At 52.0% G+C, this 140,102-nt stretch overlaps 6 protein-coding genes, 1 long non-coding RNA gene and 1 pseudogene across 7 annotated transcripts; 1 reads left to right on the top strand and 7 right to left on the bottom strand.

The window, feature by feature from the left end:
- Positions 1-1,233: 1,233 nt before the first annotated feature.
- TCHH (trichohyalin) lies at positions 1,234-7,562 on the bottom strand. Its single transcript, XM_036235246.1, has 2 exons — positions 7,402-7,562; positions 1,234-6,663 (listed from the first exon to the last, which is right to left on the bottom strand). Exons 1-2 carry the CDS (start codon positions 7,537-7,539, stop codon positions 2,296-2,298), a joined length of 4,506 nt encoding a protein of 1,501 aa, XP_036091139.1. The 5' UTR covers positions 7,540-7,562; the 3' UTR covers positions 1,234-2,295.
- A 13,040-nt stretch (positions 7,563-20,602) lies between these two features.
- Positions 20,603-20,721, bottom strand: LOC118612976 (annotated as a pseudogene).
- A 5,879-nt stretch (positions 20,722-26,600) lies between these two features.
- RPTN (repetin) lies at positions 26,601-30,255 on the bottom strand. Its single transcript, XM_016126042.2, has 2 exons — positions 30,118-30,255; positions 26,601-29,381 (listed from the first exon to the last, which is right to left on the bottom strand). The coding sequence occupies exons 1-2, from the start codon at positions 30,253-30,255 to the stop codon at positions 26,601-26,603; spliced, it is 2,919 nt and encodes a 972-aa protein (XP_015981528.2).
- Positions 30,256-51,559: 21,304 nt separating this feature from the next.
- On the bottom strand, positions 51,560-54,925 carry LOC107500609 (filaggrin-2-like). Its single transcript, XM_016126043.2, has one exon. It carries the CDS (start codon positions 54,923-54,925, stop codon positions 51,560-51,562), a length of 3,366 nt encoding a protein of 1,121 aa, XP_015981529.2.
- Positions 54,926-66,938: 12,013 nt separating this feature from the next.
- On the bottom strand, positions 66,939-73,881 carry FLG (filaggrin). Its single transcript, XM_036235187.1, has 3 exons — positions 73,744-73,881; positions 72,732-73,133; positions 66,939-71,936 (listed from the first exon to the last, which is right to left on the bottom strand). Exons 1-3 carry the CDS (start codon positions 73,879-73,881, stop codon positions 66,939-66,941), a joined length of 5,538 nt encoding a protein of 1,845 aa, XP_036091080.1.
- Positions 73,882-81,056: 7,175 nt separating this feature from the next.
- On the top strand, positions 81,057-92,430 carry LOC118612948. The gene is made up of 3 exons (XR_004955302.1): positions 81,057-81,109; positions 81,398-81,742; positions 89,710-92,430. It is a non-coding gene; the product is annotated as an uncharacterized LOC118612948 (long non-coding RNA).
- An 8,656-nt stretch (positions 92,431-101,086) lies between these two features.
- Positions 101,087-112,569, bottom strand: LOC118612933 (filaggrin-2-like). Its single transcript, XM_036235186.1, has 3 exons — positions 112,432-112,569; positions 107,952-111,637; positions 101,087-101,150 (listed from the first exon to the last, which is right to left on the bottom strand). The coding sequence occupies exons 1-3, from the start codon at positions 112,567-112,569 to the stop codon at positions 101,087-101,089; spliced, it is 3,888 nt and encodes a 1,295-aa protein (XP_036091079.1).
- A 12,744-nt stretch (positions 112,570-125,313) lies between these two features.
- Positions 125,314-130,129, bottom strand: LOC107500615 (cornulin). Its single transcript, XM_036235185.1, has 3 exons — positions 130,042-130,129; positions 128,798-128,951; positions 125,314-127,968 (listed from the first exon to the last, which is right to left on the bottom strand). Exons 2-3 carry the CDS (start codon positions 128,936-128,938, stop codon positions 125,314-125,316), a joined length of 2,796 nt encoding a protein of 931 aa, XP_036091078.1. The 5' UTR covers positions 128,939-128,951; positions 130,042-130,129.
- Between the last annotated feature and the right edge of the window lie 9,973 nt (positions 130,130-140,102).

Raw genomic sequence — 140,102 nt, 5'->3', positions numbered from 1 at the left:
GGCATGGGCTCGCTGACCCCTTTTTTTTTTTTTAAACAAAACAAAACAAAACAAAAACTATATGTTATTATCACTATGATGAAACAATATTTTCTTCTTTGGAAATTGGTTCTTTCCTCATCTTGGAAAGTGCTATGAGCAGTCTGAGGGCTTTGATTGTTTTTACCATAATTATTATGGTTGAACTGTAGTTTTAAATGATGAATGTATATTTCAGGAGTATCCTGGAGTTGACATTTATAAGGAGGCTCTGAAATGCATGCACATTGAGAGGATCCTGAGGAAAGCCCGTGAGGCTTTTCCACTGTTTCTGTGAAAGATCCTTAAGTAAAGAAAAGCATAAACTTGCCTTAGAAGAAAAAAAGTTTTGCTGTTAGAAATCACTTGAAAGAGGTGATGTTCCAAGGTAATGTGAGGGGATTCTTAGGTTCTGTCTAAGAATGTGGGGGGCATCTACTATTTAAGTAAGAGAAGCTGGTGCTCCTTGAAGAAAATGCCATCTTACTCAATCAGAATGTACTCAGGAGTTTAGCTTTCTTGTCTCCACCACTGACCAAAATGCTGAGTGTAACTTAGGACAGCTGCTCATCCATGACTCTCTCTATCAGAAACGATGCTATCCCACTCAAGTCCTTCTTGGGCTTATTTCTAGTACTGAGGTGTGGATACTAAATGATACTAAATAGACTCCAGCAGGTGGCACAGGGGTGTTTGGATTCTTAGGTGATAATTTGACACTGTTGGGATTACTATTAAGCACTTTCTGATTGGGTCACCTTGCCTTAAGATTGTGTTGCTTAAACCAACAGCTTATCCTTAGTTTCTACAGTGTTGAGTTGAACTTCAGGCCATTTTCTACTATTGGCTCATCAGACATCGGAGACAAAGGAGCTCCTCTATTCTTGGAAGGAAGTATCAGTGGACACTGGGAGCACCATTATTTGTCATGATTGCGAGTCACTATAAAAGGAGTACAGAAAGCCGTGGAGTCCAGAATAAAAACACTTGTAAAGAGAATCCTAGCTTAGGGATGGAAATAATACAAGATTTACCCAAACAGGAAAAAATGGTTGGGGAAAACAGAGGCGGTTTTTATTTTTATTTCTTTTTTTTCATATTTAGATGTAGATAATAGTAATCAAATACCTTTAAGTGATTGGAAACTTTGGTCAGTTTCCAGACTATTATATCTTGAATTAAGATGTGATGCATAGTTAAGACAGACAAAAAAAATTGTTTGCCAAACATTTATTAATTTTTTATACAGTCCAATTATTTCAACAAGAATGTCTCCACAGTAGTATCAATAGGCCTCAAAGGATTGTGGGCTGATGGGTCTTATCATGGGCCTGTAGGAACTTGCCCCTCTGTTTACAGATTTTTCCCCTTCCCTCCCCCAAAACGCTCTCTGTGATCTCTTATTGGCCCTAGAGTAAGAGAGATGTTTACAGGATTCTGAGCAGGTTCCCTCTCTGCTAAAATTAACAAAGGTAGTACTATTCTCAAACTCATTAAAGATTGGGGGGAAGAGAACTGAGCACTATAGACTACAGCAGACAGTTTTAAAGTTTGAGCTCTGGAGTTGTTTGAGAAACAGTTTACTTTCGTTTTATGAGATTTTAAGTACTTATGGAGTTAAGTATAAAAAAAAAACTAATTCAAATTCTGAGCCTTCAAGTTAAACCTCATCCTTAACAGATATTTCTCCCAGTTAGGAGCTGATTGCACAGGGAGTTTTTCTGCAGAATCCAGTTCCCTGCAGTATTCAAGGGTTGTAAAAATTTGGTTCCTTGCGGAATCTGTGCTAATTACGCCACGAAAGATGAGAGGCTATTTGGAGGTAAATATTAATGTAATTTAGGCCCAAGAAATATCAACTTGAACATTAAAAATATCTAAACTCTCCACAAGATGGATCAACCATTAAAAAATACACCCAATTCTTTTGAGTCTCACATCACCATGTTATTCTTGTTACTTCTGAAAGCAATAAATTAACGTGTCCGCAAACAAAACTCCTTGAGCAAATTAAATGTTTTTTTGTTTTTTTTTTTTAATGCACACCACGTTTGCACCAAAGAGCAAAGACATCTTGCAGTGAAGAACTACTTGAGGAAGAATAAAAGGCAGAAGTACAAAGTACTTGAAATGATTATAGTTTAAGATTTTGGAAAAAAGACATATTCTAACATCAGAGAGTTTCCCCACAACCAGAAACGTTTGAGTCATTTGGTACCCAGTGTTGGTCGTTCTCCTCTGCGGAAGCTTTGGCAGGTTTCGCGGTGCCGCGGCCTCTCAAGGGCGGTATTGGGATCTCTGCTCCTGGATGTACTCGTAGAGAGGGCTGGAGCGCACCGGGGCGCGCGCGGACTGACGCCTGCCGGGCTCGGGGACCTGATGACCGCCCTTGTCGTTTCCCTCCCAGACGTGGCGGCGCCTCTGCGCCTCCTCCTGCTCTTCTTGTCGCAGGTCCTGTCCCTCAAGGCGCCTCTTCTCCTCGCGCGCAAACTGCTCCTGCGCCGGGTACCGCGGGTCCGGCTGCTGCGCGCGCCTCAGCTCCGCCCGCGGCGCGCGCTGCAGCTGCGCCTCCTCCCGGCGCAGCTGCGCGTCCCGCTCCTGCGGCTCCTCGCGCAACTGTCTGTCGCGCTCCTGGCGACGCAGCTGTTCTTCCCGTTCCTGGGGGAGCTGTTCCTCGTCGCGGAACTTTCTGTCGCGCTCCTGGCGACGCAGCTGTTCTTCCCGTTCCTGGGGGAGCTGTTCCTCGTCGCGGAACTGTCTGTCACGCTCCTGGCGACGCAGCTGTTCTTCCTCGCGGAACTGTCTGTCACGCTCCTGGCGACGCAACTGCTGTTCCTCGTCGCGGAACTTTCTGTCACGCTCCTGGCGACGCAACTGCTGTTCCTCCTCGCGGAACTGTCTGTCGCGCTCCTGGCGACGCAACTGCTGGTCCTCGTCGCGGAACTTTCTGTCACGCTCCTGGCGACGCAACTGCTGTTCCTCCTCGCGGAACTGTCTGTCGCGCTCCTGGCGACGCAACTGCTGTTCCTCGTCGCGGAACTTTCTGTCACGCTCCTGGCGACGCAGCTGTTCTTCCCGTTCCTGGGGGAGCTGTTCCTCGTCGCGGAACTTTCTGTCACGCTCCTGGCGACGCAACTGCTGTTCCTCCTCGTGGAACTGTCTGTCGCGCTCCTGGCGACGCAACTGCTGTTCCTCCTCACGGAATGTTCTGTCACGCTCCTGGCGACGCAGCCGTTCTTCCCGTTCCTGGGGGAGCTGTTCCTCGTCGCGGAACTGTCTGTCACGCTCCTGGCGACGCAGCTGCTGTTCTTCCTCACGGAACTGTCTGTCGCGCTCCTGGCGACGCAGCTGTTCTTCCCGTTCCTGGGGGAGCTGTTCCTCGTCGCGGAACTTTCTGTCACGCTCCTGGCGACGCAGCTGCTGTTCCTCCTCACGGAACTTTCTGTCACGCTCCTGGCGACGCAGCTGTTCTTCCCGTTCCTGGGGGAGCTGTTCCTCGTCGCGGAACTTTCTGTCACGCTCCTGGCGACGCAGCTGCTGTTCCTCCTCACGGAACTTTCTGTCACGCTCCTGGCGACGCAGCTGTTCTTCCCGTTCCTGGGGGAGCTGTTCCTCGTCGCGGAACTTTCTGTCACGCTCCTGGCGACGCAGCTGTTCTTCCCGTTCCTGGGGGAGCTGTTCCTCGTCGCGGAACTGTCTGTCACGCTCCTGGCGACGCAGCTGCTGTTCTTCCTCACGGAACTGTCTGTCACGCTCCTGGCGACGCAACTGCTGTTCCTCCTCGCGGAACTGTCTGTCGCGCTCCTGGCGACGCAACTGCTGTTCTTCCTCACGGAACTTTCTGTCACGCTCCTGGCGACGCAGCTGTTCTTCCCGTTCCTGGGGGAGCTGTTCCTCGTCGCGGAACTTTCTGTCGCGCTCCTGGCGAAGCTGTTGCTCACGCTCCTGGCGACGCAACTGCTGTTCCTCGTCGCGGAACTTTCTGTCACGCTCCTGGCGACGCAGCTGCTGTTCCTCGTCGCGGAACTTGCCGTCTTCTTCCTCGAGGCGTCTTTTCTCTTCTCTTTCCTCCCTCAGCAGCTGCTCTTCCGCTGGAAACTTCCCGTCTCGCCATTCGGCTTCCTCTGGCTCCTCTCGCTCCCGCAGCGCTTGGGCCGGGAATTGCCTGTCGCGCTGCTGCCAGCTCCTCCTGTCCTGTCCCGTCGCTCTCTCCTCCTGCTCGGACCACGGATCCTGCCGGAATCGTCTCTCCCGCACCTGAGAGTCTTCCAGCTGCCGGATCTTTTCTCCGGTCTCCGCGCGTTTGGTGTGAACAATGTAGTTACGACCTTCATTTTCTTTTTCTGGCTGCCACTGCCATTTCAGATCACGGCGCGGATCCTCACCCCCGAACGGCCGCTTCTTCTCCCCGCGCTGCACCTTCTCCTCCTCCAGATACTGCTGCTGCCTCTCCCGCTGCAGCTGCTCCTCCTCCCGCTGCAGCTGCTCCTCCGGATATCGCCTCTCTTGTTCCTGGCGCCTCTTCCTCCGCTGCAGCTGCTCCTCCCGCGGCAGCTGCTCCTCCTCTCGCTGCAGCTGCTCTTCCTCCTGTTGCAGCTGCTCCTCCTCCTCCTCCGGATATCGCCTCTCCTGTTCCTGGCGCCTCTTCTCCCGTCGCAGCTGCTCCTCCCGCTGCAGCTGCTCTTCCTCCTGTTGCAGCTGCTCCTCCTCCTCCTCCCGATATCGCCTCTCCTGTTCCTGGCGTCTCTTCTCCCGTAGCAGCTGCTCCTCCTCCTGCAGCTGCTGCCTCTCCCGCTGCAGCTGCTCCTCCGGATATCGCCTCTCTTGTTCCTGGCGCCTCTTCCTCCGCTGCAGCTGCTCCTCCCGCGGCAGCTGCTCCTCCTCCCGCTGCAGCTGCTCCTCCGGATATCGCCTCTCCTGTTCCTGGCGCCTCTTCTCGCGTCGCAGCTCCTCCTCCTGCTGCAGCTGCTCCTCCTTCCGCTGCAGCTGCTGCTCCTCCTCCTCCCGATATCGCCTCTCCTGTTCCTGGCGCCTCTTCTCGCGTCGCAGCTCCTCCTCCTGCTGCAGCTGCTCCTCCTCCCGCTGGAGCTGCTCCTCCTCCCTCAGCTGCTCGCTTTGAGCCGGCTTGGCGTACAGCACGTGGCGGCGTCTCTGGCTTTCTTCCTCTAGTTGCCACCTCCATTTCTGGTCGCGGCGCAGCTCCTGGCGTCGCTCCCTCTCCCGATCCTCTTGGAGGCGCTCCACCTCCCGGAGCTGCTCCTCCTCCTCCTCGTCCCGGAGCTGTCGTTCCCGCTCCTCGCGCTCCCGGCGGCGCCTCTGCGGGTCCTGCCTGCGGGGCCTCGAGAAGACTTTGCTCTGACGGGCGTCGGCCTCGTCTTCTAGCTGCCGCTGCCACCTGGGGATGCGGCCCTCTTCCTGCTGACCCTCCTCCTCGGCCAACTGCTGCTCGCGCCGCAGCTCCTGCTCCAGGCGCGGCTCCTGCTCGCGCCTCTCCCGCTGCTCGCGCCGCAGCTCCTGCTCCAAGCGCGGCTCCTGCTCGCGCCGCAGCTTCTGTTCCGAGCGCGGTTCCTGCTCACGCCGCAGCTCCTGCTCCAGGCGCGGCTCCTGCTCGCGCCTCTCCCGCTGCTCGCGCCGCAGCTCCTGCTCCAAACGCGGCTCCTGCTCGCGTCTCTCCTGCTCCAAGCGCGGCTCCTGCTCGCGCCGCAGCTCCTGCTCCAGGCGCGGCTCCTGCTCGCGCCTCTCCCGCTGCTCGCGCCGCAGCTCCTGCTCCAAACGCGGCTCCTGCTCGCGTCTCTCCTGCTCCAAGCGCGGCTCCTGCTCGCGCCGCAGCTTCTGTTCCGAGCGCGGCTCCTGCTCACGCCGCAGCTCCTGCTCCAGGCGCGGCTCCTGCTCGCGCCTCTCCCGCTGCTCGCGCCGCAGCTCCTGCTCGCGTCTCTCCTGCTCCAAGCGCGGCTCCTGCTCGCGCCGCAGCTTCTGTTCCGAGCGCGGCTCCTGCTCGCGCCGCAGCTCCTGCTCCAGGCGCGGCTCCTGCTCGCGCCTCTGCTGCTCGCGCCTCTCCTGCTCCAGGCGCGGCTCGCGTCGCCCGCGCCTCTGCAGCTGCTGGTCCTCTCCCAGGCGCTCCCTCTCCAGCTCCTGCCGCTCCCGCTGGGGCAGCTGCTCCTCTTCCTGGCGCCGGCGCTGTGCCTCGTCAAGGCGCTGGAGCTCCCGCAGCTGCCGCTCCTCTCGGCCCCGCTCCTGGTCGGGAACCCGCTCGGGCGCCCGCGCCTGGCGCCCCTGCAGCCGCTCGGCCCGCTCCTCACGGCGCGCTTCCTCCGCTTCTCGCCGCGGCAGCCGCGGCTCGAGCCTCTGCTCCGCCTCGGCGAGCTCCCTCTCCCGCTCCTGCCTCTTCCGCCTGCGTTCTTCTTCCAGCTGTCCGGCCCGGGGCTCGAACCGCCTTTGCTCTTCTTGCCGGCGATCCTGCAACGGGCTGCGCTCGCCTTCACGCCTGGCGCCCTTCTCTGGCCCCGAGGCCTGGGCGAGAGCGTAATAACAAGCTTGAGCCACCTTGAAGATGAACAGCAGGAACTCTTTGAAGTCGACGAACCCGTTACAGTCGCGATCCAGAAGTTCCAGGATCAGGTCCACCGTCTCCGGGTCATGTGGCCTCTGTGAAAAAGGTAAAAAAAAAAAAAAAAAAGTTAAAATGCATCATTTACAGGTAAACGTTCACCCACGATGTATATTATATGATATACTGACACCCGAATGACATTACGAGCAATTAGGCAAAACCTGCGTGTACTGAGGCTTGTCCCCGTGTAAAATGTGAACACCATTTTATAGCTAACATTCGTTGGGGATTTTTGCATCTTGTAATTTAATGCCGATCAAAAGAACACAAGTTCTCTTGAGCTGGGTGGATACCAAAGCACTCATCCTCAAGAGAGAAACAATGGACATTTATGAAGATTTGCAGCAGCCGTTTCTGTCTGAAATAGCCAGTACCCCAGATTTGATTTTTAGCCCTTGTTGGAAAACAGAACACAACACTTATGGTAACCCCCCTTTCCTGGAGAACAGGCTGACTTTAATGATTGAAATTTGGAAGTAAATTTCAGCTCCTTCCAAGCCTAGTTTGATCTGATGTCTTTGGTGATAACTTCCCAAGAGCAGTTCATTCCTATCAATGTTGTCGTCAGGCACGTGACATACTTGCTAGCAACTTCTTTAGGACTCAGATTACGATGTCAATTAAGTACCTTCAAGCTCAGAAGTAAATGTATCATAGAGCTGTCATGGTGTAAATTGAATATAAAAACACCATTCCTTGCTCTGGTTTCTCCTGAGAGGAAATTTCATAACCCTAAATCAATAGAGAGGTTTCCTTTTCTTCTTATTTCTCACCCGAAGGACAGCTCCAAATTCTTGTTCGAGGAGGGTCTTCAGGTCTTTCTTGCACAGCGCTGCCCCGTCACAGTCATGTGAGGCATATTGATTGAAAATTTCAGTGATATCGCAGATGCTTCTTAGAAGTGGCGACATTTTTTTTTCCTTCCTTCAAGTTCAGGTAAACCTGGAACAATAAGATAGGATCCAGAATCGAAACTCTTTCTAGTCTTGGAGAGGCTATGGCCACACTACTGCACGCAGATCCCGAAATGACTGGACTTTACAACAGTAGTTATTTTCAGCCTGGGCTTTCAAAGCACTTTATCTTTGAATATTGTACTTCAAAAAGGGAAGAAAAACCCTGAGCAATTTAAGGCAGGGAATTATCTTCAGACTATGCTGTAGGTAGCTTTTGATCGTTCACCCAGTCTGGATTATCCATATCCTTTTCTTTCCTCTCTTCCTGCTTCCTAGCATATTTCATTTCAGACAGTGAAGAGAAGAATGTATGAATTTAAATTGGATATGTTACTACTCATAGCATCTTCCTCTGAAGTTGAACAATGAGGACAGGTGAAAGCCAACAGGTGAAGGAAGGTCTGAGAGTATCTTAAAGTGAATGGAAGTCACACACACACTTAATTGTGGCAGCAAAACATTTGCTGGTAACTAGAACAATAAAAAAGGAATGTGGATTATTTCCCAACATTATAGTTCATAAAAGATCTGGGAGTATAATTCATAAGTCACCAGTTCTAAGATTAAGTGCTACTTTTTCTTAGTCAAAGGTAGCATTGTACTATTCAGATATACCAGTGCAGAAAACAGTGGGTGTGTTGTCTGCCCTAACCCAGATGTGTTACAGATATTCAGTTATTGAGAGCTTCTGAGAGGTAAAGTTCCTGACTGGCTACCAGAGTCCATGGGTCATACTGAACCTGGAAAACTTTGAATAATATTGGACTTATGGTTAGCTTTTGTCAAACCCACATAAACCATTTGAATCTTGGCCTTATAAAAAACAGGAGTTAGCCAAAAGCAGATCCATGTTAAAAGAATACATGGAAGACCTCACTGGCGGGGTGAGTGTACAAGTTCATCTACCTGGCCTCTTGAATTCTTCTCAACTCCAATACCTCAGGTGGCATAATGCATGAAGGTGGCCCATATTGGTTCTAGGTTTTAGGGAGAGGAACCCCATAGGAGTCACAGGCGACCATGCTCCAACCCCTGACATGCAAATAAACTTGCAGAGTTCAGAGCCTTGGGAGGACAGCCATGTCTCCATCTGAGTGATGACTCCATGGCATTCAGTTAGTGGGGGTTAGACATCTCTATACAGCCTGATGTTTTGTGGCGCATAGACCCTTGTTGCCCTCACTCCTCCAACATCTACAATAGCTGGAAAATAAAGAGTCGCACAGAAGGACACGCTCCCACCGCATGGGACTTACCCACTTCACCAGAGGGAGAGGTCCAGTGCTCGCTGACACCGCTGGCAAGTGTACTGGGCAGCCGGGAGCTGGGCCTTTTATAAGGGTTTTAATTGTGCCCCGAAGACCAACTTGGGAAGGAGACGCCCACTCTGTGGGACGGCCTGATTCATTCCTCACCGAGCCCAGCTCCACCTCTGTCTCCGCAAATGGCTTGTTTATCTCACTATTTGCTCACGTAGGTATTTGGCACCAGGTTCACAGAATTTGCCTCCTGACAGTTAGGGTACTGGCCCCACCTAACATAAAAGGATAGAATATTTGACAGAATCTCTAATTTTCTTTAATTGTTAAAATTAAAAAAAAAAAGAATTAAGATTCAGAATCTCAATTAATTATGTCTTCATTATAAAGTAGTAACCTCTAAGCCATTTACTTTACAAAATATTTTAAGTTTCAGGTTGGGGTTAAACAGAAAATTTGGTATAAACTGATGAGACCCAATTAATTTCTCCCTGGGATACGACAGTTCACGGGGAGCTGCTTTAGCCATGCGTGAGACAATTCTAGGACAATGAGAGGGTATAATAATTGAGTGTAATTTCTTCTCTAAAAAAGCAGGTGGGAAAAATTGCTTTGGTATTCTTGGGTCTTAGGACGATTTTCCTATGGTTTGGGATCACCTCCTTAGTACACAGTTTGGAAGGATGCTTTAAAATATGTTTCGAGTTTACTTATTCCTAAGTGAACTTGAGGTCTGTGGAATTTCATTCTTAGGGCTATTACATCTAAACGAAGTTTGCTCTTTTCTCGTTAGCATGTCGTTGCCCCTGGTGGAGAAGAGCCGGTGTAATATGTTGTAGATACAATCACAAGTTGTTAATGACCATGACACTGAAACACTCGACTCGGCCTCTCCTGGAAGCACATTAATGTCATCGGTCATTCTGGCCCATTATATCTGTCAGGGCTGTCTCAGCCCTGGTGACCATTTGCAAATCTCAGTGCTGTTTTATTGCAAGGAACTGGATTTTATCCCTGGTTGTCAATGACGCCCACCCTTCCGTTTCAGACTGTATGAAACTTTGGTTCACACATGATAGGTTTATGGAGGCTGTTAAACGATTCAGTGGCTTTCAGCATTTCTGTCTCCTCCATTGTCCAACAGAGGCAGGTACTGGTTTTCTGAATTTTGCAGAGACTGTATTGGGTCCTTCAATGGAATGTAATTTGGAACCCAAATCTCGATGGCTATTCCTTTACGTGCAGACTGATCCAAATGGTATAAGAATTAAATTCTATTTGACCCCTCACTGCTGCCCCCCACCCCGAAGTAGGGTGAAGGGAACGTGGAAGCGATAGGTTTTCTTTGAAGGCAGCTGTGGGCTTAGCTCACTTTCGTGTCCTTCAGGATTTCAGCACTGAGGCCTGGGACCTCGGGGTTTTACTGTGGCGGTTTCTTGGGATGAGTTAGCAAACTTGATATAGCAGCTCCTTAGTGAAGAGTGAAGATTTCTCTCTCTTTCCACCCTCCTTCTTTTTAGGGTTTCCTATAAATCTCTTAATCTTTGAATTCTAGAATAGACCCACAGATCACTGTGGAACCTCTATCCTCGCAGAGGATACTAGCCTTTTTTATGAGTGTCCTTCAGGGAAGTCCCTGGACAAGCCCTGCCCTATGTCTGATTCTGTTTTTACCCACCCGTGTATGGCCCAGGCGGTGGGGTGCATTTACGTGATTCCATTACCTTTCTATAGTCAATACACTCAAGGGTACTGGACACTTCTTAGCTTCTATGAGAACAAGGGGAAAATATTAATCATTCTAGAATCATGTTTGAGCAAGCAAAACAAATATAGAGCCAAACCCAAAGGAAAACACTTCTCAACGGCTTTGAGAAAATGGCCGAAATTGCACTCATAGTAACAGAAAAACTCCTTCCTCATGCTCAGTGAAGAGAGGTCTTAGATCCAGTGATGCTTCTCTTACCCACCCTTGTTTAAAGTCATTACGGCGTAAGGGACAATATTTAAAAATGTGGACAAACCTGAGAGAATTAGCCTGTCTCCCTCCCTCTCCTTCCTTCCTTCCTTCCTTCCTTCCTTCCTTCCTTCCTTCCTTCCTTCCTTCCTTCTTTTCTTCCTTCCTGTCTTTCTTGGTCCATCATTAGAAGGATCGTAAGTAGATTCCAATGCTAACTTCTAAAATCAGATTTGATATTCTCCTAATGAAGTGGCCCTTGTTGCTATATGGTGTTCTTTTGTTTAACACTATTGTTATTTAAAAAATATTTTAAAAGGAGCTCCTGACACGATGTTTGGACAGGGAAATAATTTTCATTGCTTTCTGGTTCCTTTAAAGTTTGGTAAATACCAGAGAAGTTAGAAATCATCAGGGCTAACATATTGGCTCAATTTTTTTTTTTTTTTTGGAAGACTGACTGAGAATCCTTGAAATGTGGCAGTATCATTCATCGTGGTTCACCAGAAAAGAATGGTGTTTTTATAATCTGAATATCTCCATATTCTTTGTAGACAAAAAGTCTTGTTATCTTTATTTTATAAGATAAAATAAAGAGATAAATGGAGACGGAGGTGCTGAGTAGTCAGAGAACATTCCTGACTGGCCCAGGAAGAACTCAAGTGCCCCGGCTCCATTCTGCAAGAATGTCCTTCTTTATCAAGGGTTAATGCCAGTGGGTCCAGAGCATAGCTACATTCCTATACTGTTACTTGACTGTGAGACATGAGCTCTTTATTACAGAGGAATCGAAAAAGAGAAAATAAAATTTATATCACCCAGAAGCTTTAATATTATGTCAATCATGAAGCCTCATCCATAATCTTTGGGGGTGGAGCTCTGCTGGGTTACCAAACAGAGAACTAAGGTTTACTGGTCTTAATCACATTCAGAGGCTCCCCCCCACCCCATTTTCTCCTGTCAGAACCTAGAAAAAGTATAATAGATTCGACATTCTGTGGTATTCTGTCAGGACCAAACCTTGCCTTGGCTTTATTGGAAAACCACCAAGGTGAAACTTTAGATAAAGTTGAGAAGGTACCAGTGTCACCTTCAGCCTAATGGGCTTCTCCAGAACCCTATACGAACCATGATGTCAAAATCTGGGGAAATGTTCAAGTTAGATGACTAAGATGGCTTTAAAAAAGTAAGGTTCTTTGATAAGCTCTCTAAACACCTTGGCAATGAAGACTTTTTCTTTAAAATTGTGTGTTAAACCTTTTAAGTTTTTCTGTTGTTTCTTCTTATTCACTGCCCCACCCCCTGGGACCCTACCTCTGCCAGTCCAAAACCTAATATATTTTCTTTGAGGCCCCACACAAATTCCATCGTCTCTCCAGGACCTTCCTTGACCTTTACATATAGTGATCTTCCAATTAAAAAAAAATTTTTCCCGCAGCATGCATAGTCAGCATCACACAACCTTGCACTAGATAATGTATAATTTCCATAGTTTCCTCTCATTTAATGGGTGCTTGTTTTGTCTTCTCAATTAGGTTTTAAGTTCCTCGGAGGCAATGCTGTATCTTTTATTTCTACGAGGTGTTTAGTAAAATCCTCGCTGATGTGATGTGATTTTATTGCACCGTGGCAGTGTAAATGGCCAACAAGTCAGAACGAGATGAGTCGCCTGGTCCGGGATGGAGCTCTCCGGGCTTTGGGTGACGGCCTGGGGATGAGGGCACACGCCGTCATGCGAGTCAGCCTTTCTGGGGCCTCCTCTGGTTTCGCCACTTGCAGGACAGATGACAGAGGAAGCGTTCCTCCACGCCTCTCCGCCTTCCCGTGCCCAGCGCTTCACCCCGCTGTGAAATGAGGAGCTGTGAGATAGGAATCTCTTCCTCCCGGGGGGCTGTGATAATTACAGCTTGTAAAGCATTTTGTGACTCTTAGATATAAAAGGGCTCATTATTGTGGCCATTAATAATTCTTAATTTTTATCTTCTTCAAGGTAAATTATCCTTACTTTAATTATACCCCCACCCTGGCGGTAATTATACCTCTGAGAGTCAGCAGATGCCTTCATCTGACGTCATGCCAGCGGGGTGACTGGGCACGGGTGAGCACGAGAGAGCACTGCCCCCCCCTGCCCACTCCCACTGTCACCAGAGCGGCCGAGGGCTCTTGGCTTTCTTTGTCACTAAACTGGTCACAGGTGTCAAGTGATTTGTCTTCTCTGTCCCCTAACTGTATCTTCGCTGTACCTAACCAGCATTTCCTCAATTTCACAGAGCTTCGGGATCTGTCAAAAGATGCAAAGCATAGGAAAAACGAGTTTAATTTTCGTATTCTGACGAACACTCTGAATGAAGGGGGCAGGGATCTTTGGCTGGGCCGTGGGGACCGTGGTATCCGTTATAAAAAGGTCCCCGGCCGCCACGTACAGGAAGGGCCGTCGCTTCGCGAGGATAGAGGTGCTGCGTGGCGTTTTCTCTTCTTGGATTTAGATCTGGTTCTAGGAGAACGCTGAGTCACTCTTTGGGATGAGGTTAAGGGGATCTGTATCTAAGGAGCCAAAAAGAACTATTTTTTTGAGAGAGGTGCTGCTTCCGAAAATGGGGCATGGCGTGGAGGGGGCGGGAGCTGCGGCTTCACGCGCGGCGGACGCTTCAGGCTGCGGCAGTCAGGGCATGGCCGGCCTCCCAACCGCGGAACCAGCACTCTGAGCGCAGGTGGGCGTGTGGCAGCCGGCTCGGGGGGTTTCCTCCCGGCCCGGACGCCCCCTGTCGCCCGTGTCGTGGTCTAGCGATGAGTCCTAATCTCGGGGTTCAGCTCCCCAAAGCCCACCCTGTGTCTGGAGTACGTGCGGAGGTGGAACAGGTGCGAGGGGTGTGGGCCTGTCGGTGTCCGGTCGCCGGGTTGTCCCGGCCCTTCCCCTCAGGCTCCTCTGGCGTCTGCAGCCCCTCCTCCCGCCCAGCTTCCTTCCTTCCTCCACTTTTTCTTCTCTTCTACTCAAAAAAAAATCTTTTCCCTTCCCCATCCTATCCTCCAAACTGCTGGAAACTCAGGTAGGGAAATAGGACAGGGGCGAAGGGACTTCAGGGCCGGGGGACCAGTCGAAGTCTTCGTCCCTTTGCCTCCGGGGGCACCTGACCGGGTTAATAGCGTTAGTGGAGATGCAGAAGATGGCTGTGCGTGTCTCCGTTCTTCCCATAGGCGTCTCTTTCAGTTCACAAGCGTTTACCAAGCCCCCCTATTCCGCGGCCATCATGGGCAAGGTGCTGGGCCTCTGCCAGAAGGCTCTCCAGCCTTGCCCCCCCCCAAATGATTTGCAATGGGGGATATTGGAATAAGAAAGGCTTAAGTCCAAAAATGAGGCTATATGTTAGTATTGCATGTATGTGCTATGATTTTTTTTCTAACAATACACAAAAAACCGCTAACGGAAATTACCTGTAGGGAGAGGAAAGGGGCAGTACCTTTCTAGCGTATACTTCTTCCACTTTGTGATATTTGAACCATGTGAAAGTGTTATCTATTCAAAAATTAAGTACATTAAATTCAAAAAGTACGAGTTTAATTCTAAGAGAAAAAAGATGAAACAAATAGGAGATAACTATCAGAATATCATCAGGAATTAATACGTTCATTCTAAGATGTGACAAGAGAATCTTTAGGGATTGATGCTTCTAGAAGATGAGATTGCCTTGCACCTGGCAGGGTATTCGGGGATTAATATATTGTTTTTTTTTTTTAAAGCGCGACGAAGCTAAATAGCCCTTAAAACTTCAAAACCTTAAAACTCACAGAAGAGATTGCACTGTAAGCATCTGTCGTAGCCTTTGAGCGATTCTGTCAGAGGCGTACTTGGAACTTTTCAGATATTTGTCTCTGAGGCTTTTCCTTATCTGCGGACAGAGTGCTGTGTTGCAGCTTCTCGGCGGTCGGACCTCGCGCTGGGCTCTCGGCTGGCTGGCTGTCAGCTCTGGGCAGACAATGCACCATGAAAGGCTCACCCAGAACCACATCATTAAAAGCGTTTCCCGAACGGCATGAGTAAGTGCTTTCAGCAGCACCCATCGGGTCTTTGAAGTAAACCACATCTTCCACAGGTGTCACAACAGGGGGGGTGATTACGACATTTCACAGGGCAAAAAGTCAGTGTTTCTGAAATCAGGAAAATCCCTCCTTTCGGGACCAATATATTTCAAAATCAGATTTTGGGGTCCCTTTCGTCATGCTTTTCAAAGTGCAAAGCTATGAAAGTCCGAGAATACAAGCCCTAGCATGACGATTTATATACCCTCACCTGCCCCGTGGACGGCCACGGTGCCTTGCTAACCCAAAACTTCCACTAAAAACCTGCGACATGGAAGGTTCTGTACTAGGAAAAAGGGCCTGCGACATGGGCAAAGACGCCATCTCGGGCATTCGGAGAAGTGGTCTAACTGCGAAGTCCCGTTGCGATTCACCGCGCTCTGCAGGTTGGCGAAGGCAGGCACCGCTGATGGCTTAGTATGCTTGGGAGGGCTTCCTGGAGGAGACGGGCATGTTCTGGGTAGCATGAGCGGATCTCAGGCAGGCCAAGCAGACGAGGGAGGCATGGCAGGCGGTGTGAAGAGAGCTGGGGCTAGGGATGGGCAAAGCGTGTTTTGAGAAAAAAGATAGCTGACCAGTCAGTGTGGTGGAGAGTTGGTTTGTCTTCGATAAAGGGCCGTATCTCCTCACACCTCTCAGCGCTGACCGTATAGAAGAGATGCCGGTTCCAACCGCCGTCCATTCATTTCGGAAGGAATCGAGTTCAGTAAGAGGTAGGCCCCGTATCTGTTTGGTTGGCGGCAGTATCGCCAGTGCCCGTCATAGAGCAGAAACTCAGCAAATACTCGTCGCTCAAAAGGATGAACGAATCGCATTTATGTGCCGTGTGTACAAGACCCTATCTAAGCGCCATGATCAGAAAGGAGCCCTATAAGTGTTCAGAAAAAGAGGTCTTTTTCGCATGGGAGATTGGGAGGACGAGAGGAGAGGGAATAAAAAAGGGACTTGTGAGAGACGTTGCTATGAACCAGAGGATAGGAGAGAGGGTGCAATTTTAGTTTTTTTCGGTCTTACTGGGAGTATGAAATGGGCAGAATGGGCGGCCGGCATGCTGGTTGGGGAGCAAGGGGTGGGAGTGAGGGTGGGAAAGGCAGCAGAAATGACACTAAACCTCATGTCCTGGTTCCCTCTCCACCGGCCTGGTCAGTTCTTTCTTGTGCAGATTAAAAACAAAGGTTGAAGGAAAGCAATTCTTTTCACCGAAAGGCTCAGTTTCATATCTGTATCTTAAAAGCGATTCCGAGAGTATCACCCAAACCAACCTGAGCTTCCTTTGCTGTTATTATTCAGATGAGGACTTGAATAAGCAGAATTTGTCTTGGTGAAGAAACTGCCCGGGGCACTGCCTAGGTGAGGCTAAGTGGACTGGCTCTGCTCATATTTAAACAATGGCTCATGAAGGAGGCTCCATCTTTCTAATCCAAGCATCTGCCACATTTCAGCCTAATCCTGTGTACTCAGCATCGTGTGATCAATTAGGTCTAATGAAACCTGCTGAGCACTGGCCCAGGTACCAAGAAGGCAAAGGTGGAGGAGAGATACCGCTGTCCTACGTCTCCAGTTTAGTGGAGAGAGTGTTGGCCTGTATCACGTGGTGGTGGGGAGTCTGTTTTATGTTTTCGTGGTCATCATCATCACCATCATTGTCATCATCACTGTCATTATCATCATCATCACCATCATCATCATCTCGTTATTCATCCTCATCACCATCATCTTCATCATCACCATTACCACTCTTAGCCGGATGTGCCAGGAACTGTTGTCTCATTTAATTCTTAACCAATTCTGTATAGTAGGCATGATTATTCCCATGTTGTAAGTGGGGAAACTGAGGCTTTGAGGTGTCCAGTGATTCACCTAAGGTCAAAGAAGGTGGCAAGTGGCAGAGCTGGTACTCGAATCCGGATCTGTCCAACTTTAAACTCACATTCCGACCATCACTCAGAACTCCTCCTCTAAGCCTTTGCTGCCTGTGTGGAGGTGACAATGTTTTGATATGGAAAGTACCAATTAAAAGACCCTCCCTTTACCGCCCCCCCTCATAGCCCAGGTAAGGCTTCTGCTGCCTCTGAAGTGGTTAGGACGAACACTCTCCGCAGCAGGTGTTTTGGTTTCCTGAAGGTGGACCCCTCAGCCACAGGTCACGGAAGTCCGTGATCTTCGTTAGAGGCTGGGAGGATCTCGTCTCTTGGGAGACATGGTAATGATTAGACGAAGGGAACCTGACCTCAGCAATTCTTTTCCTCAGATGACGTCGTGTGAAGAAACCAGACCTGGCCAGTTGGTGACCCTTGCTGAGGCGCTTGGGGGCCTAGAGCATCCTGTTATCAGATACCAGCACAGTGACAGCTAAAGGTCATGTGTGGACCTGGTAGACTTCCACCACAGCTTGATTATAGTCATTAAACTTTTATAGGACAATGAATGTATTGCAGAGGATTTTATGACCTTATTTATTAGCTGCTCCTCATCCAGCCTAGCCCGACACAAGGGCTGCTGCCTCTGCTTTCCGGACATAAAGATGGGGCCACTGTGAGGTTAAGTTTCTTGCCAGAGGTCACCCAGCGGCTGAGCTGGGGATCTGACTTGCTGGACTGGCCAGATGTGGTCTTCTCCTTTGGGCCAATCTGTTTATGTGGGAGCCTTGGAAATTTAGAGCTAACGAAATAATACACTGGGGGTCTAGGAGGTAGTAGGACATGTGGTTTGAAATTTGTTTTGTCTTCCTTGGGGGATTCTGTTTTGGGGTCCAGAAAGTGGTGAATCAGAAGTCAAAGAGCTCAGTCTCTCTTGTTCCCCTTTTGGGCTCCTCCCCTTTCTTTTAAATTAACATTTAAAAAAATATTCAAGTATAGTTAATATACAATATTGTATGAGTTTCAGGTCTCCAGCATAGTTCTATATATATTTTGGATATTCACTCCTATGGATATATCCTTTGTGAATATCTTCTCTGCTCAGGCTCAGTGCATTTTCTTTTTTGTTTGGTCGATGGTTTCTTTTGCTGTGCAAAAGCTTTTTAGTTTGACATAGTCCCACTTGTTTATTTTTGCATTTATCGTTCTTGCCTGGGGAGACATCCAGAAAGATATTTCTTAGACCAATGTCAAACAGTTTCCTACCTATGTTTTCTTATAGGAATTTTACGGTCTCTGGTCTTACGTTTAAGTCTTTGATCCATTTCGAGTTTATTTTTGTATGTGGTGTAAGGAAGTGTTTCGGTTTTATTTTATGCATGTGGCCGTCCTGTTTCCCCAGCATCGTTTATTGAAGAGACCGTCTTCTCCCCATTGTATATTCTTGTCTCCTTTGTTAGATTAATTGATTACGTTTTGGTGCCAGTGTCATGCTGTTTTTATTGCTATAGCTTCGGATATAGTTTGAAACCAAGGCGTGCGATACCTCCAACTTCGTTCTCCCTTTTTAATGTACCGTCTTTTCCTCTACTCTCCAGAAGCTGGTCTCGAATGAGTGGTTCCAAGTTGCAGGTATTTGGAGAAGGACCCAGGTAGTGGGTGGTTCCCATCATGCTTTGCAGACCACTCTCTTTTGCTTGGAGATGCCTTTCCGATGTCCTCTTCTTCTCCATGTAGGGTTTCTAGTTAAACCACGAGTCTCACGGGATCTTCCTAGGTATTCAGGTACTTTAGGCTCTAACATTAACTAAATTTGGGAACTCGGGGTTAAGCAAATTGAAATATTTATTTTTTATTATTCTCACACGGCGGGATTCCTCAAAGTGTCACATGCGTCGTGAGTTTCCAAAGGGGACCCTAGTGTAAACCGTGTCTGAAGCTCGCAGGCCACCGACACCATTTCCCCTGTGTGCTGTCTTCTGACAGTGACAGCCCACGGGTACCCCTCAGGAAGTTTGAGCTGAGGGACAGACAGCACACAGTCCCCTCCCATGGGGCTTCATTCGCCCTGTGGCGTCATGGGGAGAAAGGAAATGCTCCCTCAAAATGCTCTTGGACAGCAAATTTGGGGTGAAATGTCTTCCCTGCTGGGCATGAGCTTGTACCCAAGGCCAAGAAATGAAGCAGATATCTCTTGAACCAAACTTTTCTTTTTGCCCTGTCTCATTATGTCAACTGTAATATAATAAGCGAGTTTTGATTATAGGACATATGTTGGGACATAAGTTACTATATCGGTCTTAGAAGTATAGATCCAGCAGGTTATGTTATGAACAACATCTTGAGATCCTATGTCCCAATAATTTTCAACATAATAAAAGTTTCTCAACTACATAGGAAATTTCTCCCAGAAATTTCATAGTGGTGTCCGGGGGTGGGAATGTGTCTTCTTTAGGAACTGTTAATTTTGAAGTAGGTTCTGGTGCCCCTGCGGCGGGCCCAGCTCAGACTGGTGTTCCCGTGACCTTAGTGAGTCACTGGCACTCTCTGGGCCCAATCTCTATCTATGAAATTAGGATAATGACTCCTGCTTCCTCCCTTCCTCCTGGGGGCAGGGGTGGGGTGGGGGGCACATGAGATCATAAGTTGTAAAGGGCTTTGAGCTTATAGGGAACAAAGAGGGAAGAGCGTTTTTAAGGTTCTCCATGTTCTTTTCCTTCCCTTGGCATCTGATTGCAAACTCCTGGGGACAGACCCAGGAAGAGAGAAGCGAGCGAGGTCAGGGAGTGACTCCTGTGTGCAGAACTGCCCAGGGCCCTTGGCGAGGCTCCGGCTTTCACCGAGTATGGGACGTTTCCCCTTGAACGCACTGTGAATGTCGGAAGATTTACACCCTCTGTCCTTTATCTACCTATCAATTGATAATCGGCTTCTGTTCCTGTGGGGTGTTTAGTCTGATTATTTTGTATTTTGCAGGAAATCTTTTTCCTGCTCCATGTCAGGATCCAGGCAAAGTCTCTTTAGCAAACCTTGCCGAACGCCCACTTCCTAGAATTCAGACGCGTTCACTGGATGTTTGTCCTTCCATCGGCCCTCCCTCGCCACGTGCCCCCGAAAGCCGGGACAGGTGGCGTAGCCAGTCAGTCTCAGATCAGTGGGGTCTGGCCTCGCAGTGGCTTTTTGCTGTCAGGAGCCCAGGCCCTTTCGGTTTTTCTGCTGTGCCTTTATCACCACGTTGCTGAGGCCGAGATGGGGGCAGAGGTTAGAAAGACTTGCCTGAGGCCACGGGGTGACTCATGAGCACAAGGGAGAGGGATGTGAGCGGGATTCTTCTCCCCTGACCTCACTCTCAGACCCTAGCGTCTAGCCCATCCCCTCCCATGTCCTTGCCTGCTTAGAAATCAGGTTCCAGAGCTATTTCGTTGCCTCCTCCCACCATTGTTAATCTTTGACGCAATTCATTTATCTAAGGCATCCTTTGGCCCATTAGCCTCGTGGTTCTCACTGGGTTGCAAAGTTTCCCGCCCCTCATTCTACTTAAGTACCAGTTCAAGTCTCATTAAGAGCCCTCCTTTACTCGCCTCCTTTGCGATGGGCCGAGTCCTTGTCCCTTGTCCGAGGCCTTGGGTAATATCTCATGGGTGAGTGCTGTGTGGTTGCTCGGGAGGCGAGGCAAACTCGAATTTGTCGAATGCCTTCCATTTGTCATGCTCTACACTAGATACAAAAAGGATGCAATAACCAACGAGTGTGGTATTCATATATATATATATATAGTATTTATTTTTTATATTTTAGGCAAGGCAACCCTTGGTAGACCTCACAGATTGCAAGGACCTTGTCAGTTTACGAAATCTTCTTTTTCAGGCCTACAGCACCTGGTCTTTCGAGGTGGTCTTCCATCCAAGTACTAACCAGGCCTGACCCTGCTTTGCTTCCGAGATCTGATGGGATCAGGCATGTTCAGGGTGGCATGGCCATAGATGGTATTCACATTTTAGAAGTGAGGAAAGGGAGGCCCAGAGAGGCCATGTGACCTGCCCAAGTCCCATGGCAGCGAAGGGGAGAAGCCCATGCTCTTTCCCACCATGCTTTGCTGCTTTGGGGTTTCCCAGATGCTGGTGGCCACGTTTCTTGTTATTTACATAACTGTAATTTCTTACATTCATAGAGTGATTTACGGCTTCAGAAAGTTTCCACGAATTTGATTTCATTTTATGTTTGCAATAGCCTTATGAAGTAGACACCATGGGTAACAATAATTCCAATTTTTTCCTGATGAAGAAGCTGATACTTCTGAGGTTTAGTGATTTGACCAGTGCCTCACTATCTGGTGGGTGACCAATCTATACCGTATTATCTATTATCGCAGTATTCTTCCTTCAGTATATTTTCATTATGTCACTCTTCTGATTAAGAACCTTACAGTGACAACCTGTTCCTAAACATACAATGATCAGTCAGTCTTTCTATCCTTGTTGCCTGCTGACCTTCCCTATCCATCGTTTATTCATTTGACAACCTTAATTAAACACTCGCTATGTGTGAAGAACCGGGGATACAACGAGGAATGAGAGCTGGGCCCAGCCCTTGAGGAGATTACAGTGTGGTCAGGGAACACGCGGGTCAGCCCATTATTCTAATCCGGGGTAATAAAGGAGAGGGTGTCACGGGAGCACATGGAAAGGGCACCTCGCCCAGACAGTGGGCTCACGGAGGGCAGCTTAGGGAAGGTGGCGCTTGTGCCGAATCCTGTGGGACGAGTTGGGTTTAGGGTGTGAGATTGGGAGGGATGGGGTGAGGTTGGGAAAGCTAAGCAGGGGAGATCATGGAGGACTTTGTGGGCAAAAGTGAGGAATTTGGACTTTATCCTGTCGAGTCCGGAGGGTCATTATAGGATTTTAGGCAGGAGGTGACATAATCAGATTTGTATTTTCGAGACGTTGCTATGGCAGAAGCACTGAGAATGGGTCGGGGGAGGGCCAGCTTGGGGACAGGGAAGTCACTTAGGTGTTCATCACAGGAAAACAGGTGAGAAATGGAGGCCGGAACTAAAGTGTCTGTAGTTGGACTCAGAGGGCTTTAAGCGGAAGTCTGTGCGTTTGCTGACGTATTGCGTATTGCGCGTAGGCGGTGAGGAAGGGGAAGGAATCTGGTGGCTGCCTGGGTTCTTGGCCTGGGCAGCTGGACAGACAGCGGACCTGTTTACCTAGAGAGGGATGCGAGGGGAGGGGTTCCGCTCCGGGCACGTTCAGTGTGAGGTGCCTGGGAGACACTGGAGGCAGTGGGGGACGCGGGGGTTGGGGGGAGCCCTGGCCTGGACACAGAGACGTGGAAGCCATGGGCAGGAAGGCAGTGGCTGTGACCTCGGGAGATGAGACTGACCAGGGGCCGGGCGTAGTGCGGGGTGCTCCCCTCGGCTGCGGACGAGAACCCCTGTGAGGACCGATATGAAGCCAGGTCACGTGCGTCACACCGCAGACCTGTCAAAGTGGAGTTTTCGGGAAGGGGATCCCGGGGTCAGTGTCTTTCAGAACTCTCCAAATGATGAAGTGGTGTCCGGGGCGGACAGACATTCGGCAGATGGAAAGAAGAGTAGGAAAAGCCTCATTAAAGGTGACAAGAGGTGGGGACATGCTCACGGGGGAGCCTAAGAAGCTTCCTGTGGATAAGAGACCCTCACGAGAAGGGGGGTTGTGGGTACCCAGGGCATGAGACTCAGGAAGAAAGGGGCGAGCCCCCTCGTGCATAACCCCCAGGCACTTCCCCAACGACCCTCTCCTCCAGGCGCCCAGCCAGGGGTCCTTTGCGTGATTCAAATCGGATTGTGTGCGTTTCTTTTGTTGTTAAGTTTTAGGATTTGCTCCTATAGATTCTGGATATGGATCCCTTATCAGATATACAAACATCGCAACTATTTCTCCCATTCCGTGGGCTGTGCTTTCTCTGTTGACGCACAGAAGTTTTTCATTTGGATGCGGTCTAGTTTATCTGTTTTTACCTTTGTCGCCTTTGCTTTTGGAAGCACGTTTCGGTTTTTATTTTCTTAAAGCGGCTGCGGTTTGCGGCTCTCCTATTGTGATTACAGTCGGTCGAAAGCCCTCATCAGATCTGTCGGGCCTAATGCCGTTAAGCCTAGTGGTGTCCATCCCACCAATAAATGTGGGGCCTTAGAAATGGGGAAGATGCATGGTTCCCCTGGCTTTACGGAAGTGCGTGAAAGACTTGCAAGCTGGGAACTTTAAAACAGGCAGAGAGAATCAGATCGCCACCGTAGAGAACCGGGAATAGTTACAAACTGCTCTTAACTCCACAGCACACTACGCGAGGGACTTGAGGACCATGTGGAAAACTTAATGACTGAGGTGTGTGTGGGGGGGGCAAGGGTGTGGCTTTATGGAGCTGAAGTTTGAATCAAGGCTTTAAATGAGTACAATATTAACGGACAAAATCCACCTACCTATTTGAAACCTAATCATTCATTAAAGCCCTGGACAGACAGACGCTCCCTTTGCCATGAAGACGTTGGACCGGCCCAGCCTGCACAGGGTCTGCTCCTCCTTTGAGTCCCCGTGTTGCTTTCTTTCTTATTATTTTATCATTCTGTTACAGCCCTGGGCAGGCAGGAGGCGATCAACTAACGTTGTGTATTGAGTAGTCCTTACTTAAGCACAAAGCTTGGTGCCTGCCTCTGCCTCTGAGGACAGGCCCTTCTAGGACATGCCTCGTGTCCTTACGGTTCCCTAGTGCCCCGAACCCATGCCGGGCCCTCCACAGGCCCATTCGGCCCCCAGACCAAGATGCTACTATTGGAATTTTAAAATGAGGAAACCGAGGCTCGGGTCACAGGGGAGGAGCGGTGGTTCGGGTCCCACGGGGGAGCGCTTCGGTTCGGGTCACAGCGGGGGGACGGTGTTTGGGGCGCAGCGGTTCGGGTCACGGCAGGGGGCGGTTTGGGTCACGGCGCAGGGAGCGGTGTTTGGGGGCGCGGTGGTTTGGGTCACGGGGGGCGGGGGGGGGGCGGTGTTTGGGGGCGCGGTGTTTTGGGTCACGGGGGGGGGGGCGGTGTTTGCGGGCGCGGCGGTTTGGGTCACGGCAGGGGGCGTCTTTGGGGGCTCGCATCACGGCGCCAGGGGCGGTGTTTGGGGCCGCGGGGGCTCGGGTCCCAGGGGAGCGCAGCGGCTCGGCTGGGATGGGAGCGCAGTGGTACCGGACCCGGCGTGCGGGTCTTCGCCCGGAGCGCGCTGCGTGGTGCGGGCGGCGACCCCGCAGGGGGAACGCGCCACGGTCGGTCGGTGACTGACTCTCCCTGTTCACTGGGCAGAGAGCGCCGTCCGTGACCTGTTCGTTCCTTTTCCAGCAGCCGCCGTCATTTTTCCAGCCGGCTACAGACGCCGGCTGCAGAACCCGGCGGCCAGGAGGTGGCGCGAGAACCCCACGGCGCCTCTCCCCGGTGTGCCTCCCGGCGGCCTCGGCCTCTGCCGTGTTCACTGTTCAGTCGGACTGGCTGATTCATCTAGACGTTTCATCACGAAGCCGTAGCGTTTTAAGTTAAGGAGACATTAGACGTCCTCTTGTGCCAACTCCTCCTCATTTTAAGGATGAGAACACTGGAGCACACTAAGGGGACAGAAATCACACCGAGGGACCTTGCAGTGGAGGGAATCGCTTTGCCGAACGCCCGTGGGCTTCCGTCTCCACAATGTACTCATGCTGTCCCCTCCGCCCAGACTGCCACCCTGCACGGCCACTGACCCACCCAGAGCCCCCGCGAACCCCGAGCCGCTTCCACACTTTGAGACCCCTCACGTTTGGATTTATTCTCCGCCCTCTGGGTCAGCTTTCTGGGGAGGGTCTAAGTTCCAGAGAACAGTTGCCCCTCAACGACAGTGTTATTTAAACAGCAGCCCACGCAGGGGCGTCCCGGCTGAGCTCAAGACCCAGGCCCAGCCGTGACCCCTCTCATCCCCTCTCCCCCGGGGCCGTGGCCCTCGAAGCTTAGCCGCTGTCTCTCTGAAAGCCTTTTTCCGCCTTGTTTAATGGTGGTCGCTATATACATATTTCTTACTGGATTGTAATCTCCTCGAGGAAAGGGACTGTTGTTACGAGTTTTATACCCTCCCTATGGTGAATACGATCCGACGGCCCTCGGCATCCATGTCTGTCTCTTTCTGTGTTTCTACATTCCCTCGAAGCTAGGGTTCTGCATGTGAATTATGTTTCACCTATGAGCTGCTTTTGCGTGATATTGATGGACAGTAGAGACCCAATACAGGTTCCGTTGAATTTATTCCGAAGCCAGACTAATTTCTTCCATCTGCTCACCTGTTCAACAAACAATAAATGAAACTGCTGGACACCAGCGACCTGCCGTATGAGGTTGTACGAGGTTGAGTAGGATATGATCTCACTCCCAGTTTGGTGGGGGAGAGTGGGATAGAGTGTGTGACAAATGACATACCCAAAACGAGTAGAGGAAGGAGTGCGGGGTGTCCGGGAGGGCTGCCCAGAGAGGTGACATTTCCGTGGGATGCAGAGGATGCCTAGGTTTTGCCGGGAAGAAAAGGGATGGGGTGTTCCAGTCTGTGCGATGGTCAGAGATAGGAGTTCACGACAGACCGGTATGCTAAGACAAGGCCAAGTCTTTGGCGTGGCTGGAGTGTTGGATGCCCCTGGGAGGACTGGGCAGGTCCTCTGGGTCAAATGTCGAAGGGCCTACGTGCCATGCTAAGGTGTGTGAACTTTATTTTAAAGTCTCTGGGAGCCACTGAAGGGAAGGGAGTTTCAGGCAGTGGAAATGGAGAAGTGGGAGGAGATTCAGGAGGGATGGGGGGGCGTGGGGATGGCGAGACTTACTGACCATTGGAACCTGGCGGTGAATGAGGGGGAAGGAGCTGAAAACCGTCCTTAGAGAAATTTCTTTTGCCTCCTTGTTATACATTTCCTGTTGATTTTGATTTTTATTTTTCTCATCACATCAGTGCCCAGGAACTCAAAGAAGCGAGATCTTAGAAGTCTAGAAGTGAGGCCCTGTTTTTGGGAAACGGCCCGCAGGGAAGAAAGAGAAGAGCCGTGGAGGTCAGTGCTCACCAATCATTTATTGGGTCTTTTACTACAATTCCATAGGTTTTTCTCGCGAAGGGTTTTCAGGCCTGGGAGCGATGGAACATCAGAGTCGGCTCCTTGGACGCTGAAAACAGGTGACATCGCTTTCCCTCTGCTTAAACCAGGAAGGCATGGAGCTGGCCTCAGTGCGGGCGGCTGCAGCAACCCCGGCTCGGTGGCCCGTCCCTCTGGGAAGGGGTGGGCGGCTGGGTGTGGGAGGCGCTGTGGACATCAGAGGCGCCCTCCGTAGCCGCTGGCTCTCGAAGCAGCCTCTCGCTGTGTTTTATTTCAGGGTAGGCTAGGAGGCTTGCCATTCCCGATGTCTCAGCCGCTAAAACCAAAGCCCACCAAGGTCCAGACGTCCTGTCCTCGGGCCGTGATGTGCACCTTCAAAATACCTTGCCTGCTTCTGAACTTTTGGGAGAAGTTTTACCTTACAGCGATCCAACCATGTCCCACCTACATGGAGGGCAACTCAGGAAATGATTTAAATCCCCAAAAGAATCAAAATTGGGATCTGATTATTTCACCCAATTTCCCACTCAGATTTCGCCCAACCATACACCCTAGAATTGCTGCTCAAAGAACTAAAATGCCCTGAAAATGAGTACTAGTCCTCAAAAGCATCCTCGCAAGCAGAGAGAGAGAGTAGAGGCGAGAAGGAAGCGTGCATTTTCCATCTCTTAAAGGGGGCGAATGTGAGCTGGACCCGCAGGAGTCTTCCTCGGCTTCCGGCTGCTCTACGCTGGTGTGCGCGGCCTAGTGCTGATGTGCCTGCTGCTCCCGCACGTACTCGTAGAGGGGGTTTGGGACAACCCCTGCCTTGGCGGGGAGTCTTCCACCCTGTTCTCTTCTTTGGGGCCTCCCGTTGCCTGGGGCTGGGTGGAGGGCAAGGTCGCCGTACCTTCCCCGGGAGCCTTGGCTCTGGCTGTCTGCAGTCACGCTGGACTTCCCTCCGTTAGCACAGCCTCGCTGGGTCCAGTGGGACTGCCAGTCCTGGCGCCCTTGACCTCTTTCTCTCTCCTCGTGGGTCTGCCCGTCCTGTCTCTGACGGGCCTGCTGGTCCTCGTGGGTTTGCCTGTCCCATCTCTGATGGCCTTGCTGGTCCTCATGGGTCTGCCTGTCCCGTCTCTGATGGCCTTGCTGGTCCTCATGGGTCTGCCTGTCCTGTCTCTGACGGTTCTGCTGGTCCTCGTGGGTCTGCCTGTCCCGTCTCTGATGGCCTTGCTGGTCCTCGTGGGTCTGCCTATCCTGTCTCTGATGGCCCTGCTGGTCTTCATGGGCCTGTCTGTCCCATCTCTGATGGCCTTGCTGGTCCTCGTGGGTCTGCCTGTCCCGTCTCTGATGGCCTTGCTGGTCCTCGTGGGTCTGCCTGTCCCATCTCTGATGGCCTTGCTGGTCCTCATGGGTCTGCCTGTCCTGTCTCTGACGGGCCTGCTGGTCCTCGTGGGTCTGCCTGTCCCGTCTCTGATGGCCCTGCTGGTCCTCGTGGGCCTGCCTGTCCCGTCTCTGATGGCCTTGCTGGTCCTCGTGGGTCTGCCTATCCTGTCTCTGATGGCCCTGCTGGTCTTCATGGGCCTGTCTGTCCCATCTCTGATGGCCCTGCTGGTCCTCGTGGGTTTGCCTGTCCCATCTCTGATGGCCTTGCTGGTCCTCATGGGTCTGCCTGTCCTGTCTCTGACGGGCCTGCTGGTCCTCATGGGTCTGCCTGTCCCGTCTCTGACGGTTCTGCTGGTCCTCGTGGGTCTGCCTGTCCCGTCTCTGATGGCCCTGCTGGTCCTCGTGGGTCTGCCTGTCCCGTCTCTGATGGCCCTGCTGGTCCTCGTGGGTCTGCCTGTCCCATGTCTCACATGTGGTTTCCTGACCCTCAAGACTGTGTGCACCCCAGCTTTGGTGGCCCAGCTCTTCATCTGCCTGGTGGCTCCGCCCCTCACCACGACTCTGCCTGGTCTGGGCCTGCCTGTGGCCTTGCTCACTAGAGCATGGTTGCTGGTCAGTCCCTCTGTGACAGTGTGGCCTTTCTTGCTGGATTTGTGCTACGAGTTTGTGTTGCTGGTGTTGACTGTCCTCCTCGGACCCCCAGGCCTGGCGGCTGTTCTGTTGCCCTGGTCGAGACCGGACTCTCTGTCCTTGATCTCGGTTCCCTTCCTGTCCTTGCGTCTGCTGGCTCAGTGGCCCCGGCCTTTCTGACCACTCAGCGCATGGGTCTCTGCTTGAGCCTATGCTCCCTTGGGAGCGCCTGTTCAGCCCGGTGTCCCCAGTCTCCGAGGGCTGACTGCGTTGCGAGCCCCGCTCTCGTCTGTCTGTCTGGCCATACTGAGAGCTCTGGCCCTGTCTGTCTGTCTGGCCGTACTGAGAGCTCTGGCCTTGTCTGTCTGTCTGGCCATACTGAGAGCTCTGGCCCTGTCTGTCTGTCTGGCCGTACTGAGAGCTCTGGCCTTGTCTGTCTGTCTGGCCGTACTGAGAGCTCTGGCCTTGTCTGTCTGTCTGGCCGTACTGAGAGCTCTGGCCTTGTCTGTCTGTCTGGCCATACTGAGAGCTCTGGCTTTGTCTGTCTGTCTGGCCGTACTGAGAGCTCTGGCCTTGTCTGTCTGTCTGGCCATGTTGAGAATCCAGTTCTTGCCTGTCTCTGTGACCACAGCCTGACCCCTGACCCAGCCTCCCAGACTGGCCATAATAAGAGCCTGATTCCTGTTGGTTTCTTTGGCTGGAGCGAGACTCTCCTAGTTTTCCAGACTGGCCATAAAGGGAATCCTGAACTTGTCTCTCACACTGATTTAAGGCAAAGATATGTCCTTGTCTTTTGGACTGGTCGCCGATAGATTTATGGTTCAATCTTTGACCAGAGCTGGAGTCCTGACCTTGCTTCTCAGACTGGCCATAGTGGGAGTCCCTGTCCTGTGTCCCGGACTGGCCGCAGTGGGAGTCCCTGTCCTGTCTTCCAGACTGGCCGTAGTGGGAGTCCCTGTCCCGTGTCCAAGACTGGCCACAGTGGGAGTCCCTGTCCTGTCTTCCAGACTGGCCGTAGTGGGAGTCCCTGTCCTGTGTCCCAGACTGGCCATAGTGGGAGTCCCTGTCCTGTGTCCCAGACTGGCCACAGTGGGAGTCCCTGTCCTGTCTTCCAGACTGGCCATAGTGGGAGTCCCTGTCCTGTCTTCCAGACTGGCCGCAGTGGGAGTCCCTATCCTGTTTTCCAGACTGGCTGCAGTGGGAGTCCCTGTCCTGTGTCCCAGACTGGCTGCGGTGGGGGTCCCTGTCCTGTGTCCCAGACTGGCTGCGGTGGGGGTCCTGCCTTTCTCTCTCATGCCTCTGCTGGTGCTGTCTGCCTATATTTTGTGGAAACTTCTGGTCTTGTTCCCCCTCCTGCTCCTCTTCTTGCTGGGAGGTTCTGCCTCCACAGGACGCAGCATCTAGCTTACGGTAGCAAGCTTGGGCCAGCTGGAACACCAACAAGAGATATTCATTGAAATCGACATGCCCATCTCTGTCTCTGTCCAGGAGGCTCAGGATGGTTTCCACGGTCTCTGGGTCATTCGGCCTCTGTGAGAAATAAAACAAAGAGCCAAATTGGATGTTTTCCCTGGCCATGTCCACACCCCAGCCTTTCCAGAGAGCGCGAGCCTTCCTGGGTTTGAAATCGCCCATCCGAAGTGGCTTCGGCTGGGTTCTAGCCTTTGATCAGCTGGTTCTCAGGCCTCATCCCTTGCTGGGCTGATGGGAGCATGGCACTTATTTAAAATCAACTCCATTAATAATTAATTTGAGTCATTCGAGGAAGCTGTCCCTTCCCATCACACGCCATGTTGTACCTGTTTACCTACTTCTTCCCAACTATTCTGTGAGATTCTAGGGGGCGGAGGTGGGGTGAGGAGGCTGTGCTTGGGTCCCCAGCGGCTAGGACGGTGCCAGTATGGGGTGAGTGCTTCATGACGCGTTATGGAAGGAGTGAGTGATGGATGAGAAGATGTGTGGACAGCGCTAAATCACAGACATCAAGATGTGAGTCTAGATTTTCTTCTGCGAAATGAGTTCCAGTTTGAAGTTGTACTTCCCAGCTATAAGGTGTGTGTGTGCGCGCGTGCATGCATGCATGCATGTCTGTGCACACGTGTGTGTGTGCGTGTGTGCATGTGCTGAGAGAGAACTATAACGACCTGCCTGAAATTCTTTTAGTTACGGGGTGGAGCTTGACCGAATGAAGCGTGTGCCATCGAGCCCGGTTGCGGGTGTCACACTCGCGCGACCTTGACTCGGGCCCGGAGCCTGCATGTCTTACCCGGAGGACGCTTCCGAACTCGGCCAACAGCAGCCGCTTCAGCTCCTGCTTGCACAGCAAGGTACAGTCCCCGTCCTCCACCGCGTATTTCTGGAATGCTTTGATCACGTTGAGTATGCTGTCTAGGAGTTGAGCCATTTCGGCAAAGACAGGTGAATCTAAAAGAAGAAATGAAATTCGTGTAGTGTTTAGGGGGAAGGCCAGGGGAAGGCATTTTCAGAGGGAAGTAGCCCCTCTTGGTTAGGGAAAGGAGCTCAAGACATGACAGCCTCCTCTTAGCCAGACTCCTCACTCCGTGTGAGCTGCCGTGGGCGGCGGGTGCAAACTACGGTTCCCTGGCTGGAAAAAAGCAGCCATTTCTTAAAAAGCAAATAACACGCGGTAGGCGTTTTACACGCCCCGTCCTCCATTCTAGGTGGGACTTGCTTGATTGAAACTCTCAAACTAGAAGGAAAAGGAACAGTAGTCAGGAGCCCACAGGGCCAGCACCAATGTGCTGAGGCCTAATTTTCCACCGATGACCACACACAGGAGGCGTCACTAAATAGACCCCACTGAACGGGCCACAGAACAGGCCTTGCTACGGGCGGGACAGAGATCTCTCGCCACAGGCCGAGGAGGCTTCCTGGGGGGCAGGTTCTAGCAAGAGCTTCCAGCCTGGATGGTCGTTCACGATCGTAATCAGTGAATACAAAAACGGTAACAGATGAAAACAGCGCGCCAGATCGACTGCATGGATGATGGGAAGTGCATCCGACCGGCCCGGTTCGCACTGGCCGCACCGGAAGGCAGGGGTCTTTGGGGTCTGGATCTCAGCGATATTTCTTCTCGGGGTGTGAAAATTCCAGTTACCGGGTTTACAGGCCTCCTCACTGAAACTCTAACTGCAAAGCACATCGGCCTTGCAAAAGCATGCCAGTAACGAGTGCATGGGACAAGCAGAGTCCCTGGACTGCTGTGGCCCCGTGGTCCAGGGCCTTGTCCCCGTGACCTCTAAACAAACGGCAGCTGCTGTACCTCAGGGACTAAGCGACCCGCCAGCGGTTCCAGCCCTCGGTTTTGGGGCGCCCAGGACACCCGAAACGTGAGCATGCACGTTTACGGGCTCAGAAGTAGGGCACCCCCGCTATGGTCGCATCCTCAGGAAGAAGCAAGAAATGGGGCAGGAGCGGGCCCAAGGGGGGCAGGGGCAGGCCCGAGGCCGCCACCCTCGGGGCGTGGGCTCAGCACACGGCAGCCATCATCGCGAGCCTCGAGGACACCGCCGAGCCGCCCCACGCATGGCGCACATCTTACCTGCTGAAGGAGGAGCGGGCAGAGCAAGAAGCTGAAGAGGATGCTGGGGACCTGGAAACGCATCCTATTTATAGGGGTTTTAATCGTCCGTCCCAGGAGACACCCATTCCGTGGCAGAGCCTGAATCACCCCGGGCCCAGCCCAGCTCAGCGCAGCCTGGCCTCTCCCACTGCAGACCGTTTGGAGTATTTACTTCCCCCACTTGCTCACGAACCTGTTTGTCATTAGATGAGGTGACACTGTTCAAGCCTCAGCCCCATTTAATTAGGGGAGTGTCTGTGTGCGTGCGTGCCATGGGGGTCCCAAAAGACAGGGGCGTGGGCCGAGTTCATTCCTAACATGTGTCACGTACCAAGACTAATGGAGGACAAGAATCAAACGCCGAAGCTCGTCGGCATGGCCACTTCATGAAAGCCCGGCCGAGGAGGGGCCGGAGTCTAGTTATGGCCAGGACACTGTCCTCGCAAGAGGTTCCCTCAGGCTAACGTCCTGCTTCTATTGGTGAATTTTCTTCCATTAACCTATTCTGAAATTGCTTTTTATTTAGCAGCTGTGCAGGCGTGTGGGGGAAGTAGGTACGTGACGAATTTGAAGCGATGATGGCGGCTCTGCCGCTACACGAGCCTTTTACGGTCTCACTAAAAAGTTAGAGCTGAGGGACCACACTCGCGCCGTGAGCAGAGACGCCTGGGCCTCCCTCTGCTCGCCCGCTCTGCGCCCGCGGCGTAAGCACGGGGTGTCACAGCGAATCTCGGGGGAGTCAGCGACCCGTCGAATTGTGAAAGCATTCGGGCACCTTGCGCGAAGTGTGAAAAATTCTGGATTTGCCTGTGCTTCCTCCTTTTGTCTCTGGCTGGACTTTTTTTCTCTGTATCTGCCCCGCAGTCACTCATCGGTAATGACGCTCACCATTATTGACTGTGTGCCCAGGGCTCCGCAGAGAAATCACACAAATCCAGAGAGATTTGGGTTCTGTTGAGATGAAGCTTCGCCCACAAAAAGATTTAGGATACTTGGAGCAGAACGGGAGCAGTGCCGAGTGTTAGGAAACCCGGGTGCCTGTGGGGTCTTTAGGGGCCAGACTCGGTCCCCTTAGGGGGTCGGGTTTCTTTTGTTCCCCAGAGGGTTCAGGTGGGCGGAAAAGAACACAGAGAAGTTCTGGTGGGAGAAGCGAAGGACCGACCGGAGGTCCGAAGGTCCGAAGGCGGCGATTCTCAGCGTGCGTTTGGACCAGAGCGAGCTAGGAGGTCTGGAGCAGAGGGGACAGGAGAATAGGAATGAAGAAGTTTGGAGCTGAAAAGGAAATCTAGTCTTCGCCTCCTAACTTGACAGGTGGGGAAACTGAGGTCCAGTTAGACTGAGTGACTTGCTGAGAGTCCACAGGCGTTCTGCCTGGGGGTCTCGTGGCCCTCCCGCCAGCTTGCCCCTCTGCTGTCGGGGGGTCTCCCCGCGCTGGTCAGAACTTGCTTATGTGTGTTTATAAACCCCAAGAGCTGAGCCGCGCTCAGGTTCCCGTTCTGCTGTTGTATCTCAGTTTATGAGAGCTGTTCAGTTATGTCTCTTTTCACCTATCAGAACCAAAAACCAAGGGAGGGTTTGGTGACGCCAGGGTCGGATAAGGGGAGTGGGGGTAGCGTCAGCAGCCGCTGCGGCCCCCTTTCTGTGGACGCCTGCCAGGGCTCCTAGCAACCATTCGTTCCTTCGGGTTAGACGGGCAGGTCTCTGCCTGATGCTGAGTGGCGGGGATTATGTTCTTAGCAGGACGTCTGCTGTGTACACATTCCTTCAAGCTTCGTTCCTCCGGGACCAGTGGAAACTGTGCGTGTTGCCCAGTCACTTCATCAGTGGGGACTTGCGGGGGTGGGGGTGGGGGTGGGGTGCATTTTGTAGGCGCTGAGATAAAAGATGCAGTCCTTGTCCTTGAGGAAATATTTGTCTCCTAAAGTGGATTCCACCAGGTCCCAGCTGTCAAATTGTTACTTTGGTCGTCGTTGCTAGGATGTTGAGGACGGATTAGGGGGAAGAAAGGGAGGAGGCAGGGGCTAGAAATAGCACACATTTAAAGAAATTGTGGAGCATACTGGATAATTTTGGGCAAATCACTTAACCTCTCGGCCTTGAGCTTCTTCATCTATGAAAGGAGAGGGCTGGACGGGTCTCTAAGCCTCATTTTTGGCACTCACATGCTGAGATGCTGAGATTCCTGTCTTAGGGTTAGCAGGCTTCAGAGGTTATATTTTAACTTTGATCGATAAAGGCCTCAGAGCTGTGTGCTCCTCAGCCTTTCTCTGGAAAACAGGGAGGACAATGTGGGTGTCCTGCTCCTTGGCATTTGCGAGCTGCGTGAGGCCCTGCCCGTTTTTTTTTCATTGTTTTTCAGGGCATTTTGCCGCTTCTGTTTGCATTTGTGTTGGAATGAGGCAGGATGTTTTTAAGCTGTATTTACTGAGGTCTTGCTGTTTGCCCGGCGCCACATTGAGCATTTTACACACGCTAGCTTGTTTCATGCCAACGGCTCCACGAGGCAGGCGATATTCTTGTCAGTTTTCAAGCAAAGAAACTGAGGTTCAGAGTAGGTTGAGGAACTTGCTTGAGGTCAAGCCATGTGGGACGGCAGAGCTGGGGTCTGAAGCCACATCTCCCCGGTGACACAGCCCTTCTACACAGCCACCCCCCCCCCCCCCCCCGTCGGCCCTCAGGAGCAGGAGCGGTGGTCGCCCAGCACAGGGCGAGAAGGAGCTTCCCACGAGGGCCAATGTGAGTGGGAACGCAATGGCTTCCTCATGACGGGCTGCGAAGGAACCCAGCCTGGAAACGGGAACCTCCTGGCGCTTAACCCGCCCAGTGTTGATCCTTGTCCTGTGCTTCTCCCAAGCCTGGATGCTGCCAGCGCTGAAGGCGCTCATAATCCCTCGGGGAGACGGGACAGGTGCTTATACTGACATATTAAAAAACGACCTTCACAGAAAAAGTCCCTTTACGGCGGACAGAATACACTCGAAGTTCCCTCGTTCCCATGCCCTTTGCTTCTTGACCCTCTCGCCAGCCTTCGCTGCCTGTCTCCCATGGGTGCACATGCGCCTGGTGGGTGTGGCAGGTGCCTTTTTGAGCTCGTAGAGTTTTCAGGGAGTCTCTCTGTCACGTTCCACCAAACCATTAAGGATAATTATCATGGAGCTCACAGACTTCCTTTTTCCTGCTTTGGAGATGCCAGGTGGCTGTTTAGTGAGGTGAAACCCACAGAACAGGACGCAGAGGCTGGCTGAGTTTGCATGGCCGACCAAGAGGCCGCTGGAGCACCCGGGGCGGGCTCCGCCCCTGCGGAGGCCTCCGGCAGGAAGCAGGTGCACCAGCCGCAGGTGGAGCAAATGAACACCTTCCCCTGCAGAGGAGAGGGGCTAATTAATAGACAGAAGAGTCTTTGAGATTTCTTGATGTTGAAAGGTCATTTATTATCATCTACACAAATAAGTTCTCATTTTATAAATCTGTCTTTGCAGATGAAATTACCCTCCCGTTAATTACAGGCCGTTGTCCTATGATGACATCTGGGGGCGTCAGTGGTTTTTGAAGGTACCACTGGCCTCAGCGATACTTTAACCTCGTCGGGAAGTGTGCTCTCTGCCGAGGAAGGAGTTCTGGGGTCCCTAGGCCCCTCATGCACAGGGTTCAGCCTGGAGCCGGGCTCTTCTCAGCCGGCTGGGCGGGGGGTGGGGGGGTGGGGGTGTGTGGGGCGGCCATTGCTTTTACCATAGGCTTTTGTTTGCCCAACAAGATCACCCCCGCCCCCGCCGCCCCTCCCTCCCCCGCCCACGATAAGCGAGAAGGTGTCGGTGGCCAGTGCTGAGCACAGCCTACAGTGTTGTGGGCAGTTCCCAGGACATGGCTAACCACGCTGCAGACCAGAGCCTAGTGTCTTTGAGGTCGGCCGTGGGTGGCAGAATTCGGTCACTTGGGTCAGGCTCCCGAGATTCCTTTTTCTTTTGTTAAATTGTTTTTTTTTTTTTTTTTTTTGAGATGTAATTCACACACCAGATGATTCACCAGTTTAAAGTGCACAGTTTGGGGAACATCCGAGATCTTGCTCCCCGTCCTACATCATCCGTTTGGCTCAAATGAACTCGTAAAAATTCTCAAAAAAAAAAACCCAATGTTTTTAGTATTGTGCAGCCATCACCAAAATCCAGTTTAAGACTCCCCCCACCCCCAAACCCTGCGCCCACTCTCTGTCTTCCCATCTGCCCCCTTCTGCCATGGCGACCATGAGTCTGCAGATGCGCCTTTTACGGAAAGCTCACGTCGACGGAATCTCACGTCTGTGACCTTTCTGGCCTCCGGCGTGGTGTTTTCGAGGCTCCTGTGCGTGGCACCCGGTGCCAGCGCTCCGTGTCTGTCTCAGGCTAACCCCGTGCGGGGCGGATGGACCACACGTGGTGGCCCTGCCGCCAGCCCGTCCCGCGTTTCCGCTCTGACCATGCCAGACAGGCCGCTGTGGACAGGCTTTCGTGTGGACGCGCACGCTGTCAGCTCTCTCGGGCGCCCCCAGGGGGGTGGAGTCGCCGGCGGTGTAAATCAGACTCTGCTTGGCTGTCTGAGGAACTGCCGAGCTGTCTCGAGCTGCTTTTACAAACCTTTCTGGAGAGGGACGTTCGGTTTAAAGGCCCTGGCTTGGGGAGGCCGACAGGCCGGGTAAGGGGGTGAACTCGCTGGTGATCCGTGAGCTTTCCATCATGTTCCAGTGCTGTGAGCCGGTCATTTGGGGTCCCACAGTGTTTTCAGCTCCCAGCCCCATCCCATCCCCCATCTGCCCCGTGGGGACAGGGAGGGGAGACTCTGGGAGCCTGGGGCTGTGGGGGCCGGTGCTCAGGTGCCTGCCCGCCCCCCTCCAGGAGCCCTCAGACCCCCTCCTGCTTTCCGGGAGCTGTGCCGGCCCCGCCTCGGAGCCCCAGAGATCAGAAGCCCTGGGTCATCACCCAGGCCCAGCGCTCACTTCCACTGTGAACGCGGAAAAGATGACGCCACTTGGCGACTCAGTTTCCTTCCGTATCTAGACACGAGGGAGGCGTGCGAAGCCTGGACTGACGGCTGGGTGGCTTCCCACCTCTGCAAGCCGGAGGCAGACTTGGCTCCGTCCCCGCAGCACTTCCCCTGAGAGTTCCGACTGCAGCCCCTTTCATCCGCGGTGTCCTCAAAGTGGTCACAGATGCCCCGCGTGGCCCCAGCCCCCACAGGAAGATCATTAGCTTCTTGCAGCATCTGGAGACAGCAGGGCTTTCCTGATGAGGGCAGGGTAGCCACAGCTGGGGATTAGGGGAGGGGCCCGGGCAGGATTAGTCAAAGGTGGCAGGGGCCTGGCGCCTACCGAGTACCTGGCCTTCCTTTCCCTCAGGCTGGTAAGCAAGAGGGGCTGGGATCACTCCCAGCACTGCGTTCTGGGGTCCCACTCTGCTGGGGGGGGGGGGAGGCGGTGCCGCCCCCTGGAGGGCCCGAAGCCACGCGCCTCGAGCCTCTCAGACTCCATCACCAGGGAGCTCCGGGCACCCAGAGCCTCCCTGCCTGCGAGAAGGGAAGCATTACGGCCCGGGAGGAGGGCGGAACTTTGTACGCGGTCACGCAGGGTCCTGCGCGCGTCCAGTAAAGCCGTGGTGGGCGTCCAGACGTCTGACACAGCCGTCCACACAGTGTGTTCCTCGTCTCGACGCTCCGCGTTCTGCCCGTTTTTCCCTCCAGTTCAACACCAGGTGGAAGGCACGGGGGGCGGGGGGCGGGCGGTCTGAGTGGGACCACCTGCAGCTCGGCCCAGGCTTGCTGTAGGGGTTCAGCGAGCGCCTGGGGGTGCTCTCCCCCAGAGCTCCTCGTCCGTCCTGCTGGCCTGGCCCCCTCACCGCCGTGGGCACACCGCTGGGTCTGTTCAGGCCTCTGTCTACGGAGCGCATCAGGAGCATGAGTCCTTCCTTCGTGGGCAGAGATTAGCCGCTACTGTGACTGGACGTTCGAGCTGCCGCGGTGGGGAGACGCTGGCCCTCGGGAGGCCAGTAAGATCCGCACCATTAGTTTGAGTTGAGGGTGTGGACAGCAGGCTGTTTTATAGAACCTGCTTTGAGCTCGCTGTGGCCTTCGTGGTGACCTGGCTGTCTGTCCCCAGTGCGTTCCCGGAGCCACCTGGCATCTGCGGGGAGGTCGCTCGCCACGCGAGAGCCGCATCTTACAGAAGAGGCGGTGGGCGAGGTCCCCCACAGAGCATCACGAATGCGGGAGGCAGCACAGAGGGACTTCGGGCCCTCTCTGTCATTCGGTCAGTGACGATTATGATTTTGAGTGACCATCTCGTTAGTCCAGAAAGTGACACGACTTTTATTTGTGGGCAAATGCAAAATAAGACTTTTAGCGGAAAATGCTGAAAGCGTGAGGCCTGGGAGCGGGGCCGCGGGGGAGAGACGTCGGAAGGCCGGGCTTCTGCCCCTGGGTCCGCGTGTCGCGGCTGCCGGGCGCCGTGCCACAGGAAGGTCTCGTTCCGGGCCCGGGACGGGAGGACGGGCGTCAGCATCGGAGGTGTCGGTGCTGCAGACCAGGTGGCCGAAGTTACGGGTCATTCGCTGTCACACGGCCGTGTTTTCCTCCGTCACCAGGCCGCGGCTCCCTGCATAGGAGGCCCGGGCGTGCGGCGAGGGGGCTGTGGCGCTGTCGGCGGCTCCTCCTTCCCGTGGAGCCTGGCGTTGGAGCAGCAGCTCTGGCTGGACTGTTATCAAACCCTGGGCCATGCGAATGTCCCTTGGCCTCAGGCTTCCCAGAATGCACGCGGCTTCTCCAGGATGCTTGCCCAGCGTTCCTGCTCTGGGCTTACCTCCATAGGCCCGACGGCCACCCGTCTGTCCCTGTCACTCAGTAGGTGTGCACCTTGCCCTGTGGACACACGGGTGCTGGGCTTCGCACTGTCACTGGCCCCCGTCACAGCACAGAGCTGGCATGGGCCTCCCGGAGCCCGGTCTACACCCGCGACTTATTATTCGACTTATTTGTCTGTGTGTCGCTTGCCTGAGGCATAGTGCCTGGCAGAGCACGTCCTCGGGGCGGATGAATACAAAGGGAGACCCGAGCGCTGATGACATCGGGGTGTGTTTGCGAGGGACCCGGGCATCCTCTTAGCCGTCCAGGCCCCAGAGACGGGCAGCCCGGGTCTGGATGCCGGCTTCGAGGCTCACGAGCTGGGCGAGCCCGGCAGGGCCGGAATGCCGTGAGCACCCTGTAAATGCAAGCGGTGATTAATTTTGTCATCATTATTACTAAGAGTCTTTAGTGAACCAGCCCCTGAAACGGCGAGCGTAATTTTGGCCTCCACACCTCAAGTAGGAAATACTTGGACACGGAATGTCTTACGGCTAAATCGTACGCCTGAAACTTACTGGGTTTCGTTAACCAATGTCACCATAAAAAAAATAATAATAATTGGAAGAGGTAGAGAAAAGCAACGAGGCGAGGATGACGAGGAACCCTGCATCTGCCTCCCCACCGCGGGAGTCTGGCGCGTCCCCCAGGCAGTCAGGTGGTTTGGGTTCTCGCGTTCTCCATGTCTTTGCTCAGCGTCATCATCGGAGAGGCCATCCTGCGGCCCCGCCCAGCGGCCACCTCGCTCCGTCTCCTTGCTCTGCTCTATTTTCCTTCTCAGCGCCCGTCACCCACTGCCCCCCGATTCGGGACCCGTCTGCTCTTTTCTCCTCTCTCTCCCTCGCCAGGAAGGAAGCACCTTGCAGTCCCGTGCACAGGACAGTGTCAGGCACGTGGTGGGTGCCCCGGGAAGGCTCGTGGGCGGGGCCGAATGGCAAACTGTAGAGAGGGCGTCAGCGGGCGAGGGGCTGCGTGGGAGACTGCGCGGTGGAGAAGGCCGTACCTCACGTGACTATAGCCACGTCCACCCACCTAAAGCGGGCGATTAAATCCGTATCGCTTTGAAGCTTGAGAAAGGTACATATAAGACAAAGAAAAAGAAGGTCTACTTTATAGACCAGGCCGGAACTGGGGGGGCGCCGTGCTCCACGACAGGGTGCTGCCCGAACCGCAGACCCGACCCGCAGATGTCCGGAAGCGCTGGGTGCCCGGGCGGGGCCGGGGGTCCCCAGCTCCCCGCCATCCGGCTGGTGGGCGGATGCGCGCAGGGCCCGGTGGGACGGATGGGGCGAGTGCCGCTGACCACGGAGAGGACAGGCGGCGGGTGGGGACGAGAGCCACGTCGCCCATGGTCCCGGGCGCGGGGCGCGGTGCGGGGAAGCCCTGGAGGAAGCGTTCACGCGCGGAAAGGTTGGGGGGCTGCCGTCAACCTGGGCGGGAGAGCCGCTCACTCACTCCCCGGTTCACCCGTGGAGCGGACGTTCACCGACACTCAGACACGGCTGCGGAGCTGGGGGCTCCGGCGCCTGCCCTCCGAGCAGACTGCGCGTGCGCTCTGGGGGGCGACGGGGGACAGGCCACACACGAGGACGGGCACCCGTCTGTCTGTGCAGAGTGCTGGGGAGGGGAGCGGACAGCGGCCGGGCAGGATGGGACGTGCTGGCGGGGGGCGGGGGGCCGAGACAGGCTGCGACTTGTCGTCGGGGAGCTGCGGAAGGCCGCGCTGAGAAGGTGACGTGTGACAACGGCCTGAGGGAGCCGAAGTCTTCTGTCTGGCCCCAAGCAGCGGCCGTCAGTTCCGAGCGCCTGGCCGTAGGCCCGCGGCCCCGTGCTTCCGTTTCCTGGGTTAGTCAGTAACATTAGGCGCCGGGGACACACTGCACCAGGCAGACGGGGCCCACGTCTTTGGGGACCTTTCAGAAAGGGGTGCGAGGCACGGGTGCCCGACGGTGCGCGGGTGCCATCGAGACGTTCCCGCGGGCTGTGGTGGTGCCGAGCGGGGCGGCATCCCTGCACGGGGGTCCGAGGGCTTCGGGGGGGGGAGTCGGGGCCGGAGTCGCAGCTCCTCGGTCTCCGTTTCCCGTCCTCCCTCCCTTCCCTGTTTGTGGACCATCCTCCCCCAGCTCACATTTCTGGTTGTCCCAGGCACCGTGACTGATTCCTCCTCGGCCTCTACTCCCAGTTAAGTGGAGATAATAGCGTTGCCACGGGGTTAAGGGCATTTCGGGATTAAGGGCCGGCTGCCAGCTGCCGATGAGAGGCTTTCTGCTCCTCCCGCACCAGGAGCTCTGCCTGACAAGGAGCTCCGCCAGCCCCACACACGTCCCCGGGCCAGTGCTTCTGCTCCTCGGTGGGGAAACCTGGGGACCATCGCTTATGGTGTCGGGTCCCCTCTCTTGTGACCGCAGAGCTCAGGTACGCAGCCCCTGCCGAGCTTGCCAGGGACATGGCTGGTGTCCGGGAAGCCGAGGGTCTCTCCCGGTCACTGCGGAAGACAGTGTGGACACCTCGGCAGCTGCCTTGTCCTCTGCGTCACTGAGCTCACCGATCGGGGGACCCCAGGGCCCCGGAGCGGGACGTCCTCCCCTGTCGAGGTCTTCGTGGTCTGACCCAGCACCCGACAAGAACGAAAATGTGGACTCAAACTAAATTCAGAGACGGCAGTGTGCTGGTCAGCCCTGCGGCCCGCCGCGAGGACGCCTGCGGGACCGAGGGGGGCGTCTGCCGACAGCCCGGCTCCCCCACACCCCGCCGGGAAGCAGGAAGACAGAGGCCTGCACGGAACACAGTCGTGCACTCTCCACGGCCAGAAGGCCAGAACCGCGGGGAGCCTGTGGGGGAAGCCTGGGAACCTGCTGACCTCTCCCCCTGCCTGCTCTCAGCAGGCAGAGGGAGTGAGCGGCGGCCGCAGGACTGGAGTCCTGGCAGTCAGACTGCAGGACCTGCGGGCTCCACGCCGCAGCCACGCTGGGTGCCCGCTGGGTCAGAGACAGTGCGCGATGCATCGTTTACTCACCGGGTGTTTGTTCGGCGCGAACACCCCAGAGCCCTCACGGCGTCGGAGCACGGGCTCACACGCCTCGTCCTCTCGCGGTTCCCGTGTGTGCGTCTCATCTTCCCAACCTGGCTACGAGCCCCGTGGGCTCCTTCACTCTCCTCTCCCCCCTCCTGCCTCCTCCTCCTTCCTCCTCGAACCCCTTCAAGTGCCCAGGCGCCTGCTGGGGACAGATGCTGCCCGTGCGATGAGCAGCGTCTGTAGCCACGTGCCGTAGCGTCCGGGATCGGTGGACGGGGCAGAAGTCACCTTCCCGGACTGCAGGCGGCCCTGCCTGCAACTCCGCCATCCGAGGACACACCTAACGCAGGGGTCGGCACACTGTAGCCGTGCGCCGCGCCACGCCTGCCCTCTGGTTTTGTAAAGCCCCCAAGCCAAGAATGGCTTTAACATTTTTAACTGATTGAAAAACAATCGAAAGAAGGACACGATTTCGTGACGCATGAAACTCGTAGGAAATTCAGGTTTTAGTGTGCCCGATAGTTGCGTTGTAACGTGGCGATGCTCGTTTCTTACGCGCGGTCTGTGGCGGCTCCACGCAGCTGCCGGATTCGGAACACGGCCGTGTTTCCGGGGCCACACGTGTCATCGTACTGTGACGTTTCGTTGGTTTTTATTAGTAGTGTACACCCATCATGGCACTTCCGTGCCGACGTCGGAGGCAGGGCCAGGAATGACCTCGCGGCTGTGAACAGTGTCGACCCTGGGGTCGAGGCTCAGGGATCCTAGAGGGTCCTTCTTTGGCTGGTGACTTCGGTGTCATTCTGTGAGGGGGAAGACTCCGGGGAGGACGTGATGGCAGCTCAGGCTCCCCCTCCCCCCACAGCACATGGTCCGGTTCTCCTTCCGGGCCTGGCACATCGAGGGGCTGGAGCTGAGCGCTGACCGCCCACCGCACCTGGGCCCTAGTGCACAGTGCAGCGCTGAGTCACCGAGTGCCCTTGGCCTGGCTACTCGCCCTCTCTTCCGGCCTTCACGCTTGTGAGTGTCTGTAGACACCTGGTGGCGGCTTAGAGGCATTAAAGTCATGCGGACCTGTGCACCGCTCAGGCGTGTCTGGGTTTGGGGGCCGAGTCAGTCAGCCTGGGTCATCCGAGGGGTTTATCCTGGGAAGATGGGCCTGTTTTCCAAATCGGGTTTGCCTAGAAATTTCTCCTTGTTGCTGGCCCAGATGTCTACATTTGGTTTACTCATTTCTTTTTTCTTGGTTCTGTAGATTTTCTTCCAGGATTAAAATGCTCGCAGGCCTCAGACAACCACAGTATCTGGAACGCGATAGTGGCTGCTTGGTGCTTACCAGGTGTCTATCAGGTTCCTACTATCACCCCATTTACAGATGACAAAACTGAGGCACAGGAGGTTAAATGACCCACCTGAGGTCGCACAGCTAGTCAGACGAATGGACAGGGTTTGAGCCCAGACAGTCTAACTCCATAATCTCTACTTTTAACTTTCAATAAACAGCTGTTGATTGATCGACAGACATGTTTGCCACCTGGGGGACCCCAGAAAATGTCCCGCCCGGGAGCCAGTGGTGCAGGCCAAGTCCAAAGGCCATTGCTCTCTGCAGGCCTTCACCGGATTGCACGTGACCCACCCACATTACGGAGGGTCCCCTGTCTTACTCAAAGTTTGCCGATCTAGGCGTTTATCTCATCCAGAAACGCCTCACACCTTGCAAGATGACGCACAAAACGGACCATCACACCCACCTGTCCCCTTATCTTGTGAGGCCGATAGCTTCCACGGCATTAGTCGTTTGAATACCACTTGCATGATATTTCTGCAGTATCTGTGCATTATTTCTTTAATATCTTCTTTAAAGCAATTTAACTGTGCGCTTTAAAAAACGTAGCCCTATACTCAATAGTCGCGATAAAAGGGGTCTGCCGTACCAGGGGTCATGTTTTCCTAACAGACATCCGAACGAATGAGCATTTTTAAAGGTATGATAGCAGCCCAAGCCAACGGGCAGGTCCGCGCGGGGACTGGCCGCCAGGGGGCGCAGTTGCCCCGTCCCCGGGGCGGGAGCGGGGGCGGGGGGAGGGAGCTGCTTCCCGGAGACCTGGGCCCCCCGCCCTGAGGGGGGCGCCCTGCTGGCGCCGAGGTGACCTGGACCGAGACCGGGACCGGGCCCAGGCTGCGCGTGCCGGGACCCTGCGGCTCTCCAGCGGTCACACGCGGCGACCTCTGGGCACGCTGGCGGGGACCACCCCCCCCACCCGTCACGCGCGCGCCGCGCTCCACCCGGCTTAACGTTTTAATTTAAATCCCTTCACTGCTCGAATGAGAACATTTTTTTCGAAAATGAAGCTTGCGTCTAGGAAGCGGTCATAGCGGCACCCGCACCCACGGATCAATGTGGGGTTAAATGAGGTGATACACGAAAGCGCGTGGAACGGCGCCCGACTCGGAGCCCAGGGCATGTGCGGTGCTTACTGATAGCGTTTTCGAGGAAGGGCGTTGCGGGGGACACGGGGACACTGGGGCGTCGGGTCCTCCAGAAAACGTCTTAACTCTTCCAGGAGCTTTGGGAAGCTTCTGGTTCCCAGCCTAGCCGCCTCGCTCGCGTTTCAGTGGGGAGCCTGGGCGTCCTCCCTGGCTGAACGGAGGAAACAGATGTTCCCTGCAACCGTCGGATAGCTCAGGTGGCTACTATGGGTGACCAGCAGGTGGCCCCAGCGCGCCGTGGATGTGTTCGCCCTTCTGTGTGCGATCCGTAATTTCTCAAGGCTTTATCCAACACCCACCCCACTGTGTGGATCAGGGGACCAGCTTTGGGCCCCAGACCCCGGCTTCAGAAAGAGTGTTAGTGATTTATTATTCTAGTCTTTTGCTTTTACACGGTTTTGGCCTTTATTTGACTCATCCGTATATTCATTCGACAGATATTTATTAGATGCCCACTCTGTTCCAGGTCCTACTCGGTTGTATGTCAACGAAGCAGAACAAAGATCCTCACCCTCGTGGAGCTCACATTCCGACAGGCGACGAGAAAGGTAAGAAATAAATTATGTAGCATGTTAGAAGTGCGAAGAAAAAGAAAACTGTACGCCAAGTGTGCGGGTTTGGGGATGTCGAGATGGGCGGGTTGCAGTACTGAATAAGGTGGCTAGGACCAGGCCTCGTTAGAAAGCCAAGATTTGGGTGAAGATTCAAAAGAAACGCAGGGCAGAGAGCTGGGGGAGAGCGTTCAAGGGACCGTGAGAGTTTGGAACGGTTACGTTTATGCTTCTGTAGACGGGGTGACTGAGTCTCAGAGGGAGCGAGATGACTTGTTCGAGGCCTCGTGGGAGGGAGGTTGCCGGCAGAGCTGGGGTGTCCCCCCCTCCCCCCCGGGTTCGCTGTGACCTCGTGTGCGCTTCCCAGGTCACGCTGCCACTGTGTGAATTCGGGAGTCCTGCCGGCCGCAGCGACCTGGGCTATCCTGGTGGCCGCCCCCGTTGGGTAACGCGGAGCTCGCCGCGTGTGTCGTGTCTGACACAGGCAGTGAACGGTTCCTTTGCGGGGCGCTGCGGAGGCCGAACCGAGCAGGCCTCATGGAGGCGCTGAGAACCCAGCGCCTGCACTTTGGGCTCTCGCTCCCTCCCTTTCGCCCACTCTCCTACTTCCCCCAAACGGCTCTCCTGACAGCTTCGAACCAAGCCACGTCCTCAGACTCGGCCGCCCGTTCTTGCTTCTAGTTTCCTGAGTTCTGTCCCAGGGTCCTTGGGCTGCCAGTCAAGATGGGTTTCCTGGTCTCCCCAGGCCACACGCCTGTGCCCCTGCCCCGTGCTGGACCAGCCCCCGAGAGCAGGCTCGTGCTCGGCCCTCTACGCCCGGCTTCGGTTAGGCAGCCCGCCTGGGTCCCGCTTCTAGGCCTGTCTCCTCGCCACCTGTGGTCGCGGTTAGCGACATCGGTCCACCTGATGGGAGACTCTGTCCTCCTCTTCGGACCTGGCGCTCCTTGGACCCTGTGTGTGGTGTCCTCGAGCCGCCTCTTTGAGCCGGGTCAGCCTTCCCAGCCTGTAGCCCTGAGAACTTGGCCGTGTGCTGCGTGCCCGCCCGCCCGGCGCACTGGCTGCGAGGACATCGCGGTGCCCGGTGTTAACGTCGCAGGGCCTGGCACCTGGGGGACAGCGGTGGGGCAGACGCCTGTGTTTGAGGGAGTTCACTGGCTGGGGGGAAGCAGTTCGGTAAGCCCGCAGAGGATGAGAACGTGCCACGGGATGGCCCGGTGGCCTCGAAGGACGGGTGCAGCGTTCAGGCGTGGGGGCGAGGACAGGGAGGGGTGAACTCGCTGTGTGTGGGACACTGAGCGATTAGCCTAAGTGGAGCGGGGAGGGCGTGTGCGGAGTGGGGGCGGAGGAGGACAGCCAGGCAGGGCTGCAATGCCACGTCAGGAGGCAAGCATTGCAGCATCAGGGCCGTTCTAGGTGCGGAGTTCTGGGAAGCCGGCTTAAAGGCGTAATGACATGTCATTAGGACCTGCGTGTCCACCTGCCTATTTTGAGCATCTCAAATTTACTTTGTCCCCGAATGCCCCGTGTAAAGGAGTCCCCTGGGTTGCTTTGTCTTGGCATCCTGTTTCGTACCCATGGTCTGCTTGTTTATTCTCGGTCTCCCCTCGTGCATCTTAGATGAATGAGGGCCAGGTCTGGCTCCTTGTCCTGTCCCCAGAACCCAGCCCATTATCAGATAATCAGTGCTCTAAAAATACTCGTCGCTGGAATACCCTGAACGAAATACCCGTTTCTCCAGACCTGCAATACCTTCCAGCTTGAATCATCGATGCCAATACCATCTGGCCTGCAAAGCTGGAAACTTGGAGTCAGCTTGGAACTTCACTTGGGTACCGTCCTCCCACTGAGACCCTGTTTCATGCTCCGTCATGACCAGATACCATAGTGTACCCTGTCGCATTTCAGATGTGAAAGCTGAAAGCAACACACATGACCAGCGAAGGAAAGGGAGTGAGACCCGGCCGGGAGGCAGGACCCCCGGCAAGCAGTGACTCACGTCTTTCCAAACATGGCTGTCTCTCAGCCGTTCCTGTCTCTTCCAAGTGGCAGAGTCGCACAGCGCTCAGGGGTGCGGGGTCGGGGTGCCTAAGCTGGGACCCTGGTCCTGCTGCCTCCCAGCTGCGGGACTTGGGGAAGCCGCCTGAGCTCTCTGTGGCTCGCCTGTGAGACATGGCGGGAACAATGCCTCCCAGAGTCCCTGGTTCCGTCCTTAGGGCCGTGATGGCACAGAGAGAACGCTTGGCCGGCGTTCACCGTTGGGAGCCGTGGGTGTTCAGTGGGCCGTCGAGACAGCGTGTGCTCGGCTGTCATTTCGGGCTGCCCCTCTGAGACGGGCGGTCCTGCCTCGTCAGGGAGCGACACCTGTGCAGGCCGTGACCGAGGGCGTGGCAACGGAGGGAAGTCGGAATTTTTCGGGCGAGGGACCGGCTTCCTGTGGGGGGCGGCAGTGGTCCCGGGGCAGGTGCCGGGTCCAGATGGGATTACGTTGGGCGGCATGTGCGTGTGAGTTCCTCGATCTGTGGGCTGACCAGGGCTCGCCTCATGGGGGAGGAGACAGTCCCAGCAGGACCCGCATCTCCCCCCACCCCTTCTCCATGGACACGGCTGGACATTTCTCTCCAGGAGTGCCGCTCTGGTGGGGAGGGGCACCAGGGGGGTTTGGTGATTCTTACCAAACTGACAAGCATAAGAGGTCACTTTTCACCCCCGGTCCCCGTAGCCTCAGCCTTCCGGGCCCTTGTTATCCTCGCTGACAGGCAGCGGAGACTCGATCCTGACTGCTTTACGCTTTGGAGTGATTTTATTTCGCTGAATTTTGAGATATGTGAAAGTGAAACACTTTAGAGCCACAGAAAAACCGTGGCCAGTTATATGCCCTATTAATGAGGTCTTCCCCGGCCTCTCTGCGGCTTCACACAGGTGTGCTCCGGGGGCCCCTCGGTCCAAAGGAGGGATCTGGGGACGGAGACGTCAACCTTGTCCTCGTCTCAGTGCAAAAGGCAAGGGGCAGGCGTGAGACATCACCGTCGGGAAGAAGGCGCGCCTCTGTGCGGAGCAAAGAGCGTAGGCATGTGAGGGGGCAGGCTGGAGAGGACAGTAAAGAGAAGGCCGCGGTGGGCGGGCCTCGCTCCCCTCCTGGCCCAGGCTGAGTGCGAGGGGTGGCGAGTCTCTTTTCTTTTTTACAGAAAGGAAGTGATGTGTTTTGTGAGCAAGGCCTTCATCAGGGAAATCGACCCTCTTGGTAGCACATTCTACAAATAAAGGAGTCTTTTTAAATGAGCGTTTTCAGTATCCACGAACAGTCCACTGTCTGTCAGAGTGAGCATCCTGGAGCTGAGAGGCTGTGCCCTCCCTCCCTGCATGTCCCCGAGGTGGCTGCAAGCTTCTTCGCAGAGAGGTCCCTCGGTGCCGTGGGGCAGGAAGCCTGCTTTGGCATGTCTTGGCTTGCGCTGGAGCCGCTCAGTGTCTGACACACACACACACACACCAAATTCATGGCGATGGCTTCTGAGGAGGACGGGAGATTAGAACTTGGGAGAAAAACATAGGAGAGCTATTAAAAGTTTGTGTAATGTTTTATTTATTTTAATAATACCAGAAGCAAATATAACACAACGTTTATTATCAAGTCTGAGGGTGGCAGGCATGCAATTACTCAAAATAAAAAGAAAGATTATTTTTTTAGAACAGACTTAGTAGCATCTGGGAGTTGCATGGCCAGAAACCAGGCTGTGTGAGCAGGAAAGGGACGTCAGGGTTGGTGGCTTCGGGGGAGGGCGATTAATTCCAGGCGGTGAGGAGGCCCTGGGTATGGCCCAGTGGAAGGGCCGGCGACGTGGAGTGGGGGCGGAAACCAATGTGTCTAAGAAACGAAGGCTCAGGTGTGTCACCAACGTGGCTTTTGGAGTTTTCCAGGATGATGACGAAAGCCAGGCAAGGTCCTCACTGAATATGGTTATAGGACACGGAGATTAGTCAAGCTACAGATGAGGATGGAAAGAGGGTGGAGTGACCGCGCTTCGGTGCAGCCGGTGCTGCGGAAAGAGGCCACCTGCGTGAGCACCGAGCACGCCCGGCCACCTCCGGCCACCGCACAGCGGGGGGAGAGTCCCACCCTGCGGCGGGACCACTGGCCAGTGGCGTCGTCCAGGACGAGCCTGGGGTCGGCGGAGGTGGGGAGGCCGTTACCTCAAATGACACTGACGCTCTAACTTCACGATTCGGCGATCCGAAGCCACGTGTGCAGTGAGCGGAAGTGGTGGGTTTCACCGACCGGAAGTGGTGGGTTTCACCGGCCGGAAGTGGTGGGTTTCACCGCCGACGGGCAGAAGAGGACAGGGCGGCTCTGAGACCGGAAGTGAGCCGCCAGCCGCTCCGAGGGGGAGGGAGCGCTGAAGGCCACATGGCTCGGCCAGAGGCCGACGGCCAGGAAGGGTTCAGACCTGGGACGCCAAGCTGGTGTCACATGGGCAAAACGCCCTGAGAGAACAAGCAGAGACGTTTCGGGGGATCGCAAACACCGAGGTGACTCTGGCTCGGGGACCATCTGGCTGGGGAAACAGCTCTGGGAGGGACGGAGAGGGTGACCAGCACACAAAGGGCCCCGAGGCGTAGGCTCTAGAGCAGATCCACGTGACATCACACAGCAAGATGGGTCAGGTTTCCAGGAATTTCACGGAATTTCTGGAACACTGATACCATCTACCTACACAGAGACAATTTAAGAAGATTTCATTGTAGTCGAATTCATGAATAATTTTTTCTCCTTTGTGGTTTTTACATTTCTTGTCTAAGAAACCCATTTTTACTTCGAAGTCATAAAGATATTCTTTATTTTCTTTAAACAAATTTGGCTTATCGCACGTAGGTCTTTAAATTATTTGGAATTTGTAGGGTATGTGGTATGAAATGGAGATATGATGTTTTTTGTATGAAAAACCCATGGTCTTGGCACAACCTAGCGAGAGGTTTGGAGGTTTGTCTTTCCTCGCTGAAATTCAGAGCCATTACTGTCATATAGTAAGTACGCATGGCCGGATCCTGGATGTCCCATTGCTTTATATATCTGTCTTTAAAACAATTCCACACTGTCTTAAATAATGTAATTTATAGTACATTTTGACATCTAGTAATTTGACTTTCTTCTTTATCTTAAAAATTGTTTTGGCCATTTTTGACTCTTCGCTCTTCTATATAAATTTTAGAATCAGTGTGTCAAGTTCCACAAAAATCCTTGTAGAGACTAAATAAAATCAACTTTATTGAGGTATAACTTATATATGATAAAACGCACCAATTTTAAGTATACAATTCTGTGAGTTTTGACAAAAATGTATTTCTGTTCAGAATAATTCCAGCATCCTAGACGGTTCCCTTGTTTTTCTCTTTCCAGCCAATTCGTAAGTTTGTAAGTTCTACTCCCAGCCTTACTCAACTGCTGATCTACCTCCTATTTTCATATTTGTCTTTAGTAAGTTCTATGTAAGTGGGATCATATAGTTTGTATTTTGGGTCTATTCTTTGAATTGGCGTTAACGTTTTTGAGGTTCATCCATGGCCTGTGTATCAGTAGTTCATTCTTTTTCCCTCCCTAAATAGTATTCTGTTGTACGGCTTATACCCTTTAATGGATGTTTGCTCATCCATTTATCAGTTGGTGGACATTTGGGTTATTTCGAGTCTGGGGCAATTATTAAAGATGCTCGAGAACGTTCGCGTGAAAATGTTCATGTGGGCACGTACTTTCACTTCCCCGAGGAGTGGAGCTGCTGGGTCATGTCATCCAATATATTTAACTTTATAAGAAATCGCCACACCGTTTTCTGAAGCGATCGTATCATTTTACTTTCTTATTGGCAATACCGACACTTGGTGTTGTGAGCACTTTTAATTGCGGCTCTCCTAATGAGTGCGCGGCAGTATCTCGTTATGCTTTAATTTGCATTTCTCTGATGACTAATGCCATGGAGCATCTTTTCATGTGCTTATTGGACATTCGTATGTCTTCTTTTTTGGTCGCGTGGCCATTCAAATATTTTGCTCGTTTGTAAATTGAGTTGTTTGTCTTATTACTGAGTTGAAAAACATTCCTTGTACATTCTGGGTTGTTTGTGAAGGACAGGACCTGGGAAAATGGCTCTTTGAATTAGTTTCTAGTCTGAGCACCTGTGTGTGAGAGTGAATGGAAGCAGAGAGGAGACAGCCTCAGCGTTCGATCACTATGGTTTATTGTCAGTTTTAATGCAATCCAGTTATTTGAATCCAAAGACTTGAAACAGCGATGTCACGGCCAAACCAAGGAACTATACCGCAGTGGCAGACGGGCTTCCTTTCTATCTGGGTAGAAAGGGTATTCTCCTCTGCAGAAAGACTGGTGAACTACACAAATAGCTCAGAGCCCTTGGCTTTCCATGCTATTGCTCTTCCAAAGGGTTGTTTGTTTGTTTGTATGTTTGTTTTTAGAAAGTGGAGCAAATCCTTAAGAATAGGGGCAATACCTTTCTTGCTGACACCAAGCCAGAGCCCTCATTTGGGTCCTTGAATCCTGAACTGACCCATCCCTGCCGTCTAAGAAACCCTGATGTCACTCACTGGCTGGGGAGAGAGAGGTCCTGGGGCGGCATCCTCACGCCCCTCGTTAGTGTCCCGGTGAAAGACGGGCCCAAGAAGGAAAAGGGCTTGGTGGTTTGGGTAAACAAAGAAACTTCTGGCGTGACATCTTTGCTTTTAGGGTCTTCTTTCTGCCACCATCCAATGTGGGGTACACCAAAAATGACAGACCCTGTTTCCATAAAGAGAAGCTTTGACTCCAGAACTGGTAATGCGTTTATAATTTTTGCTCTTTAGAGAGACAGACTTAGTTTTGGCATAAATCATGAATAACAAGCTTTCAGAAAGAGATCTCAGCTAAACTCTGAGCCCCCACAATGTAAATATGTTGCATTATTCTTCCGAATTTAGTCCCACACGTTATTAATTTAACTTAGTATTTTCTAACAGTAGCCCCCACACCAGACATCCTTCTGGAAGGAATCCAGTAACAAGAAATAAGTGTACAGTTACCTGTTTAAAAGAAAAAGGTAGAAACAGATACCTTCACTTTTGGAAAGAAGCTTTATAATGAATTGCTCGTCTGTTACAATTTCTTATTTTTTGTAATTCTACTTGAGTTACATTCACTCCTATTCATTACCCATCGTTAGAATTAGCGCCTCTGCTCCTGGACATACTGATAGAGGGGCGTGCTGGTGCTGCTGTGCGAACCCTGGCGGGCGATCCCGCCTCCGCCTCGCTGGTGATAGGAGCCATCTTGTCTGTTGTCCACCTTGCACACTAACCACGTGTTGGCAGCGCTGGGTCTAGGCTGCCCATAGGAGGGTGTACACTGTCCCGAGCCACACCTCGAGGAGCTTTCTACTTGTTTCTGTCCGTGAATACTCGCATATCTACCAGACTCTCTCCCGGATAGGCTGTAGCTGCTACTCCTTTCTTTTTGGTTGTAGCTGGACTGTTCCTGGCTGTTTCTTCTTGATTGATTGGTAGTGGAGCCTGTTTTGGGTTTACTGTACTCATCATGAGTTTCACTTGAAACTGACCTACATCTCCCTTGTAATTTGTTTTGCTCATAGTTAGAACCCCAGCCAGATCCAGAACCGCATTGTCCAGAACCAGACGAGTGACATGAGCTAGACCTGTACTGGCCATAGCCAGAATACTGACCAGATCCAGAGCCACATTGTCCAGAGCCAGACCCGTACTGGTCATAGCCAGAATACTGACCAGATCCAGAGCCACATTGTCCAGAGCCAGACCCGTACTGGCCATAGCCAGAATACTGACCAGATCCAGAGCCACATTGTCCAGAGCTAGACCCGTACTGGCCATAGCCAGAATACTGACCAGATCCAGAACCACATTGTCCAGAGCTAGACCCGTACTGGCCATAGCCAGAATACTGACCAGATCCAGAGCCACATTGTCCAGAGCTAGACCCATACTGGTCATAGCCAGAATACTGACCAGATCCAGAACCACATTGTCCAGAGCCAGACCCATACTGGCCATAGCCAGAATACTGACCAGATCCAGAACCACATTGTCCAGAGCCAGACCCATACTGGTCATAGCCAGAATACTGACTAGATCCAGAACCACATTGTCCAGAGCCAGACCCGTACTGGTCATAGCCAGAATACTGACCTGAGCCAGACCCGTATTGACCATGGGGAGAGGCAGAACTCTGTTGGCCGCAGCTGGAAGACAGACCTGATCCAGATGTAGGCTGACTACAGTTTGATGACTGACCTGAAGCGGAACCATATTGTCCATAGCTTGAGGATTCGTGCTGTCCAGAGCTTGATGACTGACCTAATCCAGAACCATACTCATAGCCAGAAGACTGTCTGGACCTAGACTCTTGTTGCCCAAAGCCAGAAGACTGACCTGATCCAGACTCATGTCGGCTGTGGCTAGAAGACTGACTTGAGCCAGACCCATGCCGACCATAGCTGGAAGACGTACCTGAGCTAGCTCCATGGCGTCCGAAGCTTGATGACTGTCCAGCAGTAGAGCTATGCTGTCCATAACCAGAGGACTGACCTGAACCAGATTGATGATGTCCATAGCTAGAAGACTGTCCTGAGCCAGACCCATGCTGCCCGTAGCTAGACTGGCCTGATCCAGAGCTTTGCTGTCCAAAGCCAGAGGATTGACCTGAAGCAGAACCATTTTGTCCATAGCTAGAGGATGGACCATATCCAGATTCGTGCTGTCCAGAGCTTGATGACTGACCTAAACCAGATCTATGCTGACCAAATCCAGAAGACTGACCTGAACCAGACCCATAGTGTCCAAAGCTCGATGACTGTCCTGCAGTAGAGCTATGTTGTCCATAACTAGAAGAATGACCCGAGCTAGACCCATGTTGACCAAAGCCAGAAGACTGACCTGAGCTGGACCCATATTGGCCAAAGCCAGAAGACTGACCTGAGCCAGATTGATGATGCCCATAGCTAGAAGACTGACCTGAGCCAGACCCATGTTGGCCAAAGCCAGATGATTGACCTGAGCAAGACCCGTGTTGGCCAAAGCTAGAAGATTGACCTGATTCAGACCCATGTTGGCTGTGGCCAGAAGACTGACTTGAGCCAGACTCATGCCGACCATAGCTGGAAGACTGACCTGAGCTAGTTCCATGGCGTCCGAAGCTTGACGACTGTCCAGCAGTAGAGCTATGTTGTCCATAACTAGAGGACTGACCTGAGCCAGATCTGTGTTGGCCAAAGCCAGAAGACTGACCTGAGCTAGACCTGTGTTGGCCAAAGCCAGAAGACTGACCTGAGCCAGACTCATGTTGGCCAAAGCCAGATGATTGACCTGATCCAGACCCATATTGGCCATAGCCAGAGGGCTGACCTGATCCAGACTCATACTGTTCATAGCTAGAAGACTGACCTGATTCAGACCCATGTCCGCTGTAGCTAGAAGATCTACTTGAGCCAGACCCATGCCGACCATAGCTGGAAGACCGACCTGAACTAGTTCCATGGTGTCCAAAGCTTGACGACTGTCCAGCAGTAGAACTGTGTTGTCCATAACTAGAGGACTGACCTGAGCCAGACCTGTGTTGGCCAAAGCCAGAAGACCGACCTGAGCTAGACCCATATTGGCCAAAGCCAGAAGACTGACCTGAGCCAGATTGATGATGTCCATAGCTAGAAGACTGTCCCGAGCCAGACCTGTGCTGCCCATAGCTAGACTGACCTGAGCCAGACCCACATTGGCCATAGCTAGAAGACTGACCTGAACCAGACCCATGTCGGCTGTGGCTAGAAGACTGACTTGAGCCAGACCCATGCCGACCATAGCTGGAAGACCGACCTGAGCTAGTCCCACGGCGTCCGAAGCTTGATGACTGTCCAGCAGTAGAGCTATGCTGTCCATAACTAGAGGACTGACCTGAGCCACACCTGTGTTGGCCAGAGCTGGAATACTGACCCTCCGAGTGGCGCACGTGCCCTTGTCCATAGCCACCCGACTCACTGGCCGCGTGTGATCTTCTCCTGCAATTACGTGACTGAGTGTTACCGACTTCTTCACTTTCAGACCTTTCTTGCTGATGAGAGTCATACTTATTTTTCTTACTGCCCGTGAAGTGGCCTGAACTCGACTCTCTCCATCCCTCCCCAGAGCTTTGCCTGTGCCCTGAACTAGACGAGCCTCCCTGATACCCCGTTCTTCCAGAGCTGGACCCACGCCTGTGTTTGGAGCTTCCCCCAGAGCCTCTGGCATGTGACTCGCTCTCTCCTGCACTCCACCTTGACTGGCTGGAAGACGATTCCTGCCCTTGGTCTTCATCCGTTTCACTGTGTTCCTCTTGGTGCCGGTGACTACGGTCTCTTTGCTTTGACCCTGAAGCTTGACAGTAATCTTTGCCGATGAGTTTATTACTAGCCTGAGCCAGCTTGAACAGCATCAGAAGGTACTCAGGAAAATCTATTTTCTTGTTACGGTTCTGATCCAGACTTTGCATGATGATGTCTACAGTTTCTGGGTCATCTGGATTCTGCATGGGAACAAGGTGCAAAGGGAAGCTCTGTGAGTGGACCACACGCCCGGCCTACTGATGGAAGGAAGGCTGCAGAAATGTCAATGCTTCGCTTAGGTGGAGGCTGCCACGTAGCCGTGTAGGCTGGACTACCCTTGCCTGAGCACAGGGAGAGAAGGGAATATGCAGTGACTAACGTAGTGAGAAATAGTTAGAAGAGGACGCAACTGGGAGATGACAGGGAACAAGGGACTCGATTATTTTTGGTAAAGGATGGGTGAAATGGGAATGATTAGCTGATTTATAACTACTGATTTGGGATGCCTGCATTAATTATATACGACTTTTCCTTATTTGTCCAGCTTTTGATTAACCCTTTATTTACTTGTTCAGCGAAGATTTATCGCACACCAGAGAGAAACCAGTGGTGGCTCAAGGAAGGTTAACAGGAGAAAGTGACGTCTTTCGAAAGGGGTCGGAGTCAGCCCAATGAAGGGGGAGGAAGGGAGGGAGAGGGGACAGAAGATTTGGGGGCAGAGGGAACGAAATGAGCAAAGATGGAGGCGAGAGCAGGCATGGCTCATATAAGGAACCGAAAGAAATTCTGGGTCGCTAAATTCCGTCTCAACAGTCAAGAGATGTCGCTAGAGAGAGAAATATGGACCAAAATCATGCCCTTTAAGCCATGTTAAGGAACTTTGGACTTTACGGGCTGGAAACTGTTGAAGGATTTTGAATTGAGTGTGAAATGGTTAGGCCGGCATTGGAGATGGGAAGTAAGGAGTGGCTTGAACCAGAGAACTAGCAGTAGTGGCGGGGAGAAACGGGCCGTTTCGAGGGACCGTCGACGAACTTGGTGGCTGGAGGGTGGAGAGGAAGTTAAGGCTGCACCAGACTTCTGCCTTGGGCAAGTGAAGGAGAGTTTAGAGAGGAAGGTGGCGAGTTTTATATCTGAGACACTGAATTTAAGACACCGATAGGGACCCAAATAAAAATGTTCATCTAGTCGGCGGCTGGATTTAATGAAGCGAAGATCAAGAGCTAGATCTTGGCTCCCAAATATTTATTTCCAGGGCCGACATTTTAAGGCAGTGGTCACCTCCTTTTGTGATTCAGGAGTCAGATGCTAATTTCCTGAACCGAGAGGCTTCCTGGTGCCAGAATCCCAGAAACGGGCAGTGGTCAGGATGTTCTGGGGGGAAGAAAGACAACGAAGGAGAAGAAGATGCATTTTTACCCTCCTCTCGGTTTTCCTGCAGACCGTCTCAGCCACTGGTCTAGAGTGACTCCTGTGGAAAGTGTGTCATCTGTGCGTTTTCGCTTGTCGTTTGGTACGGTCACGTCCCTCGGTCATGTTATGGAAACCACTACGGTTCAGCTTCTGACCCTGTTTCAAGCCTCGACCAAACCCTGCTCTCTGCTGCCACGTGGGGACAGACCACTGGGAGTTTGACATACGTGGCAAGAGGTAGAAAGCGGAGAAGCGGCGGAATGCACCTGTCTTCAGTCTGGACGTGGAGTTCTTACCTTCAAAATATGCTGGAATTCATTTTGCAGAAGTTCTTTCAGTTCTGCCTTGTTCAACGTGTCACACTCCTCATCCTGGGTGGCATATTGGTAGAAAACTTCGGTGACGGTGACGATGCTTTCTAGGAGTTTAGGCATCTTGTTGTAGATTTAGTCAACCTAAAGGGGGGGGAGAAAGGGAGAGAGAGCCGTCTCTTACTGTTCCTTTTTCTTGCATAAGTGCATCAGCAGTTTCCGTCATTTGTAATAATTGTTCAGTATTAGTCAGGCACGATTAAGTTCATCGTGTCATTACCAAGAACCAATGCCCAATCGAACGACTTGTTTAAGCCGCGTAGCGAGAAAGTGATGAAATTAGGAACTGTATTAGACTCTATATCCCATATTGCCATTCCTGATTGAATATAGGAGCCATGACTTGAATTTCCCTGTTTCCACCAGGGACACTTTTGTGAGCTTTGTCCTGGAACCCCAGCATCTCTGGGTCTGCCGGCCCTGTCTAGGTCTCAACTGTTGCATTCAGGAGGAACAGGTCCATCACCGGTGTGCATGCCTGACTCCAGCTAAGGGTGCCAGCATCTCGACTAGACCCTCAAGACTTCTAGGCCAGAGAAAGTAGACGGAGCAGGCAAAGCCGGCCACAGGCATCGGCAGCTGAGGCAGGGGGCAGCCGCGGTTGGCCTCCGCTCCTATTCTCCTTGTCTGGGCAGGGCCGACCCTCAGGCTCAGTGATTACAAACAGAAAGCTCAGCGGGGTTGGAGGCAGTCTGACCAGGAGGTGATTTGAGCCCGCGATCTTTAAGGAAATGACCCCCGAGGAAGGAGGTTCTGTCAATCCTGGTTCTTGCTTCGTTTTCATTCTCGGGAAAGTTAAACCTCTCCCGAAGGCCCCCCCAGAGCACATTAAGAAGGAGCTGTGGAGCACATCCCGGATTCTCCCAGAGCCCCGAGTCCCACTGCTCACTTACCTGGTTCACCAGAGGAGCAAGAAGGATGGAGACTGAGGCAGCTTGCAGGGTGCTGCTGGTGGGGACAGTGGCCTTTTTATAAGCCACTCTCTTCGAGATGTCCCAATTCCCTCTGGAACAAGCCCTGCTCCACCTGCATCTCCACCTCCCGGGTGTTTACCGGGTCACTTCCTTACCTGTTCACCTGGGATTGCGTCAGCGGCTCTCCCGTCTGGGCGGGCAGCAGCCCCGCCTGCAGGGTCTGGACACCGTGGAAAGCCCTCTCTCCCCAGCAGGACGGCGTCCAGCACGGCGCACTGGCGTCAAGTTGTGTGGACTTTGAGTCGGAGGCAGTGTCCACAGGGACCTCAGGGAACAGATGTCAGAGAGTCACGGAAGCCGAGTTTTAAAAGGGACCTTAAAGATCGTCTGGTCGATGGCTTCCTTTCACGCGGGGTTCCAGCCGAGGTGTCACCCGTGGTCCTATCACCGCTGGATGCGGACGACGGCTGCAGGGGCCCCGTGTCTCTCGCCCTGCTCGCCGGACCTCGGCGGCGCTCGTCAGCGCAGCTGGCCTTCCAGACACCGTCTGAGGTTCCCCGGGCCCGGGCTGTGCCTCCCCCCCAGCCCCGTCTCCTCTCCTCCCGCTCCTCTTAGTTCTCCAGTGGTATCGACTACTTACATTTCCTGAAAATGCCATCTTATGTCATATTTTTTTTTTTTGGAATTCCTTTTCTCATTATCTGCCTAGAGAACTGCTGTTCATTCTTCAAAACCCACATCAGACACCATGCAGGAAATCTGTCTTGACTGACTGGAGAGAGAGTTATAACCACGTACCTTACTTATAACTCTCTTGTCATGTCAATCACACTATAGTATAATTTTTTAAGATGGTCTTACTCTGTAGTTAATGTTTAATATACAACATTGGAAAATGTGGATAAGCAAAGCAAAGAAAGCAAAAATACCTATAATTCTGCTACCCAGAAATAGCTGTTATAAATTGCTTGGTTTATGTGCACGCGCGCGCACACACACACGTGCGCGCACATGTGCACACACACGCGCGCACACACACACGTCTATACGCCTGTGTCACTTCTAGACCATGAGCTTCTTGAGAAGGGAGAGTGGGCATTGTTCATCCCTGTGCCACTTGGAGACGCAGCACATTCTGGCACATAAAGTTCCCCAGTAAATGTTGGTCACGTTAAATCGAATCGAAGGGGAGCAGGAGTCACAACTGCAGTGTCCTTGTTGACCGGCTTCCACCTGTTCCCGGTGGGGCTCGGGTCCGCCCCCTCTCGCTTTCGGCCCCTCAGGGGACGTGACTTCACCCGGCCGTGGGACGAATCTCAGCATCGGGGACCCACGAGTGCCTTTCTGTGTGTCTCTGAGGCCCGTGCCCTGCACCCCATCCACTGTGACCGTCCAGCCCCAATCTCACTGGAGCTGGTGGAGCGACATAGGCTTAAAACTCGTGCAACACGACCGTCGGGATTTGGGGACGAGTGGTGGCAACTATTGGCAAATGGTGACTCACACAATCTGAGATCCAGCCATCACCAGGCTGCGTGTCTTCCTCAGAACTGCCCAGAGGCTGTAGCCGGCGCCCATCCCGTGGCCGCGTTTCCTCGGGACGCGCAAAGTGGGCCAGGTTGTCCTTCCTCATCAGAGGAATGAGCCCTTGAGAGGTGTGACGGAGGCCGTGGGAGTGCAGGGGAGGTGGAATTTGCTAAGTGAAGGCCAATTTCTTGCAGGAGCCAGCTGTTGCATCAGAGGGAAGAGAGATTTGCGGGCGAAGACTCCTGCAGGAGCCAGTGCTCCCCAAACTGTGGGCCAGCAAACTTTTCCTGTAAAGCGCAGGACAGCGCATATCGCAGGCTTTGCGGGGCACATGGCCTGTGTCGCAGCTGCCCAGTTCTGCTCTGGCCGCAGGAAGGCGGCCTTGGATGAAATGTAAACACATGAGCGTGGCCATATGTCAGGAAAACTAATTTATCGACGCCGACCTTTAAATTTCACGTGACCTCGTGTGTCATGCTTCTTTTTAACCACCTCAGAGTATAGAAAACATTCTTAGCTCGTGCGCCATCCAGAAATCGGTGATGAGCTAGAGATGGCCTGTGGGCTGTCGCTGGCCACCCCCGGCCCTCATCTGTGTTTGCTTGTCGGCAAGACCTGCCAAGAAGAGGCTCTAATTCTCGTGAGATGGAGAAGTGTGTTGACTTGTCAGCACTGGCGTGTGAGAGGGGGGTAGGGAAAGCGAACAGAATGGGGGACCCGTGAGCGCGCATCAAGGGGAAGTAAATTCGGACTTGATTTGAGGAGGAACTTTTTGACGTTTGCATTGGCCGAGGATGCAGTGGGCTCTTTGCGAAGGAGTGGAATTTGTCGTCAGTGGTGTTAGAGAAACTCTCACGTGTCGTGTAAGCGATATCGGTCCTTCCAGTGCACGATCCTCTGAATCTCCAGCATCAGTGGCCACAGGTCCATTGAGCTTTATTTCTCGGTTCGTGGCATGAAAACGAGAGGCATATTGAATGTAATGGTCTCTTTCCTCCCCTTCGAGAATGACTCGTGTAAGAGTCGGACTAGGTGATCACACACGTCCTTTCCTGAGACAACCTGGGAATCGTGATTTTGCCAGGCGTGGGGTGGGCCTGTGAGTTTGGTTGGCGGTTTTCCTCTTGGAGGTGACAGGGTTCAGGAGAAGAGCTTTCTTATGGTACCTGAAAGTCCTGGGGTTCCCAGGGCCTCCGCGGGTCGGCAGAAGGAGGAGATCATGTTCTTCCCCATGCCGGGGATGGTGACGAGTGCTTCTAAGTGCGTTTTATTAAGTCTCACGACAGCTGTGTGTCGTAGGGATTATCATCTCCATTTTTCAGATGGGAAAACTGAGGCTCAGAGAAAATATGTAACTTGTTTCAATTCACTTAGCTCTTAAATGGAGAAGACAAGATTCAAACTCAAATCTGCTTCTGCCTAGAATCAGGCGGGAAGTGGGGACTATTTGTGTTTTGCAAAAGGCGGGTTTGGGTACAGGACAGTTTGTGAGGAATGGAAGGTTTGACCTACAGAAACCAACCAGCCAACCAGCCAACCAGCCCAAACCGGAGAGGCCAGAGAGGCAAACAGTGAGGTCCTCTCCCCATGGCCGCCCAGCCCTGGCCTGGAAGGCAAGGCCGCGCTCCTGCAGCGCCATCTGCTGGGCACGGGGAATTCCACAGCGCGTCCCTGTCCTTTGTCCTCCCTCACCTTCCCCACCAATTCTTGGCAGGTCTTCGTAGCCCAGTCTCCATGAATGAGGAGGCCCCGTGACAGGTAGGAACGCAACAGGCACAGAGCATTGGCGGTCGCGATCTGGGGCTAAGTGGACTCAAAAGGAGTTCGTCGTAATATAGAACCGGTCGGCAAGCTTTCCCGCCACATCCTCCTCCCAGGTGCAAGAGTCATTTTTTTCCCTCTTGTCTCAGAAAATCGAAAGTGGATCTGATGCGGTTTACGCTGCTGGTGGGAATGTAAGCTGGCGCATCCACTGTGGAGAACGGTGTGAAGGTTCCTCAAAAAATTAAGCATCGAGCCCATATGACCTGGCAATCTCTCTTCTGGGCATCTACCCCCCAAATTTGAAAATACTTATTTGTAAAAATATATGTACCCCTGTGCTCACTGCAGCATTATTTACAGTAGCCAAGACATGGAACCAACCTAACTGTCCCTCCATCATGTCTGGATAAAGACGCCGTGGTCCATATATACAATGGAATACTACTCGGCCATAAAAAAGATGAATCATTGCCATTTCTCCATCTCCTCTCCAACACTCGTTATTTCTTGTCTTTTTGATAACAGCTATCGTGGTTTTGATTTGCGTTTCCCTTCGAACCAGTGATGTTGAGCATCTTCATATATCTGTTGGCCATCTGTGTGCATTCCTTGGAAAAGTGTCTGTTTGGTCCTCTGCCCTTTTTAAAACTCAGATTGTTTATGTTTTTGTTGTTGGGTTGTATGAATTCTTTATATATTTTGGATCTTTGCCCCTTATCAGAGATACTGTTTAGAAATATGTTCTCCCATTTGGTCAGCTGCCTTTTAGTTTTGTTGATGGTTTCTTTTGCTGTGCAGAAGCTTTTTAGTTTGATTTAGTCCCATTCATTTATTTGCGGTTTTACTTCCCTTGCCTTTGGGGTCAAGTTCACAAAAAAACCCTTCTGAGACCAATGTTTGTAAGTCTGATTCCTATGTTTTATTTTATTTATTTTATTGTTTCAGGCCTCATATTCAAGTCCTGAATCCATTTTGAGTTAATTTTGGTGTACGGTGTCAGATAGCAGTCTAGTTTCATTCTTATGCATGTGTCTTTCCAATTTTTCCAATGCTATTTATTGAAGAGACTTTCCTTTCTTCATTATATGTTCTTGGCTCCTTTGCTGAAAATTAGCTCACTCCTACATGTGCGGGTTTATCTCTGGGCTCTCAATCTAGTTCCGTCGGTCTATGTGCTGGTTTCTCTGCCCCTTATCATACTGATTTGGTTGCTGTAGCTTCGTAGTACTGTTTGAAGTCAAGGAGTTTGTGATACCTCTGTCCTTCTTCTTCTTTCTTAAGATTGCTTTGGCCATTTGGGGTCTTTTGTGGTTCCTGATAAATTTGAGGATCTTTTTTGTTCTATTTCTGTGAAAAATGCCATTGGGATCTTGATGGGGATTGCAGTAAATCTGTATATCACTTTAGGTAATATGAGCATTTTACAATATTAATTCTTCCAATTCATAAATATGGAATATCTTTTCATTTTTTTTGTGCCTTCTTCAATTTCTTTCAACAGTGCCCTGTAGTTTTCAGCATACGGGTACTTCACCTCCTTTCTTAAGTTTATTCCTAGGTATTCTTTTTGTTATGATTGTAAGTGGGATTGTTTTCTTTCTGATATTTTGTTGTTAGTATGTAGGAATGCATCAAGTTTCTGTATATTGATTTTGTATACTGCAACTTTCGTGTATTTATCTATTTCTAATAGTTTTTTGGTGGAGTCTTTAGAGTTTTCTGCATATAGAATTATATCATCTGCAAATAATGACCATTTTACTTCTTCCTTCCCCATTTGGATGCCCTCGAATTGCTCTGAGCAGGACTTCCAGAGCTGTGCTGAATGACAGGGGCGAGAGTGGACATCCTTGTCTCGTTCCTGATCTCAGAGGAAAAGCTCAGTTTCTCACCGTTGAGGATAACGTCAGCTGAGGGTTTGCCATATGTGGCCTTTATGATGTTGGTTCTTCCCTCTTATACCCATTTTATGGGGCATTTTTTTTTTTCCATAAATGGATGTTGCATTTTGTCATGCTGATTGAAATAAGCCAGTCACAAAAAGACAGCTACTTTATGATACCATTTATACGAAGTTATCTAAAGTAGCCAAATTCATAGAATTGGAAGGTAGAAGGGTGGTTGTCATGAGAGGAGGGAGGAGGAGGGGAAGGTAGGAACTTCTTTAATGAGAATAAAGGTTTAGTTTTGCAAGATGGAAAGATTCTGGAGATTGGCTGCATAACAATGTGAATTTATCTAACATTCTGTGCACTTAAAAATGGAAAAGATGACAAAGTTGATGTTGCGTGGTGTTTTTTTAACCACCATTAAGAAAACCGAGCGTCCTTACTGTGGCTCCCAGTATGCTGCATGACCTGGCCCCACTTAACCTCAGAAACTGTGTCCTGCAGACTGTTTCCCCGTCCTCACCCGAAGACCAACCGCCCGCCCCCGGGCACCAGGCATAGGAAATACCGAAGGGTTCGGGTTCGCTCAGAAAGGAAGTTCGGCTTTCTCACAAGAGTAGCTAGTTTATTACTCTGAGCTTCCTGTATTGTGTCCAGTTCCTTAAAAACCACTCACTCCTAAACTCTCCAATGAATTGTTCACCTCACCATAGAAACTGCCGTTTCTGAGATCACAGATGTCGAGTTATCAAGTCAAGGGATGTGTTTCGTTCCTCTATTCACTGACCATTCTAGGACACTCGAACTATTGAAACTTTGGGACCACACTCTTCTCTTCAGTGAAAAGAGCATGGACCTAGAAGGCAGAATCAGCTTTCAAATCTTATTTCCATCACCTTTTTGTTCTGTGACCATGGGCAGAACTTTGAATGATAAGTTTCCTCACTAGTCTCTCTGTGGTTCTCACTCCCTGCCCTCTCATTTCGATCATGCCCGTAGCTTCATCCATAATGGCAAACATTTATTGAATGCTTATTATGTTCGAAGCACCATTCTAAATACTTTTCAGGCATCAACTCAATCTTCCCAACAATGTTAAGGTAGGTATTGTTATTTATGATTTTCAGATGAGGAGACTGAGGCGTAATGATGCTGAGTAAGTTGCTCAAGGTACTCGGCAGAGTCATGACGAAGCTGAGAAGCTTCCGGCTCCAGAGCCTGTGCTACTCACAGTTCATTCAGCTACCTACAGAGTGAAGATGCAGGTCCTGATCTCTTGTTTGCAACAGAGATGTTTATATTCACCTGCTTAAAGGAAAGTTTCACTTGACTCTTGGGATTCTCGGACTCACGATGTTCAAATTCAATCTTACCATTTTTCCTCCTCTTATCCTATTTGTTGAAAGGCCTTATCCTTTATCTGATTGCCTAAGATGGAATCCTAGAAATAACCCTAGATTTCTTCCTTCATTACCTGCATCTTTACTGTATTTGTCTATTGTCAGTTGATGACCAGATTCTGTAGACTTCATCGTTCACTAACCTGGTTCAAAATCTCATTTTATTTTTCCTTGGTCGACTGCGTCTCTCCTCATCTTCTCTAAAGAGACCCCTGGTCATTTAATGTAGATGTTTGATTAAGGGACTCCCCTGCTCATAAGTCTTCAGTAGCTTATCCACTGAGGAAAGTCTAAACAACCGTTTGTAGCGAGAACCATAGAACAGTGTTTTCTAAGCTATCCGTGGTGAAAGATCAGGGTTCTTCATTCTCAGTCTATCAGAAATTGATACCTTCTTCAAATAAAATGAAAATGTTCACGTATTTAGTGCACCAATGCTACATTGTTATAAAAAGTTTCTGACCCTCGCCCTCGATTTCCGTGCGTGTCTCGGCGTGTGCCAGCAGCAGCTGGTAGACCAGCAGTGGGGCACAGGCCCGCGTGTTAAGAGGCCTTGTTCCGCGGGACTGCGCGGTCCGATTGTGAGTGGCACACTTATGCTGGCCTCTCCCGTTCAGCTGCTCTGTGTGCTTTGCCTGCCTGGTGAAATCGTTATGGTTTCCTGTGCTTTGGAGAAAGGTTTTGTAGAGGCAAGGGAGGGACGGGAAGGTGGAGACTCCCCCTTCGGCCTGTCCCAGTCAAAGAACAGCTTCGAGCATTTGGTTATTTTGCATGAAAATCGTGGATTCACATGTGGGAGAGCTGACTGACTGAGTAAAGGAACAGAGTGAAAAACAAGTTTTATAAGGGAAGAGAGAGGACAGAGAAACACTGTAGTCTGGAATGTTCCAGAGAACCTTGTTTGCATCATTTTGGAGAAGTGAGTTTCCATCAGCTAGCAAAGAGAAGTGTCTGGTAATTCTGTGCTTGAGTGGACAGGGCTATAAGGAAAGCAATTTTGGTCATCTGTTTATGGGTTCTTTGCAAAAATGTTGAGAGTTCCTCTGGACACATCTGGCTGTCTCGGTTATAAGGTTTGTCAGAGTCTGTTCACCATGGTTGGGCTGGGCCTGCGCTGCCTCCCTCATCCTCGCTGACTGCTTCAGCCTGTTGGATAGGCCGGGCTCCTCCAGAGAGGGCCTCCGGTCAGGGCTGAATCAGCTGGTTGTCAGACTAGAGGCAAGGTGATAAATCGTGTCCCAGTAAGGGGACAGCCATTCTCTCCACATCTGTGTCTGTGGCAACTCAGGGAGGCCTGAAGGTCTGACACTTTCTGGATTTCTCAGCTTATAGGGCAGTTTTGAGACAGCCCTACCAGTGGGGGAGCCGGAGACTGGAAGGGGCCATGTTCCGTTGCAGTGGCTTGCGGAGAGCACACACAGACAGGATATCGTTTGAGGCTAATTAGAAAAGTGAGCTAATTAGAAAAGTGTTTCTTACTTTTCATTGAATCCCTACCCATTTAAACTTGGGCAATTTCACTGTAGCTCGATTTATTCAAGTAAAAGTACAAAAATCCAGCTCTTGTGAATGTACCTGTAAAGCCACTAAACACTGTTAGGAGACCTGAGACTTTGTTGCTATTCCGGCATAGACCGTTTGTGGGATAGACTCGTCCTCAATATGTACACCAGCCTCGATGTTCTTCAGTGTCCCTCCTGGGGTCCCGCTGGCTCGGATGTCCTGCAACATCTTTCCCGGGGTCCTTCTGTGAAGAAGGACAACGTGGGGATGATTCACATGCAGGGACATCCCTTCTGATGGTGGAACCTGTTCCTATACTTATTACTTATTTTTCATCTCTTCATCCTCTGGCCAAATCACAGTATGTGAGATTTCCTCCCAGGCAGCAGAGCGTTCCCTTTCCTACTTTCCCTTTGTCAAGATATTTCAGTACAGTTTCTCTGTTCTCATCAGTTTCTATTAGAAACACCTTCCAGTGTCTTTGGAAGAAGGACCTGTTTCCTGATCTTGGTTTGACTTGGCTCAGAGCCACCTGGGTTGATGTTTTGATAATAATTGTAGTGCTATTCGCCATTGAGCTACGCCTTTTTTCATCCTGCAGGTAATAATGTGGGACAATGATTATGTTGGGGAAAAATATAAGCTTTGATTAAACACTTCCTTCTGTGCACCCTTTATTACATTCTTGTGGTGTACAACTAGCGTTTGGTCATATACTTTTCCAATGATAAAGGAAAAAGATGGAATTTTACCCCCGGGGAAGTTATTCCTTTGGGGTTTATGAGAAATAAGCAAAGAAGACACAACGGTGATATATGATCAATTGTTTATTTTCAATTTTCATGCAGTTTACTTTTATGAATTCTATATGCCCAAGGTGATTTTAATGGATGAAGAATAATACAGCATTCCAGCAGAAGCATAAGGAGCCCTGAGTTAACTTAGCATCGATGCCCTCCAAACTGTGATTTTGTATTTATGACTCCTTCGGTTTACTATACCAATATGAAGATGTTCTAAAATTTAGTCTCTCAAAAACAGTGCTTGAGCCCCAAGCTCCCCAGATACTGGCAGTTTTCTAAATGTAACTCTTCACGACATTGATTTCTTCCATTCCCCGATTCCTAACTACAAAGTTCACACTTCCCGGAGAATAAGAAGAAACTATCTCCATGAAAAGAAATCATATGATATGTTGCAAGCAAAAAAGAAAAAGAAGAGATAATCTTGGTGAATACATAATGAAAATTTTTTGGTTCAAAGTCGATTTCTTGGTTAATTTTCATGCACTTGGATTAATTACTTACTATGGTTTTTCACTCGTAATAATTGTATCCTTGAGATTGACAAAATCTGAGCTGCTTTCAAATATCACTCAAATGACCATAGACACGGGGTGTGCAAGATTGCCTAATATTTTGGAATGTGAAAAGTCCTGTCAATATACAAAACTCGCACAGAATCCCACTTGGCTAGAATTTGGTCTGCCACTTCTAGGCTGAGTGCCACTGGCCTCAGGAATACTGGATCCATGGTGTTTGCTACTGGATGCAAAGAAAGTTTCTTCATGTCGAGCACCTGAGTGTTTAGAGCTGTCTCCCGCCTGGTCCTGGTGGCCAGATCCTTGTCTTCCTCCACTACTGGATCCATGTTGTCCGTGGGAGGACCCAGAGCGTCCACCGTAGGCCCCTTGTCCCTGGTGAGACCCTGCGTATTTAGAGCTGTCTCCTGCCTGGTCCTGGTGGCCAGATCCTTGTCTTCCTCCACTACTGGATCCGTGTTGTCCGTGGGAGGACCCAGAGCGTCCACCGTAGGACCCTTGTCCCTGGTGAGACCCTGCGTGTTTAGAACTGTCTCCCGCCTGGTCCTGGTGGCCAGATCCTTGTCTTCCTCCACTACTGGATCCATGTTGTCCGTGGGAGGACCCAGAGCGTCCACCGTAGGCCCCTTGTCCCTGGTGAGACCCTGCGTATTTAGAGCTGTCTCCTGCCTGGTCCTGGTGGCCAGATCCTTGTCTTCCTCCACTACTGGATCCGTGTTGTCCGTGGGAGGACCCAGAGCGTCCACCGTAGGACCCTTGTCCCTGGTGAGACCCTGCGTGTTTAGAACTGTCTCCCGCCTGGTCCTGGTGGCCAGATCCTTGTCTTCCTCCACTACTGGATCCATGTTGTCTGTGGGAGGACTCAGAGCGTCCACCGTAGGCCCCCTGGCCCTCGTGAGACCCTGAGTGTCTAGAGCTGTCTCCTGACTGACCATAGCCATAACCACGGTGGCTTCCTGAACTAGACTCAGATTGTGTGTCTGAATATTCCGATTGTCCTTCGCTGTCACTGCCCTGATTCGTACTGTACCCTTGGCCTCTGCTGGTCTGCGATCCAGATGCTGAGTGTCCCTGCCCGGACCCTGAGTGACGAGAGCTGTCTCCCGCCTGGTCCTGGTGGCCAGATTCTTGTCTTCCTCCACTACTGGATCCATGTTGTCGGTGGGAGGACTCAGAGCGACCACCGTAGGCCCCTTGTCCCTGGTGAGACCCTGCGTGTTTAGAGCTGTCTCCCGCCTGCTCCTGGTGGCCAGATCCTTGTCTTCCTCCACTACTGGATCCATGTTGTCTGTGGGAGGACTCAGAGCGACCACCGTAGGCCCCTTGTCCCTGGTGAGACCCTGCGTGTTTAGAGCTGTCTCCTGCCTGGTCCTGGTGGCCAGATCCTTGTCTTCCTCCACTACTGGATCCGTGTTGTCTGTGGGAGGACTCAGAGCGACCACCGTAGGCCCCCTGGCCCTCGTGAGACCCTGAGTGTCTAGAGCTGTGTCCTGACTGACCATAGCCATAACCACGGTGGCTTCCTGAACTAGACTCAGATTGTGTGTCTGAATATTCCGATTGTCCTTCGCTGTCACTGCCCTGGTTCGTACTGTACCCTCGGCCTCTGCTGGTCTGCGATCCAGATGCTGAGTGTCCCTGCCCGGACCCTGAGTGACGAGAGCTGTCTTCTGACTGTGCCTGGCTCGATCTGTGAGTGCCTGTACTTCTGGATCCTGATCGACCTTGGGAAGAATCTGCATTACTCTTGGAGGCTGTGTGTCCGTGTTGTGTCCTAGCGTGTGTAGAGCTATCTCTTGCCTGGTCCTGGTGGCCAGATCCTTGTCTTCCTCCACTACTGGATCCGTGTTGTCCGTGGGAGGACTCAGAGCGACCACCGTAGGCCCCTTGTCCCTGGTGAGACCCTGCGTGTTTAGAGCTGTCTCCCGCCTGCTCCTGGTGGCCAGATCCTTGTCTTCCTCCACTACTGGATCCATGTTGTCTGTGGGAGGACTCAGAGCGACCACCGTAGGCCCCTTGTCCCTGGTGAGACCCTGCGTGTTTAGAGCTGTCTCCTGCCTGGTCCTGGTGGCCAGATCCTTGTCTTCCTCCACTACTGGATCCATGTTGTCCGTGGGAGGACCCAGAGCGACCACCGTAGGCCCCTTGTCCCTGGTGAGACCCTGCGTGTTTAGAGCTGTCTCCTGCCTGGTCCTGGTGGCCAGATCCTTGTCTTCCTCCACTACTGGATCCGTGTTGTCTGTGGGAGGACTCAGAGCGACCACCGTAGGCCCCCTGGCCCTCGTGAGACCCTGAGTGTCTAGAGCTGTGTCCTGACTGACCATAGCCATAACCACGGTGGCTTCCTGAACTAGACTCAGATTGTGTGTCTGAATATTCCGATTGTCCTTCGCTGTCACTGCCCTGGTTCGTACTGTACCCTCGGCCTCTGCTGGTCTGCGATCCAGATGCTGAGTGTCCCTGCCCGGACCCTGAGTGACGAGAGCTGTCTTCTGACTGTGCCTGGCTCGATCTGTGAGTGCCTGTACTTCTGGATCCTGATCGACCTTGGGCAGAATCTGCATTACTCTTGGAGGCTGTGTGTCCGTGTTGTGTCCTAGCGTGTGTAGAGCTGTCTCTTGCCTGTTCCTGGTGGCCAGATCCTTGTCTTCCTCCACTACTGGATCCGTGTTGTCCGTGGGAGGACTCAGAGCGTCCACCGTAGGACCCTTGTCCCTGGTGAGACCCTGCGTGTTTAGAGCTGTCTCCCGCCTGGTCCTGGTGGCCAGATCCTTGTCTTCCTCCACTACTGGATCCATGTTGTCCGTGGGAGGACTCAGAGCGACCACCGTAGGCCCCTTGTCCCTGGTGAGATCCTGCGTGTTTAGAGCTGTCTCTTGCCTGGTCCTGGTGGCCAGATCCTTGTCTTCCTCCACTACTGGATCCGTGTTGTCCGTGGGAGGACTCAGAGCGACCACCGTAGGCCCCTTGTCCCTGGTGAGATCCTGCGTGTTTAGAGCTGTCTCTTGCCTGCTCCTGGTGGCCAGATCCTTGTCTTCCTCCACTACTGGATCCATGTTGTCCGTGGGAGGACTCAGAGCGACCACCGTAGGCCCCTTGTCCCTGGTGAGATCCTGCGTGTTTAGAGCTGTCTCTTGCCTGGTCCTGGTGGCCAGATCCTTGTCTTCCTCCACTACTGGATCCGTGTTGTCCGTGGGAGGACTCAGAGCGTCCACCGTAGGACCCTTGTCCCTGGTGAGATCCTGCGTGTTTAGAGCTGTCTCCCGCCTGCTCCTGGTGGCCAGATCCTTGTCTTCCTCCAGTACTGGATCCATGTTGTCCGTGGGAGGACTCAGAGCGACCACCGTAGGCCCCTTGTCCCTGGTGAGATCCTGCGTGTTTAGAGCTGTCTCTTGTCTGGTCCTGGTGGCCAGATCCTTGTCTTCCTCCACTACTGGATCCATGTTGTCCGTGGGAGGACTCAGAGCGACCACCGTAGGCCCCTTGTCCCTGGTGAGATCCTGCGTGTTTAGAGCTGTCTCCTGCCTGGTCCTGGTGGCCAGATCCTTGTCTTCCTCCAGTACTGGATCCATGTTGTCCGTGGGAGGACCCAGAGCGTCCACCGTAGGCCCCTTGTCCCTGGTGAGATCCTGCGTGTTTAGAGCTGTCTCTTGCCTGGTCCTGGTGGCCAGATCCTTGTCTTCTTCCAGTACTGGATCCCTGTTGACCGTGGGAGGACTCAGAGCGACCACCGTAGGCCCCTTGTCCCTGGTGAGACCCTGCGTGTTTAGAGCTGTCTCCCGCCTGGTCCTGGTGGCCAGATCCTTGTCTTCCTCCACTACTGGATCCATGTTGTCTGTGGGAGGACTCAGAGCGTCCACCGTAGGACCCCTGACCCTCGTGAGACCCTGAGTGTCTAGAGCTGTCTCCTGACTGACCATAGCCATAACCACGGTGGCTTCCTGAACTAGACTCAGATTGTGTGTCTGAATATTCCGATTGTCCTTCGCTGTCACTGCCCTGATTCGTACTGTACCCTTGGCCTCTGCTGGTCTGCGATCCAGATGCTGAGTGTCCCTGCCCGGACCCTGAGTGACGAGAGCTGTCTCCCGCCTGCTCCTGGTGGCCAGATCCTTGTCTTCCTCCACTACTGGATCCGTGTTGTCCGTGGGAGGACTCAGAGCGACCACCGTAGGCCCCTTGTCCCTGGTGAGACCCTGCGTGTTTAGAGCTGTCTCCCGCCTGCTCCTGGTGGCCAGATCCTTGTCTTCCTCCACTACTGGATCCATGTTGTCCGTGGGAGGACTCCGAGCGACCACCGTAGGCCCCTTGTCCCTGGTGAGACCCTGCGTGTTTAGAGCTGTCTCCCGCCTGCTCCTGGTGGCCAGATCCTTGTCTTCCTCCACTACTGGATCCATGTTGTCTGTGGGAGGACTCAGAGCGACCACCGTAGGCCCCTTGTCCCTGGTGAGACCCTGCGTGTTTAGAGCTGTCTCTTGCCTGGTCCTGGTGGCCAGATCCTTGTCTTCCTCCACTACTGGATCCGTGTTGTCTGTGGGAGGACCCAGAGCGTCCACCGTAGGACCCTTGTCCCTGGTGAGACCCTGCGTGTTTAGAGCTGTCTCCTGCCTGGTCCTGGTGGCCAGATCCTTGTCTTCCTCCACTACTGGATCCGTGTTGTCCGTGGGAGGACCCAGAGCGTCCACCGTAGGACCCTTGTCCCTGGTGAGACCCTGCGTGTTTAGAGCTGTCTCCTGCCTGGTCCTGGTGGCCAGATCCTTGTCTTCCTCCACTACTGGATCCGTGTTGTCCGTGGGAGGACCCAGAGCGACCACCGTAGGCCCCTTGTCCCTGGTGAGACCCTGCGTGTTTAGAGCTGTCTCTTGCCTGGTCTTGGTGGCCAGATCCTTGTCTTCCTCCACTACTGGATCCGTGTTGTCTGTGGGAGGACTCAGAGCGACCACCGTAGGCCCCCTGACCCTCGTGAGACCCTGAGTGTCTAGAGCTGTCTCCTGACTGACCATAGCCATAACCACGGTGGCTTCCTGAACTAGACTCAGATTGTGTGTCTGAATATTCCGATTGTCCTTTGCTGTCACTGCCCTGGTTCGTACTGTACCCTCGGCCTCTGCTGGTCTGCGATCCAGATGCTGAGTGTCCCTGCCCGGACCCTGAGTGACGAGAGCTGTCTCCTGACTGTGCCTGGCTCGATCTGTGAGTGCCTGTACTTCTGGATCCTGATCGACCTTGGGAAGAATCTGCATGACTCTGGGAGGCTGTGTGTCCGTGTTGTGTCCTAGCGTGTGTAGAGCTGTCTCCTGCCTGCTCATTGCGGCGGGATTCTTTTCTTTCTCCTCTGCTGGATTCGTACTGTCCATGCGAGTATTCTGAGCTTCCACCATAGATTCCCCGGCCCTCAAGAGATTCTGTTTGTCTAGAGCTGTCTCCTGCCTGTTTGTGGTGGTGTCCTTGGCCGTGTGTACTGTTGTATTGTGACTGAGCATCGTCATATTCAGACTGCCTCTGATTGGTTTCGTGCTCATAATGCCCCACCGCCTGTCCACGGTTAGATCCTCTCTCAGTCCCCGACCTGGACCTCGAATGTGTTTGGTCAGATCGTCTGCTCGAATCTCCAGCTTGGCCTTCGCTATCGCTGGCCTGACTGTCAATGGTCCGTCCGTTTCTTCGTTCAAAGTATGGTGGTATGTTGTCCTTAATGAGATTGTTAGGTTCACGAGATATGTTGTTTACGTATGCACCATATGAGCCATTATTTTGTGATTCGTTCCATTTTGCACACAGCTGTTCTGAAATGTCGTAATCATATTCATCATCTTTGCCTCTGTTTTCAGCCGTTGGGCCAACCTTCGACTTTTGCCATCTTCCTTGTACTTCATGGGCAGGTGACCTGCTTTTCTTTTCTCCACTTGCCTTATGATGACGTCGCTTCTCATCTCTGTCTCCATGGCCACGCGGACACTCTTTCCTTCTTCCTTCGCGTCCTTCAGAACGAGACCCATGCCTCCTCCCGCCTCTTCCTCTTGGGCTCCTGGATCTTGATTTTTTTCTGTTTCCATCTGTTTTGGATTGACTGGATCTTCTTTTTCTTCCCTCTTGCTCTTCCTCTTCTCTGTCATCTTCCACGTGGTTTTTCAGGTGTCCCTTCTTCTGCTTTTGTCCCAATGCCTTGGAAGTCTTCCTCCTGCTTGACTCATAGTATACTTGAGCCAACTTGAATACCATAAGGAGAAACTCTGCAAAGTCTATTTTCTTGTTGTGATCTACGTCAAGCATGTCCATGAAGATGTCAGCCGTGTACGGGTCATCCGGGTTCTGTACAGGGGAGGCACGGAGACAGAGAAAGCGTGTTAAACCAGCTCGGTCAATTAAGTCATACAAAGTCCACTTAGGAAATGTGAATTTTTGGTGCTTAACATTGGAACCAAATCTGGTGTTATTTCTTTAATATTGTTTAGCTTATCTCGAGTCAGCAGAAAACTATAGGGACTATAATAACAGAAAGGAATCTTAAATACATATGACGACATGAAAAAGATGAGATGGCCAAGTGCCTCTTTTTTCTACTTCAAATAGTAATATATTATAAAATTCATACTGAATTTTTTTTAATGTTCTTGATGTAGTAATAATATTATGATGACTAATTGGCTTTCATTTTTTTGTTAGTAAATATTCACATTGCTTCTTCACACCGCGTGTGCGTGTGTATTATGTCTGCGGTACACACACTCATGAGTATATATAGTAGATATAAAGGTTTAAAAGGATAAAAAACAAATTTGTGTCTGTTTTAAAATAAGATTCCCATCTGTTTCTATTTCAAAAGATACAATTCACAAAAATCCACAGGAATCCTTTGTGAGATGATTAATGCAGATCCAACATGCTATGTGCCTGAATCCTCAAGGCAGACACTCCTTACCTTAAGGATGGGGCGAAACTCCATCTCCAGAAGTTCCTTCAGTTCTTCTTTGCTCAGCGTTTCGGTCTCCTCATCTGTTTTTGAATATTGGTGGAATCTGTCGATGATACCAAGGATGTTTTCCACAAGAGTAGACATCTTTTCGTGGAAATCTAGGTGAACCTAGAAAGAAGAAATAAAAATGTCTGGTATTTTTTCTTGTATTTTTTTTTCTAGGAAATATCAATTCTCATTGTGAATTTCTACATTTTTAAACCTATGTCTTCTTCTAAGTAGTTCAGCTTTAAAAATGGAAGATAGCCCGGCGAAAGTTTTGTTTTTGTTTTTGTTTTTGTTTTTGTTTTTACCAGCTACCCACTGAAAATCTACACAGAGCTTGACTGAATGACCAAAAGTGCTCATTTCTTGGCCTGGATTTAGATAAGCTTAGGAGACCCTCATGTATTCTAGATCAGGCCATCCTTCTCACCAGTCTGGCCGCTGTCCATAGCAGAATTTTAGAAAGGCCCACTGGTCTGAAGCAGGAAAGTGTACTCATACCCGTTTGCTTAAAATTAGTTTTCTAAAAGCAAATTGGCTAAGTGATCAGTGTATTTAGGGACAATTTTCTAAAAACCAAATGACCAAGATTCTCAATGAATATTCACTCATTTACTTGTGTCCCCATTCCACTCCCAACAATTCATGACGGCTCCAGTATTATTAATTCGATAGGATGAGTTCAGTAGTTTTTCAATATTATAAAATTATTTCTGTTGATTGGTTTTCATTTTGCCACTTAAAGGATTAGCATATGAGAGATGTTTAGTTTATCTCATTGGTCAACAGAAAATTGCTAAGCATGTCCATTAATCTAAACAAACATTTATTTGTAAGGAAAAGATTATAACCAATACATTAGGAGATAGAAAACCAGGCAAAGTTAAAACCCTATAGTTACCAGTAATGTGAAAGACGATGATAGTAATGAGAGCTAAAGCCTTTATGGACCTTGGATTATTGGTTAAGAAAAGATTGGTATTGATTAAATCTTGACATGGCGAAGTGTGTATTTTGATAAGTCAATAGGTAATAATTAACGAAATATAATTTACAATTTCTAAACGGATTTGCATCAGATCACCTACGTTCTCCAAGTGGCTGAAAACGGTGGCCAGTTTCTCTTTCTCCTCCTCTTACTAGAGCTCCTGGTGCGAAAGAACCCCTCCCTCCCGTGTGGGATCTCTCGTGTTTTGGGTCTCATGACACAGCAGTCTCCTGATAACCCTTTTCCTCAGTGTCTTTGCTCACCACTGATCTTCCGGCCAGTCGTAAAAGGTTGGAAAGCCCCATGGTTGTGTTCTTGACTTTCTTTTCCTTCCTTCCTTCCTTCCTTCCTTCCTTCCTTCCTTCCTTCCTTCCTTCCCTCTCTCTCTTTTTCTTTTTTTTTTTTTTAAATTTATTTATTTTTTTATTTCTACTTACTTTTCCTTGGCAACGTCATTGGATACCAACCATCTGGTGACTTTTCCATTGACCTCTACACTCATTCCTTTTCACTTTGATTTATATACCAAATACTCAACACCTACTACAGGGTGAGCACTCTTTGATCTCTGGTGTTATAGTGGTGAACAAGATAGATGAGGTGCCTACTCTTATGAAGACAATAGACCCACAAATGAATGAAGCAATTAGATATTGAGATGTGATATATATATATGTGTGTGTGTGTATATATATACACACATTTATATATACAATTAAAATATATATACAATTATATATACAATTAATTACATATATACAATTATATATATAATTAAGATAATTGTATATATATAACTAAAGTAATTAATGCTATCACTTTATATATGTATATATATAATATATATAGTGTGTGTGTCTATATGTGTATATATATATAAGCATGGTGCTTTATAAAGTTTTGGGAGGTATTTTATACTGACCAGAGGTTTTGTGGTAAAGGGGACATTTGAGTTTTAAAAAAGAAAGAACCTATTATTAAATAAAAATAAGGAGGAACCGATTAGTTGCAGAATTTTGTGGTCAAGAGAATAACACAGTGTTCCCAGTGTGGGAATCAGCCTGGCATGTTAGCAATGTGGACGAGAAGCCAACTCCAGAACATGCGGCCAAATCTGGGGCGATGCAGGTAAAGCGTAAGAGGCAGACAGAGAGCCAGATGATGAAGAATTTCTGTATAGGGTAATACAGATGCGTTTGATTCCAGTTGTGATGGGAAGATGATTTTTGTGTAAGAGAATGATCTAATATGATTCGGTTTTTAAAAGATCACTTTGTGTATTGCCTCGTAAGGTTTTTCAGAACAATCTTTCTTGACAGGAGCTAGAAATCTGTGTGTGTGTGTGTGTGTGTGTGTGTGCGTGTGTGCGTGTGCACGTGTGTAGGTATCAGAATCCTGTGTGCATGCGTGTGGGTGTGCATGTGCGTGTGTGCATGTGCACACGTGCAGGTATCAGTATGTTGTGAAGATTGTGACCATTTTTGAGTCTTGCATTCAGCTAGGAAGTGACATACAGTATTTGGGGAGATTTTTAAATCACCGAGATTTTCTAAAACCGATAAAGTTATCAAGCCACTGATTCGAAATGTATTATAAATTCCAAGTGGACCTATAAAAGAAAACCACACCTCGATACTCAATAAAAAATTGTTGGACACTTAAGGCAATGAAGAAATCTTAAGAGCAGGCAGAGAAACACACATTCTCGTGAGAGGAGCAACAGTAAGACTGACGGCTGACTTTTCAGAAGAAACCATGGCAGCCAGAAGACAACGAAATGTTAGATTCATCTTTTTGAAGGAATATTAAGTTCTACCCCAGAATTCTATGCCGAGTAAAAGCATCTATCGAAAAGAGAGCTTTAGTAAAGGTATTTTCAAGCTGATCAAAACAGAACCAATCACTAGCACACTTGCCGTGAAGGATATTAATTATATCTAAGAAAATGTTACAGCAAACATCGTACTTAAACCTGAAATGTTGAAAGATTTCCTCCCTGAGTTTGGGGATGACACCAGTACACCTACTGTCATCTTTTTCAACACTATACTGAAGATCCTGGCCAGAACAACACATCAAGAAAAAGAATTTAAAACAGAATAGTTGGAAATGAAATAACAAAACTGTCATTACTCACGGAACAATGATTTTTATATGTGGAAAATCCAAAAAGATGTACCACTAAACTAAACTAAAATGAACAGTGTTGCCACATGTAAAATACACAAAAATCAATTGTATTTCTATACAAAAGCAATAAACAATTAGAACACAAAATAAGAAATGGTGGTATTTACAGAAGCATAAAAAATTGAGACGTTCTTAGGAATAAATCTAATGAAAGACATGAAAGGTCTGTACTCAGAAAATTATAGATGTTATTGAGATTAATTTAAAAAGATTTAAATAAATGGAAGATTATGACTTGTTCATGAGTTGAAAGTCTCAGTATTGTTAAGATGTGGCATCTCCCCAAATTCATTTATAGATGAAAAAAAAAATCCACTCAGAACACATGAAGTTTTTAAAAAGAAAGAATGATAAAGTGATTTCTAAAATTCAGATGAAAATAATGAAGGTCATGATTAACCAAAATAACCTTGAAGAAGATGAAGTTTGAGGACACACTGGATGCCAAAGCATGCCACAAAAAGGGAGCGGAAGGTTGAAGAGATGAGTAAGTAAAAGTCATAGTCCCAAATCAGACCTGCACCGCTACGGCCATCTGATTTATGACAAAGGAGGTGGCGCAGTTCAGTGGGGGGAGGATAGTTTTTTTTTTTTTTAAATACATGGTGCTAGGTTAATTAGATTCCCATACAGAAAAACAAATTAGTTCTCAGCTGGATTTTACACGTAAAAGTAAAAGGAGATAACATAGAAGAATATCTTCAAGGCCTTGGGTAGGGAAATACTTTTTAAATAGAACTCAATAGTATTAGTCGGAAAGCGAAAGATCGATAAATTGGGTTGCATTAAAAGTAGGAATGCCTGGTCTTTTAAAGACCTTATGAAAGGACAGAGGGAAATCCACAGAATGGAATACATGCAACACATTTGATCAATAAGAGACTGATATCAGTCTTAGCAAGATTTCTTGAATATGTCTCCTCAGGCAAGGGAAATAGAAGCAGAGATAAACAACTGGGACTACCTCAGATGAAAAAGGTTTTGTGTAGAAGAGAAAATGAAAAAGCAACCTACTGAATGGGAGAAGATATTTGCCAATTATTTATCCGATAAGGGGTTAATATCCAAAATATACAAGGGACTCATATAACTTAACGTCAAAACAAATGATACAAGGAAAAAAATGGACAGAGGACCTGAACAGATATTTCTCCAAAGAGGACACGCAGATGAAAAGGTGCTTGATATCACTTATCCTCAGGGAAATGTGATTCAAAACTGCAGTGAGATAACCCCTCACACCAGTGAGAACGGCTGTCATCAAAGCGTCAACAAACAAGTGTTGGCAAGGTTGTGGAGAAAAGAGAAGCTTCATGCACTATTGGTGGGATTGTAAATTGGTACAGCCGCTATGGAAAACAATATGGCGATTATTCAAAAAATTAAAAATAGAGCCGCCAAATGGCCCAGCAGTACTACATTTGGGTATCTGGCCGAAGAAAGCAAAAACAGTATTTCTAAAAGCTATATGCATCTTTCTGTTCACTGCAGCATTATTTACAATAGCCAAGATATAGCAGTGACTCAGACGTCCATTGACAGATGAATGGATAAAGAAGATGAGATACATATATACATAATGGAATATTACTCAGCAATCAAAAAGAATGAAATCTTGCCATTTGCAACAACGAGGATGGCTCTAGCAGATATTATGGCAAGTGAAATAAGTCAGACAGAGAAACACAAACACCGTATGATTTAGAGGAATCTAAAACAAAACAAAACAAAACAAAACAAATGAATAAACAAAACAAAACAAAACAGAAATAACCATAAATACAGAGAACAAACTGGTGTTTGCCAAAGGGCAGTGGGGATGACTGGATGGGGTCAAAAAAAGACAGGAATTATGGATAAGATCTAGATTTTGGCTCCAGCAAAGAGTAAACGTCTCACTATGGCTATTATTCCCATCATCTCTCGCCTAAAACCAGTCCATCTCCTGCTCCAGCTCTTGCCTTCTTATTATCCTCTTCTCCATTGAGCAGCCCAGAATGACGTTTTAAGAATGTACCTTAGATTATCTTACTCCCCCTGCTTACTACCCATCAGCGACTTCTCATGTGCTTAAAATAATGTACAAACTCTCCTGTGCCCTCTCCGCACGGTCTGCCCTGTCTGCCTCCCCGACGGCGCCACACGCCCCGGTTCCTCTTTGCCTTGACGGGTTTCTTTGGTCATTAAGATGTCAGGTCAAAAAGATAACTCCATGAGTAGGTCTTTCCTGGCCATTTTCTCTTTACAGCCAAAGTTCTCCCATCCCTCTACATCATTCTTATTTCTTCATTGTTCTTATCACTGTTCGAAACTTTATTCACATATTCATTACCGAATGACTCTCCGGACTAACACGCCATCTCCTAAGCGCAGGGAGATGACGTCGTTCGCTGATGTATAACAAATAAGCCGAGAGCAGCGCTTGGCAAATAGAAGGTAGTTAAATATAAATTTGTCGAACGAACGGATCAATGGACGATCTCACCGTATGAAGAGAGCAATGAGTAGCAGCCTCAGAGAAAAAGAATCATGCCCTCATCTCCTCCTGTACTGAGATAAACTTTGGGTAGCAGTACCCTAAAAACGAAGAACCCCGACCGCACAGAGCCTGTGCTGTGGGGGACACACACGTCCTTCCAGGTAGACAAAGTCGTGTAGTCCCTCTTACTTACTTCCTGCACGAGAAGAGCCAGTAGAATGTAGCCTGAAGGAACTTGCTGGGTGCCGCAGTCTGGGGTAATGGCCTTTTTATAGCAGATTCTCAGGGCGGAGCCATGCTCTGTAGGTTGGTCTGATTCATTTCCAACCAAACCCAGATCCACCCACGTCTCCACCACAATTTATCCAGGGACGTGTTTACTCCTCAACTTCCTCACGTACTCATTCGTGCTTGCTTAAGTTCCAAATTTAGTTTTATCTATAAACCCACTATGTTGGAGATTTTACTTTGTGTTTAGGGTTCACACCATCTTCATTTTTCACTAATGCCCACTCTGTCCGGGTAGGTGCTCGATAAATATCTATTGATAAATATCTATTGATAAATACACTATCTTATTCTTGTCTCAAAAGAGGGAGAATATACATTTATGAACAACTTTAATTTATCGTAGGAAGACATCCTGGTGTGTCCTTTTTTTTAATCTATGAATTCTATTTCTGGATACTGAGAGAATTTGCCATGAGATGAGTATTCATCTAGAAATGATGACGAATGGAGGGAAGATAAGCAAATTTAATTTTACCTTTTCAGGAAAGAGCCAGAAAGTGGGCTCTTGAGTTAGCAGCAGTGATCGCTGGGAGCTGGCCTGAGTTTATTTGGCAAGAATCATTAGTTTAATTTCACCTTGTCTTCAAGTTTATTATGCCGGGGTGTCAGAGACATGTTCTCTGTGGTCCTCTTGTGGCTTAAAGCATGGCATCTCTCATTTGTTCTCACAGACACACAGGAGACCCCATCCTTGACTTCTCCCTTGGTTTCAAGAGTGTTATGTGGAGCCCTGCATCTCTGTTTGGATGTGACCTGGGCACCCCAGTCCGCACTGTTCAAATGCGAACTCATTATTGTGCCCTGTAACGAAATCTACTCTCTTCCAGAAGTCCATGTATTGGCTGGTTACGTCCCCATGCATGGATTTTCTCGAGCTTCACAGTCATTGTTTACTTCTCCCGACACGTCACCCCTCATGCCCTGTGAATTCTACCAGGTCTCGTACCCTTCATCTGCAGGCCTACTCTCCTGTCTCCCGTGCTGCGACTCTAATTCCGGATCTCACCGTCTTCCAGTTGGGTGTTTACAAGACGTGTCCTAAGTAGCCCCTCTACTGACGGGCCGCCTGGCTTGCCTTCCAGAATCACCCACTGGCTTCTCGTCGCCTGTACCGTTCCAGACTCCGTTACTTGCCCTATAAGCCCCTGCGCGGTAGGCACGAGGCCGTCTCTGCTTTTGGCCACCAACTTTATTTGATGGGAGAGGCCCTCTGGACGGATCGACGTTCCTGGGGTGCACCTTTAATGACCCCCAGCTGTTCAGAGTCTCTGCGCGTCGTCCGTGCTGCCTGGAGAGTCCCACGGCCTCACCCGCTGTTTCTCCTTTCAGGCCCCTGATGATCGTCGCCTCCTCCGTGAAGCCGTACGTGACATCTCCAGGTAGATGGCTGTTCCCTCGTGGCTCTGTGAGTCCCCCCGCTAGCGCTGGCGCGGTCCGACTGTATTATTACGCATTGTCTGCACCGGGCCTCTCTTCTCGCCTGGGTGTTGACTGGGTCGGAATCACCTTTGGTGTCCTTGACCCCTGGGAGGTGATCAAGTAGGGAACGTAGGGGACTAGCCGCTCTCGTTTGGAGCCAATGAGACGGAGATAGGCCTTGTGTTTAAACACTCTGATGAGTGCCCTCGTCTTTAACCTTATCAGACCGGGACTTCTTTCTTTTGCAGAGCGTCGGTTGCCGTCCACGGAGCACGGGCCCTCGTTTTCCCCTCTTTTCTCCTCGGGCGTGATCGTCTTCCTGTGTCAGCAGTTATGGCTGTGTGTCTCTCTCCATGCCGTAATAGGAACAATAGTCATCGATATTGCATGCCCATTGTGTGCCAAGGATGTCCTAAGGTTTTGCACGTATTGCTTCTAATGCTCCAAACAATGCCATGAGATCATCATCATTATCCCGGTCCTTGAGATGGGTGACCCGATAGCGACAGAGCGACCACAGTTACCACGGCCAGCATGTCGCAGAGCTGGGGTCCGTCCCAGGTCCCCGATTTCCACTCCCACGTCACGTTGCGGTGGGTTCAAATGTTTCTCTCTCTCTTTCTCTCTCTTGTTTTTTTTTTTTTTTACTGTTTAAAACTATGGTTTCTCTCGGAGCGCCCCGAGTCCTGCGTGTCTCGTCCGAGGGCGTTGTCACAGGGCAGCAGAAGGACCAGACCGCGGCCTGTGGACATGCTGAGGAAGACGGGGTGCCGGGAGTGGCCGGGTCAGACAGCCTGGGACCCACCCTTGGGGGGCCAGGAACCCACCTTGTGCAGATTCATGGCTCTGTGGAGCGGGCCCTTGGAGTCCTTTCGTGGAATCTCTTCTCGACCATGTTATGATCATCACATTTTTCCAACAACTTGGATGAAAGTGTCAGCGGGTGGTAAATATATTTAGGATAAACTGAGGATCCCAGAAGATTTCAGCTTGTTGTACCAAATCTAATGCATAAATGGCTCAAATCTCATGAATGAATCTCACAGAAAGGAAAGTAAAAGTCTGACTTTGCTAAATTAAACTTCGTGAAGACTGGGCGGAGGTGCCGCGTAAAAGAAGGGGCCCGTGACGGTGGCAGTGTGACGCGGCGGCCGGAAAGGCGATGCTTCTGCAGGCTGCGTCGGAAGAAGTAAACGAGCCCGAGCAGAATGAAGGGCGGCTCCCTTGACATTCGTCGGGCCGTTTCTGTAGCTGTCGTTCGGTTCCGATGATCCCTTTTCGACAGGGACGGGGGGACAGCCGTCGTGTGTTCTGAGTAGAGGACGTGGGACGATTAGGTCGGCGGGTGGGAAGAGGACCTGGGAGAGAAGCAGGTCGGTGGGTGGGAGATGTCGGTCTTCGGCCACGCGAGCGGCTGTTCTCTGGCGGGGGGACCGTACTCGGGTCGCGTCAGAGACTCGGAGAGATGCATCATGACCGGAGGGAAGCACGTTTTGGCTTTGCCTAAGGAGGCGCTGTTAATATCAGAGACGTCGAAACACGAAAAGAATTCTCTCCGGAGCTAGTGGGTTCGCGGTCGCTGCCTAGAGAACCTTGCACTGGACGAGGTATTGGCGGTCACGTACCCTGGCCCCCTCGTGTCGCGGTTGAGGGCGAGTGGTGTCGCCTGGCTGATAAAGCAAAGGGTCGGGACCCAGGCCTGCGCCTTGGGGCTCGGCGCCTCAGGTCCTCTTTGCACTCCCTGGGAGATGGGCCGAGATGGGGCTACTTGGGAGGGGCGTCAAGCAGAGGAATATGGGGTGGATGTCTGATGAGGTCCTTTTCCGACCTGAGGAAATGTCTGTGACTCAAGCAAATGTCTTGCCCCCATTAGATCCAGCCCGGCCCAGACGGCTGCCGGGTCAGTGCGGGTCAGCAGGGGTGCCAGGACCATGGGTTCTGCCTGACAGCGGGAACGGGCGGTCGGCCCCCGGGCTCCCAGGCCCACACCCCGGCATCAGAGCTGGTCCCTCTAGCTTTGGCCCGTCAGAACTCCAAGGACTTTTTCCCTATGCCTTTGGAGCTGGTGTTCATTGAATGGTGAGCTCTGAGATGTGAAGCATCTCTGTCCTGACAGAGAACCTGTTTTTAATTTCATAGTTACCAGACAACAAAATGGTTTCGGATGTGTTTCAGGCATCTGCAGTTCCGTACCATGGCTGTCAGGATTTATTGAGAAGTGACAACATGCCCCAGTCAGCAGTTCTTGACAAATCCCAAACTATAGGATTTCAATGACAATCATTCAGATGTTTGTCCCTCTTTTTTCCTCCCCAGTGGCCTGGAAGGACGTGGTGTTGCCACGTGGCCTCCGGGCTGCCGATGTGGGTCGGGTTGTCCCAGTTCATGGGAGCAGCCCTGGGAGCCGTGTGGCCGAGCCTGTGGGAGTGGAGGGGGGTTGGAATCTGTGGTTAAGTGATTTCCTCCGGGAGTTGCAGTCATCTCTTGGGAGGTGCTGCTTCAGGTCGAAAATTTTCCAGGGTGAATGTTGTCTTGGATTTTTGGCGTAGCTGCAGCTCACGCGCTCGCTCAGTCACGTGGTGGTGGGACAGTGTCTTGTAGGAACACGCCTGCTGGGAGCCGGGATTTGCCAGGACGGTGACAAAGGAAAGAAATGTCGATCCTAAGAAGAACTTCCAAGTCGCCCGCAGTGACCCGATTCTGCTCTCTTTGGCCTCTTCTTTGTGTGTGTGTGTGTGTGTGTGTGTGTGTGTGTGTGTGTGTGTAACATGTCATTTCAGGGGTGCAGATGCAGAGGTGACCAGACACACACACACAGTGAGAATGTGTGTGACAGAGACAGAACAGAGAAATAGCCGTCAAAGGCAAGGCTTTCGCACAGCAGAGACATGTTCTCAAGGAAGCGCTTGTGACAAAAGCTGTTCGTTTTCTAACAATTATGGTGGCTTATTGAACCCGTCAACACAACCGAGGTGGCCGGAAGCATGCTAGGGTGCGAAGGGAGTGGCAGCTCTGTGTGAGCTGGAGGTTTCCCCCAAAAATGAGGAACAGCAATCATAGGAAATCATAGGAAAACGGCTGGTCACCCCATGTCGGTGAGGAGAAAGCCTTCGGGACTTAGCTCATCACTGGTTGTGAGCGGAGACACCGTGAGCCCTTCAGAGCGGCCATAGTAGCGGTGGCTGGTGTCCTCAGTGAAGATGCCCCAGTCACCACCCCATGTCTCTTAGGAACAGTGAGCTTTGCCGGCCGAGTGCTATGGTTTTAGGCAACTTGAAAAAAAAAAAAGAAATCCTGAAGCAGTCCAGGCAGAGAGAGCTAGGCCTGGCCAGGCGTCGCCAGGGTCACAGTTCAGACAGGGTCAAGAGTAAGCCAGGGATCACGGGGGAAATTGGAAGGCCGGGAGCCTTCGGAACTGGGGGTTAGCTCCCATCCCCCTTTCTTCCCTGACCCCCTGCATATGGGGACATGATGGCCAGACAGACGCCCGCGAATGCATTCTAGAGGGAGATCACCTGAGGGTATCTTACGGAAGTTCAGATGAAGAGATGGGTCGGGTATTAAGAGACGAATGAATCATTCTTTCATTTATCCAACAAACATTCATTGTCAGCAGGCTGCTCCCCAACCATGCTTGTCACAAGGCTGTCAACGAAGACGACCTTGGATGCTCCCTGTCCTCAAACAGTTCATAATCTGACGAAGAGAGTGGACGTGGAGACAGCATGCCGTGTGTTATAGTAAAGACGTTTAGAAAGTATTATGGACGGACAGATATAGAAGCAGCTCATTCTCTTGTCTTTCAAAAATCTCCCTCAACTTTACTGAGGAATAATTTGCAAATGTAATTGTCTACATTTAAAGTGCGCCGTGACAATGTGATACACACACCTCGTGAATCTCCTGCCAACATCGAGATCATTCATCCCCTCGCATAGTTAACTCTTTTTCTTTTTTTTTATGCAGCGGGAATGCTTAAAATACGCTCCCAGCAACTTTCAAGCTACTAACCGTAGTCGCTGTGCTGTACGTTAGACCCTCGGAACTTCTTCCTACTGCAAGCTGTGCCCTTCGACCTGCATCTTCCCGCCCCACCCCCGGCTCCTGGAAGCCATCATTCTAGTTTCGGTTTCTGTGAAATCATTTTATTTTTATTTTTCGATCCCACATATCAGTGATAAAATGCAATATGTCTCTTTCTCCATTTGGCTTATTTTGCTTAGAATCGTGCCTTCTAGTTTCGTCCATATTGTCCCAAGTGGCAGAATTTTCTTTCTTCAATGGAGAATAATGTTCCATTTCCTATCTACCACAATTTCTCGATCCATCGCCGCCGGAGGACGGTCCCGTTGCTTGTCGTGGCTGATGCTGCAGTGAACACGGGAGGGCAGAGGTCGCCCTGAGATCACCGGTGGCATCTTCTGAGGCATGTTCCCAGCAGCGGGTGGATGGGTTAGTCGGCCGTTCCATTTTCATTTATTTGAGGAAGCTTCACGCTGTGTTCCATAATGACTGCGCCAGCTTACATTCCTGCCGCTTATGAACGAGCTTCCTTTTTTTTTTTTTTTTTCCCTCCCCATCCTCACCGACATCTGTTGTCTTCTGTCTTTTTTGTGCCCAGCCATCCTAACAGACGTGAGGCGGTGACACACGGTGGTTTCGACCTGCTTTTCCTGGACGACTAGTGACGTTTGGCGCCTTTTCCCGTACCCGTTGGCCATTTATGCGTTTGTATGTCTCCTTTGGAAAAATGTCTATCCGCGTCCTTTGAAAACTGGTTTATTGGATTGTAGGCTTTCTCGCCATCTCGTTGTATGGGTTTGTTACGTATTTTTTGATATGGACCCCTTCTCAGATACATGGCTTGCGGGTAATGTCCCTCATTCTGCAGGTGGCCTTTTCAGTTTATCGACTGTTTGCTTCGCGGTGCAGAAGCCGTATAAGTTGGTGAGTCCCACTTGTTTACTTTAGTTAACTGTCCTTGAGGTCAGACGAGGTGACGCGTGAGCCGAGCTTTGAAGAATGCGCCTGCTGGGTGGTGCGGGAAAGAACAGAGCGAGGCTAGAAAGCGTGGGGCTGATACACACGACCTCGTTCACGCTGGCTGCCACCTGCGGAGTCTTTATGTAGAACGGTGACAGGATCGGATTTTTTTTCTTTTTTAGTTAAAATAACTCTACTTAAAATATGGATGGTGAACGGAGTGGGATACAGGGAAGGATGGAGGCAATTTGAAAAACAGACGGTAACGAGGTTTTGGACGGAAGTGCCGGCAGGGGGGTGGGGGTGGGGCGAGGAGGTCGTTGCGGGTGCGCGGGGCGTGGGGGCCGAGGGAGGGCAGGACGCAAAGGTGCCGGCGGGCCACTCGGGGGCGAGCTCGGCGAGGCGGGGCGTGACAGGTGGACAGAACGAAACGACGGAGGCGCCAGCGACAGCGGGTCGGACGGGCGGGCCGGCGGGCGGCGGGAGCTGCGGCGACCCTAGGGCCGCCGTTCAGGCCGCAGTTTTGACGTGCGGAGTGGGAAAGGCTGAACATGGGACGGCCGGGCACGAGGGACCGGGCGGAGGCCTTGCGACCGCAGCGAGAGGGGGCAGAGCCCGATAGCAGCGCCGGGGGCCGGACGGGGAGCGACTGCCCCCCACTCCCCCCCGCCGAAGGTCAGCGCCGAAGGTCAGCACGTGTCGCGGGCGACGGGGACGTGCCCGCACCTCCGCACGCGGCGCCTCCGCCCTGTAGGTTAAGTAGAGGCTTGGTTGATGATCTCGGTGGTTGCTGGCATCGCCCAGCCGCACACCTGATGGGACCACGCCCCGGCCGCGGCTGTAATCGGGGGAGGGCCCAAATAGCGAACGTGGCTCAGCCGTGCTGGCAGGCGGGGGGCCAACGGGCCAGAGCCCCTCTGGGGTTGACATGGGGTGCTGGCGACACTTCCTGCTCATAGGAAAAGCTAAAATCAGCCACTCTGGACTCCAAACTGCCGTAGACCCCAAAGGGCCACCGAGACCCCGCGCCCCGACATCCCAACTCGTGACCTCGGAGTCGTCGTGTGGCCGTGGGGCTCCTAGAGATGTGCGTGTGCACCTGGCCCCGCGCACATCTCTCCTCGTGGCATCTCGGCTCCCGACGAGTGACCTGTGCTCCTTGGGGCGGTCACGCCAAGGGGTTTGTCTTAGTTTAGGGTTTGCGGAGGTCGGGGGTGGAGCCCCCTGGGGCTGGACGGGGCCACTTTTCAAGTGCCCACTTGAAAAGGTCCCTCGTCGGGTTAGTGCGCGGGCACCTTCAGTCCGCGGCGTTCCCAGGACCTTCTGTGCGACGGGCCTGGACGCTCCGATGCCGGCCCTGTCCCCCACAGGGGCTTAAGCGTTTTCATCTATATTCCCTGATTCTTCCTCTGCAACCTACTCTCTCGTTTTTCTAACCGGGACACGAGTTACTCTTGCAAAGCACACTCTGGCGGCATACGAATATGTATTTGTGCTTAAAGCAATTCACAGAAAATTACTTGCAGTTCTTTCTAGAACAGATTTAGTAATCCTCAACTAATCTTTTATTTTCCCCATGAAATGTATTATTCTGTGAACTTATCAGGTGAGCTACATGAAATGGCTGAACTCAAATAACACCAGGGTGACAATATCGGTGACTTCACTGCTCCCAAGTTCACTAGGACGGTGCTAAGAGCAGTCCCCGAGGCCTCACAGGCTTGCCTTTGATGACCGGCTCCCCTGGAACCAGCTCCGTGACTTTGAGCGAATTTCTTAACCTCCCCAAGTCTGTTTCCTTCCTTTTAAAGTTGGGGTAACAATAGATACTTCGTGTGGTTGTGGAGTGTAGCAAATGAATTAATGTCAGTGGTCTGGGACTTTTCCTGGCATTGCAGCAGGCATTCAATCAATGGTAATTATTCGTATTGTGTAATTATGAAATCTTCCAGAATCCTTACCCCAATACGAGGTCAATCTTATTCTGATTTAATTTATACGTGTGTGTGTTTCTATCAGAGAGAAGAGCAAGAAATAGATATCTTCTTCTTTTTCAAGGACTTTTTCTTCGAGACTCAAGCCTTTCTCCCCGAGATTCTGGGTCTTTTAGGGTGCCTGTGCTCTGCTGGCTTTTGTCCCTAACTCTAGGAGATCAGGGGGCAGGTTTTCATCCGTTTTAGGAAAACAGTAGCTTTAGGGGGATAACGAAGGAGGGATGTACATACTAAAATACTCGGTGAAAATTATTCCGCGTGCGTTCCTCGGTTGCCTCCCCTGCATTCATTCCGCCGTCTCCAGAAGTTGTTGATTTTCATGCGGGAATTCGCCCACTGCTCATCCTTGCTCCATGCGGTCAGGGTAGGGTGGAGGGTCTACCTCTGACCGCCAGGATGAAGAATGTCACCTGGATTACCAGGCAGGGGTGGGTGGGCATGAAACCTGGGCTGACTAAGGCAGAATGAATCTCAGGACTCCCGCGGGAAGCACCAGTATGGACACCTCGCTCTGTGCGCCCCTAATCCATGCACCTCGAGATTGGAACCCGGGAGCGTGGAGGCTGAGGGGCCGCAGCTGTCTGGCAGCTGTCTGCCTGACATGTCAAAAAGTCTGTCAAAAGCCTGCCTGAAGATGGAGTCACCGGGGAGGAGAGCAGAGCTGGGAGACCGGGAGCGTCTCTCTGCCCTGATGATACACTCCGGGCCTCGGGCTGAGCGCTGCCTGCAGGATCCACCCAGGACTTTGCAGTGACATGAACCAATCAATGCCCTTTTCCATGTAATAAAGTTCGAACTGAGTTTTCCTGTTACTCAAAATGGAAGTTGAACTAACTGATCTAGTTGCTGTTTGCTTTTTTCTATGTTCTGTATTTATAATACATATTAACAAACCTAGCAAGATAACCAGAGGCATGTTAAGAAAAAATGGTAATAAAGAAAGAGGAGCCTTCCTTCCAATTCTTTCCAGCCTCCCTTTTTGCTCCAAATCAAGGACTGAACCAATATCAATCCTATCATCCTTTTTTTTTTTTTTAAGGCTATATTCTTTTGGGAGCAAGAGCAGGGGTCTGTGTGAGGCTGTTGGAGCCCCATTTCTGGGAACTTCTGCAGGAAGAGGCTTGTGTGTCTGAGACCCCAGCCCTGGGCCCCGCTGGAAATTAAGCTCGGTTCCTTCTTCGGGAAGTGATTTATTTGTCTTCTTTTCCTTTTGTCTTCTCAAGTCAGAGATCCAGAACCCGTCCGTCTGCCCTTAGGGCGTCTGTTCTCTGCTGTGCCTTCCCAGTTCGCGAGGACATTCTCCTCGTCTCGCAGACGGTTCGGTGTGGTCCAGCTCCAGACTCTGAGGACCCCACACCCCTGCCACCCACTACGGTCAGGGGAGGGCCCAAAAGAGAGTGCGTGGCTCGGCCGTGTGGCCAGAAGGGTTACACAGCCTAATAGTAAAAGTATAAGGTGAACCTCTGATCGACGTTTTGCCAACTCGAGACCATCACCCAGCGCCTCGGGTGTGTGTTTTGAATTCCAGCTGCAGAGAGCTGAGTTAATCGCGTTCCTCACTTCGTGACCTGTTGTCATTCTAGGTCCTTTTTCGGAATGGGCGGTCGACTGATTGACCTTTATTCCCGTTCTTCGCTCCTCTGTCTCTCCCCACCGGTCCTTCACGTGAGTTTACTGGGTACCTCTTACTTTGGATGGGTCATTTAAAATACGCGTTGCTACTTGTGCGTGTGGAGTTTTCTTTTCGGTTCGTGCTGTCATGCGGTAGATCTCATTCTGTTTCCTCGCCTTTTTCATAGAGCATCGTCCTGCCCTGTATACATTTAGTCCGTTGCTTGTCACTGTGCCATGGCTATGCGTCTGCTCAGCATAGCTATCCGTCCCCCAGGGATGGATGCTCAGATTCCTTCTGGTTCCCCAGCACTAAAAATAGTGCCGTGATGAACATCCTCCTCTGTGTGTCTATTATAGACCGCTGAGAAGTGCTTTTCTGGGGGGCTCTAAACACAGAAGTAGAATGCTGGGTGGCAGGGTGTGTGCGTACTTGATTTGACCTGGCATTATTCAGTCTCTCCCATCGATTTCTTACGTCGATTTCTGTTTCCCTAATTAAGAAGTTGGAGTATCTCTGTGTATATTTCTAAGCCATCTTGATAGCCTATTCCATAAATTAACTGCCCATTCAAATACTTTCCCCATTTTCAAAATAATTTTGACTCGAAGGAGATCCTTGTATGTTCTAGATTAATATCCGTTGTTGGTTTTAGACGTCACAAATAATTTCTCCCCACCTGCGAGCTGTGTGACCTTCGTTTGTGGTGCCTTTCAACGAATGAAAGTCTTCAGTTGTGATGTAATAAGTGTGAGCTAGGTTTGCAACTTTTCCCGTTGAAATGCCGTGTGTTAAATTCACATATAAACATTATTATATTTCTGAGCTCTCCATCATATTTCACGGATCCATTCGTTGTTGCGAGAATTTTACGCCGTTTTATCGTTACGACTGTGTGGTGTGTCCTAATACCTATTAGTGCGGATTCCTCCTCTTTGCCCTTTTACCTATTCATATATTTTTATCCTTCCAGAAAAATTTAGCTTGAGGTCGTCACCTTTCCGAAAAGTTCAATGAAAATACTTTGAGGTATTTGCGATTTTATCGAATTTATAGATTAATTTGCTAGATTAATTTGGGATGAACTGATATATTTATGTTATTAATCATTCCAAACAAGAGACAGAATGTCTTTTCATTTATTCAGGTGACCTTCTAGGTTCTTTATTCAAAATCGGCCGATTTTGAATCATTTTTCCATTCCTGGTATAAACCTGGGTTGATCATGATATATTATTTTTAAAGCCGCTGTTGAATATAGTTATGTAGTATTTTTTAGATGCACTTTCATAAATTAAATGCAGCTATAATTTTCTTTTATTGTAATGCTCATATCTAGTTTTAGAATTAAGATTATACTATTGCATAAAATTATCTGGGTAGCTATTGCTCTTTCTCTTTTCTGGAAGAATTTGTATAAAATAACTGTTTTTTAAAAGTCCAGTGGAACTCACGTGTGATCTGGGTGTGGTTTTCTTTTCAAGGTGAGAAGACCTTTCATTGTTTAAATGTTTTCAATATTTACTGGCCTATCGAATTTATTTATTTTCTCTTACATCAGTTTTGGCAATTTGTTTTTTTCCAGTAATATATATCCTTTTAATCTAAGTTTGTAAATGTGTCAGCTAATGTTTGGTGCTCATGTTTCATTCTTGTTATGTATTCGCTACATTTTATCTTATCATTTTTATTCTTGTATCAATTGGGGCAGAGGTCCATCTATCTTATGAATCATTTCAAAGAAAAAGCTTTCATTTTGATTAATCTTTATTATTTTTGTTCTTTATTTCAATGATTTCCGACTTTACATTTATTCTTTTGTTCCTTCTTGCCTTTTCCCCATGCCTTCATTTGAATGTTTAACATGTTTGTTTTTCCTGTTTTTTGTTTCCTCATGTGTGTTGAATGCCATAAATTTCCCTCTAAAAATTGTTTGATATCTGTCTCATAAATTTTGACATCCAGTATTTTCATCATTGGTTAGTTCTAAGTATTTCTCAATTCTCTTCAATATTTCTTAACCCAAAGATTATTTGGTTTCCAAAAATATGAGGGTTTTTTTTAGCTATTCATTTGCTATTAATTATTTACTGTAACAACATCAGAGACTAGAGACCGTATGATGTTGGACATCCAGAATTTATTCCTTGATAGCCCAAATGGTCAATTTTTCTGACCACAAAATGTATCCTAGAAGAATACATATTCTCAATTTGGTGGATCAACAATTCTATATGTATGTAATAGCTTGAGCTTGATAATCTATTCTCGGTTTCCTAAAACTATAATACAACCACCACAATGAGGCGAAATCTTGCAGAGTTAAAGGCATAACGCACTGATGATTTCTTTTCCTTTTGTGCATGTGTGTGTGTGTGTGTACACACGTGAGTGTGAAAAGAACACTTAACAAGTACTGACACGTACAACACCGTATTGTTAACTGCAGGTGCTATGTTGTACAGCATTGTTCTAGAATTTACTCATCTAGCATAACTGATACTTTATATGATCTTTGTTTAGTCTATAAACTTTGTATAATTAGACGACTCCGCATTTTCTCCGTCTCCCAGCCCTTGAAAACCACCATCCTGTTTTCCGATTCTATGAGTCTGGTATTTTAGACGCCTCATGTAAGTGGAATCACGCAGTATTTGTGTTTTGTGTCTGGCTTATTTCATTTAGCGTAATGTCCTCCAGTTTCATCCATGTTGTTGTGGATGGCAGGATCTCCTTTTTAAAGGCTGAATGATATTTTATTGTTGGTATATATAAATAGCATATTTTCTTTACTCATTTATCTGTTGATGGATATGCGTTGTTATAATATTTTTTATATATTCGATATCTCTGCTTACTTTATGCCTGCTTGAACTATCAGTTTCTAAGAGGGCATGTAAAATTTTAAAATTACATTTCATGATTTATCTATTTCTCCCTATCGTTTTGTTAGTTGTCTGATATATTTCGAGCTTGAATTATTAGATGCACATATGTTTTGATAGTTACATCTCCTTTGTTCCTTATATTTTCAATAATATTCTTTCAGTTATTAAGAGCTCTGCTTTAGCTTTATTTTGATTCATATTTGCCCAATTTATTTTTCATCTATTGATTTTCAACCATTTTGTGACTTTTGTCTTAATCTTGTCTTTCATAGACAACATGTTGAATCTTTTTTATTGTTATCAAATTTGAAAGTCTCTGTCATTTTGTTAGTTTAGGACATTTACATTTTTGAATTTATGTAATAGTAAGACCTATTTCTGCCATCTTACTTCATAGTTTCCCTTTGCTGTACATTTTTCTTTCCATGATAAAATGAACCTTTTCTATTAACAGATACAAACTCAGATTGGAAAATAAATAATCCACATTTAGCTACATATTGTTTATTAGAGTCATACCTAAAACAAAATTACAAAGGAAAGATGAAAAGAGAGGGATGGGAAATATATACCAGGCAAACACTAATAAAGTTAATATCAGATAAAATAGAATTATAGGTGAAATGTACTGGTAATTAAAGGCATAACACATTGATGAAATGAAGCATTCACAAAGAACTATCTATGAAGAACTTCTAGCATCTAATACTTGTTTTGAGATATACAGAGTAAGAACCAATTGAAATAAGGAAAAACTGTCAAATCTACGATTATAGTAGGTGACTTTCACACTTTTGTTAGAAGTCAAAATCATCGGTAAAAAGGATATAGAAGACCTGAATAATACAGCTAACATGCATTTATAGATTCATATATATATATATATATATATATATATATATATATATATATATATATAGCAAACTCTACTTTCAACAGAGAGGACACACTCTTTTCAATAGCTTATGCAAAATTAATAAAAATTGACCATATACTAGGAAAGGAAGTGACAACGAAGTACAAAAATTGGATCTCAAACATACCACAGTAACTGACTATAATGAAAAAAATAGAAATCAACAATAATCAATTAAAAAATAAAATCCAAATAATCCGTGTATCTGGAAATATTAAAATCATGCATATAGAAAACAATAGACCCTTAGGTGATTCTAGGTAAATGATACACAGAGGAAATAAAAATGAAGGTTATAAAATATTGGGACTAGAATATAAATGAAAGAGTATCTTTAAAATTTATGTGATGTAGATAAAATATTCAGAGGAAAATTTATGGCCTTAAGTATGGTTATTAACTACCAAGAGAACATAAAAAACATAACTAAGCTTCTAAGTAGAAAAAGAATGGCAAAATAAACTCAAAAGAAATAGAATGTGGCGGGGACACCCAGAACTGACGGGAATGCTGACGGGGGGGCCTCGCATGTGTCCAGTCGAAAGTGAGGCTGTGACTACTTGGGTCTGGCTGATCGCTGAGAGGGGATGTTGGCCCAGGTGTTGCTACATATTTGGCTCAAGAGAAAACAAAAATTCGGGGACCGTTTTTTTGTCATCTCCCAGTTTTCGAACATTGGAACTGACCCGTAGTTTAAACAGTAATGCGTGGACCGGATGAAACACGTCAGCGGACTAGCCGTGGCTTGCCAGGCGCTGTCGAACTTCTGTGTTTCTGTGTATGACCGACGGCCTGACCCAAACCTAAGAAAATACCAACAAAAGTTCACTTTCTTCTCAAAGTCTCTTTTTTTGTTTCCTTCCTGCAAACTCGCTCTGTTGCCTTGAGGACCCAAGCCCCGAATCCGGCAGGCTCCCTTAGACACCTTCGTCTGACTCAGGCACTAAATACCATCTGACTTCCATTTAAATCTTTTCAGAAACGTGCCTTTTCCCGTACCCCGTGTAACCTCGGTCACCTTTGACCCGATTCACTGCAGTGGTCTCTAGACTGGTCGCCATGCCTCAGCGTTGCCACACACGCACGCGGATCCTTCTGAAATGAATATATGATGACGTGACTTTAAAAACCCTTCGCTGAGTCTCGATTGCTTACGGATAAAGGTTAAAGTTCTTGGTAAGGTTTATACGATTCGCCGCGATCCAGCCTCGGCCTGCTGTTCTGACGTCACCCTTCTTGCCACGCTGCCACATGGATGCTGTGTTGGCTGCACTGAGTTATTTTCAGTCCCCTGGGCTCCCCGTGACCTTTCCTACTTTAAGGCTTCATATATACTCTACAAATATGATGCCCGGGGTAGGGTCTCCAAGTAAACCTGGGTAATACCTGACCATTTCTGGAGGCCTGCTCTGAAATCTCCTCTGTTCTCTTTTCTAAAGATTTCTTCGAATCCTGTTTCTTCACTGTTAATCAGAGTTAGTTGATCACTCTGCTTCAGATACTCTGAAGCGAATCTTCCGTAGCGCTTGCCAGAGTGTTTATTTATATCTGTGGCTTCCTCACATGTCAATCCCCCTGATGCACCTGTAAACTATTAAAGGGCAGGGACTATGTTTTCCTCCTATTTGTAACTTTAGTACCAAGTATAGTGTCGGTCGGTCAAGTGGTTATTAACTTCTTTCCAATGAATGGATGAGTGGCCCCAATGCTCCATCAACAACGCCCACATTATCTGGATCATCTGCATTCTGTCATCAGACTAATCAGAGAGGGATTGCTGATCAGCCCAGCCCACATTCTGGGATTACTTGTCCAAGGAGAGCTGTAGAAATGTATTCTCTGACACATAGGTGGAGCTCAGCCATCTATTCTTATAGGCTTGGCGAGCTGAGCCTGACAAAACTCATCGGAGAAGGCATGAGGAAGAGGGAGGCGAGGGTTTGGAAGGACAGATCAATAGGAACTAGATGGTAATGTTGCTGGAAAATAAAGGCCATTGGGTACCTTCCTTCTCCCCGCAAATACTCGAGCTCACGTGGTGTGCTTCAGAAGGCGACAGCCCTTGCCTGGCCCCTGAGGTTACCCCACTGGAAACCACCGCAGACTCTCATGTGTTTTTTAATGCTACTTGGAATAAATCAGATGGAATGACATGTGATTTTGTTTGTTTATCGGTTGATTGGTTTTTGAGACACCCAGCCAGCCAAGCAATTAAACACAATCAGAGCTGACAAAATTTGTCTGGAGAATTTGGGAAGAAGGAAGGTCGAATTACTGTCTTTTTAAAACTCTCTTGACAAAAGGGATAGATACTGCTATGGAGGTATGGAGAATGATTTTAATGTTAAAAAAAAATTTAAGTTTGAATTTTAAAAAATTAAAGTTTTTAACATTAGAAGATTTAAAAATCAATCAGTCTGTCTATCTACCTATCTGCCTATGTGCCTATGAGATGCCTATCTGCCTATCTACCTCTCTGCCCACCTGCCTCCCTGCCTGCCTATCTATCTAGAGATGTGAACCGATTTATAGTGGAGAGGAAATAAGAGAAACCAGCATTAGCTGTACGCTCTCTAGGCGTCAGGGTTCCATGTCAGGTAGCCTGATCGAGTAGAAACTACTTGGGCTTTTGAGTGAATGGGGTCTGACTTGGAATTGCCACTTTACATACTTACCAACTACCTGGGTTCGAAGAAGTTCTTTTAAAAAAATAGAAAAATTATTCTTAATTTTATTACAATATCAGTTCTCTTAAATCACCTTAGCCTATATTTGTACATAGTTTTTAAAAAAATTGTTTAATTAGTTTCAAGTATACAGTGCATTGGTTAGACATCTATATAGTTAGTGAAGTGATCCCCCCAATTGCTCCCTCCCTCCCCTGACCTAGCCAATGCGTTAATGCTAACTGCCTTCCTTATGCCGGCTCCCATCCCCATGGCCGTCTGCCAGCTACTAATTTGTACTTCTTTAACCCTTCACCCCATTCTCCCATTCCCCAAACCCCCTCCCTTCTGCCCGTTACCAAATTGTCCACTATATTTGCGAGTCTGTTTTGGATTAGATTGTTCTTTTTATTTTTTAGATTCTGCATATAAGTGAAATCATATAGTGTTTATCTTTCCCTGTCTGACTTAAATACCTTCCGGGTCCATCACAGCAATATCTTTTTCCATCCCCTCCCTTTTCATATGTAGGGGTCTTGTTTTCTTATCCTTTCAGCCACTCTGCCTTTCGGTTGGAGCACTTAATTCTTTTCCATTTGAGATGCTCAGTGATAGGAATGTAGTTGTTACCATTCTTTATTTCTGTTTTTGATACATATTTTTTCTTCTTAAAGAAGTCCCTCCAACATTTCCTGTAATTCTGGCTTGGCGATGATAAATTCCTTTAGTTTATTTTTGTCTGGGTAGCTCTTTATCTGTCCTTCAACTCTAAATGATAGTTTTGCTGGATAAGTTGTTTTTGGTTGTATATCCTGGTTCTTCATTCTTTTGAATATTTTTTGCCAAGCCCTTCTATCCTGCATAGTCTCTCTTGAGAAATCAGCTGCCAGTCGTATGGGTGTTCCCTTATATGTAATTATTTGTTTTTCTCTTGCTGCTTTTAATTTTTTTTTTTTTGTATTTAACCTTTGGCATTTTAATTATGATGTGTCTTGATGTGGGTCTCTTTGGATCCCCAATGTTTGGAATTCTCTGAGTTTCCATCTCCTTCTCCAGGTTACGGAAGTTTTCCATCAGTATTTCTTTATATAGCTGTTCGCCATCTTGATTTTCTTCACTTAGGCCAATCAGAGGAATATTTGGAGCCTCAATAGTGTCCCACATCCTCCTTAAATCATCTTTATAGTCTTGGCCTTTTTTTACTTGCCATTCTGATCGAGTGTCCTGATTGGCTTTCCCGTCCTCTACATAGGGCATGTGATCCTCTTCTTTATTCACTTTGTTTATTCCTTTGTTTATTCCATTGAATAAACTTCTCATCTCAGATAATGTGTTCTACATTTCAGACTGGTTCTCTCTTATAATCTCCATCTCCATTTTTATCTATTTGTTGGAATTCTCTACATTTCCCACAAGTTTATTGAGCATCTTCATAACCAGTGTTTTGAACTCTGTGTCTGTTAGATTACTTGACTCCCTTATATCTGGATCTCTGTTCTGTTCTCTCATATGGTTTCTGCTTCTTTGTCTTCCCATTTTGGCTGCCTTTCTGTGTGTTTCTATACACTAAGCAAAGCTTCTAAGTCTCCCAGTCTTATTAGTGTGGCTTTGTGTGGTAGGTGTCCAGAGGCACAGTGCTGAGAGGGGTTCAGCTGTAGGCCAAGTTTAGCCCTGTTCTGTGCCCCTCCAGGGTCACCTATTAATATTCAGCAAGCAATCCTCAGGTGCTGTGCTTACAGTTGCCTCAAGAGGCCACACCAGAAACTAAGGCCAGCTGCCTCCAACGTGAGTCTTGGCAAGGAGCACCTGACTCGTCGAGGACACACCTGGATGTGGCTTGGGTGGGGCACCAAGTTGGAGGAGACGGGGTTTCAGGGAATCTTCTGGGCGGAACGACCTCTGTTATCCAGTTTGATGATGTCACAGCTATGGCTACCCTGTGTCCACGCACTGGGAGGGGAGAGGGCTCAGCTGGGAACGGTGGACACCGCCGGCACCTCTGGACAGGCGAGTCTCGCCTCGGCCCTCATGCCGACAGTGGCCCCTGTACGTCCCTGGTGCCCCCTGCACGCAGCCGATCGGGCACTGGTGCTCAGAGCGAGCAGGTCTGTAACTGTGACAATCCGCTCGCGGTTGCTTAGAATAGGTTTCAGAGCCTGGTTAGTGGCCAAAGTTTATGATTAAGAAAAGAAGCTGCCAGGTGTTCGCTGGCTTGATTCACACCCGGTGAAATCCGGCATCACCTCAGTCCTCATTCTCCTGTTTTTCTGTCCTCTCTTGTTCATTCATCACTCCCATGGCTCATACACTGGCCCTCGATTGCATACAGTGCCCAACACGGGGTGCATTCACCATGTGGTATTGTTGTAGAACGTTCTTTCTGGTTTCCAAGACTCCGGGAACACAGGGGACCGTGACTCTCACTCCAGCAAAGAGCTAGGGCACGGGGGGTGTCGAGTGTGCACTGACCTCTGATTTCCCGCATCCGAAGGTCACTGTAGCTAGAAAGTTTGGAGGAAGTTTGTTTCCCCCAGTCCGGCCACTCTGTACCTTCTCAGTGCCGTGCGCCGCTCTGTCACAGTACAGCGGGGCCAGGGAGACTGCGTTGACATCACCTGCTGTCCTTTGGCACAGAGATGCCTTGTTTATAGGATGCTGTTCACAGAGGTCCCACGTGAGGGTGTCCCACTCACCGACCTTTTGCCTTGTGGACCACACCTGCCATCTCACTCTTATCTTTCCTCTTATCTTTGAAAGGGAACATATAACTCTTCAAGTTATTTGACAATACTCCTGGTATAATTCATAGGGAACAATTGCCTTCAATTTGATTCAAATAAATTATTGAGGGTCTTAGCAGTCCGGAATATTAAAATTTTCATCATAGCTAAACTTCAAATGAGTGTGAACAAGGGATTATGGGAATCACTCATAAATATTTGACCTATGTACTTGTACAGCACACATACAATAAATGCAACTTAACGTTGGTTCAAGGGACTGAACTTCTCGCCACTTTTAACTTTATATGTAGAGATTAAAGAGTGCGGGACTGTAGATGCGCAGAATGTAAGACCCCTCACAGGGAAGAAGGGGCTTTGGCTCGGGAATCGGGACACCCACCCCCTGGCAGCGCTGTGAATTAGCTATCTGAAACGGGCAAGCTGATCTCTTTGAATCTCATTTGCTTTACCTACAACAGAAATTATTTGGATGAGATTACACGTAACATTTAAATGTCTACCGATTCTTTAATAATTACCTTTTTTTTCAGTTAATGAATGGCGATGGGTAGATTTGTATGACTTGGTTACTACTCAGGGTTAACTACCATATACTCAGTTATTTTTTATGTTTATCATTAATAGTATCGTGATTTTGTTTCTTCTCACTAATTTGACTAGCGTTTTGTGGATCACAGAGCATGGTCACATAAGCATTGACTTAAATATGCTTTGCTGTTTTTTTTTTTCTTTTAATATGTAAACTGAGGCTGCCATCTTTGAAGGCCTTACAAGCTCTGACATCTGGACATTTGCTTTAGGTTTTAGAGTAGTACACTTTCTAACTGCTGTTAGTGCCTTTTGTACATATCTTTCTACTTTTTGTTGCTTCTCTTGGTGTTCATAATAAAGTCAAGTATTTCTCTGAGACAGGAGAATATTTTTAATTGTTTTTCTCCCACTGGAAACCGTGGGGCCCCACTAGCTGCCACTGCCGTCAGCCCTCATTGGTAGGAGTATTTCAGTTGCTATCTTTGACAGAGCTCCGGCTGTCACAGGGTGTAGCCACGTGGGCTCGTGTTTGATCACGGTATCTGACCGAGCACCTGAGGCTCACTCACCGGCATAAAGCGTTTCTTTCTGTAAATGCTTTGGACAGGAGTTAGACTGAGGAAAAGATTAGATGCGATTGAGTTTTGCCTCCTTCAGACTCCCTGTTATTGGCGTCTGTCTGATGCTTTATTGCCACCGAAGTGTCCACAGGCAGAACGGAAATGTGTACCCGACCCGGTGGCAGGGAGCCGTGTTTGCGTTCGTGAGGGCAAAAGAGTAGAAAAACAAGACCTTGATGAAAAGTTTATTGGCACTACGTGTGCAGTACAGTTTTCTGGATCCTGTATCCAGGCAGCCATGACAATAAATTCCAAAGCAGTCGTACAGAGTCCCGGGAGGGGGAGAAAAGGCGCGATGATTCTGAACCTTCAGCACCACATCACTGCTCGCTTAGGCCGTGGAGTGTGTTACAGTGTTTTCTAGAGAAATTTTGGCTCCTAAACCATACCATGTCTGAGCGCCTTGGATACGTTGGTCAATAATCAAGTAAAACAAAATCTGGAAAATCCAAAATGGGAATCTCGGAAAATTTTTAAAATGCTCATTTTATTCCAAAGCACCCAAAGCACTTTGTCACATAGAATTAAATATAGTCCCAAATGCTATTTATTCCTTCCATTCACCATTTTTCAACCAAGGAGCTCGATGATAGCCTTACAATAAAACAAAAACAAAAACCTTGCACCAAACAGGAAATAGAGCACCGTACAACAGTTAAAATAAAAGACTTACAGCCCCACTACCGAGAGAAGGGATTGTGTTAAATATTATTTTACGTGTGTGTCTCATTTCTCCCTTGGGTTAGTTCTTACTGCTGGTTTGTTTTCCATTGTCTTCAGATTATTATTCAAAGTAATAGTACTTTTGTTCTAGGACATATTCATAGAGCGGGTTGTTGTTATCTACGTGAAAGGAGCCTGAGTCTGTTCTCACCCTTCCCTGGTGACCTCTGGCCTCAGAGTTTCCTGCCTGCTGATCACCCACATGCTGACCATGGACACTCCCTAACAGGCTTGACCCTGACTCATGTTTCTGCCCACTGCTACTCCACATGATGGTGCCGCTTGATGAATCCTGCCACCCGAACTCCTCGGTCCCTGTAGGGTCTAGGCTATGAAGAGAGCAACTGAAAGTGGATCCTTGACTTATGCTTCTGCTGTCACTTGCCTGCCCATAGCTGTCACTTAACTGGCCATGGCCATGTACTTGTCCTTCGTCGGTGCCGAATCCAGACTGGGTGGTGACGAATTCGGACGCTCCCTGACAGGAACCTCGTCTGCTTGCACTTTCCCTCGTGGAAAAGGACACCGACTGTCCGCGTGCAGACCCGGGTGCGTCTGCGGCCGCGTCCGTGGCCCTCCTGGGGCTAGAGCTGCGGCTGCTTGCCCTGCTGCCTCCGGAAGGCCCGTACCCCGAGCGCCCGTAGTTATACTCAGCGCTGCCGTAGCTGCCATGTCGCACCCTCTGTGACGACCCATGACTCTGTCCCCCACTAACGTGTGACGGAGAATAAGTGTCTCCAGACTGGTGCTGACGGCTGCCTGAAGGTGACCTGTGGCGGTGCCCGGACACACTGTGAGTTTCATGGGACACCGTATGGTGAGACTCACGACGTGTTGTTGTGCCAGATCCCGATTCTCCATGAGCAGACGTGGTCTGCTCACGAGACGATCGTGAGTGTGCGGAGTGTCCGTGACCAGACGGGGTGTGTGCACTGGTGTCCCCTGACTGTCCATGACTATATCCATGTCTGCCTCCCACAGAGGACCCCGACGCTCCATGCTGAGATCCAGCTTGGCCATGACGGGACTCTGAACGTCCCTGAGATTCTCCTGAGTGGGATTGACTGTCACTAGACTGGCCGTGACGGGATCCTGAGTGTCCCTGAGAGCTTCCTGAGTGGGATTGACTGTCACTAGACTGGCTGTGACGGGACCCTGAGCGTCCCTCAGATTCTCCTGAGTGGGATTGACTGTCACTAGACTGGCCGTGACGGGACCCTGAGCGTCCCTGAGAGCTTCCTGAGTGGGATTGACTGTCACTAGACTGGCCGTGACTGGACCCTGAGCGTCTGTGAGATTCTCCTGAGTGGGATTGACTGTCACTAGACTGGCTGTGACGGGATCCTGAGTGTCCCTGAGAGCTTCCTGAGTGGGATTGACTGTCACTAGCCTGGTTGTGACGGGATCCTGAGCGTCCCTGAGAGCTTCCTGAGTGGGATTGACTGTCACTAGACTGGCCGTGATGGGACCCTGAGCGTCCCTCGGTTTCTCCCGATTGGGATTGACTGTCACTAGACTGGCCGTGACGGGACCCTGAGTGTCCCCGAGAGCCTCCTGAGTGGGATTCTGAGTCACTAGACTGGCCGTGACGGGACCCAGAGCGTCCTCGAGAGCCTCCTGAGTAGGATTCTGTGGTACTAGACTGGCCGTGACGGGACCCTGAGCGTCCCCGAGAGCCTCCTGAGTGGGATTCTGAGTCACTAGACTGACCATGACGGGACCCTGAGCGTCCCTGAGAGCTTCCTGAGTGGGATTGACTGTCACTAGCCTGGCCGTGACGGGACCCTGAGTGTCCCTGAGAGCTTCCTGAGTGGGATTGACTGTCACTAGACTGGCCGTGACGGGACCCTGAGCGTCCCTCAGATTCTCCTGATTGGGATTGACTGTCACTAGACTGGCCGTGACGGGACCCTGAGCGTCCCTGAGAGCTTCCTGAGTGGGATTGACTGTCACTAGACTGGCCGTGACTGGACCCTGAGCGTCCCTCGGATTCTCCTGAGTGGGATTCTGAGTCACTAGACTGGCCGTGACGGGACCCTGAGCGTCCCTCAGATTCTCCTGAGTGGGATTGACTGTCACTAGACTGGCCGTGACGGGACCCTGAGCGTCCCCGAGAGCCTCCTGAGTGGGATTCTGAGTCACTAGACTGGCCGTGACGGGACCCAGAGCGTCCTCGAGAGCCTCCTGAGTAGGATTCTGTGGTACTAGACTGGCCGTGACGGGACCCTGAGCGTCCCCGAGAGCCTCCTGAGTGGGATTCTGAGTCACTAGACTGACCATGACGGGACCCTGAGCGTCCCTGAGAGCTTCCTGAGTGGGATTGACTGTCACTAGCCTGGCCGTGACGGGACCCTGAGTGTCCCTGAGAGCTTCCTGAGTGGGATTGACTGTCACTAGACTGGCCGTGACGGGACCCTGAGTGTCCCTGAGAGCTTCCTGAGTGGGATTGACTGTCACTAGACTGGCCATGACGGGACCCTGAGTGTCCCTGAGAGCTTCCTGAGTGGGATTGACTGTCACTAGACTGGCCATGACGGGACCCTGAGTGTCCCTGAGAGCTTCCTGAGTGGGATTGACTGTCACTAGACTGGCCGTGACTGGACCCTGAGCGTCCCTCGGATTCTCCTGAGTGGGATTGACTGTCACTAGACTGGCCGTGACGGGACCCTGAGCGTCCCTCAGATTCTCCTGAGTGGGATTGACTGTCACTAGACTGGCCATGACGGGACCCAGAGCGTCCTCGAGAGCCTCCTGAGTAGGATTCTGTGGTACTAGACTGGCCGTGACGGGACCCTGAGCGTCCCCGAGAGCCTCCTGAGTGGGATTCTGAGTCACTAGACTGTCCATGACGGGACCCTGAGCGTCCCCGAGAGCCTCCTGAGCGGGATTGACTGCCACTAGACTGGCCGTGACGGGACCCTGAGCGTCCCTGAGAGCTTCCTGAGTGGGATTGACTGTCACTAGACTGGCCGTGACGGGACCCTGAGTGTCCCTGAGAGCTTCCTGAGTGGGATTGACTGTCACTAGACTGGCCATGACGGGACCCTGAGTGTCCCTGAGAGCTTCCTGAGTGGGATTGACTGTCACTAGACTGGCCATGACGGGACCCTGAGTGTCCCTGAGAGCTTCCTGAGTGGGATTGACTGTCACTAGACTGGCCGTGACTGGACCCTGAGCGTCCCTCGGATTCTCCTGAGTGGGATTGACTGTCACTAGACTGGCCGTGACTGGACCCTGAGCGTCCCTCAGATTCTCCTGAGTGGGATTGACTGTCACTAGACTGGCCGTGACGGGACCCTGAGCGTCCCCGAGAGCCTCCTGAGTGGGATTCTGAGTCACTAGACTGGCCGTGACGGGACCCAGAGCGTCCTCGAGAGCCTCCTGAGTAGGATTCTGTGGTACTAGACTGGCCGTGACGGGACCCTGAGCGTCCCCGAGAGCCTCCTGAGTGGGATTCTGAGTCACTAGACTGGCCGTGACGGGACCCTGAGTGTCCCTGAGAGCTTCCTGAGTGGGATTGACTGTCACTAGACTGGCCATGACTGGACCCTGAGCGTCTGTGAGATTCTCCTGAGTGGGATTGACTGTCACTAGACTGGCCGTGACTGGACCCTGAGCGTCTGTGAGATTCTCCTGAGTGGGATTGACTGTCACTAGACTGGCCGTGACGGGACCCTGAGCGTCCCCGAGAGCTTCCTGAGTGGGATTGACTGTCACTAGACTGGCCGTGACGGGACCCTGAGTGTCCCTGAGAGCTTCCTGAGTGGGATTGACTGTCACTAGACTGGCCGTGACGGGACCCTGAGCGTCCCTGAGAGCTTCCTGAGTGGGATTGACTGTCACTAGACTGGCCGTGACTGGACCCTGAGTGTCTGTGAGATTCTCCTGAGTGGGATTGACTGTCACTAGACTGGCCGTGACGGGACCCTGAGCGTCCCTCAGATTCTCCTGAGTGGGATTGACTGTCACTAGACTGGCCGTGACGGGACCCTGAGCGTCCCCGAGAGCCTCCTGAGTGGGATTCTGAGTCACTAGACTGGCCGTGACGGGACCCAGAGCGTCCTCGAGAGCCTCCTGAGTAGGATTCTGTGGTACTAGACTGGCCGTGACGGGACCCTGAGCGTCCCCGAGAGCCTCCTGAGTGGGATTCTGAGTCACTAGACTGACCATGACGGGACCCTGAGCGTCCCTGAGAGCTTCCTGAGTGGGATTGACTGTCACTAGACTGGCCATGACGGGACCCTGAGTGTCCCTGAGAGCTTCCTGAGTGGGATTGACTGTCACTAGACTGGCCATGACGGGACCCTGAGTGTCCCTGAGAGCTTCCTGAGTGGGATTGACTGTCACTAGACTGGCCATGACGGGACCCTGAGTGTCCCTGAGAGCTTCCTGAGTGGGATTGACTGTCACTAGACTGGCCGTGACTGGACCCTGAGCGTCTGTGAGATTCTCCTGAGTGGGATTGACTGTCACTAGACTGGCCGTGACGGGACCCTGAGCGTCCCTCAGATTCTCCTGAGTGGGATTGACTGTCACTAGACTGGCCGTGACGGGACCCAGAGCGTCCTCGAGAGCCTCCTGAGTAGGATTCTGTGGTACTAGACTGGCCGTGACGGGACCCTGAGCGTCCCCGAGAGCCTCCTGAGTGGGATTCTGAGTCACTAGACTGACCATGACGGGACCCTGAGCGTCCCCGAGAGCCTCCTGAGCGGGATTGACTGCCACTAGACTGGCTGTGACGGGACCCTGAGCGTCCCTGAGAGCTTCCTGAGTGGGATTGACTGTCACTAGCCTGGCCGTGACGGGACCCTGAGTGTCCCTGAGAGCTTCCTGAGTGGGATTGACTGTCACTAGACTGGCCATGACGGGACCCTGAGTGTCCCTGAGAGCTTCCTGAGTGGGATTGACTGTCACTAGACTGGCCATGACGGGACCCTGAGCGTCCCTGAGAGCTTCCTGAGTGGGATTGACTGTCACTAGACTGGCCGTGACTGGACCCTGAGCGTCCCTCGGATTCTCCTGAGTGGGATTGACTGTCACTAGACTGGCCGTGATGGGACCCTGAGCGTCCCCGAGAGCTTCCTGAGTGGGATTGACTGTCACTAGACTGGCCGTGACGGGACCCTGAGCGTCCCCGAGAGCCTCCTGAGTGGGATTCTGAGTCACTAGACTGGCCGTGACGGGACCCAGAGCGTCCTCGAGAGCCTCCTGAGTAGGATTCTGTGGTACTAGACTGGCCGTGACGGGACCCTGAGCGTCCCCGAGAGCCTCCTGAGTGGGATTCTGAGTCACTAGACTGACCATGACGGGATCCTGAGCGTCCCTGAGAGCTTCCTGAGTGGGATTGACTGTCACTAGCCTGGCCGTGACGGGACCCTGAGTGTCCCTGAGAGCTTCCTGAGTGGGATTGACTGTCACTAGACTGGCCTTGACGGGACCCTGAGTGTCCCTGAGAGCTTCCTGAGTGGGATTGACTGTCACTAGACTGGCCATGACTGGACCCTGAGCGTCTGTGAGATTCTCCTGAGTGGGATTGACTGTCACTAGACTGGCCGTGACGGGACCCTGAGCGTCCCTCAGATTCTCCTGAGTGGGATTGACTGTCACTAGACTGGCCGTGACGGGACCCTGAGCGTCCCCGAGAGCCTCCTGAGTGGGATTCTGTGGTACTAGACTGGCCGTGACGGGACCCTGAGCGTCCCTGAGAGCTTCCTGAGTGGGATTGACTGTCACTAGACTGGCCGTGACGGGATCCTGAGTGTCCCTCAGAGCTTCCTGAGTGGGATTGACTGTCACTAGACTGGCTGTGGCGGGACCCTGAGTGTCCCTGAGAGCTTCCTGAGTGGGATTGACTGTCACTAGACTGGCCATGACGGGACCCTGAGCGTCCCTCGGATTCTCCTGAGTGGGATTGACTGTCACTAGACTGGCCGTGACGGGACCCTGAGCGTCCCTGAGATTCTCCTGAGTGAGATTCCGCGTCAGTAGACTGGCCGTGACGGGACCCTGAGCGTCCCCGAGAGCTTCCTGAGCGGGATTGACTGCCACTAGACTGGCCGTGACGGGACCCTGAGCGTCCCCGAGAGCTTCCTGAGTGGGATTGACTGTCACTAGACTGGCCGTGACGGGACCCTGAGCGTCCCCGAGAGCTTCCTGAGTGGGATTGACTGTCACTAGACTGGCCGTGACGGGACCCTGAGCGTCCCTGAGAGCTTCCTGAGTGGGATTGACTGTCACTAGACTGGCCGTGACGGGACCCTGAGCGTCCCTCAGATTCTCCTGATTGGGATTGACTGTCACTAGACTGGCCGTGACGGGACCCTGAGCGTCCCTCGAGATCTCCTGAGTGGGATTGACTGTCACTAGACTGGCCGTGACGGGACCCTGAGCGTCCCTCAGAGTCTTCCTGAGTGGGATTGACTGTCACTAGACTGGCCGTGACGGGATCCTGAGCGTCCCTCGGATTCTCCTGAGTGGGATTGACTGTCACTAGACTGGCCGTGACGGGACCCTGAGCGTCCCCGAGAGCTTCCTGAGTGGGATTGACTGTCACTAGACTGGCCGTGATGGGACCCTGAGCGTCCCTCAGATTCTCCTGATTGGGATTGACTGTCACTAGACTGGCCGTGACGGGATCCTGAGTGTCCCTGAGAACTTCCTGAGTGGGATTGACTGTCACTAGACTGGCCGTGACGGGACCCTGAGCGTCCCCGAGAGCTTCCTGAGTGGGATTGACTGTCACTAGACTGGCTGTGATGGGACCCTGAGCGTCCCCGAGAGCCTCCTGAGTGGGATTCTGAGTCACTAGACTGGCCGTGACGGGACCTTGAGCGTCTGTGAGATTCTCCTGAGTGGGATTGACTGTCACTAGACTGGCCGTGACGGGACCCTGAGCATCCCCGAGAGCCTCCTGAGTGGGATTGACTGTCACTAGCCTGGTTGTGACGGGACCCTGAGCGTCCCCGAGAGCCTCCTGAGTGGGATTGACTGTCACTAGACTGGCCATGACGGGACCATGAGCGTCCCTGAGATGCTCCTGAGTGGGATTCTGAGTCACTAGACTGGCCGTGGTGGGATTCTGAGCGTCCCTGAGAGCCTCCTGAGCGGGATTCTGTGTCACTGTACTCATTATGACTAAAGCTCCTTTCCCCAGATCTATGATGTCCAGAACTAGAAGACTGACCCGAACCAGACCCATAATGGCCAACGTCAGAGCTCTGACCTAAGCCAGACCCATGCTGGCCAGAGCCAGAGGACTGGCTTGATCCAGACCCGGGTTGGCCAGAGCCAGAGCTCTGACCTGAGCCAGACCCATGTTGGCCAAAGCCAGAGGACTGGCTTGATCCTGACCCATGTTGGCCAGAGCCAGAGCTCTGACCTGAGCCAGACCCATGTTGGCCAAAGCCAGAGGACTGGCTTGATCCAGACCCATGTTGGCTAGAGCCAGAGCTCTGACCTGAGCCAGACCCGTGTTGGCCAAAGCCAGAGGACTGGCTTGATCCAGACCCGTGTTGGCCAGAGCCAGAGCTCTGACCTGAGCCAGACCCGTGTTGGCCAAAGCCAGAGGACTGGCTTGATCCAGACCCGTGTTGGCCAGAGCCAGAGCTCTGACCTGAGCCAGACCCGTGTTGGCCAAAACCAGAGCTCTGACCTGAGCCAGACCCATGTTGGCCAAAGCCAGAGCTCTGACCTGATCCTGACCCATGTTGGCCAGAGCCAGAGCTCTGACCTGAGCCAGACCCATGTTGGCCAAAGCCAGAGGACTGGCTTGATCCAGACCCATGTTGGCTAGAGCCAGAGCTCTGACCTGAGCCAGACCCGTGTTGGCCAAACCCAGAGGACTGGCTTGATCCAGACCCGGGTTGGCCAGAGCCAGAGCTCTGACCTGAGCCAGACCCGTGTTGGCCAAAGCCAGAGGACTGGCTTGATCTAGAGCTGTGTTGACCAGAACCAGAGGACTGGCTTGATCCAGACCCGTGTTGGCCAGAGCCAGAGCTCTGACCTGAGCCAGACCCGTGTTGGCCAAAACCAGAGCTCTGACCTGAGCCAGACCCATGTTGGCCAAAGCCAGAGGACTGGCTTGATCCAGACCCATGTTGGCCAAAGCCAGAGGACTGGCTTGATCCAGACCCATGTTGGCCAAAGCCAGAGGACTGGCCTGATCCAGACCCGTGTTGGCCAGAGCCAGAGCTCTGACCTGAGCCAGACCCATGTTGGCCAAAGCCAGAGGACTGGCTTGATCCAGACCCATGTTGGCTAGAGCCAGAGCTCTGACCTGAGCCAGACCCGTGTTGGCTAAAGCCAGAGGACTGGCTTGATCCAGACCCGTGTTGGCCAGAGCCAGAGCTCTGACCTGAGCCAGACCCATGTTGGCCAGAGCCAGAGGACTGGCTTGATCCAGACCCATGTTGGCCGAAGCCAGAGGACTGGCTTGATCCAGACCCATGTTGACCAGAGCCAGAGGACTGGCTTGATCCAGACCCATGTTGGCCAAAGCCAGAGGACTGGCTTGATCCAGACCCATGTTGGCCAGAGCCAGAGGACTGGCTTGATCCAGACCCATGTTGGCCAAAGCCAGAGGACTGGCTTGATCCAGACCCGTGTTGGCCAGAGCCAGAGGACTGGCTTGATCCAGACCCATGCTGGCCAAAGCCAGAGGACTGGCTTGATCTAGAACTGTGTTGACCAGAACCAGAGGACTGGCCTGAGCCAGACCCATGTTGGCCAGAGCCAGAGCTCTGACCTGAGCCAGACCCGTGTTGGCCAAAGCCAGAGGACTGGCCTGAGCCAGACCCATGTTGGCCAAAGCCAGAGCTCTGACCTGAGCCAGACCCATAATGGCCAAAGCCAGAAGACTGGCCTGAGCCAGACCCATGTTGGCCAGAGGCAGAGGACTGCCCTGAGCCAGACCCATGTTGACCAAAGCCAGATGACTGGTCTGAACCAGAACCATGTTGGCCAGAGCCAAAAGACTGGCCTGAACCAGACCCATGTTGACCCGAGCCAGATGACTGGCCTGAGTGAGACCCGTGTTGGCCAGAGGCAGAGGACTGGCTTGATCCAGACCCATGTTGGCCAGATCCAGAGCTCTGACCTGAGCCAGACCCATGTTGGCCAAAGCCAGATGACTGGTCTGAGCCAGAACCATGTTGGCCAGAGCCAAAGGACTGGCCTGAACCAGACCCATGTTGACCCGAGCCAGATGACTGGCCTGAGTGAGACCCGTGTTGGCCAGAGGCAGAGGACTGGCTTGATCCAGACCCATGTTGGCCAGATCCAGAGCTCTGACCTGAGCCAGACCCATGTTGGCCAAAGCCAGATGACTGGTCTGAGCCAGAACCATGTTGACCAAAGCCAGAGCTCTGACCTGAGCCAGACCCGTGTTGACCCGAGCCAGATGACTGGCCTGAGTGAGACCCATGTTGGCCAGAGGCAGAGGACTGGCCTGAGCCAGACCCATGTTGACCAAACCCAGAGCTCTGACCTGAGCCAGACCCATGTTGGCCAAACCCAGAGCTCTGACCTGAGCCAGACCCATGTTGACCAAACCCAGAGCTCTGACCTGAGCCAGACCCATGTTGGCCAAAGCCAGAGGACTGGCCTGATCCAGACCCATGTTGGCCAAAGCCAGAGCTCTGACCTGAGCCAGACCCGTGTTGGCCAAAGCCAGAGGACTGGCCTGATCCAGACCCGTGTTGGCCACTTTTAGAAAATTCATTTGAATCAGACCTTTTCTGAGGAAGGTTCAAGGGTTGTTTACAGGAACCAGCTCCTCGCTGACCATAACTAGAAGACTGACTTTCCCCAGACCCGTATTGTCCACAGCACGGGGACTGACCTGATCCTCTTTGTTGGCCTCCGCAGCTCTGTGGTTGGCACTGTGCCCTAGAGTTACATCCTCTCTGAGAGGAAGACTGGCCACAGGGGCTCGGCTCACGATGACCATATCCATTTCCATGACCTCTTGAGATACATCCATGACCTTCTCCTCTACTTTGTCTTGACTGACAACCTGACTGGTTCCAACTAGATTGGTTTCTTTGCCCTCCAGATCCTCCCACCTGACAAGAACTAGAGGCATGTTGTGACCCTCCACACCTTCTTGAATTGCTGGAGCCACCTGCCTGGCTTTGGCTTCTGTTGTCTACTGAACCTTTAGAGCTAGATGCCAGCTTTTGTCCTCCATTCCTGCTTGACTGAGTAGAGTTTGATTCATGCCCTCCAGCTTCCAATCCCTGTGGCAGGCCACCATAACCCTTCCTTCCCCCACTCTTAGATTCAGATCCCGATTCATATGCCTCTCCAGATTCCCTTGAGGGACTAACATGTGACTTGTTTCTGTTTTCTTCCAGCTCGCCAGAGCTGGAACCATGACTTTCTCTGTCACTACTCACTGAGTGCCCAGAGCTAGACCCACGGCGCCTTTTCTCAGATCCCTTTTGGTTCCCTGAGCTGGACGGCTCATGTTGCCTCCTGGAGTTGGACCCACGTCTCTGTTTGGCAAGTCCCTTCGAGCCCTCAGAACCATGACCATGCTCCTCTCCCTCACCCCCACTCGAATGTCCGTAACCTGATTTCTGTCCCGATGCTTCCTCAGCCTCCTCTTCTGTTTCACTTTCTTCCTCTTGATGTCGGCGACCACGCCCATGCTTTGACCCTGAAGCTTTGCAGTATTCTTTGCGGAGAACCTTGTTGCAGGCCATAGCCAGCTTGAATACCATCAGAAGAAACTCAGTGAAGTCCAGTCTTCGGTCACGATCTCGGTCCAGCATATACATGATAATTTCCACTGTGTCTGGATCATCCGGGTTCTGTATGTGAGCAATGCACCGAAAGAGAGTTGGTCAGCATAGCCTGCACACCCAGTTAAAATATTCAGGTAGGGCTGTGGAATTATGGACATTTGACATTAGGTATTTTTAAATCCAATCAAGGATTACTTTAGGCCAAGGCAGCCTAATAGGATTCAGCAGGTGTGAAGAGATAATAGAAAAGATAAAGACTATTAAGGACCTCAGAAGAAGACGACTCACGGACATAAGCTAGAGGACTAGGTCATACAGGATGTTGTTGAATAAACCAAGTTAGGCACCTGGTGTATTTTAGTTTTACATACATTTTAAACATTACATGCAAATATATTCTATGTTAGGATCTACAATTTTGAAGTTAATAGCTGAGTCCTTCCCAAGTAGATGGAATAAATGCATGGTTTTGGTTTTCAATTTTCAGTCATCCTGGCTACTCAGTTAATTCCCTTTGTAGATTGTTTCTTTCTCTATGCTTTTTTCCCCCCATTCGATAGAGTAGTTCATTAATTCGTGACTTAACTCAGATTTCTTTTCTGCTTTTTCAGAATGGGAAGCCGGGGGACATGAAAAAGCCTGAGGGTCCGCATGATTGGAATGCACAGGGAAGTAAGGAAAAACCATTCACCTTTCTAAAAATAACTCCTTTCTCAACAGACTTTCTGATGTCCCCAGGAAGTACTACTCATAGTTTGCCCCGAGGCCATTGAAACTGTGCGCTTTTGAGCCCCAATCTGTTCATCTAACACGGAACGTAAAGGCCGCGGGAGCCTGCGGTCCTGGCGCACGTTGCGTACCTTCAGAATTGGGCGGAACTCTTTCTGCAGAAGTTCCTTTAGTTCGTCCTTGCTCAGCGTGCCACATTCCCCGTCTTGGCTGGTGTATTTGTAGAAGACATCGATGACGGTGACGACACTTCTCAAGAGGATGGACATCTTTTTGCACGTTTAAGTGAAGCTAATGAGAGAAAAATAAAACAAAACATCCTATCATTCTTATCCTTCTTCTTAATGTATAAGGAGTTCTGATTTTTAGAGTCATCATCATGCCTTTTCAAATCTCTTGTCTCTTTAAATCCTAAAATGCCTCAGGATTAAGGATGGGTCAGGGATGGTATGAAACTTCAAAACAGTGAAAAATAACTTTGCTAACAGTAAGTCATGGCACATTGCTGACCGAACTGGGACTAGATCTCGGGTCTCCATGTCGTGGACAAATACGTTCTTTACGTAATGTCTCTATGCTTTGTGTACTTTGCTGTCCAGGGTGTTGTCCCAGAGCTTCCAAAATTTCCAGAACCAGCCAGACATGTTGCCCTCGTCTCTCTTGCTAGTTCTACTTGTTTCCTAGAGGCCAAAGTGACAGACTGTCTACCATGCACCCCTATTTCCCCTCGAGCACCCAAAGCTGAACTGGACCCTTCAGAGAATAAAAAATGGGCAAAGGGAGCCGATGCTACAGTGGTGTTCCAGAAGCTTGAGCTAGCTCTCAAGAGAGCTTAGGGATGACCTAACCCCAGCCCTTGACCGAATGCTGGTCAGCGAGAAAGGCTCAGGGATTTGGGCAGCGGTTTGACTAGTAGACGATTTGGCCCGGGAGCTCTGGAGACTGACACTGAACAGGAAGGGACTCCACGGCATGCCGGCCTCCTCTCTGTCTGAGCTGGGCAGCCAGGAAAAAGGTAGCACGCAAACAGACCAGGAAGAGAACGCGGAATGACCTGCAGGAGGGCAGACGTCTGCTCGTCGTTCTCCATGATGATAAATTTATTCTAAAAAGGTCCCAGACTCAACTAAACCGGCCAAACAAACAAATAGAAAGAAGAGATAAGAAAGAAAGAAAAATGGAAAGAAAGTCCACATATACATGAACCCTGCCTCGGCTCAAACTCCTGAGTTTCTGCTATGGACAATGCGCAACCAAATATCCATCGAAAAAGCCGGATGAATTTCCTCTCACCTGATTCGCCAAAGGAACAAGTAGGAAAAGAGCCCGATGCAGCTTGCAGGGTGACAGTGGACCAAGACGTTGGCCCTTATAAAGGCGCTGCCCTCTGTGGGATGGACTGAATCATCTCCAGCCGAACCTCGCCCCACCTCTGTCCGTGTTTGCTCACCTTCCTCCGCCTTCGCATTCTCACCTTTGAGGTAATAGCAGAAGGGCTGGCACCTGCCCACCTTCGAGCGCGAGGCCACGGTTGCAGGCACTCTATTCCAGGGTCATGACAGCTGTGGAAAGCAGATGCTGTGTTTTAGAGGACTCGAGTCGTTCATTCCCTTTATCGAGTCCCCACGCAGGGTGGCGAACCGTAAGGTCATTGGCAGGTGTGCAGTAAACGCTTCCTTACTTGAAAATGACCCCGGGCCCTTAGGCTAACCTACTTCATGTCTCCGTGCGGTAATAACAACTGCCATTTATTGAGAATTTGCCCTGCGCAAGATATTGCGCTGAAAGCTCTCCGTGTACCATCTCGTTTCATCTTCGCGACATTGCTATGAGGTACATGTTATTTTCCCCCATTTTACAGATGGAGAAATAGCTTCAGAGAGCATGAGAGTCCTCTGTAAGGTCACACGGCTAAAAGGTGGGGGAACCAGGGTTTGAACCCATATCCATCTACCTTATCATAATGCCCTTGCTCGTAACCATCAAACTAGCTTATCTCTGTGTGTCAGTTACATATTACACAAAATTCGTGCACTATTTCAGGAGTGTCAGGCCGACTCAAACACAAAAATATGAAAGGGTACTGTAAGGAGCGCCGTCAGCTAGGAATAGAAGAAACGTACTCTCCGGCCCTGGGAAGGGTCTTTTGTGGACTATAAAAGTGTAAGTTAATGGGCTGTTCACGAAAGTCACGTTTTCCGAAGTGTTCAGGGTGAGTTTTGAGAGCATTTCTTCTTGGGCTTCCTGCCATCCATTAGTCATCTGCCAACCATTAGTCATTTGGGCCTGGACCCTGGGGAAAATGTCACTTACATACATATGTATATCAAATACAAAACCTGAGATAGGCAGACATAGTCAGAAAACTGTAATAGGCACGAAGAACCAGCTTTTCTGTATGTCGCCACCAGGCGATGGTGACGATGACCATGGTGACGGCAGTCATTAAGCGCTTGCTACCCTCTAGACAAGGCACTTGTCCGTTTATTCCTTTCAATATCCCTGTAAGGTCAGTATTACTGTCATTCTCGTCTTACAAATAAGGAAGGGAAAGCATAGAGAAATTTAATAATTCATCCCAAATCGCAGCTGGTAAGCGGCAGCGCTGGTCAGAAACCCGAGCTGTCCCCCGCGAACGCCCAGCGCTTAGCTGCATGTGCGCCGCACACGTGGGCTCCGTCAGTCCCCGTCCGGACCTTCCCCAGGTGCGTCACCATCACCCTGCCGTCTGGACAATGCCTAGAATTAGCGAACGCCCCGAGTGAGCCAGCCTGTCCCCGGAATGGTAAGGGGCCTGCCACTGAGGTGCACCCATCGCTCCCACAGTCCGGAAGTCCCAGACCAAAGGACCGTGCGGAAAGTCACGTGGCCCCTTGAGTGTGACTGTCATTTTTGGTGGCATGCATTTTTCGGTGCTGGGCTTGTTTCTGTTGAGGCGACAGCTGTGCTAGGGGGCTTTCGGAGCCCCAGACTCTGCCCCGAAGTGTTCGAGGCCACCCTGCCCTGCGGCTCCAGGACCCTGGCTTACAGCTCGGACACTGGTTTGCCCGTCCTTGGCGCTCTCTCCCCCTTCCTACTTGCTCAGCGCGACAGATAAACGTATAAACTCAGGAGTTAGAAAGATTCGAGCTCAAATCTCAGCGGTCATTTACCAGCTGGGTTCCCTGGGCAATGATCAAACGCTCTGAGCCTCAGTTTCCCAACTTTTATAATGGGGATAATAATACCTACCTCGCCGGTGGAGATGACTTAAGATAATCTGTGAAATTGCTTAGTACCTGCCTGGCGTGAAATAAATGCCGAGTAGAGTATATAATTACTGTAAGCTCCTTTTCAAAAAATATTTCATAACATCTAGCATAGTTTTCTACACATCGGAGGTGCTCGATCATGTTCGATAAAAACAAATGAGGAGTCAACACGAGGCCTTGAAAGGTGGAAATGAGACCTGTCTGTCAAAAGCGCCGCCCCAGAGGGTACCTCACGAAATCCTGATTCCATTTTTATTTTTACTTATTTTTTTTTTAGTAACACTTTTATTGAAATGAATTCACATACCATAAATCCAGCATTTCAGTGGTTTTTGGCGAATTCTCAGGCGTGTGATTAAGTCACGGTCGTTATGGCGTCTGAGTCCTTATGTGGGCTTCCTCGCTGCTCAACGCTTGGGTTTCCCTGCACGATAACTATAAGGTGTGGCTGGTGCTGGGGCCCAAGGGGACACGTGCCAGGTCATCCAGCAGCGGCTCTGGACGGCGCTGGTCCTACCAGAGGCTTCACGCACTGTTCAGAAAGGAACCGAAGTGGTGGGTGGTCTCTGAGGGTCCGCCCGGTGACTCTGGCAGGGACAGCGGCCTGTCTGGGGTTCAGGAGGCCATGGCCTGGTGTATAGCCTCCACTCCCCCACGTCTGTGGGCGGGGGTCCCCCCCGCTCACCCTGTTCTTCCCCTCGCCCTCTGCTCATTCCACACACACACTTCTCTGGGCTCTCAGGGGCAACCTGGCTGGGATTTCAGGCTCAGGGTGCCAAACTTGTACATCCTTGGCTGCTGGGTTGTTTTGGGGGGAAGCTACACCTTAGAATGCTAAAAACGACTTCCATTGTACTTCCGAAAGCCTCGGATTTGGGTTTTTCCTCTGACCGTCAGCTGAATTTTGTTTCCACATCACATCCTGTTCAAGGGGCGGGGGGGCTTCTTCAGGGTCAGCTCTGCGCCAGAACCCCGGTTCCAGGGTTGCTCCGTGAACTCAGAGCACGTGCCCGAGAGCGGATCTGGACACCCCGGTCCGTATGAAATGCCTCTTCTCCCTAAAAGCAGTTTAAGGCGCTGACCTTGGCTTGCGCTGCCGTGAAGCAGGAAGAATGTCGCCCTAGCAGGAAGACGGAGTGTCTGCTTGTCACGGCTGCCCAGCACCCACGGCAAGAATCCAAGTCTCTGTTTCCACACCTGTGAAATGCAGATTATGTCAGATATGTCAGAATCAGATGAGATGTGAGGTTACGAGCACAGGATAAGAATTCAATATATTTTGTTTTGTTTCCTGTTTATTTTCAGGTTTAATCTAAGTGGGAGAAGGTTACCACAGGTTTGCGGAAGGGAGAGACGACTATACATCTGTCCGTCCCTAAATCATCATAAATTTTAACTAGGGACAGACTGGTTCCACAGTCCCCAATAAGGCTGAATTTTTATGCCTGCTGCATGAGGAGAGAATTGACATCTTCGAATAGGACTAGAGACAAATCCAGGATCTCCGTGGGTTCCGGCTATCAGGCGTGGATTTGATTCGGTTTAGATTAGTTAATTTTATTGATTCTTTCCATTATCTATGGTAATTTCATTTGTTTTCTCTTTAAAAATTAATTATGTTTATTTTACTTTTTATACTCACTCCACCCACGTGCTAATTCCTTGCCTCTGGCACTAATTACGCTTCAGAGCTCGGGTCTCCTGGGACTGTTCGGTTTACATCACCTCTGAGCATTTGGACTCTTAACGGGAAGGATGGGAAAGTCGCCTCTGGGGACAACCAGGTCTGCAGTGTCTTGCTTTTCCTTCGGTGGGAGGTATTCTTCCTTGGGGACTGGCATCTTGAAACAGGGACACTAGATCACCAGCTTAGCAAGATAATTGCAAAACACGAAGTAATTATTTCATATCGCTATTATAGGGTGACTAAGATCTCAGAGATTGGCCGTGTAATTTAATCCAGTTACCCCACCCACTGCCCCCAGTGTGTGCAGGTCAAAGACAGTGTGTGCTGCCCTGTCCCTGGGGACCTTTGGAGCCTTTTGTGCCGTCCAAAAGTCCCTGCTTCCTGCAAGCCTCCCTCTTATGCCATGGTTTATAATCCTAATGGTTTTCTTTCTAAACACATTTCAGCTTACCAATATCTTTCTTAACATGAGTCACCCTCAGCTGGATCCCACTCAAAAGGTGTGATCTGGCTGCACGAGATAAAGACAGAGGAAGCCCATTCCTTCCCTTATTCTAAAGCTAGACCTCTAACGCTGCCTAAGATCGTGTTGACGTTTTTGGCAATTGGATAGCAACATGAGGTCATGCTGAGCCGACTTTGGGAGAGCGACTCCTGCTAAACCGATTCGGTCTTATTCTACACTTGTGCTGCTGCTGGTTTTTAGAGTCAAGGAAAGAACTTTCCATTTGCCTCTCTTAAATTTCTTTTTCTTTTTCTTTTCTTTTTTTTTTTATTCAGTATGGCCTGCTAAGATATTTTCTTTTGGAAACCAATTTGACTTGAGTGCTTTCTGTCATCTTCGAATGTGACAGGTCTGTTTTAAAAATCAGCATCCAAGTAATTATTAAAATGTTAACTAGACTAGAATGTAAATAGAGTGCGAGTAAGTTACTTATATACTTCCTCAAGAAAGATACTATTTTATTAATCACCTCCTTTAGTTTACCAATTATATCATTGTTCATGCATCCAAGTTTACTCTAACTTGTCCACAAAGATGTTATGAGAGATTGTGACAGATGCCCTGTTGAAGTTCAATGACATATCTTTCCAGCATAATAGAATCATTACGATGTATGTTTAAATTAGGAATGAGGAACTTTTATTGTGCTAAAATGGGCTAAACAATGAACATGGCTTTTTATGTAAATATGTCTCAGGAAGTAGCATCGGAATAGGTTCAGAGGAGTGGGGTTTGGACTCAGAGAAGGGATTGTTTTTCAAGGACTAAGAAAGCTGAGCCTGAAAGAGCATCAGCCTAGCCTTCACGTGTAAGTCAAGTTGGAAACAGTAAGAGATGTGGGGCCGAGACACATTCCAGGTCCAAGACAAAAAGAGTTAGTTACCCTTCCAGCCAGGGGAAGAGCCGGGTGATAAATGAGTGACAGAAGTCGAGATTCGGCCTGGAAGCAGATGGTCTGTCCCAGCAGGATGAGCTTGGGGGGGAGGCGGTCGTGCTGGGGGTCTGGGGAGTGAGCCGGCTGCGGAGATGATCCTTAAATTAGTCGTGGTCTTATTGTCAGTCGTTTAGGTTCCGCATCCAGTGTGCGGTAGAAGCAGGCTTCGGACCCAGGCCGCTTGGCTCGAGGACCCGCGCTGGCCGGTGACGGTGCCACACTGCCTCTGTGGGTGTCACCACCTCCGTGAAGCCTCCTCAGCGTCACCTTCTGGGTTTCCGCAGAGCTGAGTTACACTTTCGCAGGTATTGACGTGATACCTTTAATCGCTTTGTTTTGTTTCCCTCCCTCCCTCCCTCCCTCCCTCCTTCCTTCCCTCCTTCTCCCTCTCCCTCCTCGCCTCCCCCTCCCCCTCGTGCCCCGCTGTGAGCTCTCCAGAGCAGAATTGCAGCCTCGTTTTCCACCTGCCACTCTACACAGCACAGCGCCTGGAATTCGGTGACACTCAGTTGGGTCTTGCTACGTGGCTGGCTAATGAGCCAAGGTGCTTGGTTGTAAGCAGCCATCAACAGGGTAGCGTTTTCCGGGAAGGCTATCTAGTGGTTTTTAAAAGCACCTGGAAGCCTAAAGAACTCTGTAAAGAAAATGGGTAGGGAACTAGGCAACAGAGAAAAACTAGTCCAAAAAACAAAAACAAAAAAACAGTTATTATGGGTTAGACGCTTAGGACATCACAGGTCGTGTTGTAAGGGACCGATATTGTTTGCTGTGATTATATGGGCTGGGTCTTGGAGTGCACAAGTCCACCAACTGAAGGAAGAAGGACCGACGTGTGCAAAGACCCCTGTGTGACAGGGCGTGGCCTGTTAAGGGGATTTCTGGAAGTTCCATGTAGCCAGGGCATAAAGGGGCCGAGGAGGGGTAAACCGGGGCGAAAGCCAAGTGCCTGGAGGGCCCTGCACGCCCATCGGAATAAAGTCCCTTTGGAATTTGTTCTTAATGCCACAGAATTAGATACTTGAAAACGGTCAGGATGGCAAATTTCATGCTGCTTATATTTTAGCACAATAAAAAAGATGTTTTTCATACATGTATATATGTACATTTATACAATGCGCACATATAAATAGACACACGTGTATAAATGAGTCCCGAAAGGCTATAAACCAAATAGTAGCAGTGAGTCGTAAAGTCCTCAAGTTTCATTCGTGCTGTAGCGTGCGACGGAAGTCCTCCCCGTGGCTGCGTAGTGCTCCCTTATACGCGTCGCGTAGGGCCCATATTATTTTGTTTATCCGTTCATCCCTGTGTGGACGCTCGAGGTGCTCCCACCTTTCGACTCTGAATGGCGCTGCTGTGGCCCTGGGCGCACGGGCATCCGTTCCGATCTCTGCCTCCGCGTCTTTGGGGTTTGACTTAGAAGTGGAATTGCTGGGTCATGTAGTAATTCTATTATACATATATTTTAAATTGATACTATACTTGTAATTTTTTAAAAATCAGATTGTGAGCATTTTTATCAAATTGTGAAGATTTGGGGTCTATTGTGAGAGGAAAAGAGCAGAAAGTGGCCGTTCCTCATGTGAGGAAGCACGAGGTAGCCTGGGAGGGTGGCGGGGTGGGTGCCGGTGGGAGATGGCCCAGGGCGCCCATGTCCACCGCGTCTCCACGTGAGAGCTGCCCTCCACGGATTATCACGAGACTCATCACTGTCTAGTGGTGACACGGAGCTCAGAAGAGGCCTCGGTTCCAGTCACACGGATGGCAGGCGGCGGAGCCAGGCGCCAGCCTGGGCCTGTCTGGCACCCCGACACCCGGCGCTGGTGTTGGCCTCTTTGCACCGCGCCCCAGGAGACCAGAGCCCCGAGGTGTGGCAGGGACAGAGGTGGCGGGCGAAGCCGCAGAGTGCAAACCGGAGAAGCTCGGCGTGCACAAGTCTTATTGTTAGTTCCCGACTTCGGGGAGGGGTGAGGGTTGCCCTTCTGTGCGAGGGGGTGACAGGCGCCTCTGTCTGGCAGGGGGCCACATTCCTTCTTGCAGGTGTGTGGGTTCAGCGCTTCCGGCATGCCACTGAGCCGGCTGAGCTGACTGATTTCAGCAGATGCCACAAATGACAGCAGAGCCACCTGCAAGCCCCACGTCCACCTGGGTGAGGTGCTTATGTAGGGGTGGAGAGCCCAGAAATCAGCAGCTTAAATCTGATGGCAAAACTCTCCAGGGGAGGCCAGAGGCCGGGACCAGTTAAGTCAGAAAGACCAGGTCACAGGTGGAAAACCACAAACCTGCGGTTTACCTCGGATTACGGCACTGCTGCTTAATTCGGGATAATTTCCTCTGTGACTTGAAGCCGTGACCTAATCTTACATCGACATAATTAAATTTTACTGCATCCACGCAACCGACAAACAAACACTTCGGCGGTAGGTATGGCTGCCAATCTTATCAGCAAGTGGATGGGAACCAGGGCAGTGCCTGGCCTGTGCCTCACGGGAAACAGACGTGGGTTTTGGCGCTGCGTTCTGTCAGGGGCAGCCGCGTGTTCGCTGCAAGCAGCCGGCAGTGACACAGACCCCTGATGAAATGACAGGGCCTTCGGGCGGGGAACGCTGTGGCCTGCACACTGTCCGCACAAACGCGTCTCCCTGTGTTACATTTCCAGGGCTGGCGGTGGCTGTGGGAGGGCCACCCGGAGTCACACCACGGCTCAGGCAGTTGAGGGGGACATGGGCTTTTGCCCCTAGCTAGGATCCTTGCTTATTTTGGTATGCTTTCCATGATGTCTGTTAACTGTGTGTTAGCTCCTCGATGAAGAGACTGTGTCTAGTTCATTTTATAACATGCCCAGCGCAAAACTACCAGTTTTGTCGCAGTAAAGTCACAGTAATGATACAGATCAGCATGTAACATACCATCCCATTTATCATTACTGATTATTGATATTTGGGACTAGGATCCAAAATTAAGGTAGATTTCAGCCCGTGTGAGGGAATTGTCTTCTGTGGATGGTGACTTCTCCTGCAGAAGAAAAAAACAGAACCCAAATGAAGAGCATGTCACGATACACGACGAAACGTATCGTAAGACAAAAAGTGGATTTTTCTGGCCATGGCCTGGGTTTTTCCAGTTCGTTAACTGCACCCCTAAGTCAGATGCTGTAGTTGACTCTGCCGTCCCCAGCCACACATTCACCCCAGTCTCCCACCTGAGTCTTGTGGGAAAATGAGATTCACAATTAGAGACCTGCTCCCTACCCTCTAATACTCCCGAAGGGAGCGAAATGGACTGGACTGGCGAGAAACTGATTCTGGCCCGGGGGACAGGGCGGAGGCTTGAGAGGGGAGCAGGGAGGGTCAGCGGGGGTAGGTCCACGCGGAGTAACACTCTGACGTTCGGTTTTAGGTTTCTTTGGGATGGAAATCTCCACAGTTGAGCCGTGGTGCAGAGAGGCTGGTAGGAAGAAAACCCATCCCATGAGACTTCTCTGTACTGGGTCAAGGTCAGGCTGCTCAGGACTATTTGTATGGCTCCTGGCTCAGACATCCTTTGCTTTTAAATGGCTGACCTTGAAAGATGCTTCGCTCAGCTCTGAATATTTTTTGAATGCTTACTGTGCTGTGCGCCAGGCTTACGTATACTTTTATATGTGTGGCGTAGCTATCCTCGTAACCACTATGAGAAGATACCATTGTTTTCTCCACTTCCTGGGTGAAATAACTCATACAGGTACCTTGGTTCAGGGCACACCTGATGTAAAGTGCACAGCTGAGGTTCAAAACCTTGCAGCCTTGCTCCCTAACACTCGGGCTCACTCATCAGCTGCTGACATGGGAGGCTCTAAATCACCGAAAATAGCCCATGGAAACTATTCTGCAAGAATATTCCGCATAATGTTTATGTGTTTGTCCGTATAAATATCATTTGCATAGAAGCATAATTGATGTGCGTTTGCATATAGATGTTATTTATAGATACAATTTGCATGTAAATTTGCACATATAATCATAGACATACACTTTCGTATAGATAATTGTGTGGTAATTTGCGCATAGAGGACGGTATGCAAGGGATTCAATAACAATGGCTATTTGGGGCAAAAATATTGGTGTTTTTTGTATTCGTTTGTTTGCTTGTGCCTTTCATGACTTCTCTATGATAAACATATGGTCTGAAACTGAATTTTTTCATTCAAAAAAGGATTTTTTGTTTGTTTGTTTAGGACGTTTAAACAAATGCACTGACCGAGTTCCTGACCACTCAGAACTGGGCCACACAGAGCCCACTGGAAGCCCAGGTCTGGAGCGGGGCCTGGCATGCCTGGTTTACTCTCTTTTCTTTTTTTGTTTTTGAATTAAACTTATGGGGTGACATTGAGAATACCTCGGGTGGAGGCTTCTGACGGCCTGCGTTACTACCTCGGCGCCCAGGACACTCTCCCACAGGCCTTTGCCTTAGAGCTGGCCCACTTCGTCTCTGCGATGTCGGCGCTTTTCCAGAAAGTCCTCAGATAAACCAGACGAGTGTTGCCTGTTGCCGCCACATTCCACCCACAGCCGGGCCTGGAGCCGCCTTGGGCCCCCCTCCTCCCCCTTATAGCTCCAGGGGCAGCCTCAAACCACCCCCCACCACCACCACCACCGGAGACCCGGCTGGTGCTGTAAGAATAAGGTTCAGAGCCCTCTCAGCCCAACGACGACGACGGCGGGGTGGGGGCCAGCGCGAAGCTGATGTGAACCTGTCGGTTCCACCAGGCCCCGCCCCTAATGCCCAAGCCCCCCACGATCTCGCCAGCCCCTCACCCCTGAGGGAGACAGCAGAGGCGAAGCCACTTGGCTTCTTTTTCTTAGTTTTTCCCTCCGTTAAATGGAAGTATGATGGAACAAGACGTGCCTCTCCGCTCCAAATCCTGCCCGCTTCCCCGGGGACGGCGGTGGGGGAGGGGGGGGGAAACCCCGCTTGTGACTGTAGCTCGTGTGTAAGTGGGGAGCGCTGGGAACGCGCCACCAGTGCTGGTGATGGATCGGCAGCGACCCTGAGGGTGGCCAGGACAGGCTCTGGGGGCCCCAGGAGACGGGCGCAGACCGCTGCTTTCTGTCCTGAGAAGGGGAGTCCCTCTCCTCGGGGACTGCCCCAGGACGTGTACGTCACTGCGTCTCCACGGGGACCGGGGACCGCGGACCGCTCCAGGCATGAACGTCCGGTGCGATTGCGGGCCCGCAGGGCCGCCCGCGCCCGGGGCAGCCAGAGCCTGGCAGGCCTGGCTCTACGGGGCGTCCAGGCGGCGCCCGGCCCAAGCCAGGTGCCGGGGCCCCATCGTGAGCGGAAGCGGCCCTGCGTAGGGTGCCCCAAAACGAACACGCGTCCGCGCGCGCCCCCTGTCAGCCCCGCGGCTCGGAGCGGCCTGGCTGCGTCTCCGCTGAGATGCTGCGGAGGGAGCGCGGGCCACGCCGCGGAGCCTCCCGCAGGCCGAGCAGGCGCCCTGCAGGCGTCCCTCCCAGGCGGACGTCGTCACCACCGCCAGGGGGCAGCAGTCAAACGTGCGGAACTGCTCCTTCTCCGCTGCGTGGCAAATGCTCTTTCCACCATCCCTAGCGGATCGCTTGGGAAGGGGTGAGGGGAACTATAGTCTCTAAGTCCTTGCGCGCTCTTTGCTCTTGCTCTTTGGCCTTTAAACCTAACGATTAGTTTGGATGGATATAGACAGTGCTTTGTCCTCGGAAGAGCGACCGTCTCTTTCAAACGCGCTTTCTCCTTACTAGTCTGGGTCTAACTCTGGGTTTTTGGTTCACGGATTAGTCCTCTGTTGCTCCTGTAACGAATACGCTTAATGGCTTAAAACAGAAATGTATTCCCTGGCAGCCCCAGGGGTCAGAAGCCTAAAATCGAGGTGTCTGAAGGCTGCGTTCCTTCTGGACACTCTAGGGGAAAATTCACTTCCTTGCCTTTTTCAGCTTCTGGAGGCCACCTGCCTGCGTTGGCCAGCGGTGCCTGGCTCCCGCGCCTGGCTCTGTGAGATGGTGACTGCAGTCGGGCCCACGCGGGTGACCCAGAATAGCCTCCGTGCACTGGTAACCTCGGGCCGGCCTCCCGTGTGTCCTTATGGGTGAGCAGGGACTCGACACTCTAGGGTTCGAGGTCGCGGGAGACGGGGAGCAGCTTCCCACCTGATTCCCACTCGTCCCGCAGGGGCGTTAGGTGTGCTGACCCTGCTCTCTGACTCTGTGACTCTTGGGATCTCACGCGGCCTTTTCTCAACGGGATGCCCTTCGAGGGTCGGGACCGGGCCCCGCCCATTGTCACGGCCCCGTGGCCCCCAGCCCGACACATCTGATAGAACGGGACGCAGAGCGCAGCTGCTCGGGAAGGTTTTATTGAGGCCCTCGGATGGGGCGATGGACAGATGAGAGATGAAGAGCTCTGAAGCCCCCCACAAACGGAGGGGGGTTCGGCCGAAGGCGTGACATGCTCCTGAGAGTGTCTGCACGGCGAAGCGGGTAAGACAGGAGGGTTTAGGGTAGCGAGCGCCTTGCAGAACCGGCCTCGCTGCGAAAGACCCAAGAGAGAAGCGCTGTGGCCAAGGGCTGATGTCCGGGGACGCGCCGGCCCTTCTCCAGTGGTCTCCTTCCAGGCCTGGGGCGCTCAGGGCTTGCTGCCTTGGAGGTAGGAATACAGCCCCGAGGCGGGGAGGCCCCGCTTCACGTCCCGCTGGGCTCCCTCCCGGCTCGGCGCGGGAGGCACGTGGCCGCACAGGCCGCCCCGGTCCTGCCTGCCTATCGCCATCTCCCTTGTGTTGTCGTCTATCCACTCCCCCTCAGCCCCTGAGGACTGTCCCCCTCCCTGCCCGCCGGTCACACTGCACGTCGGGCGAGTGCCGCTCCCGTCCTGCCCGCCGGTCACACTGCCCGACTGCCTCTGGGTCTGTCCCTGCTCTGCAGCCCCGGCGTGGCACGGCGGCTGGATCCTGTCCCGCTCCACGGTCTGGCTTTGGGACTCTGTCTGTGACGGAATGGGTCTTGTCACCACTTGGCTTGTCTGGCTCCTGTGTTGACTGTGGGTCTCAGTCCCTCTGGTCTGGCCATGGAAGGACCCCTGTGACTGGGAGCTGGTGGCCCCTGTCTGCTGGCTCCTGTCCCCCTCCATGGTCTGGGTGGCCCCTCCCCGTGTCTGAACGTGGCCATGGGAGGACTGCTGTGACTGGGAGCTGGTGGCCCCTGTCTGCTGGCTCCTGTCCTGCTCCACGGACTGGCTTTGGGACTCTGTCTGTGACGGAATGGGTCTTGTCACCACTTGGCTTGTCTGGCTCCTGTGTTGACTGTGGGTCTCAGTCCCTCTGGTCTGGCCATGGGAGGACTCCTGTGACTGGGAGCTGGTGGCCCCTGTCTGCTGGGTCCTGTCCCGCTCCACGGTCTGGGTGACAGTCTGGGTGGCCCCTCCCCGTGTCTGAACGTGGCCACAGGAGGACTGCTGTGACTGGGAGCTGGTGGCCCCTGTCTGCTGGCTCCTGTCCTGCTCCACAGTCTGGGTGACAGTCTGGGTGGCCCCTCCCCATTTCTGAACATGGCCATGGGAGGACTCCTGTGACTGGGAGCTGGTGGCCCCTGTCTGCTGGCTCCTGTCTCGCTCCACGGTCTGGCTTTGGGACTCTGTCTGTGATGGAATGGGTCTTGTCACCACTTGGCTTGTCTGGCTCCTGTGTTGACTGTGGGTCTCAGTCCCTCTGGTCTGGCCATGGGAGGACTCCTGCGACTGGGAGCTGGTGGCCCCTGTCTGCTGGCTCCTGTCCTGCTCCACGGTCTGGGTGACAGTCTGGGTGGTCCCTCCCCGTGTCTGAACGTGGCCATGGGAGGACTCCTGTGACTGGGAGCTGGTGGCCCCTGTCTGCTGGCTCCTGTCCCGCTCCACGGTCTGGGTGGCCCCTCCCCGTGTCTGAACGTGGCCATGGGAGGACTCCTGTGACTGGGAGCTGGTGGCCCCTGTCTGCTGGCTCCTGTCCTGCTCCACGGTCTGGGTGACAGTCTGGGTGGCCCCTCCCCATTTCTGAACGTGGCCATGGGAGGACTCCTGTGACTGGGAGCTGGTGGCCCCTGTCTGCTGGCTCCTGTCCTGCTCCACAGTCTGGGTGACAGTCTGGGTGGTCCCTCCCCGTGTCTGAACGTGGCCATGGGAGGACTCCTGTGACTGGGAGCTGGTGGCCCCTGTCTGCTGGCTCCTGTCCCGCTCCACGGTCTGGGTGGCCCCTCCCCGTGTCTGAACGTGGCCATGGGAGGACTCCTGTGACTGGGAGCTGGTGGCCCCTGTCTGCTGGCTCCTGTCCTGCTCCACGGTCTGGGTGACAGTCTGGGTGGCCCCTCCCCATTTCTGAACGTGGCCATGGGAGGACTCCTGTGACTGGGAGCTGGTGGCCCCTGTCTGCTGGCTCCTGTCTCGCTCCACAGTCTGGCTTTGGGACTCTGTCTGTGACGGAATGAGTTTTGTCACCACTTGGCTTGTCTGGCTCCTGTGTTGACTGTGGGTCTCAGTCCCTCTGGTCTGGCCATGGGAGGACTCCTGTGACTGGGAGCTGGCGGCCCCTGTCTGCTGGGTCCTGTCCCGCTCCACGGTCTGGGTGACAGTCTGGGTGGCCCCTCCCCATTTCTGAACGTGGCCATGGGAGGACTCCTGTGACTGGGAGCTGGCGGCCCCTGTCTGCTGGCTCCTGTCTCGCTCTGTGGCCTGGATGGCACCCGTCTGGGTTTGAGGCTTGGTTCCAGTCACGGTCTCACTTGTCTGGTGGGCTCTGTCCTGTTCCCTGGCCTGTGACTGTCTCTCTGACCTCTTGTCTCTGGTCTGACCACTCTGGTCTTCTCCTGCTCTCTGGGTCGGCTCCACGTGCCCCCTTGCCGGTGTCTGCTGGCCCTCTCCCTGCCGTCCCTGAGACTCGGACTGCCTGTCACAGTGACTGACCTGCGTAGAGCTGGGGACCTGGCCCTGGGTCTGGGGCCCGGTCCTGCCCTGCCCGGGGGAAGGCTGCCCACTCTGTCCGCCGCTGCTCTCCCGGGGACGCTGGCCAACCCCAGCTCTCCCCTCTTCTGCGCCACTGCTCTGTCCTTCCCCCTGCTCTGGCGAGGCCCCGAGGCGGCAGCTTCGGGACTTCTGAGTCCCACAGGCTCCCCCAGGCCCCTCACTCAATGTCTTGAAACAGGCCTGTGTGACTTTAAACACCAAGACCAGGAATTCCTCGAACTCCACAGTCCCCGTGTGGTCTTCATCCAGCAGGCGCAGGACTTCGTCCACGGTGGCCGGGTCCTGGGGCTTCTGGGGGGAAGGCCACACGCGCTGAGTTAGCCCCCTGCCTGAGGACGGGCGGTCCACTCAGCTCCCTGGCTCCCCACCCCCCGCCTGGGAGCCCACTGGCTCCGCCCCACAGCAGTGCATGCTGCGCGGTGCACACACACGTGCATGCACACACGCACGCACCCACACACGTACTCACGCTTGCAAACACACGTACATGTGCTTGCACACGTACACCCATGCTTGCACACACGTGCACACACATACACACACTTGTGCGCGCGCACACACAGCTATGGCGGCCCTAACACAAAGTCGCGTCTGTCTTTTATCCCTGTCTCTCCCTCAAGGGCAGGAAGCACCTTTTGCTTCAGGCCCTCTCGGGTTCACGGGGGAAACCGGGTGACAACTTAGCGCTGGCTCTGCTCACGACACCTCACTTCCGGTGTGAGCGCCACCGAGCGGCCGCTGCGCGCAGGCGCAGAGCTGCGCCTGTCGTGGGCGCTGAATGCCTGGGACAGGGGGACCGGCTGCAGCCGCAGATTTCCGGAGCAGCGAAGCGGCAGCGATTAGTGCAAAGCTGTGTCCCTCCCTGAGCTGTCCCCTGAGACTCTTCCACTTTGTCTCGCAATTACAATGATTTGAGGACAGGGCACTTCCTCTAAAGCCTGTCTGTCAGCTCCCGTGACTGTCCCTTGTTCCCGCCCGCTCCTCCGCCCGCACGGCCTCGGCCACGGCCACAGCCACGGGGCGCGGGCCTGGCCCTGGGTTCCGGAGGCGAAGCGTCAGGTCGGGGTCCGTGGCAACCTGCTTTGCCCCGCGCCTCCCCGCACCTGGCGGTCACACCTACCACAATGACGTCGGCCAACTCGCGCTCCAGGAGCCTTTTCAGCTGCCCGCGCGTGAGCGCGCAGCAGCCTCCGGCCCCGGGCTCCGCGTAGCGGCCGAAGGCTTCGATGATGCCGTTAATGTTTCGCAGCAGCTGAGGCATCGTGGGAGTCAGGCTGGGGACAGAAGAGTGGCCCCGGGGGGCGCCTGGGTCAGCGCATGGGGCGGGCTGGGCCGCCTCGCCCCGGTCCTTTCCGGGTGCTCATGTGCCCCCCACACCCCCGGGGCACCGGGGCGCACGCGCTGCTGCGCGCCAGCCCGCTTCCTCCGCCGCGTGGGCCAGGGCGGGCTGCTTTGCCGTCTGTGCCTCCGTTTCCCCGTCGCAAAATGAAAGTGATGCTCGAATTTACAGGCTTAGTCTGAAGGTCGAAAGAGCCCATTCAGCGCCGGTGGCATGGTCGTGTGCCGCGTACACACATGGTTTGTTGCATCTGCTCGGGGCTCCCAGAGCACACTCACGGGTGGCCTCTGTGACCCTCGTCCTCTGCGCCTTCTTACAGGGGAGGACACCAGCCCTGGGAGGTCAGGCGGTTTGCCCAAGGCCACCCAGCTGGAAGGGGACCAAGGGGCCCTGGAACCCATATCCTTGGAACCCAAAGGTGACCACCTTCTACCATCTGATCCGGTCACCAAAAGTTACAGGCCAACCGTGCCTCCTTGTGCACGTCAAAGGACACAGCCCAGGACATTGCACCTCGACAGGCAGAGAAGATCCTGGATTTTGTTTTAGGTTTTGGTTTTAAAACCACGCAGCAGACCTTAACCGCTAAGCTATGATCAGTAAGAACAGTAAGATAGCCTTTCCTAGCTCCGCGGCAGGCCCCTTAGAATAAAGCCACAAAATCACAACGTCCCCGGGGCACGGAAGGGCAGCCGAGGGAGCCCCTGGCTCCATGAGAAGGTTCAGCCCCTCAGCCGGGGTTGGCAGGAGGAGCCGGATTCAGGTCTGCAAGAAGCTTCCAGAACCCAAGAACAATACACCGTGGCTGATTCAGGCAGGCCCAGGGTGGTTCTGTTGCTGCAGCAAGGGCCTCCCAGTGAGGGGAGTGGCACCAGGCCAGCTCGGGGGACGCGGGGGTGGAGGGGGGAGCAGGGAGCGCCCGTTTGCCCGAGGCCATCAGAGGGCACACGTTCTGCCCACGGCCCTGGTTTAGGAGCTCAGATCGCAGGGCACAGTGAGAAAGAGGTTCCCAGGAGGGGACTTACCTAACACACGGGCAGGGCGAGGCCAGTGGCGTCTGAGCGGTGTGTGCGGTGCCAGTCAGCGGGACGGGAGCCTTTTATAGGGGATTTCGGCGAGGCTGGGGCGATGCCACGCCGCAGGAGGGCTTGATTCATGCCCGGCCAGCCCCGCCCTGCCCGGCTCCCTTCTCCTGGCGTCTGCCGGCACCGGTGGCGGCGTTTGCCTCATTCCCCGGCCCCTCCTGCCCCGTTCGGCGCCCTCTCTGTGTCTCTCATTTGTCCCGAGCTGTCTCCTCATGAAAGGGTCCCACGTGATGGGGCGGCAGTGCTCGCCACGGCGGGTTTCCTGGCGTCTTCGTGTGACTGCGGTGTCATGGGACTTGTCTTAGTGGATACAAACACCGGAGAATATTTTCGTCTAGTGAGGGTTAGCCTTTTCTAACGGGCCACCTTGGGAGGCCCTACACGTTTTTCGGGTGACATTTCCATTACTTAGGACATTGTTGGAATTCTTCATTCGGACTTGCGTCTCATACCCAGGGTACGAGACGTGTGAGGAATGCAACCTCATTTCTTTACGGCTGGGCCTCCTGTTCGATTAAGACAGCGGCGTTAATACCCCGTCCTTCCACTGATGCTCACGGCCACGTGCGAGGCGGGCGGTGTGGCCGAGCCCCGTTGCTAAGAGAGGACGGGGAGAGACCCGCAGACAAGTGGCCACACAGGGAAGAAGGGGGTGGGCCGGGCGGAGCCCCCAGCCCCGGCCATGCTCCTCTCCGTTACGACATGCCACCACTCAGTCCTCCCTCTGTGACGTTTGGCACTATACAAGCATCAGATTTGTCCTCCACGGAGGAAGAGTTGCCGTCCCTGGGGATGCAGAGCAAGAAGCATCCTGAGCTCCGAAGCCAAGTCCCGTTGACTGTGCAGAAGCCACAAGGCTGCAGCAAGGACAAGTAGCTTCTCGAGGGGCTCTTTGGGCGGGGCCGGGGTGTCTTCACCACCCTCACGTGTCCGCATGCAGCACACGGGCGGGAAGGCATGGCGAGGCCTGGGCCGCAGCACGCACACACCCCAGCATGGGACAGGAGTGGGCCAAGGAGCCGACTGCAGGAGGGGCCGTGCCGGGCCAGCTCCGTGGCTGGCGGGGTCTGCGAGGGAGGGGCGGGCTCGGAGTCAGAGTCAGGAGAGGCTGGTATGAGAGCAGGGGAGTTGGGAACAGGAGGGGCCGGCGGATCAGCCTTTCCACCTTTCCCGCTGTGAGCGCTGTGCTTAGAACATCCAGAAAGGTTTGGGGAGTGAGGGAGCGTGAGCTGGGGAGCGACGGGCCCAGCGCTCTTTCCGTGAGGTTATGAGGTGGGTGACTATGCACGATTTACTTCCAGGTGAGGCACAGAGAGGTCAAGCCAACCACTGGAGGCCACACAAACCTAGAAAAGTGACCCCCAAATTCGTACTTAGGGCGGAGGTCCCAGGACCGAAGTGGGAAGAGCTGCGTGGCAGCGCTAGTTGGGGTGGCCTGGGTCGGTGCTGGGCTCCCTGAAACCCCACCAACCTGTGTGTGCTGAGCTCCTAGGGCCGGCCGCCCCTTCCGCCTTCCTCCTCCAGGGAGCAAAGCTCCCGCCCCTCCCAGGGAGGAAGCGGGATTAAGAGATGATGACAGGGCGCTCTGAGCCCGGGATGACAAAGGGGACACCGAGAGTGTGCAAGGGCGAAAGCCGCTGAGCAGGAGTCACCTGACAGGCTCGGAGCACATCCGCGTCTGATGGAGGAGGGCGCGGCGCTCCGAGGGCCACCCAGGTCACTCTGGGGCCGCCGGCTCTCGGGGAACGTGCTCACTCGTCACCTTCCCAGCTTGGTGTCAGGATGCCAGGCAGCCACGCGGGCGGTGGGGACAGACCGGCACAGTGGAGAGGAACCTGCTCCTTACCCGCGGCGGCAGCCAGGCCCCCTGTCCTAGCCGAGCGGACAGATTACGGCACCCGCCCCGTGGTCTGGGCGCCCTGGTCCCCCCACCCCGGCTTTGCCTAGTCTGTCGCCGCCCACCCCCAAGTCCTTGGTAGATCATTAGTCCCTTCCTCGTATCTTGGTCTAGATCCTTACCCTTTGTCTTTTTCCCCGTGAGGACTGCCCCGGGATTCTTTAATTTTAACGGAGTGACACATTTTTTTCTTATTGAAAGTGCTACATGTACACGAAAGAAAATCGAGAAAACCGTGGTATCTAAAGGGAGAACGAGCACCGCAGTGACGCCGCCTGCCGGAAGCCGGCACGCGAGGCACCGCCTCCCGGTCGCTTTTCCGTGCGCGTGCGATGGCAGTCGCGGCGCCAGCACACGTGACCGTGCAGCCCTCCCAGCACCAGGGACACGGGCGCCGTTACCCCTTCTGTATTCAGACGAGGAGAGGGAGGCGCAGAGGCGTGAAGCGACTTGCCCGAGGTCACACAGCCTTCGGAGGGCAGGGTCAGGCGCTGAGCCGATGGACGGTGAGTTCTAGGACTTCCGGCCCCTGCACCACCTGGGATACGCCCCGGTTTTTGTATCTCTCATTCCACTGCTCCCCCAAACCCTTACGAACGCAACTGGTGTCTTCAGTACAAACGGCGACAGCAAAGCAAGGCTCTCTGGAGTCTGGGCATTTAATCGCGTCATCACAGCCCTGCTGGACACGTAGCTTTTCTCCGATGTCGGTAAATGACCTTCGGCTTTTCTGCATCGTGTTCCGTGGCAGCGGAGAACGCTCCGACGGGAGGCTCCAGTAGTGACTCCCCCTCTTTGTGATTAGAAGCCTCTACTTGTCCAGTAGAACACACGACAGGTGCTTCTTAAACATCTGTTTTTAGAATATAGGGAACGTCTATTCCGAGGAGACAAAGCTCTAGTATTTGGAGCTATGATCGTGGCTCTCATCCTGCCGGGGAAGAGTTGGGGTGGGCAGGGCCACGTTCATCATGTTTGGAGAATGTTTGACATTTTGGGGTAAGTATGCTAATGATCTCTCCACCCTGTGCTCTCTGAGCCTCAGTTTCCTCAGCTGTCAAGTACAGATAATAGCAGGACCAGCCTTACTGGGCTGTGCGAGGCTTACATGAGCTAATCTACAACAGGCACTGAGATTACTCGTTGATACCTGGTAAGAGTTTACATAGATTAACTCATTTAATTCTCACTCAACCCAGGGAAGCAGGTCCCATGACTATTCTTATTTTACAGGGGAGGAGATTGGGATCGGATTGTAAGTGGCCAACCTAAGTGCCACAGGTATTAAGTGACTAGACGAGGATAAACATCCAGTCGCCCGTCCTGAGAGTCTGCATGTCTAACCCTGTGCTATCTGGCCGCCGTCGGTATGGGAATGGGAAGAGGTGGGTAAGGAAGGCGGAAAGCCTGGCCTTTTCAGCCCAGAAGTTGGCAGTCAGGCTTCTTTCATGCTTCTCAGCCCCTCCTTGCAACGCCTCTTCCACCACACCTCCTCCAGGAAGTCTTCCCAGATGAGTCCCACCCATGTGATCACCCCTATTTCCTCCGTCTACTTTGAATTTATGAACCCGGTTGTCCTCATGGTGCTTCGCAATGCTTTGAAAATCAGTACTCAATTCAGTGGGCATTTCTCCAAAGCCTAGAACAGAGGGGTTAGAACCACGGGGCTGCAGGCAGAGCTCCTCCCTGCCAGGTGTTTTATAACCTTGTGGGGGCCGCGGCCAAAGACAGCCAGACGAAATGTCAGTGGAAGGGAGGCAGACCAGTGTTGCGAAAGAAATGTAAACAACGTTCGAGGTCGCCGCGGGGCGCAGAAGGGGCGGCCCGGGCCCAGCCCGCGGTCCCCGCGCCCCACGGCTGCAGCCCGTTGCCCGCCGCGGGAGCTTCGCTCGGCCTCTGCCGGGGGCCGGGCGGGCGACGCGCCTGGCGCTGCGGCGCGTGCGCGCTGCGGCGCGGCCTTGGCCTTGAGCTGAGCGGGCGGCGCCGCATCCCGGCTGCCACCTAGTGGTGAGCCGGGCGCACAGCATGAAGGCCGCGGCGTGGGGACAGGCAAGGAAGAGGTGAAACCAAAAGCGACACAGAGGCGGCCCTCAGAGAGGCGCTCACGGCCTGACCGCGTTTCATTGGGGCCGCCAAGCCGCGGAGGGGCCCGGCAGCCGGCGGCAGGGGCCACCGAAAGCCACCGCAGCGCTGCCCCTCACGAGGCCCGTCCCTGCGTCTCTCGTTTGATCCCTGGAGTTAGTTGTCATTTCCTCCGTTTTACAGATGTGATTTATCCCTGGATGGGTCAACGGATTTGTCCACATCTGTCACCTGTTAAAAGGCTTTTCAGACGCGGAGAGGTCGGGTCCCGGGAGGTGCCCAGTTTGACGAGGGGTAGGAACATTCTGGGTGGAAGGAAGCACCGAGTGTGGAGGGTCTGGGCGACACGTCACCACGGGGACCCTGCCAGGTGACCATAAGCCGGAGAGCGGGGCTCGGAGGGGAGAAGCCCCCGCACCGCCCCGGGACGTGTGTGAGTGACCAGTGGGCCGGGGGAGCTGGCGTCCGGTGAGACGAGTGCCAGCAAGTCCTGCACAGGGGCCGGGACAGGGGGACACCAGCCGCGGGGGACCTTGGGAGGAGGGGCCGAGGGGCGACCTCCAGGACAGCTGATGACAGGTGCAATGGAGTGCTGGGCCTGCTACCCAGCGGCCGGGAACCGAGGACACGAGTCAGAGAAATGCCCCAGCCCTGGGGCCAGGCAGTGCCAGCGGAGTGAGAGTGGACGGGGCGTGTCCCTGAGGATATGGGCGTGAGAAACCCAGACGGCCCCCCGCCGCCCGGCGCCAGCTGGGGAGGGCGCCCCAGGGGCCCCCGGGGATGCTGGTTGGGAGCGGGGTGGGGTAGAGTGGCCTTCGGTTCAGAGCCCCAGGCAAGAAAGAGCACTGATGTTTTCCTACCTGGACCGACCTGGACCATGTCGGGACAGGTGTGGGGCCAGCACCTGGGGGCAGGTGGGGTGGCCCTGCCGAGAATAAGAAGGCAGAGTCCTGGGCCGCACTTGTCTGCCCGTCACACGCTGCGGCGGAAGGCCATGCGCGGTCCGGCTTTCGCCGTCCACCTTTGCTTTGCCCTTGGTTTCCCCAATAAAGTTCCCTAAGAAAGAATCGCACACACCTACTTTTCCTAAATGAGAAGGCAGAGCCATTTATTCCCACGCAAGGGGCGGGACACGGCGCGGGGCCCAGGCCTCGGGGTTCAAGTTGGAAGGTTGGTAAACTGAGTCAGGGAGAGGAGAGCGACTTGGGAAGAAGCCTGGCCACATGGGGCCTGTGCCGCTGAGGACGTCATGGCCCTCCCTGCCGGCACCCTCAGAGGCCCCTGCAGCCCCGCTCCCCTCCCCTCTCAGCACCCCCACCCCCAACTTCTTGCTTCTCTGTTCCTGACTAATCACTAATTAGGTGCACAGCCAATCAGATCATATTGGTAACCCATCAATAACAGGATCCGATCTTCTACTTGGTGAGGCGCCTAAACCTTTGCTGCTCCCAGATTGTCTTAACATTCTCTTCTCAGTAAAAATCTAGCTGCACAAGTAAGACGAGCCCGCTACGGGGACATCAGGACGGTGCGATAGGACAATGTAAGTCAGGTAGTTGTTTCAGCTACTTAAACACAAATGACCGTATCTCTGATGATGAGTGAGTTCTTCCCACGACTGGACTCTGCTGCCTGGGGCCTCGTACACAGTGGGCGCTCAGTCGGTCCTTGTGGGGCGGCCGGTGCCGGCCCGGTGCCTGCCCGGTGCCCAGTGTGCTCCGAGCTGGCTGGATGCACTGGGCGATACGGCGCGAGCCGGAGGCGGCGCTGGTCTGTGGCGTAGCGGCTGGGTGGCCAGCCGCGTCCCACAGAGGAGCTTTTTTGCCCGGGTTAGCTGGTGGCTTCCTGCCATGACAGCAAGCTCGGCCCTGCGGGAAGTGGCTTTGGATGGTGCCCCTGGGTCACCTGAGTGTGAGTTAATCCTGGGAGGAGTCGGTCTCTAGACAGTCACGTGCGGAGTACCTACTGTGTGCCCGCTGGGTACTGTGCGGGCCACGCGGGACGTACAGGTGGAGGCTGGCGGAGGTAGGACGCGCAGACTAACTGGATGGCGACCTGGTAGATGTGGTCGTGGAGTCACATACTAAACACCGGGCAAGCGGAGTGGGCGGCTCCGGGGCGGGTCAATCCGGGAAGGCTTCACAGAAGAGGTGGCCTGTGAGCTGGGCCTTGCGGGGCGAGCGGCGTGCAGTAGGCTGGGGGGCTGCAGGGCCGGGTGGCAAAAGGCACAGGTATCCCAGACAAAATGAGGAATCAGAGCGTGGCCTGGAGGCGGGAGGCTCCAAGGCGCTCCAGGGACACCACGCGGCCCCCGGTGGCTTACACGGTCAGCTCCCGGCTGCGCTGGCAAAGCAGGTGGCTGCCGGCCCCAGAACCCGGGCGCAGCCAGCCGCCCCAGACTGCGGGGGCCAGGCCCACCCCTCCTTGCTGTGCCTGCCAGTGCTGGCCGGGCCCCCACCTGCCCCTCCTCCCCTGAGGCCTCTGGGGTTGTCCAGACAGATGTGATGCTCCCACTGCTGGCCCCTCGCTGCTCCCCGTCCTCGTCGCTGACCCCCCCGCCACCTCCCGCCCATGCAGCTCGTCACTGTTTTAGGGTCTGTTTTCTCCACTGGACCGTGTGCCCCTCCCAGGCAGAAAATGCGCCTGGTGTGACCTTGCGTTGGTGACTTCCGGCCCTGGACTCGCACAGAACACACACTCACACACGCCTCAGTCTTTAGGTTGCTCTGTGTACACGTCCAGCTCGGCCAGCAGACCCTGGCTCAGCCCCCCACCCCCACCCCCTGCCCCCTGACCTCATCAGGGGTGAAGGTAGGGCTCTGAGCAGCCTGAGGCAAGAGTGACAAGGTCCAGGGTCGACTGATCTCATCAGCCCCAATTAGTGCTTGATCGCGAAGGTCACAATCTGGGCCTATGTCATCAGAGCCCATTATTTAATTGACTGAAACAGGTTTTTGGCTGGCAGTTGGACAGGTGCATGCTGCCCAGCCTCTCCCACTGCACCTGCAGGGCTGGTATGTGACAAATTTAGGTGGCGAGTGCCTGGGATGCCTTGAAGATCCCGCCAATAAGCCGGGTGCTATTGGGAGGACCCTGATGACAAATGTGACCTGATTCCTGGGGCCTTTTGTTCCTGGGACGGCCCTTGGGACCCTGCCCAGTTGCCGACCAGATGTCGAATGGCCCACCAGGGACTGAGAGGACGTGAGAAGCATGTCCCCTGGGTCCTGTCCTATTGCGTCATTGCCCACATCTGGGAATCCAGACCTTGACTTTTTTGGCTGAAGAACCATTTTTATAGTGTCTCTAAATCCCTAATTCCCCTCGGGGAGTTTCGCAGCGATGCCTTTCCAATGGGCGGTGGATGGATGAACGGATCAGCAGAGGGATGGGACACAGGGACAGGTAGACAGTCATCGAGCGGAGAGACAGGTGGACGGATGGATGCGTGGGAGGTCGGCCTTCCTGGGGACATGAGGTCTCCCGGCTGGCGCTGGCGAGCGCGGTGGCCGCTGCCGCAGTTCCGAAGGCTCGCCGTGAACAATCGAAGAGCTAAATATAAAGGGGCAACTCTGCCAGTCATTTGCCAGGAAACAGCCCTACATGAAAGCAGCCGATGCCCCTGCAAAGATTTGCTACCGACCACGCCCTCCTACCACGAAAATGTCTTATCCCCCGTCCTCGGGAGAGATCGATGGGGAGGCCGTGCGGGAGAGAGCGATGGAACCCGCAGGCAGACCACCTGCCCAAAAGCTCACCTACGAAAACAGTAAGACAAACAGCAAAGCAGCACTGCAAACAGTGTCGCCTCCTGGGGCGAGCCGCCTCGCTGCAGGCAGCCGCCCCCGCCGCCCGCCTGCGCCCCCGACCGCTTTCTCCGCTTCCCATGACGTCATGAGGGTTTTTCTCTGTCGTCGCATAGTTTTTATAATTGCTTTTAATGACTGTAAAATCGCCCAGTCATTATGCTACTGCCAAATAACTAGGTTCCTTGTGTTGTTTTATTTCTCCCTTTGCTTATTTTGAAGAATCAACACCTGCTGGGCATTTCGCCCAGTGCCTGGCACGTTCATGTATTTAGTAGGCGCTTTATTTTCTTTCTCTCTCTCCTTCGCATGTATCTTCGCGTTTGGGGTTTTTCCGTAGGATGCATTTTTTAGCATAAATATTGAGTCCAAGAGCTGAAACAGCTGTGTGGCTTTTCACACGTCCTGTGGCCATGTCGCTTTATAAATAACAACGATGGTAATATAAATAGCTCCATGTTTACACATGGTAGCTCATAAAATCCTCCCCCCAACCAGGGGGCAGCCTTCGCCCCCCTTTAGATGATGAAGCAGAAGCCGGGCGCGTTTCAGGTCATCTGTCCACTGTCCCAGGGCCGACCGTTTCGTCCCCTCCCCCCCCGGGGTCCAGTGCCGTGTCCAGCCCAGAGCATGGCTTCTGTAAATGTTCCTCGCATGAACCCACAAGCGGGCAGAGGTGTCACAGTTCAAACTCAGATCAGTTCCACGCCAAAGCCTGCGCTTTTCCCCTCAAGCCCTGCCAGGTGGCCCGCGGAGGGCGGCGGGTAGAAACGCGGGCATTGCCGCGCCTTTTCATTAAGGGCGGACTCAGGGAAGCGCCCACCCACGGTGGCCCAGGGCGCACGGCGGGAGCTGACGCTGTGCTGTGCTCGGGGGTGGGCGCTCGGGACCCGGAGTGTCGTCACCCTGGAACCCGTGCTGCTCCACGTCTTCCCGAGACCACCCATGCGGAGCCATCACCCGGTCCTGGGCACGGTGCCACGGGAGGGGGCGCTAAGTGCTCGGCGACTGCGGCGAATTCAGAGGGCGCGCCGCTGTCTCGTGTCTCAGTGCCGTGCGACCTGACTGTGCTTACGGAAGCGCCGTCCTCGCTGGGACCGCCCGGATTCCAGCTCCGTGAGCCGGGGAGGCGGAGCGGCGCCCGGACTGAGTTTCCTTCGGGTCTCCGCTTCCTCGTCCGGGACGGGGGGACGGGGGGTGGGGGGGGGCCACGGAGGACCTGCCCCGGGAGCCTGCCCTGGTCGTCCTCCAAGGCCGTGTCCCCCTGGGCAGGGCGGAGAGCTGGGCCCCGCTCCGCTTGCCCGGAGTGTACTGTCAAGCACCAGTGTGGTCCTTCAGAGACCCTCTGAAGAGCAAGGTCCATCCACGGGGGCCGGACAAGGGCTGGGAGAGGTCAGCCGCAGGGCCGGCCTCAGGGATCCGGAGGCGGCCCAGGCTGTTAGGACTTCCTGTGTGCCGGGGGCTGCGGACGACTTTAAACCCTGACCGATCCGTGGGACAGAGCGTGGGGAACCCTCAGGAGAGGTTTGGGAGGGGACACTCGGTCAGGACATGACAGGGTGAGGAGTCGCCGAAGGGACCGGACACAGTCACAGACGCCACGTGACCTTGACCTGGGAGAGCTAAGAGGAGGAGCAGAGAGGCCCGCGGCCCGGCTGTTGCGTGGTCCGGGCAGAGAGGGGCTGAGGGGGCCACTGCGAAATGCATCTGGCGATCGGACAAAGAGGCCCTGACGTGTGGGGCGTGAGGGGCCCCCGGGGGGGGGGGTGACCGATGGGGTCCGCAGCTTGAGCAAAACGAGAACAGGCTCTTCTTCAGAGGCTCGGGTCCTGGGCTCAGGACATCCCTGCGGATAGGGGACAGGCTGCTTGGCGCGGAAGGCCAGACAGGTGGCTCTGCTCGAGCCTTCTCTGAGAATGGCCAGGGTTTGCAGAGCTGGCTCCGCCTGGGTCGTTGGTTCATGCTCGTCTAGCCAGGGACAAATGAAGGCCGCTTTAATTTACCCAACCAGTATTCATTCAGCACTTGCTGTGTGCCAAATTCTGTTCTGAGTACCAGGGACATGGCGGTGAATAAAACCTACACAATGCCTACCCCGTGGAGCTTACGTTATGGTTGGGGAGACTAACCACAAGCAAAAGAATAAACGAAGCATATCGAAGAGTTACAGAGCCTGGAGAGAAGCCGGGGCGAGGGGAGGGCGTGCTGGAGGGGGT

This window comes from Rousettus aegyptiacus, unplaced genomic scaffold, assembly GCF_014176215.1.
Source record: "Rousettus aegyptiacus isolate mRouAeg1 unplaced genomic scaffold, mRouAeg1.p scaffold_m13_p_17, whole genome shotgun sequence".
In the NCBI taxonomy this organism is placed as follows: domain Eukaryota; kingdom Metazoa; phylum Chordata; class Mammalia; order Chiroptera; family Pteropodidae; genus Rousettus; species Rousettus aegyptiacus.
This window is presented reverse-complemented; position numbering and strand designations above follow the sequence as displayed.

Coding starts and splice junctions, on each gene's coding strand:
- FLG (XM_036235187.1), bottom strand. CDS start 73,881: ATGTCTACTCTTGTGGAAAACATCCTTGGTATCATCGACAGATTCCAC. Junction 73,134..73,743: donor AGTTTCGCCCCATCCTTAAG/GTAAGGAGTGTC, acceptor TCCCCTGTACAG/AACCCGGATGACCCGTACAC. Junction 71,937..72,731: donor AGAAGCGACGTCATCATAAG/GCAAGTGGAGAA, acceptor TCTGGATCGCAG/ACCAGCAGAGGCCGAGGGTA.
- LOC107500609 (XM_016126043.2), bottom strand. CDS start 54,925: ATGCAGAATCCAGATGACCCAGAAACTGTAGACATCATCATGCAAAGT.
- LOC118612933 (XM_036235186.1), bottom strand. CDS start 112,569: ATGTCCATCCTCTTGAGAAGTGTCGTCACCGTCATCGATGTCTTCTAC. Junction 111,638..112,431: donor AGTTCCGCCCAATTCTGAAG/GTACGCAACGTG, acceptor GCTCACATACAG/AACCCGGATGATCCAGACAC. Junction 101,151..107,951: donor AGGAGCTTTAGTCATAATGA/GTACAGTGACAC, acceptor TTCATAGCCTAG/ACCCTACAGGGACCGAGGAG.
- TCHH (XM_036235246.1), bottom strand. CDS start 7,539: ATGTCGCCACTTCTAAGAAGCATCTGCGATATCACTGAAATTTTCAAT. Junction 6,664..7,401: donor AATTTGGAGCTGTCCTTCGG/GTGAGAAATAAG, acceptor CCTTTTTCACAG/AGGCCACATGACCCGGAGAC.
- LOC107500615 (XM_036235185.1), bottom strand. CDS start 128,938: ATGCCTCAGCTGCTGCGAAACATTAACGGCATCATCGAAGCCTTCGGC. Junction 127,969..128,797: donor AGTTGGCCGACGTCATTGTG/GTAGGTGTGACC, acceptor CCTTCCCCCCAG/AAGCCCCAGGACCCGGCCAC.
- RPTN (XM_016126042.2), bottom strand. CDS start 30,255: ATGGCTCAACTCCTAGACAGCATACTCAACGTGATCAAAGCATTCCAG. Junction 29,382..30,117: donor AGTTCGGAAGCGTCCTCCGG/GTAAGACATGCA, acceptor TATTTCTCACAG/AGGCCGAATGACCCAGAGAC.